General features: G+C 33.2%; 16 protein-coding genes and 1 pseudogene across 24 annotated transcripts; 9 read left to right on the forward strand and 8 right to left on the reverse strand.

Moving 5' to 3' along the window:
• The first annotated feature begins 13,642 nt into the window (after positions 1 to 13,642).
• LOC137818851 (E3 ubiquitin-protein ligase RDUF2-like) lies at positions 13,643 to 15,351 on the forward strand. The gene has a single exon (XM_068622481.1). The coding sequence runs from the start codon at positions 13,784 to 13,786 to the stop codon at positions 14,843 to 14,845; it is 1,062 nt and encodes a 353-aa protein (XP_068478582.1). The 5' UTR covers positions 13,643 to 13,783; the 3' UTR covers positions 14,846 to 15,351.
• A 2,956-nt stretch (positions 15,352 to 18,307) lies between these two features.
• Positions 18,308 to 22,525, forward strand: LOC137829678 (E3 ubiquitin-protein ligase SDIR1-like). 2 transcript variants are annotated; one of them, XM_068636550.1, is made up of 9 exons: positions 18,308 to 18,469; positions 19,528 to 19,659; positions 19,753 to 19,807; positions 19,891 to 19,943; positions 20,048 to 20,276; positions 20,416 to 20,530; positions 21,233 to 21,275; positions 21,703 to 21,828; positions 22,171 to 22,525. In XM_068636550.1, the coding sequence occupies exons 2-9, from the start codon at positions 19,582 to 19,584 to the stop codon at positions 22,294 to 22,296; spliced, it is 825 nt and encodes a 274-aa protein (XP_068492651.1). In that variant the 5' UTR covers positions 18,308 to 18,469; positions 19,528 to 19,581; the 3' UTR covers positions 22,297 to 22,525. The 2 variants fall into 2 exon arrangements, with proteins under 2 accessions (XP_068492651.1, XP_068492659.1); XM_068636558.1 differs by having other exon boundaries at positions 18,340 to 18,469; positions 19,514 to 19,659.
• Positions 22,526 to 24,719: 2,194 nt separating this feature from the next.
• On the forward strand, positions 24,720 to 28,057 carry LOC137832212 (laccase-2-like). The gene is made up of 6 exons (XM_068640258.1): positions 24,720 to 24,988; positions 25,201 to 25,352; positions 25,522 to 25,766; positions 25,992 to 26,120; positions 26,312 to 27,280; positions 27,626 to 28,057. Exons 1-6 carry the CDS (start codon positions 24,791 to 24,793, stop codon positions 27,754 to 27,756), a joined length of 1,824 nt encoding a protein of 607 aa, XP_068496359.1. The 5' UTR covers positions 24,720 to 24,790; the 3' UTR covers positions 27,757 to 28,057.
• A 1,626-nt stretch (positions 28,058 to 29,683) lies between these two features.
• Positions 29,684 to 30,284, reverse strand: LOC137825656 (small polypeptide DEVIL 13-like). The gene has a single exon (XM_068631384.1). It carries the CDS (start codon positions 30,145 to 30,147, stop codon positions 29,836 to 29,838), a length of 312 nt encoding a protein of 103 aa, XP_068487485.1. The 5' UTR covers positions 30,148 to 30,284; the 3' UTR covers positions 29,684 to 29,835.
• Positions 30,285 to 32,604: 2,320 nt separating this feature from the next.
• On the forward strand, positions 32,605 to 38,936 carry LOC137818883 (ATP-dependent zinc metalloprotease FTSH 10, mitochondrial-like). The gene is made up of 8 exons (XM_068622526.1): positions 32,605 to 32,836; positions 32,924 to 33,146; positions 33,240 to 33,311; positions 33,856 to 33,995; positions 34,706 to 35,176; positions 35,332 to 36,099; positions 37,718 to 37,945; positions 38,335 to 38,936. The coding sequence occupies exons 1-8, from the start codon at positions 32,792 to 32,794 to the stop codon at positions 38,815 to 38,817; spliced, it is 2,430 nt and encodes an 809-aa protein (XP_068478627.1). The 5' UTR covers positions 32,605 to 32,791; the 3' UTR covers positions 38,818 to 38,936.
• A 4,064-nt stretch (positions 38,937 to 43,000) lies between these two features.
• LOC137824475 (uncharacterized protein C24B11.05-like) lies at positions 43,001 to 45,908 on the forward strand. Of its 2 annotated transcripts, none has more exons than XM_068630168.1 (9): positions 43,001 to 43,299; positions 43,566 to 43,647; positions 43,742 to 43,807; positions 44,025 to 44,122; positions 44,221 to 44,258; positions 44,356 to 44,446; positions 44,541 to 44,843; positions 45,258 to 45,323; positions 45,518 to 45,908. In XM_068630168.1, exons 2-9 carry the CDS (start codon positions 43,587 to 43,589, stop codon positions 45,665 to 45,667), a joined length of 873 nt encoding a protein of 290 aa, XP_068486269.1. In that variant the 5' UTR covers positions 43,001 to 43,299; positions 43,566 to 43,586; the 3' UTR covers positions 45,668 to 45,908. The 2 variants fall into 2 exon arrangements, with proteins under 2 accessions (XP_068486269.1, XP_068486313.1); XM_068630212.1 differs by having other exon boundaries at positions 43,248 to 43,378.
• A 2,697-nt stretch (positions 45,909 to 48,605) lies between these two features.
• Positions 48,606 to 51,147, reverse strand: LOC137824586 (scarecrow-like protein 30). Its single transcript, XM_068630274.1, has one exon. It carries the CDS (start codon positions 50,778 to 50,780, stop codon positions 48,723 to 48,725), a length of 2,058 nt encoding a protein of 685 aa, XP_068486375.1. The 5' UTR covers positions 50,781 to 51,147; the 3' UTR covers positions 48,606 to 48,722.
• Positions 51,148 to 61,284: 10,137 nt separating this feature from the next.
• LOC137829648 (scarecrow-like protein 34) lies at positions 61,285 to 63,755 on the reverse strand (annotated as a pseudogene).
• Positions 63,756 to 67,418: 3,663 nt separating this feature from the next.
• On the reverse strand, positions 67,419 to 71,055 carry LOC137820194 (scarecrow-like protein 14). 2 transcript variants are annotated; one of them, XM_068625261.1, is made up of 4 exons: positions 70,984 to 71,055; positions 70,146 to 70,190; positions 67,949 to 70,024; positions 67,419 to 67,792 (listed from the first exon to the last, which is right to left on the reverse strand). In XM_068625261.1, exon 3 carries the CDS (start codon positions 69,978 to 69,980, stop codon positions 67,992 to 67,994), a length of 1,989 nt encoding a protein of 662 aa, XP_068481362.1. In that variant the 5' UTR covers positions 69,981 to 70,024; positions 70,146 to 70,190; positions 70,984 to 71,055; the 3' UTR covers positions 67,419 to 67,792; positions 67,949 to 67,991. The 2 variants fall into 2 exon arrangements, with proteins under 2 accessions (XP_068481362.1, XP_068480620.1); XM_068624519.1 differs by having other exon boundaries at positions 67,949 to 70,190.
• A 549-nt stretch (positions 71,056 to 71,604) lies between these two features.
• On the reverse strand, positions 71,605 to 74,921 carry LOC137819322 (scarecrow-like protein 14). Its single transcript, XM_068623487.1, has 2 exons — positions 74,688 to 74,921; positions 71,605 to 74,332 (listed from the first exon to the last, which is right to left on the reverse strand). Exon 2 carries the CDS (start codon positions 74,299 to 74,301, stop codon positions 72,061 to 72,063), a length of 2,241 nt encoding a protein of 746 aa, XP_068479588.1. The 5' UTR covers positions 74,302 to 74,332; positions 74,688 to 74,921; the 3' UTR covers positions 71,605 to 72,060.
• Positions 74,922 to 78,881: 3,960 nt separating this feature from the next.
• On the reverse strand, positions 78,882 to 84,201 carry LOC137825281 (telomere repeat-binding protein 5-like). Of its 4 annotated transcripts, none has more exons than XM_068631005.1 (10): positions 83,871 to 84,201; positions 82,798 to 82,997; positions 81,908 to 82,697; positions 81,603 to 81,812; positions 81,434 to 81,496; positions 81,257 to 81,336; positions 80,841 to 81,079; positions 80,271 to 80,597; positions 79,976 to 80,039; positions 78,882 to 79,332 (listed from the first exon to the last, which is right to left on the reverse strand). In XM_068631005.1, the coding sequence occupies exons 2-10, from the start codon at positions 82,876 to 82,878 to the stop codon at positions 79,090 to 79,092; spliced, it is 2,097 nt and encodes a 698-aa protein (XP_068487106.1). In that variant the 5' UTR covers positions 82,879 to 82,997; positions 83,871 to 84,201; the 3' UTR covers positions 78,882 to 79,089. The 4 variants fall into 4 exon arrangements, with proteins under 4 accessions (XP_068487106.1, XP_068487070.1, XP_068487187.1 ...); XM_068630969.1 differs by having other exon boundaries at positions 80,841 to 81,094; positions 83,871 to 84,108; XM_068631086.1 differs by lacking the exon at positions 79,976 to 80,039 and having other exon boundaries at positions 83,871 to 84,150.
• Positions 84,202 to 89,098: 4,897 nt separating this feature from the next.
• LOC137820323 (oxysterol-binding protein-related protein 3C-like) lies at positions 89,099 to 93,878 on the reverse strand. Of its 2 annotated transcripts, none has more exons than XR_011082607.1 (10): positions 93,599 to 93,857; positions 93,185 to 93,278; positions 92,803 to 92,919; positions 92,647 to 92,719; positions 92,271 to 92,389; positions 91,906 to 92,027; positions 91,348 to 91,524; positions 90,822 to 90,966; positions 89,800 to 90,567; positions 89,099 to 89,516 (listed from the first exon to the last, which is right to left on the reverse strand). XR_011082607.1 is itself a non-coding variant. In XM_068624356.1 (10 exons), the coding sequence occupies exons 1-10, from the start codon at positions 93,688 to 93,690 to the stop codon at positions 89,270 to 89,272; spliced, it is 1,365 nt and encodes a 454-aa protein (XP_068480457.1). In that variant the 5' UTR covers positions 93,691 to 93,878; the 3' UTR covers positions 89,099 to 89,269. The 2 variants fall into 2 exon arrangements, 1 of the variants encoding a protein (XP_068480457.1); XM_068624356.1 differs by having other exon boundaries at positions 89,800 to 89,978; positions 93,599 to 93,878.
• A 1,656-nt stretch (positions 93,879 to 95,534) lies between these two features.
• LOC137822797 (uncharacterized) lies at positions 95,535 to 96,659 on the forward strand. Its single transcript, XM_068627800.1, has one exon. It carries the CDS (start codon positions 95,535 to 95,537, stop codon positions 96,657 to 96,659), a length of 1,125 nt encoding a protein of 374 aa, XP_068483901.1.
• Positions 96,660 to 110,111: 13,452 nt separating this feature from the next.
• On the forward strand, positions 110,112 to 112,354 carry LOC137810954 (uncharacterized). The gene is made up of 4 exons (XM_068612474.1): positions 110,112 to 110,495; positions 110,805 to 110,908; positions 111,831 to 111,960; positions 112,052 to 112,354. The coding sequence occupies exons 1-4, from the start codon at positions 110,391 to 110,393 to the stop codon at positions 112,088 to 112,090; spliced, it is 378 nt and encodes a 125-aa protein (XP_068468575.1). The 5' UTR covers positions 110,112 to 110,390; the 3' UTR covers positions 112,091 to 112,354.
• Positions 112,355 to 113,498: 1,144 nt separating this feature from the next.
• Positions 113,499 to 116,364, reverse strand: LOC137810941 (PGR5-like protein 1B, chloroplastic). 2 transcript variants are annotated; one of them, XM_068612461.1, is made up of 8 exons: positions 116,065 to 116,364; positions 115,911 to 115,973; positions 115,716 to 115,802; positions 114,665 to 114,902; positions 114,396 to 114,469; positions 114,164 to 114,262; positions 113,815 to 113,940; positions 113,499 to 113,722 (listed from the first exon to the last, which is right to left on the reverse strand). In XM_068612461.1, exons 1-7 carry the CDS (start codon positions 116,260 to 116,262, stop codon positions 113,857 to 113,859), a joined length of 843 nt encoding a protein of 280 aa, XP_068468562.1. In that variant the 5' UTR covers positions 116,263 to 116,364; the 3' UTR covers positions 113,499 to 113,722; positions 113,815 to 113,856. The 2 variants fall into 2 exon arrangements, with proteins under 2 accessions (XP_068468562.1, XP_068468554.1); XM_068612453.1 differs by having other exon boundaries at positions 113,499 to 113,940.
• An 8,548-nt stretch (positions 116,365 to 124,912) lies between these two features.
• On the forward strand, positions 124,913 to 127,779 carry LOC137810976 (expansin-A6-like). The gene is made up of 3 exons (XM_068612501.1): positions 124,913 to 126,057; positions 126,162 to 126,480; positions 127,169 to 127,779. The coding sequence occupies exons 1-3, from the start codon at positions 125,907 to 125,909 to the stop codon at positions 127,476 to 127,478; spliced, it is 780 nt and encodes a 259-aa protein (XP_068468602.1). The 5' UTR covers positions 124,913 to 125,906; the 3' UTR covers positions 127,479 to 127,779.
• An 8,551-nt stretch (positions 127,780 to 136,330) lies between these two features.
• On the forward strand, positions 136,331 to 139,133 carry LOC137823707 (serine/threonine-protein kinase PCRK1). Its single transcript, XM_068628941.1, has 3 exons — positions 136,331 to 137,199; positions 137,987 to 138,109; positions 138,378 to 139,133. Exons 1-3 carry the CDS (start codon positions 136,576 to 136,578, stop codon positions 138,948 to 138,950), a joined length of 1,320 nt encoding a protein of 439 aa, XP_068485042.1. The 5' UTR covers positions 136,331 to 136,575; the 3' UTR covers positions 138,951 to 139,133.
• Positions 139,134 to 142,098: the final 2,965 nt, after the last annotated feature.

Here is a 142,098-nt window from a genome sequence, read left to right on the forward strand (position 1 = left end):
GTGTTTTTGCAGGTTTTGAATAAAATATAAATAAACATATAACTCACATTTATAACTACAAAAGTTTACTAATAATTAAGTATTAAGATTTTGTTACTGTAATTTATATTTTTGATAATTTTAAATCAATCAGTGTTTAAATAATTTACTTTTTTATCTCGTTTGAATGAATAACTTTCAATTCTTTTTTAATTTATTCTTATTATCATGAAAATATTTTATATTTAAAGTAAGTTTTGATTTTGATGTTCTTCATCATTGCCAACTATAATATCAAAAATATGTGATTGAATTTCAGTCAACAGATGTTTTCAAATGATTTAACTAATACAGTGACAAGTGTATCAATAGTTTTTTTTATGATTATTTATATTGTAATGATTCTATAACAGTGGAAAAACCCCACAATATAAGACATTTAATTTTAAATAGTTTTTTTTATGAACATATAAAAGGAATATCAAACCTATCTTTTGTTCATACTTGAAAAAACTTAAGAAAATCATATTATAAAATTACATAATTTTGAGGTTTTTTTTTATTAACTTGCTAGATAAATATTGAAGACTTTAAGTCATTTCTTGACTCCTTTTGTTGTATAGTGGAAAAAAAAAATCTTAACAAAAATATTTTATAAATTCTCACTTGTCTTTGGTTCTTGTATATGATGAAAAAACACAATTTTTTCTTTAGAAAACATCATTTTCTTATGAAAAAAATCTTATCAGGCATCTTTCTTTCTTTTTGTTTTCCAACTATGTTCAATAGTTCTTTAAGAAGAAAGTGAAAATAATGAAACTACCTTTGAGAATCCTTTTTGTAATCTTTCATCAATACTTTTTGTAATAGAATATGGTAAATGATCGTGTATTCTTTATTGTTCAAGATGTTTAGTTTCTTTCATTGACTTTGGAGTCATAACTCTTCAATATGAGTATTTTCCTTGTTTTCATTCATATTTAATAGCATTAGAAATAAAAAAAATAGACACTAAAATATAAATAAATTTAAACCAATAAAACTCACCAAAATGAAAATTAGATTTTAGGAAAATAATTTTTTGACATTGCTCCACTCTACACCCCACTAAATATTAATATTTTAATCATTTTTTTTAAATTTTAAAAAATATTTTAACATTTTGCATTTTGACTATATTTTCATTAAGGAATTTTTTTAATTTTTTAATTTTTTTATTACAAATATTAATATTTTGTTGTGAGTGTAAAGTGGAATAAATGTTAAAATATCATCACCCTAATTTCTATTACTTCCAAATTTGTTTCCATATTCGTAATCTCTACACCCGTTTGACATTAAAATGATAACAACAAATCTTATATAAACAAAATGAATCGAAAGTTATTTTTTTTAATATTAATATCAAAGTTTCATAATTTTAAAAATAGATATGACACATAAAACTTACTACTTACTGATAATTGTAACAACACTTTTCTTTAAAAGCAGAAACAGAACCTTCCCCGTGTCATCTTTTCTTTCTCTCTCTCTCTCCAATTCTCTTATCTCCCTCTCTCTTAATTTCTCTCCCAATCTTCATCTATTTTAGAATCTGATCATACCATGCTGTAGCAGAGGAGTTAAGGAACATTTCTACCCGAACAGATTTTCAAACAGAGTAAGTTCATTTTTACTCTAAATATCCTTTGTTCTCTGTTTTTTCTTAGGATTTAGTCATCAATCTTGGTGGGGTCAGTTGAGAAGTTTAATCCTCTCAACTTATTCTATTATATACTGAATTTTTGTTCTGTTTGGATAATTTGCATTAGGCCCGTAAATCTTGAAGCTTATCCAAACGGTGGGGAATAAAATTTTAAAAGTTGCTTGGAAAGCAAGCAATTGAGGTAAGAGAAACTTAATTTAATTTTTAATAGCACCCTAGGATAAAAGATCTGAATGCGGAAGGGACGTGGTCCCAATATTCAATTCTTCTTGCAGGGATGTTGTGTGTTATATATATTGGGTTGTTTGTTTATATATTATTTAAATTTGTAAAAATATTATATTTTGATGGTTTAATATTTAAGTGTTGTTTTTTTAATTTTAATTACGTTTTTGAATGTTGTGGATCGTGTTTGGAATGATATTGTATGACGGGATGGTATGGAATTGAATTCATACATTTGGGATAATGTATGGACTGATGTTTGCTGTGTATTAAGTATTGATGCCTATGTGGTAACAGAGATCTCTGAGCTTCACTGATGATCTAAGTCACATAGACTAAGATATCAGGTGGTGAGAAGCTGATGGGGGAGTTCATGCACACCGTGACATATGAGATGCACGGCTTGGGTTGTATTGAACTTACCCTGATCCTTTCTGTTGGATTCGCTGGTAATCTTTGGATTAGGTGTTAGTCTCTGGTAGGACTTACTTAATACGGGTCTTCCGGAAGATGTTGTTTGTTGAATATTCTGGATGTGTAGATCCATGTGAGATCTATGTCATTGTTTTATTGTTGAGATTTGAAGAAGATTGAATAATTTGAGAAATTGATCATGTAACTTGGTTTTCTCTTTTGATTTAATTGTGTATATTATAAAATTCTATTTTCACTAGTTTACCCTTGCTTTTCTTGTTGTGTTTGAACTGCGATGACTGTACTACGTACACGAGCAGATGATCTTACAGGTGTCTGAGGATCAGAAGAGTTTTAGGGCGTTGATTATGAAACTTATATTGTAAATATTTGTATTTCTATATGTCCTAATCATGTATTAGGAATGTTTTGAAAAACTTTATGCTTGTATAAAATTAAGTAGAACCTGTATTGTAATAGTTAGATGTATTTTCCGGGGTGTTACATTTAATGGTATCAGAGCGGTTCATCCTTAGAATAACCTGAGGGTAGTGGGTTTCTTTTGTTTCTCCTGCGTGTAGATTTTTGTTTACGTCTAGCCTCAAGACTTAGTTAAAAGTTTCTAATAAGATGTTTGACAAAGTTGTTTTTTCTTGAAATCTTGTTTGTGTTCGAGTCAAGTTAATTGTTATGAATAAAGATGAAAGTATTAAGAATGAAAAGAATCTTGATAGAGTGGTGATGGTGCACACTCATGACTAGATCAAGATTATTTTCTATCTTAATTCTAAGTAGCTAGAATACATTTTAGAGATAAGTCTTGATTGATTTTGTATCTATTTTGTGTGATTATTTATTTTAAGTTAATTTGTCTTAAAGATGTAGCTGAAAATTTTAGTAATTTATAACCCAATTCTTTATGTGCTTAGTAGATGGCATGTAGACCACCTACTCCCCCTCCACCAGTAGATATGCCCAACTTAGCTCGGGCAATAGAGATGATGGCAACAGCCTTGCAACAACAGAGTGCTACTATGGCACAACAGTATCAGGCCGCCCTTCATCAATTAGAAACAGCTAGATTAGCAGCAGAAGCATCTCAGCTTCATCAACAACCCCATACTTTTAGTGTGGAGGATTTTCTGAGACACAATCCACCCAGATTTAATGGCAAGGTAAATCCAGATGGAACAGACCAGTGGGTGAGAGACATAGAAAGAATCTTTGAAGCTACTCAATGCCCTGAAGAGAGAAAGTTATCCTATGCCATTTATGTACTAACTGAAGAAGCTGAATTCTGGTGGATAGGCATGAAGCAAATGATGGAAGACAAAGGAGAAGATGCCACTTGGGAGAACTTCAAAGTAAGATTCCAAGAGGAGTATTTTCCTGATAGTGTCAGGTATGCAAAAGAAATTGAATTCATGCAGCTGGAACAAGGAAATCTTTCAGTCACTGAGTATGCTACTAGGTTCAAACACCTAGCTAGATTCTACACCCAGACCATGACTGAGGCTTGGAGATGTAGAAAATTTGAGTTTGGATTGAAGCAAGAACTTAAAGAAGTGGTGATTCCTATGTCCATTAGAGATTTCCCTGCTCTAGTGGAGAAAGCAAAAGTAGTGGAGAGTTTGAAAAATAGTAGCAGACTTGCTAAGCCTCAAGTGGGAGGACCTTCTAAAAGCATGCCTAAATATGAAGATAGAAAGAAACCATATTTCAAACCTCAATCTTATAGCAGTGGAAGACCCAGTTCTCAATCACCATCTAATTTCAGATGTTTTAGATGCGGTGGGCCACATGTTGTTAGATTTTGCCCTCATCCAGTGTCAAATGTGACATGTGATAGATGTCACAGGTATGGTCATGCAACAAAAGACTGTCGTGTCCAATTGGGAGCTCCAAATTCTGGCGGAGTGCAGCAAGTACAACAAAATAATAATCAAAAACCCAAAGCTGCTGGCAGAGTTTTTGCTATTAGTGGAGCTGAAGCTTCACAGTCTGATAGCCTTGTTAGAGGTATTTGTTCTATCCTTGGAACACAGGTATCTGTATTGTTTGATTCTGGGGCAACCCATTCTTTTATATCTTTTGATTGCGCTAAGAAACTTAAGTTGCCAGTCCGAGAATTAGAATTTGAGTTGGTGGTATCTACACCAACAGAAGGTATTATAGTAACTTCTTCCATGTGTGCTGAGTGTCCAGTAATTATAGATGGGCATATATACAAGATCAACATGATTTGTATACCTCTAAAAGATTTGAAGGTTATATTGGGAATGGATTGGTTGTCTGCTAATCACATCCTTATAGATTGTGGTCGGAAGAAGTTAATTTTCCCTAAATTAGAAGGAATGCAGGTTATCTCAGCTCATCAGTTTGAGAGAGAGATACGAGAAGGTGCGGAATGTTTTATGCTCTTGGCTTGTTCTGTAGTTACTGATAAAGTACAAAAAGATATGTTTGTAGTTCAGGAGTTTATGGATGTATTTCCTGATGAGATTCCTGGACTTCCACCTAAAAGAGAGATAGAGTTTGCAATAGACTTGACTCCCGGAGCAGGCCCCGTGTCAATTTCTCCATACCGAATGGCACCAGCGGAGTTAGCAGAATTGAAGAAACAACTAGAAGACTTATTAGAGAAACAATTCATTCGACCTAGTGTTTCTCCATGGGGAGCTCCAGTGCTATTAGTGAAGAAGAAAGATGGTTCGTCACGTCTATGCATAGATTACAGACAATTAAACAAGTTAACAATAAAGAATAAATATCCTCTTCCTAGAATTGATGACTTGATGGATCAGTTGCATGGGGCAGTTGTCTTTTCTAAGATAGATCTGCGCTCAGGTTATCACCAAATTTCAGTGAAAGCGGAAGATGTTCAGAAGACTGCTTTTAGATCAAGGTATGGTCACTATGAATTTCTGGTTATGCCATTTGGGGTGACTAATGCTCCAGCTATTTTCATGGATTATATGAATCGGATATTCAGACCTTTTCTTGATAAGTTTGTGGTAGTGTTCATAGATGACATTTTGATCTATTCTCGTACAAGGGAAGAACATGCAGAACATCTTAGAACCGTCCTGAACATTTTGAGAGAAAAACAATTATATGCTAAACTTTCAAAATGTGACTTTTGGATGTCAGAGATACAATTTTTAGGACATGTCATCTCTGCACAGGGAATATCAGTAGATCCTTCTAAAGTGAAGGTTGTACTTCAGTGGGAACGTCCTAAAACAGTTACTGAAATTAGAAGCTTTGTCGGGTTAACAGGATATTACAAGGAGATTTATAGAAGGTTTTTCTAAAATAGTGGCTCCTTTGACCCAATTGACTAGAAAGGATCATCCTTTTGCATGGACTGAACAATGTGAGAGAAGTTTTGAAGAGTTGAAAAGAAGGTTGACTAATGCTCTTGTATTGACAATCCCTGATACCAATCAGTCTTTTGAAGTTTTCTGTGATGCTTCCTATCAGGGATTGGGTTGTGTTCTGATGCAGAATAAGAAAGTTGTTGCCTACGCTTCTCGTCAGTTAAATGTGCATGAAAGAAATTATCCAACTCATGATCTAGAATTGGCAGCAATTGTCTTTGCTTTAAAAATATGGAGACATTTTCTTTACGGAGTTAGTTTTAATGTGTTCAGTGATCATAAAAGCTTGAAGTATTTGTTTGATCAGAAGGAGTTAAATATGAGGCAGAGGAGATGGATTGAATTTTTAAAAGACTATGATTTCCAGCTAATATATCATCATGGGAAGGCAAATGTTGTTGCAGATGCGTTGAGTCGTAAAAAGATACAAACGTCGTCGCTTATGATTAGAGAGCTAGCATTGATTGAAGATTTCAGGAGTATGAATTTGGAGGTTTCCATGTCTTCAAATTGCATTAGTTGTAATACACTTGTTATAACTAATGAATTTCTGGAGAAAGTGAAGGAGAAGCAGTTGGAAGATTCAAAATTGAAGAACTTCATGGGCTTATTAAATACTGACAAAGCTAAAGACTTCTCTTTAGGAGTGGATGATATTTTGAGATTCAAAAATAGAATATGTATACTAGAAGATAATGAACTAAAGCAAACAGTGTTATCTGAAGGTCATAAAAGCAAACTCAGTTTACATCCAGGAATGACCAAGATGTATCAAGATCTCAAGAAGTCTTATTGGTGGCATGACATGAAGAATGATGTAGCTAAGTTTGTAGCTGTTTGCCTGACTTGTCAGAAATCAAAGATTGAACATCAACGGCCTGGAGGCATGTTAACTCAGTTAGACATTCCAGTGTGGAAGTGGGACAGTATCTCAATGGATTTTGTTACCCACTTACCACGTACCTTGCGGAAGCATGACTCTGTTTGGATCATAGTGGACAGGCTGACAAAGACGGCACACTTCCTACCTATAGACTTGAGAATCTCTATCCGGAAGTTGGCCCAGATTTACATAGATGAAATAGTCAGATTGCATGGTGTACCCTCCAGCATAGTTTCAGATAGAGATCTCAGATTCACCTCCAGATTCTGGCAAACACTTCAAGAAGCTTTGGGGACTAAACTCAGACTTAGTTCAGCATATCATCCTCAGACTGATGGACAATCAGAGAGAACTATCCAGTCCTTAGAGGATTTGCTTAGGACTTGTGTGTTAGATCATTTGGGCAGTTGGGATGAAATTCTACCATTGGTAGAGTTCACTTACAATAACAGTTACCAAGCTAGCATAGGAATGGCTCCTTTCGAGGCATTGTACGGAAGAAAGTGCAGGACACCTCTGTGCTGGTTTCAAGATGGTGAGAGTGTGTTAATTGGACCATAATTAATACAACAAACCAATGAGAAAGTAAAAATGATTCAGGAAAGATTGAAAACATCTCTCAACAGGCAAAAATCTTATGCAGACCAAAGAAGAAGACCTTTAGAATTCTCTGCGGGTGAGCATGTCTTTTTCAGAGTTACACCGTTCACTGGTGTAGGAAGAACACTCAAATCCAAGAAATTGACTCCTAAGTTCATAGGACCTTACCAAATTCTCCGAAGAATAGGCCTTGTGGCTTACGAAATTGCTTTGCCTCCTCCTTTAGCTAACATTCACAATATTTTCCATGTATCTCAGCTAAGAAAGTACGTACCTGATCCCAGTCACATTCTAGAGTCTGATTCTATCCAGGTGAAAGAAAATTTAACGTTTGAAGTGAAGCCAATCAGAATTTTAGATTCACAAGTGAAACAACTTCGTGGAAGAAGTATTCCCATGGTGAAAGTATTGTGGGATCTCATCTCTGGAGACTCCACTTGGGAAATTGAAGAGGAGATACGAGCATCATACCCTAGTCTCTTTATTGGTAAATTCATTTTCGAGGACGAAATTTTTTGTAGTTGGAGATAATGTAACAACACTTTTCTTTAAAAGCAGAAACAGAACCTTCCCCGTGCCATCTTTTCTTTCTCTCTCTCTCTCTCTCCAATTCTCTTCTCTCCCTCTCTCTTGATTTCTCTCCCAATCTTCATCTATTTTAGAATCTGATCATACCATGCTGTAGCAGAGGAGTTAAGGAACATTTCTACCCGAACAGATTTTCAAACAGAGTAAGTTCATTTTTACTCTAAATATCCTTTGTTCTCTGTTTTTCCTTAGGATTTAGTCATCAATCTTGGTGGGGTCAGTTGAGAAGTTTAATCCTCTCAACTTATTCTATTATATACTGAATTTTTGTTCTGTTTGGATAATTTGCATTAGGCCCGTAAATCTTGAAGCTTATCCAAACGGTGGGGAATAAAATTTTAAAAGTTGCTTGGAAAGCAAGCAATTGAGGTAAGGGAAGCTTAATTTAATTTTTAATAGCACCCTAGGATAAAAGATCTGAATGCGGAAGGGACGTGGTCCCAATATTCAATTCTTCTTGCAGGGATGTTGTGTGTTATATATATTGGGTTGTTTGTTTATATATTATTTAAATTTGTAAAAATATTATATTTTGATGGTTTAATATTTAAGTGTTGTTTTTTTTATTTTAATTACGTTTTTGAATGTTGTGGATCGTGTTTGGAATGATATTGTATGACAGGATGGTATGGAATTGAATTCATACATTTGGGATAATGTATGGACTGATGTTTGCTGTGTATTAAGTATTGATGCCTATGTGGTAACAGAGATCTCCGAGCTTCACTGATGATCTAAGTCACATAGACTAAGATATCAGGTGGTGAGAAGTTGATGGGGGAGTTCATGCACACCGTGACATATGAGATGCACGGCTTGGGTTGTATTGAACTTACCCTGATCCTTTCTGTTGGATTCGCTGGTAATCTTTGGATCAGGTGTTAGTCTCTGGTAGGACTTACTTAATACGGATCTTCCGGAAGATGTTGTTTGTTGAATATTCTGGATGTGTAGATCCATGTGAGATCTATGTGATTGTTTTATTGTTGAGATTTGAAGAAGATTGAATAATTTGAGAAATTGATCATGTAACTTGGTTTTCTCTTTTGATTTAATTGTGTATATTATAAAATTCTATTTTCACTAGCTTACCCTTGCTTTTCTTGTTGTGTTTGAACTGCGATGACTGTACTACGTACACGAGCAGATGATCTTACAGGTGTATGAGGATCAGAAGAGTTTTAGGGCGTTGATTATGAAACTTATATTGTAAATATTTGTATTTCTATATGTCCTAATCATGTATTAGGAATGTTTTGAAAAACTTTATGCTTGTATAAAAATAAGTAGAACTTGTATTGTAATAGTTAGATGTATTTTCCGGGGTGTTACATTTAATAATATCTATGTCACATAAAACTTACTCATGATAATATTGTTTGTGTCTTCAATATTTTCATCATTGTCATGTTACTCTTTAAATAAAGTGAAAATTGACTTTAAAATGATTTTGGAGAATTTGATATAACATTGAGATAAAAGAGAAAAATTGTCTTCTATGATAATACTAAATTATGACAAAAGACTATGAAATTATTTTATAAAAGATAAGTTGAGCCCCTTCATTTTCAAATTTTATATTTGTGATTTTAGCATTTAACTCTATATTGGATAATGAAAATATATATTTATGAAGTAGTGATTTTTTGAATTTAAGATTCATCACATATATAGAGTGAGTATTTGTTGTAAAAATTTCCACGGGTAACCATTTCTTCCCATAATGTTTCAAATCAAAATTTTGGTGATGAAAATCTTACGATTAAAAATTACAAAGACAAACTTATTTTCATATAAGTTTAAAAAAATCTTCAATACTCTATTTAGAAGTTCTTTTTAATGGAGATACTCTATTTTTTAATGAAGAGAAAAAATTGATATTTCAATGTAAAAAGAGAATATAAATAATTACATGTGTATGACTTCAGAGTGAGAACGCCTTAATTAGAAGTAACATTGTATAAGATGTCAAAACATTAACAATGAAATCTTGTTAATAAAGGTCCACATGTAAAAAAACTCAACTTATATTTGTAAATACGTTGACCAATATCATTATTAAGCATTTATTACACTTAGTTTTTCAACGGAATAGTAACTTGAGTATGAGAAATCTTTATGCAGGTAACTTTGACATTTCAACCGATGATTAAAATCCTAAATGAACAATATCTTGAAGGATTGAAAAAACTTTCCCAGACCGAACAAACATACAGAGAGAAAAAAATTGGCATTTTTTAAGCAAAAGGAAAAAAATTGTCATTCTAGATTTTGTTTGTATAAAAAAATGTCAAAAATAGAAGAGTATTATTAGATTTTTTTTAAAATTATGAAAGTTAATACTCGTATCCGTTTTTCTTTTGTCAAATCTTAAACATTATATATTAAGAAATAAATGAAATAGATAAAAAGACATTTTATTTTTTATCATTTTTAAAAAATATTACTCCGTGTGGCAACTAAGGTTGTTTTATACATTACTATTGGTAAAGAAATATAATTTTTGAATAATTTTTCCTAATTTTCTTAAAATATATTATTTAATAATAAAGTAGAAAGAAAAATAACAATGTCTGAATGAAATATACAAATATTATTAATTTTATAACTTGTTTAAACGACTAAATCTACAGTTAGTATGAAATGAAAATATGTTAACTTTAGTAGTCGAAATATATTAGACCCAGTTGTTTGATCGGGTCAACCCACTGATAAAAAAAATAATTTTATAACGATTTATTATAAGAATTGCAATTTTCCTATCATAGTAAATAACGTTATGACAATTTTGTAATATATGAAATTTTTTACGTTTGTTAAACTTTTAATTGACGTATTTATTATATGAGTTAAAATATAAACTGACGAAAAAAGTATTTCACCGTAAAAAACATTTACATAATCTTTCAATGCTCTATCTTCGAAGTTTGAATGGTTCTTTAAGGATTTTTTATTTTCTTTCATCTCATAAATTGTGATTATCTTGGTTTTACGATTTTTAATTCACATCATCATAAAAAAAATGTTTCATTACATCATCATAAAGTGATAAGCACCACCATTAAGGAATACTACACGTATTGTCTTGATATGAGTAAAAATTGGAATAATTTATACAACATTTTTTCTTCTTTTTAACTAAAACTATTTTTTATAAAACATTTTTTTTTTCATGAAAAAGGAAAGAAAAGAAAAAAGAAATGTAAAAGTTATTCATAAACGTAATTTAATCACTATTTTTGTTATTTTTACCCTACCAAAAAAGTTAAATGTTCTGGATGAATCGATTATAGTACAATTATAAAAAAAGGAAAAATAGAAAAAAAAAATTGAGTTACTTTTAAACTGACACAAGAATAATTTTGAATTACTTAAAAATCATTAATTTTTTTTTAAGAAAAGTGACTAAACTAAATAAAACATAAAAAATATTAAACTTTTTTTATAATTTAATTTATTTTAAACTATAATTTATGATTTTATATGTACGTCAAAAAAAGATCAATATTTTCCCTTTGTCCTTCTTCTTTGACTGTTTAATTTTACATATTATTTCAAAGTTAGTCATATAAAATCATCTTCATTTTATTTCATTACAATAAAATTATTTAATTAAAAATAATTATAAAAACAAACAAAAGATAATTGTTATATTAACTAAATGAAATATTATTTTAAAAATTGAATAAATATTTTTATTTAAATTAGTTTTTATTATTGATAAAAAAAATTAATATCTAATTAACTATATAAGTTTTTAGTTATCAACTTTAGAATCTAAATAATTAGTAACTAAAACACATGCAGTTATTTAGATACAACTTTATAAACTATTTATCAATAATAGAGACTAATTTATATAGCAATAATTTTGTTAGTCTCTAAAATATTATCTAATTTATTTAATATAAGAACTAAATATTTTTTATTTAATAATTTTTAGTAGTAATAATTGGTACAAGTAGTTGAGAATATTTCATAACTACTAGCAAATAATCAATCACTTCATTCAAAATGTATGTATAATAAGAAATAATATTAGCAAAGACATATTTTTATTACCCATAATCAAATTGAGATTTAACAATTAATAAAATTTTTTAAAAGAATCATCACTAACTCATTCTGAATGGTTTATTACAATGTTTTGTTTCTTTCGATACATTGTCATCCTCATCATAAACAATGAGTATGGCTTTTTCGTTCAATCCACATTTCATGTTTCCATTCAACAAATTAGTCGTGCTTACATTTGACATTTCTTATTCTCTAAAATAATTATTTTACGTCAGATATGACATTATTAAATTGTCACAATCATATGAAAAACAAAATCAATCTAGAACCAGACACGACTAACCCGATATGTTAATCAAGAATGAGTAAAATTGTAAATTCTGATAATAATTAATTTGAGATCATTTTGGTTAGTCGTAGTATAGAAAATAAAAAACCAAGTAAAGAAGACGTAGAAAATGGGAGAACGGTGTACCAAATAACGATATGACAAGGTTTAATAGTGTACTACTGCCAAGTCTTCAAATAATGACATTCCATAATGTACGGTTGATTATTGATGTATTGTTCAGTATTTGAGTATCGAGAAATGTCTAACACAATGTATTATTAAATATTGAGATGATGAGATACCAAGATGATAAAAGGTCTTATAGTGTATTATCGAGTATCAATATAATACGTCGAGTACACGACAACCAAAAATTATTTGACATATTGACAAATCATAGACAATCTCCCAAACAACCTACGAGATTAACGATATCATTAATAAGTATTTCATAATAAACACTTATAAGTCATGATTAAAGAGAAATTAGACTTGATTAGACATCATATGTATTACCAAATGTCTAGTAAAACAATTATGAATAGGAGAACACTCTAAAATAAAAAGATAATGTAATCTTATCTTAAACTAACGTTCTTGATTTAAATAAAAAATTGACTTAAATGTGAAAGTATGATTATAACTACTCTATCAAGAACTTAAATAAAAAGAAGTGAAGAAAAACCAAAAAATAACATATGTAAGTATACAATAAAAGGAATTTAATGAAAGAAAAAAGAAAACGAAAAAGAGGAAGTAAATATAAGTAAGAAGAAAGAGATTAGAAAAGGGAGCGTGGAAGTGGGAAAATGGAAAATGGAACGGTGGTGGGGCCAGGATGGTCAAGAGGAGAGTTGTGAAATGGAAAAGTAAGAACACAACACAACTTTTTTCCTCGTTTAAGGAATCTAACCTTATCATAATCCACGTGGCACCAAGAATGACAACATTTCCCAAACACTTTATTTTTTTCATCACAATAAATAATTTCACATTCAAATCAAAATGGGCGTCTCTTCTCCAGCAGTCAGCGGTCAACGGTCAACACTCCCATTTCTTCCTCTTCCTTGCCCTTTCGTTGCTTCTGCTTCCTTCCCCTCCCTCATTCCAATTAATTAATCCATCACAATAAACATTAATTAATGAGTTTTTCTACACATAAACAATCTTTAAATATAAACTTTATAAAATTATTTATACTCTCATTCTTATCAATAAAAACATGTAATCGCGGCAGATCCTTTGTTTCTTTCAGCAAGTTATTATTTAATTAAAATATTCATTCTATGCCAAATTCAAAAGCCAAAACCATTCTTAATCTTCCTCTGCAAGTCACCAATAATACTCAACCTAACAATATCCTACCTCTCATTTTCTGATTCATTTTTGACTTACACTCCATCTATTTAATTTTCTTAATTTAATTTAATATAAACTAGCATTGGAAATATTTTCGTAGCAGTATTTTTGAGTGAGAGTAATAAAAAAAGTGAGAAGTTGAGATTAGGTTTGAACGCGTGGGGAATGAAACACGCAAAAGTTGGTGATTTCCTTGGGAGTTCGTATATACGCGCTCCTTTCATTTATATTCACGCTCTCCCCTTCAACCTTCCCCAAACATACTCTTTCTCTTTCTCTCTCTTTCAATTTGGTCAAAAAACATGAATTCGGACACGCAACACGGAACGCCGTCGTATTGGTGCTACAACTGCACCCGCTTCATTAACCTCTCCTCGCAAGCCACCATCGCCTGTCCCCACTGCCAGAGCGGCTTCGTCGAAGAGATCCGTGCCGACGCCTCGCCGCGCCACCGTCTCAGCCCTTTCCCCGACGACCATCTTTCACTCCGCCGACAGGGACTCCGTCGCCGCCGTCGCGACGCTGCCGGGAACCGCTCTCCCTTTAACCCTGTAATCGTCCTTCGTGGACCTGGCGATGACTCTGCCGCTGAACACGATGGCGCCAGCACCTTCGAGCTCTTCTACGACGACGGTGACGGCACTGGCCTCCGTCCGCTCCCGCCCACCATGTCGGAGTTCCTTCTCGGCTCGGGCTTCGACCGCCTACTAGAGCAGTTCGCGCAGATCGAGATGAACGGCTTCGGCCGCCCGGAGAACCCGCCGGCGTCCAAGGCGGCGATCGAGTCCATGCCGACGATCGAGATCGGTGAAGCGCATGTGGAGACCGAGGCGCACTGCGCCGTGTGCAAGGAGGCGTTTGAGGTCCACGCGGAGGCGCGTGAGTTGCCCTGCAAACATATTTACCACTCCGACTGCATCCTCCCGTGGCTCTCCATGCGGAACTCGTGCCCGGTGTGCCGCCACGAGCTTCCGTCCGATTTGGAAACTAGGGCTCCGAGTCAGATCGACGAGGAGGCGATAGGGTTAACTATCTGGAGGCTTCCGGGTGGGGGATTCGCCGTGGGTCGATTTTCTGGCGGCCGGAGAGCTGGAGATAATCATTTCCCGGTTGTGTACACGGAAATGGACGGTGGACTGAACTCGAACGGAGCTCCGAGGAGAATTTCTCGGTCGGTGAGAAGCAGTAGGGTTAGGGAGAGTCGAGGGTTTGGTAGGGTTGTTCGCAATTTGTTTTCATTCTTTGGAAGGATTGGTTCTAGAAACTCTTCTTCGTCTTTGTCATCTTCCGAGCATGCTTCCGTGAGTAGAAGCCGTAGTCAAGTGAGTTCAGTCTTCAACAGAAGCTCACGGAGACATAGCTGAACTTTTGTTTTGGATGATTAATTGGTGATGACAATTTTGCAAACAGTAGCAACACTCTTTCAATTTTTTAACTTTGGGTCATGAAATTCATACTGTAAATAGCATGTAACTAGCAGAAATAGAAGAAATTCTAGTTTCCATCTCTGTGGGACTCTAGTGGTTTGATTCATCATCATCATGAATAGAAGGAAGTGTGCTATTTTTATCTGGCTTGGTGGATCAAACATTGTGTGCTATCAAGTTGGCACCAGTGACTCTCTGGCAGCCCATTATTTGATTTGTTTATAATACCACTTTAGCCCATTGTTTCTGAGGATTCTTTAAGGATTGTGTTTTTTGAGATGCTTCTTTCAACTTCCAGCACATAACCATAATGATTTGACCAATGTGCTGATGATATGTCACTTTTCCTGTGTGACCCCTTTTGAATTAATTGGGAATAGGAGGAAGATGCTGTATAGGAAATGCAATTGGAATGAACATCATCTAAATTATTGTTCTCTGTAGCTGTGTAACCACAATTAATCTGAGATTGTCTAATTTCAAATTGCCCTGTGCCCTTGTGCAGCACTTTCCTACCTTTTCTCAGGTACCTCTGATTATTCTTCTTGAGGGTGCCGTGGATTCCACATAAAGGGTTGCCTTTTTGATTTATGTGCTTAGATTTTTCAATTGTTGCAGTTGGTACATGTCTAGAAGGTACTGAATAATAGAGTTAGAAAATTCTCAATCGATCCAACATTTTGTCTGACTTCAAAAACTTTCTAGTTCTTCAATTTGGACAGTTCTGAATTTGGCAGATAAGTTTAAGTTTGAGTTTTGGCTGCCCAGTGGAGTTTCCTATGTTTTTTCACTTTTATAGTCCTTCTATGGACATGGTTGGATATGCCAAGTCTGAGTCTACCATCAAAATCCCAATTAAATATATTTTAAATAGTTGTAATTTTTTATATTTGAAATAAGAATCCATGATTTTATTCATGAAAGAAATCACGCATTATATTTGCAGAACATTAATCAGTTATATTCTAAATGAAATTAATCATTTACTATAGGTGTATTATTATATAAAATAATACACTTTTTTATAATTGTTTTGTCACTCTTTAATTACACAATTCTATTGTAATAATTTCTTATTTGATAAAATATATAATTGTACCAATTTTTATTCATCACATTTTTTTTCCTTAAACCATTTATATATAGCAGTAACATACTATTAACCATTTATATTTTTAGTGAAATTAATGCATAGTATTAATAAATTATATTTATATAATATATTAAATTAATATAAAGATTAAGGATATGTTTGATGTTTGCTACAGTAATATTTTCTTTTCGCTTATTTTATTTTTCTTATTCTAAAAGTGAACCGTATTTAAGGTAGCATGATAAATTTATATATCTCTTTATATATTCCCAGATGCATTTAAGTTATAAGCATAATTAAATGTAATTTGTTTTTTATTTGCCAAATAATTTTCATAATATTAATATTTCAAATATAATTTATTATATTTATAATTTTAATAAAAAGAAACCATGAATAAAGTGAATTTTTCCTTAAATTTGTTCATATTAATTTATATGATAATATTTATCATAATTTTTATTTAACATATATATTATTTATTAGAATATTAAATTAATGATAATTATTTAAATATGTTTTAACATACTAATTATTACTCTAGAATATGATATGACTCTTTTATAATATAAAAAACAATTATATAAATCTGTATGATTTAAATTAAAATGATGTCTTAAATATTATAAAACTTAAATTAAAAATATATTATTAGAAAATTATATATAATTTTATTAAAAATGTGTCATTTGAACATAATTTGTATTTTAACCTAACATTATTTAATATATTATCTTATATGTATTTTATGATTATATATTAGTTTTTACTTTGTTATATTATTTTTTACTAAATTATATTTTCTTATTTTATATTATTATGCTCAACCATACTTCTAATTATCTTGTTTTCTTACTACACTGTTTTCTCTCCTATTATATGGGAAACTGTCTTCTCTCTTTCCCTTGTCTCCTAATCTTATCTTAAACAAAGTTTGGTTCATCATTATTATCCAAATTAGAAGTGGGAATAAATGCTATTGTCTAATTCATACTATTTTTTGAAAATAAATCAGTATAAAACTTTTTCAAAAACTTAACTAATTAAATTGAATAAATCTGAGTTTATAAAAGCTTAACATTAAATTCTTGTATTTCTTTTACTTTTAAATATTAAATATACTGGCCTATATATAAACACATGTTTTTTTATCAGCATATATAAATACACTTTAATAAACTTGTTGAAGGGTAAATAAATATTTAATTTAAAAGTTTGAAGTCAGTCACTCTAACAATAGTTAGAATATGTTAATACAGTGTAAATAAGTGGTTTCTAATCAAAATTTATCCCTAACAAAAATAATATATATATATATATATATATTTATTGACACCTTCTGACAGTAAAACACATTTGACGCAGCAGACGTGACAATGACGTAGTGGAGTGAGATTGTGCGCGAATGAATAACGCGAGCTATATTATATCGGTTCTTAGTAACAACCGATGTAATATATGACCCAAATTCAGAGTTTCACCTTCAATCCTCGTGGCAAAGGGTCTTCCGATAGTCGAATAATAAAGTGACAGCGTTCTGAGAGTCGTGTGGATCTGTTTCGACGCCGATCAGTTCCACGACATCGTCCATGACAGCGACCGCACGCGGTTCTTGCTGTTCGCGGCGGAGTTGTTCCTAGTGTGTCGTCACGTCAAGCACGACAATGACGATCTCGCTTGGCGATATGGGAGGGGTTGCGATCCATGAGAACAACAACTTTCAACTTGACCTCGCAGCAGAGAAACTCGTAGAGAAGGTGACGGAGCCAGAATATAGAGATGAGAGTCACTGGAAAAGTCTTCGGTGGTGGTGGACAAGAGTTCAAAGAAGTAATCTCCGCCGTAGTTCTGAAATTATTATTATTATAAAATTACCTTTGCCACGTCATATTTTTGTACCACATTAACATCACATGTGTGTCATGGTGAGGAGGTGTTACCAAAACGTTTTTGAAAAAAAATAATGTGTCTACCATTTATGTCACTAATCAAATGGTGGCAGTGTCGGTGTTGGTTGTGAGCGCTGTGGGGTTTCACCTTCCTGCATGCGAAGAAGACGTGGCACTGCTACCACACTACCTCCATATCTACCAATTCCACGTGGCATCTTCAAAACTCTCTACACTTCTCCTTAATTAACCTAACATGTTCTAAATTATTTAATTTTCACCTCCTTCTAAAAAAATAATTAATATTTAATTGTTTAACAAATAATATTTAGTATTTACTATGGTTGCGGAGTATGCGGAAAAGCAATACTAATAAACTATGGATCAATTAAAAAGTTTAACTTTTTCATATCTATAGATATAGATATAATATAATGTTTCTACAAATAGCATTTTCTAAATCTTATGTTGCAACATATCAGTGAGTGAACCCACCTTCACCACACCACACCAAGAACGGAGACAGTGATGAATTGACCTGGTACAATTACGAATCTGTTTGGGGACAATTTGATTTGGGTAAGTGTTGATGGTTTTTATTTTTGTTTTTGCACTTTACTATGTGTTTCAGTGCTGGAAAATGGAACCAATGAGATCATGTTCGGTTAAATGTTGGTATGAAAGCGTGTTTCTAAATTTGATGAACCTCACATCTCAATAGATTGTAATGTGGGTTTCCTAGGTGGTTGTGACTGCTCCTTTTGCCTATTTCTATTAACTATTCAGACATTCTTCATTTTCCGGATGAGAATTTGCCTGAAATTGATTTTTTTTTATGGTTTTCTTTCATCAAATCTCTGGTTTTTATGAGTTGATCGGAGTTGAAGTGCGAGGTCCCCCAGATTAGCAAAAGCATCTGCATTCTGCACTAACATCTTATTCATAAAAACGCAAAAACAAACCCTACTTCCTCAGAATTTTCCACACAAGTGGGGGAGTTTTATTTTATGTGGTAATTGAGTAAATTGTTAAATACAATGGAAGGGGGAGTTTTTTTTATTCTTTTTAAGTTATTATGTATACCTACACTTCTTTTTTGCAATGTTGGACTGGCCATTATGTACAATCCGTTATTCCTTGAACTGAATTTCATAGAACTTTTCTGACTCTGCAATCTCGGGAGCTAATGAGACATAAACCTATATAGATCAATGGCTTTGGCTTCAAAAACAAAAATTATTCGCCATTTGTTTTCAAAAGAGAAAAGGAATTGTCTATCCGGCTATCTTTCATAAGTTATGAATCTAGTCTTCAAAAAGTGGATCTGGTTAGCTTCAAATCGTAGTTTTGTGAACCTAATGATCTATGTGTGTTTTGTAGAAAAATTGTCTAGATAAGGTACTGGAATGTGAGATGTGATTTGTCATCCAATCTTCAAACAATAAAAATTATCTTTGCTGCAAATAACCATCAATCTATAAAAATGAGTTTACTGCGACTAATCATTCAGTCTTCACAAATTCATTGGTGGAATTATGTGTGCTTGTTTTGATTTTTGAATGACTTAATACATGTTTATTCTTTCATAATCCGTATACAAATTTGTGTTATTGTAATTTTTAGACACCCATTAATAGGTCGCAGGCAGTGCTCTGCTGTGAATTGTTGGTCGAACGAACTCCTTTGCAATCATGAGTTTTGTCTTCCGAGGGAGTAGAGGAGATATTGAAAGTGGCTTTCCAGCATATGTTCCTGAAAGAACCTTGATGGTAAGTTTAATATGTGCCAGTTTTCCCCGTTAAACTAGACTGTACATAATTGGACTGTAATTCTCATTCTCTTTTCCTACTTCTTCCTATCAGCGGATTCATCCAGCTCGGCCAGTTAATGGCAATTCTTTAGGTTTTCTTATCACAGGTGATGTCTTCTCTGCTGTATCTAACGCTTTACTGCTTCATAAAGCATATTCTTAATCTGTATCTGACATGCTTATTTGGCAGTTATTTTGATATTCATGATATTAAACTCCCCTCAGATGTTACATCATTTTTTGGTAAGTAATCACTTAAAAAATGCTAAATTTAATGTACTTATAGCTATGCAAGTTACTTATTTGCATTGAAGTAAGAAATTAATCGTTGGCACATATCATTCCAGCTCTGGGTTGTACTGGCTATCTTTGTAATGGCTACAAGTCTGAGGATGTATGCCACTTGTCAACAGCTTCAAGCACAGGCTAGGGCTCATGCTGCAGCAGCCTCTGGGTTGCTTGGCCATACTGAACTCCGTCTTCACATGCCACCATCGATTGCAATTGCAACTAGAGGAAGATTGCAGGGTCTTAGACTTCAGCTTGCCCTTCTTGACCGTGAATTTGATGAGCTAGGTATTATGTTTATGATTTGTACCTTTGAATGTGTATTTTGATATCTTTTCAGTTGAAAAGGCCCTAGATGGGTGCTGAAAGCAGATGAAGGCTTATATTGCTCTATTTTGTTAAGTTCTTTTTTTTAATTTTGTTGCAGATTATGATACTTTGAGAGCTCTGGACACTGATACTGCTCCTAGTACTCGTTCAATGACTGAGGAAGAGATAAATGCCTTGCCTATTCACAATTATAAAGTTCCAGTCCCACCAAAGTGAGTTGTAATGGTTTCTTAATAAATAAATAAAATGATAGTGATAATGAATCAGAAGAAAGGCTAGCTGCATAAACTTGCATTTTTTCCGTTTCTATTTTTTCTTTTCCTGAAGCTCACTGTTTGGAGGGTCAGTTGACCCTATTCTAACTGTTCCGTAAAAAGCACTGACTTATGATAGAGATGGGTAACTTTAAAGTCCACACTCCTTAGTATTCTGGTTTAGAAAACCATTGAATATGGAGCATAAATCATGGTCCATGGAGAAACGGGCAGGCCTCGGTGAAGCTGTTAAGGTTGACTTTGCCAGAGGTGTGTGGAGACAAGCAGTTGTGACTCTAATTAGAAAACTAAATAGTTGTTGCTAATTTTCATCCTACATTTGTGGTAAAATAGATCATGTACAAGAAACATAATCACTGGGTAGTAGAATCAGGATCTTGAAGGGATGATCTTTACTCATTGCGTACTAGATGACATTTGTGAAAAGGGGCTGTGCTGTTATATCGTTGATCAGGAATCATTACTTAATAAAAGCTTATTGAGTAAAGTGCATTTGGTAGTCTTTTTTTATATATATATTAGGGTTCTCAAGCTAGTTTAAGTGGTTTACAGGACTAGTTTCCTCCTTTGTGTGCATTTGCATTTATGTGAAGTGCTAAACCATAATAAATAATCTGATACAATTTGTTGTGTTAACAGAGATGGCTCAGCTGGTCTGGCATCCTCTTCAGGTGCAGCTGAGGTAAATATCTGTTAACTGTCTCTGCTTTTGGTTTGTTTAGCTTTACTAGCCTATGTTATGTTAATAATGATGTAAATGTGTTGCCTGGTTTTACTATTGGTTGTTAGTTTTATATACTACTGGTGGTCTATGTAGATTTTACTGCCTCTCATAAATACTTTAGACAATGCCCCGAGATATAGATTGCAAACTATTCGATAATCCTAAAATGATGTCCTATTCATTCTCCATTGATATGCTTTTGAAGAAAAGAGATATATATGATTCTTTTAACCTATGATGTTTATGGTGTCTTGTGTAATTAAAAAAAGTGAGTATTTTTGTATACTCTACAAAAATCTTGGGATAAATTGCCCCCACTTGATGGCTTCCATACTTATTCCTGGAAGGGAACGGTTTTTTGTTTCTTTATTTAATGGTCAATCAGATTAAGCAAGAATCTGGAGGAACAGAGGCAGGTATCGGAGGTGCAGAAGATGAGCTGACATGTACTATATGCCTGGACCAAGTTAAGAGGGGGGAGCTTGTTCGTAGCTTACCATGCTTGCATCAGGTTTTATCACTGCCCACCTTTTCCTTTCTTCCTTGTTTTTTAAAATTATTTAGCCTAGTGGAGGCTAGTACTTATCTCTCATTATCACATTTATTCTGTGATAATCATTAGCTAGTGATTCAAATAAATTTGTCAGTGTCTTAGTTTTTTCGTCATACCATTCTAGTAAAATGATTAAAATCCATTAGAACTACTCAATTTTGTCTCACCCGTATACTTAACTAATTCACAATTATTCCAACTCTTTCAGTGAGCTATTTCAATCAAAGAAGACTGTTTTGTTGTAGTAATTAGTGTAATTTATATTACCTATCATAAATGACTGTTTTACTTTTTGTCCAGTTTCATGCCAACTGCATTGATCCATGGCTCCGGCAACAAGGGACATGTCCTGTGTGCAAATTAAGGATTGGGTCGGGAAGTGGGGGAAGCAGGGAGAGCGAATCAGATGGTTCAGATATTGCATAATCTGATGGTTTAGATATGGCTGTAAAATGCATAATGTGATGCCTTTACTTGTATGTTCATGGAAACAAGTATATATGTATGTATATATTATTCAGTATTGGCGTATATAATGAGCTTGGCATAAGTATATGATTGTATTCTAGTCCATGTTTACTTATTCCCAGAATTCTTACCGAGACATGTGTATCTGCTGATATATAAATAAGCATTACAAATGTTATTACGTGCATGTGATACTACTTATCTTTTATCTTACACCAACATTTTTCTTTTTGAGGAGCATTTAAGTTAAGACATCTCCATCCTTAAGAGTGGTCTATGTCAGTCAAATTTTAAAACCAGGGAATTGTTACTGCTTATTGGTTTTGTACTTTAACCAAAACCTATTCTGCAGTTATTAAACTCATATAAATTATTGTGTATGTATATATTCCATAGTTCTAGGATATAACTAGATTCAGCCACCGTCTGATGAAATATAGAACTGAATGCAAAAAAGCCAAAAAAATTATAGTATTTAATTTAATAACGCATGATTCCAAAATGCAATATTATAGCCCATATAACATTTAAAAAAAAAATATTTTGATAAACTTTGGCCAGATTCAATGATGAAGAAGTATTGTATTTTTCCATTCAATCTGAAGGCAAAAAGCATCACGTTTTTTCTTGGTCAGACACAAACAGGTACAAAATGAAATCTCTACTGTGCTGTTCGGGATGAATGGAATCGGTAACTCAGCGACAAAATATAGAGATCTTGTCACGACTTCTTGTTTTCTATAGTTCGATATTATGAATTAAAAATTATGTATCACAAATATATTAACTTTCCTTATGCATTATAAAGTTCCACGTTATCTCGAAGTAGTTTATATAAATTTTCTTAATCCATTAAGAGGATTTTAAAAATAAACGTGATGGAATTGAGTTTGAAATCTAAAAAGAATAATATCTTATATGATGATGCTAAGAGTACAAACACTATTCACTCGTCTAATCAATTAATATAATATGAAAATGTAGAGATCAAGAATGTACGTAGAATAGCGTACAACATAAGAAGAAAAATCACATACAAATTTACGTGGTTTTGATTATAACCAATCCATGTTCATGACAAAGTTCATTATTAAAATTTCTAAGATTTACGATTCCGAAATTTCTTTTTAAATATTCACATTGAAACTGTAAATTTTGATGTTAGACATTTGTACAAAATAAAATATCATTGTTCTCTCTTTCAAATCCTCACACTTTTCTAAAACGCTAATTCTCTTAGAAATTCTCACGCTTCACTCTTTCCTGTACTGCAAAACAAAATCTTACCTTTAATATTTTTCACCATTTCAGTAACTTTAGACATGACATGGAAAGCTGTTTTTTAGTTCGGTGGAAATGGCGCTGCAAAATAACATTACGTGTCAACAGTTATATGAAAATTAGACAGAAAATTAAACTAAAAAAATAACAGTTATATAACTTACACTGATACCCATCATCATGATCTTAAAACACTAGACGATCTAACACTTTAGTATAGGAAAACTTGAATTTGGATTTTATTTTAAACAATCTTAACCTTATTGAATGATTTTGCATAATGGTGAAACCTTGAAAACTAACTGGTGGCGAAGTTTCACGCTTCAATTTCTTTGCATGCAGTTCTGAATAATATAATGCATACAAGGTACGTTAAAGGTACATCTAAATTCAGCTATTTGCCAATGAAGGGTGAGTTATGAGGGTCCGAAAAAGCTCAATTTATATCGAACTTGTTAGATTGTTGTCAATGTTGATTTGATTATTTTGGCTTTGTAATGAATCTTTCTATCTTAGTGATTAAGCCTATGATTGAAACGTTGATCCAATCCAAGACTTAATTAACCAGGAACCTAATCTCTGCTAAGTTGATTATTGCTCATTTGTTTTGGTGGCTAAAAGAAAAAGTTGGATCACATGTCCTTTTCCTTCTCTGTGGCTCTAAGTCACTTGCTTACGGTACTGTTCAGTTGAGAAGTGTGCCATCACCACCAAGCACACCCAATTAACCATGATTAATGGGACTTCACCTGAAATTATTTTTTTCAGAACCATTTTAAAATTATATGTGTAGCAATCTAAGTGTGGCTTAGTTAGCAAGCCTTAACGGTTGATTTTAACATTACTCTTAAACGAATTTTGTTGGAGACCACTTCGTAAAACAAACAGTTAAAAAAGTCTAAATATCAGATGTTGGGTGCACATGGAGAAGAACCTGTAATTAAGGAGTACGAAACCAGGTACGTAAATGAGACAAAACATGTTGAATAAAATTAACTTTAGTGACACTCCAAAGTATAAGAAAAAATGGGACCATACAGCGTAGGTGAAAATCAATCCTCTTCGGCATGCTTCGTTCTGAAACATGGGTACACTCATCAGATAAATCTATTCGACCAAACATTAATTTCTGGTTTATATCTCTACCTCTATATATACACCTTTGTTTAGCATGCAGCTAATTGTGATTAATATTTCCAAACTCACCCACTCAGGCCTAAAACACGATATTGGTGCAAGCAGAGACAAAATGGTCACAGCTGTTCCTTCATCACCAACACTTTTTGTGGCGTTCCTCTTTGTCACAAGCTTCCTTGTTCTCGCCACTAGTTCAAAGCATGGAAGCGTTACAAGGCACTACAAGTTTGATGTGAGCATTATATACAGACATATGTAAACATATATTTTTCTAGTAAGAGGTCTAAAGTGAAACTAGTTAGTGAGAGTTCTAAAGTGTAATGAGTTATCTTTACCACTCAATGCAGCTAAACTTTATAAACTAGTGGTCTAAATTCCTACCAAGTTGTATGCCTTTCTGCAGAAAAAAAGGTGATATGAATATTTACTTTATTATATTTCCAGATAAGGTTGAGAAATGTTACGAGGCTGTGCCACACAAAGAGCATTGTTACAGTGAACGGAAAGTTCCCTGGTCCTAGAGTTGCTGCAAGAGAAGGTGACAGAATTGTGGTTAAGGTGGTCAATCATGTTCCGAACAATGTCACCATACACTGGTATATATGATCTTAACTCTCTAAAACTAATAATTTTGCATTAGTTATTCTACGCTACGTTTTTGTGCTATAGCTAATATATGTCCATGCATGCAATGGATTATTGTGTGGCTAGAAACTAACATATGTATCCTCTTGACAATATTGGTTTGGATGACAACAAGAATAGGCATGGAGTGAGACAGCTTCGAAGTGGATGGGCAGATGGCCCATCTTACATAACTCAGTGTCCCATTCAAACTGGCCAGAGTTATGTGTACAACTTCACCATTGATGGACAAAGAGGAACCCTCTTCTGGCATGCTCACATCTCATGGTTAAGAGCCACTCTCTATGGACCTCTTATCCTCCTCCCTAGGAGCAATGAATCTTACCCATTTGAAAACCCGTACAAGGAAGTTCCCATTCTCTTTGGTACAGGCCTCAAACCATTATCATATCCGTGTTGATATGTTGACAAACCTGCTGCATCAGATTACAACTATAAAGTTACAATTTTAAAATTTTATTAGCTTTCAAGATACTATTTTCGAAGTAATATTTTCCTTTACACAATCATTTATTCTTCTTAAAAAAGGACAATGATTGAACAAAAGAAAACTTTCTGATGTGTATTGCTTTAATGATTGAACCACATAGGTGAGTGGTGGAACGCAGATCCAGAGGCTGTTATTGCACAAGCCCTTCAGTCAGGGGCTGGTCCAAATGTTTCAGATGCCCACACCTTTAACGGATTTCCTGGACCCCTCTACAATTGCTCCAATAACGGTAAAAGCTTGTTGAAGCTACATTAACTAGCTCTGATCCACTGAAGAAAAAAATCTACTTTTACGCAAAAACAAAACAAGTCTCAATTTTGTTTGTACAAAATAAACTGGCTAGTAGTGATAATATGAGATTATTCATTAAGTTGCTAATGACTTAGTGAGGTTTTGACTTTTGACGTGCATGGTGGACAGAGACAGAGACAGAGACGTTCAGGTTAAAGGTGAAACCAGGGAAGACATACCTTCTTCGTTTGATCAATGCTGCACTCAATGACGAGCTCTTTTTCAGCATTGCAAATCACACCCTGGTGATTGTTGAAGCTGATGCTACTTACGTTAAACCTTTTGAGTCCAAGATCATAGTCCTAGGACCGGGACAAACCTCAAATGTTCTGTTGAAGACAAAACCTGAGTACCCAAATGCCACTTTCTTCATGCTAGCAAGGCCATATTTCACTGGCATGGGCACTTTCGACAATTCCACAGTTGCTGGCATTCTAGAGTACAAGAAGCCACTTGCTCCCAAAAACATTCCCACTTTTAAACCCTCCCTTCCAGCCATCAACGACACTTCCTTCGTTGCCAACTTCTCAAGCAAATTTCGCAGTTTGAACACTGCCAAGTACCCTGCCAAGGTACCTCAAAAAGTTGACAAGAGCTTTTTCTTCACGGTTGGACTTGGAACAAGTCCCTGCCCCAAAAACCAAACATGCCAAGGACCAAACAACAGTTCAAAATTTGCAGCCTCGATGAACAATATATCTTTCACTCTTCCTTCTGTAGCACTTCTTCAGCAACATTTCTTTGGGCAGGCTAATAACGGCATTTACACCACTGATTTTCCTGCTGTGCCACTGAGGACATTCAACTACACGGGGACCCCACCTAACAACACAAGGGTCACCAATGGAACCAAGACTGTGGTCATACTCTTTAACACAAAGGTGCAAGTGGTGCTTCAGGATACTAGCATTTTAGGAGCTGAGAGCCACCCTTTGCACCTTCATGGCTTTAATTTCTATGTCGTGGGTCAAGGCTTTGGGAACTTTAATCCCATCACTGACCCTCCAAACTTCAATCTGGTTGACCCCGTTGAAAGGAACACTGTTGGTGTGCCCTCTGGTGGTTGGGTTGCAATCCGATTTCTTGCTGACAACCCAGGTGATACTGTCACTTTCTATCTGCTTTCTATTTTTATACATTTCAACATAAAACTTTGAATCAACAAAAACTATTGATTTACTGTTTTTTACTATCCATACAAATATTTGAAAACATGATACCAAATAAGAATAAAGTCACAGTTTTCTAATCAGATTTGAAATTTTACTTTCATAATTTATGTTGAAAACGTATAAACTTTTATAACTGAACTATCTAGTTAAGACTTCAGTTCTGATTAAAAAGTCATACTAAATAAAATTAAGACAGTGCATATAAATTTTGTTTAATTTATCTTTATCTTTTTGGATGATATGATTTAATTTAATGTGTATGATGAAACAGGTGTGTGGCTGATGCACTGTCACTTTGATGTGCACCTTAGTTGGGGGTTGAGGATGGCTTGGATTGTTGAGGATGGGAAGCTCCCTAATCAGAAGTTGCCTCCTCCACCAGCTGATCTGCCCAAGTGTTGATCATGGTTTCTGTCAATTTTCCCTTTCTATTTGATTTTCCAGTTCTAAGTTAATTAATTTCCGGATTTTTGGTTTGCCTACTATGAAGGAGTATTGAAAGAGTGAAGAGTCACCAGCTTAATAACCATTTCAGTTTTTCTTTCTTTCTATCATCCAGACACCTTCTGGATCATTTTTCTGTACTTCCACTCCACCTGATTTTCTTGTGCTAATAAAATAGGTGCGTATAGAGTTATAGCACCCAGAATATGAATGTATTTACCTTTCAAAATCTAATAAAAACTTACCTTCATTGAAATAATGTATTTTACTTTTCATTTTTATAATCAAACAAGGAACTCCTCCATTAATGTTGTCTCGAATGACCGTAATGCATAAGCAGAAATTTCTTTCTCAAGGTTAACCGCTAATAATTTATGCTTATTTGTCTTGCTCCTATATCTCCAAAGGTTAGTGGCCTCCAGCTAATTAAAGATTCACTGTTCATGTTTGGTGACAAATGATTATGTGCATGTTTAGAAAAAAATGTTACTGCAACTAGTTTTTTTTTATAAAAAAAAGCAACAACAGTGTTGCTTTTGTTTTAATGCGTGAAGTTTTTTCTCTTCAAACGCCTTTTTAAACATATTGTATGGTTCACTAATTTTTGTTTACCTATAAATACAAAATAATAAATAATTGTTAAGAGTTTATGTAAATACAATAATGCACACATCAAGAAAGATTTGAATTTGTAGCATTTACATTTCACATTAATTGAATATAATAGACTTATAAGGTGAGATTAACTTGTGTGAGATTATGTATATTTATGAATGGTTCGATAGTGGATGACCTGATACACCTAACAACTCTTACTAGAATAATCTCTAAATGACTCTGATACTATATTAAAAAGTGGATTTTAAGCCTAACTCAACCTTATAAAACCGGCTTACATGCTGAGATTTACACCACTTATATATTTTGAAATGTTTGAAATGTCTTTATGTCTAGTGGATGTGATTTCATTTGGGTGAAATCTTGCAAATAAAACCTAACTATGGTTAATGTACTAATTGCACCTAAACTAAGCTCTTTACTATAACTAACTTCAGATTTCAAATTTCCCCTTTAGGAAAGGGAAAAAAAAGGAAGAATCCTTCAAAAATCAGTTTTTAACATTTTGAACAAAAGAGTCAGACGTTACTTTTGTTTTTTTATGGGAAAAACGAAGTAAGAATGTGGCTTGCAGTTTCAATGCAGATCCAAGTGCTATTAAATAGTAATAATGAGTTGAAGCAGTTGAATTAAATATCCCTATGCTTTACCATAAAGAAAACAAACCTTTCCTTCTACAACGCACCAATATATATATAGCGAAAGAGGAAATATGGAGAAGTTAGGAGTCAGAGGTGGGATTTAATACAGGAGAGCCTTTTGAGGATCCTTAACCAAAAATGAAGCATGATTATAGTTTAGTTATCATTGTTTAACAATAATCTAAACAGGTTTAATCAAGATTAGATGAACATTAGCCGAGGGTGTAGATTTTTTTTTCATACAATTATATAATTATATAAGTACACTGATTCTGAGAGAGTAAAGTTTCAATTTGATAATGCACTTAACAAAAGCTAATTATTATGCAGAGTAAGGAGATAAAACTTCAATTCCGATGAAGGAACACCATCAACACTTTCTGTGATATTATATTTAAGCTTTGTCTTTATACTTTTTTTTCATAAAATTTAATCTCATGTAGTCGAAAACTAATAGTTCTAGAGATATTAAGATGCCGAGATGAGTTTTGTGTTTGTTAATGATCAGAAATTGAATCCCTGAATGAAGGTAGACTAATACTTAAACGAAGTTGTGTTTTTTCTGTGTCATAGATATATAGGTATATATATACACAGAGAGAGAGAGGAGAGTGAGACACATATGCTTCAAGCATCAAGCAAATTAATCTTATGACTCACCTTGTGCAATTGGTAATTACAAAACGAATATATTCCAAGAAGAAGAAAAATCAGATCCCTTCAGCATTTTGCTACTATAACCATAACATAAGAATCTGAAAAGGGATCTGTGGTTCCTTCATGAATCTCCATGCTTGTGCCAGCAAACTAACATGGCTACACACCTCCTCATGATGTAAAATCTGGCTTTGTGTTCCTTAGCTAAGCTGGTGCATTTTTTTCCAATGGAGGGGTTCTTCTGTGAGAAGCTCCTAGGAATACTGGTTTTGGAAGTGGAGGAACTCTTTTGGGATAAACTCCTCAAGAGAGGAGAGTTTGAAGAAGAGCTTCTTGTTGAGCAACTCCTTGAGAACAATGACTTGGTGGATGATGTGCTTGCCTGGCTGCTGCAACCTGCTTCCTTCTTTGACACCTTCCACTTTTCATCCATCAAAAACCAAGCAACAGTATATCTAGAACTAGCTATGACAGGGAGTGTGAGAGTGTGTGTGAGAGAGAGGAGAAAAGGTGAAAATCTGATAGGAGTGAAGAAAGTTGGATGCAGTGGGACTGTGTAGTGTATAAAAAAAGGTTCCTAGAGAGATCATAAAAAATTCTTGATGAGATTCGATGTTATAATGAGCTAATTAAATATTAAATATACATATCAGATACATGCCTCTACATACTCATCATCATATTATAAACATTAGTTTTATGAGTCACCCAAAACAAAGATATGTTGAATGATAAATCATACTCATACTCCTAAAACAAACAGCATCTTAAGCATTTCCTTTCTCTCTGTCTCATGTTTTTTCTCCACTTTCTCCATTACTTTTCACTGTGTGTTAGACTGTGTTAGCCGGGCTGGAATTTGGAAAGGGGAAATGTGTGCTTTTGGTTGATACAGTTGTTTTGGGACTAATGCAGGAAACACTGTCCCTAAGAATTGCCTCATCAAATATGCACTTATTTTTTCCCCTTGGTGACAAACCTCTTGTCTGGTTCTAAAATGGGAAATTATTTATTACAAATGGTCCATTGTAGTTTGTACATTTATATTGGCTGGTGATATTTATGCACACGCATCTTACAAATGCAGGACCTGAACCATTTGTTCAAGATACTCCTCCTTCACCACAAAATATGCAACAAATGAAGCAACCTTGACACTGATAAATAAGCAACATCCATTGTAGTCAAAAAGTGTGTTTGAATTAGATGTCATAATGAGTAGCTTAAGAGCATTGTTGTGTTGTTCATGATCCGTGTCTTATTGGTATGAACGTGACTAGTAGTGTTTGTCTGGTCAATTATTGTCACTGATGAAAACGGTTTTGAAACTGACTACAAATACAATGATGCTATGCAAAAGAAGACAATATACTCCTTAAACAATATTTCAACTCTCACCCTGTTGTTTAATTTTCAAAATTAGTGTGAAAGGGAGAGAGATAGTTTATTGGCAAGTGGGTGATTTGGTCAATCAATTTATGATTACAGCAATAACAAAAAACTTCATTCTGCTTCCTGATTCGGTGCTAAAGCATCTTTTTCTCCTTTCTACCTCTGATATAGATATAGACATAGGTTTCAAAATTTTCCACTCTGAAAAAATAAGCATCACTTGCAGAACCTACAAACCGATCCTGCCAATAATTTCGTGACAATCACAAACTCTGCAAACTATATTCTAGGATTTAATAACACCCTTATTATTGAATTGGTTAATTTATTTATTGGAGGTATCGTGTATGGATTCACAGGCACATGACAACAACGTAGCAAGAACAGTAGTCATCAGATTCCAAATTTTCACTCTCAAAATTTTGACTGAATTTAATATTTTCAACCAGAGACTCCTGCTGAACCTAACACATTGATTTGTGTTCTTTTTCATTTTTTACTAATATCTTAATTGAATTTGCCACACTCGTTTATGCGGCTATAAATATGTCAACATTGTCAAATTAACAAGAAAAATGGCTAATGCAGTCAGCGATTATATTGCGAGAAAATCTTTAAAAAGTACCCTTGAAAATTCAAAACATCATTCGACTTGAGTAATAAGACCTTTTCTTCCTCCATCCCATGTTTTCCAATTGCACCCCAATAAATTTCAAAATTCCAAGTTTACCCTTATGAAAAAAAAATTACGGTGGACATTGAGTGGGTTGGTGTTGGAGTGTTTGGATACATTAGTGAAGGTTGTGTGCTTGGGTGATGGTGCTGATGTTGTGATTTTGACGAAATTTTGTTTTGTTTTTATTTTTTATTTTTTTCAATTTAGTTTGAAATTGTACAAGACTTTATGATTATGTAATTCAAAATGTAAAACATAATAATTTTATATTATGAAAGGAAATATTTGTATTCTAAAATATACAAAATATAATATTTTAGATAGTACATTTTTTAATACAAATTATTTTAAATGATATGTTTTGGAATACAACTTTTATATTTCATTGTAGGTTTGGAAATGCAAATTTTGTATTTTGCATTCTGAAAAATACAAAGTTTTTTATTTTTTATTTATTTATTGATAGTGTAATTGTTATGTGAAGTATTATATTTTCAATTTTAATCAAATTTAAATTATTCGATGCAGTAGATAAGTTATTAAACATGAATGAGTGGAATATAATGATGAAGTTTGTCGTAAAAGATGAATTCGGTGAAGGAAATTCCATTCACTATTTTACAACACATAAAATAGGTATAATTGAATTTATTTGTATTAATTTTTATTTTAAGGTTTGACAAAATAATTAAGAAAGATATATCTGTTATTTTATATTGTATCATGAAATCTTGTTTTGTAAGTCCACCTGCTATAGCAAATAATAATAAAATTAAAATGATGAAAGTATTTTATCTTAATTTTGTTTTTTTAATGGTTGATTTTAAACTGTCCTGATACATTTGCAAGATAACCGAATGTTTTCTGAATTTGTTCCGTTGGACAAAAAGGACCACTACATCAATTTGTACTCAGTCTAATTTGCGACCTATATTACTCTCCCTTTACATTTTTTTTTTCTTTCTTGAAATTGTTTAGTCCGACCAAGAAATCATTTATCTCCAGGAGCATGAATTTTTCAAGGATTGCGCGTTCTCTATCGCGCTCATCAAGAGTATGCTTCTACTTTCCCTTCAATTCAATTGATTTTTTTTTTTGCTAACAGTCATAAAGGGGCTAATTTTTATGCTTGGGGTGACAGAATTTGTCACAAGGTAACGGGAGATTGGGAACCCTTGTAGGAATACCACGGACGAATGCGTGTTCTGATGGAGCGGAATCGGTATTAGGGTTTTTTAGAAGCTATGTTTCTTCTGCCAGAGCTTCCAGTTACCGAATCTTTTCCAATTTACCTGATTTTAAATCCGCTGCTGCAAACCCTAGGGTTCGCCGATTGTTTTCCAGTGAAGCCCCAAAGAAAAAGAGTGAGTTTTACCGGACATGATGTGTGTTGTGCATGTGATTGAAGGTCTCAACTAATTTTAAGAATTGAACTCAGTTCTTTATTTGTTTGGCAGACTATGAAAAGTTTTATCCCAAAGAAAAGAAGGAAACTCCGAAGGAAAATGACAAAAAATATGATTCTAAAGGTAAACATATAATCTCTTTTGTACACCCTGTTATCTTCTGAAATAGGAAGATAACTGTGATAACTGGTGTAATGAGTAAAGTGGATTCTGTATTTCTTGTAATTTATATGTTGAACTAGTTTTGTGCATGAAAGTTGATTAAGTAGTTTTGGTGTGTTTTGGGTTGTAAATACTCGAGGGAGGTTTATGCGTGTTTGACGAGTTGATTTATTTGTCTATTGCCAGTGTAGATTTTTTAGTGTTGGTCTTTAATGCATGAACTTTCTTTCTTTATGATGAGAATCATGTAGGATTCAATTCTATTGTCCATAGCCAGGGCTCTATTTTCTTTAAACTTCAAATTTCAATTACAACTTTACTGTGTATGGGGCATTTTGGGTTCTGAGTTCCAATCCCAAAATATGTTCTCTATCTCTCAGTGGCTGCATTGATTACTTGGTGATCTGTATGTTTTTGTCCAAGAATTAATCGTATAACTGTATTCCAGTTTGCCGAAAGGGTACCACTGACAACTTTTAATGCCTGTATCTCTATTTAACTTCAGACAACTCCAATGCAAACACAGATGGTAATGGAAATTTTCAGGAAGCTTTCATGAAGCAAGTTCAAAATATAATCACCCCATTATTGGTCTTGGGGCTATTTCTTACAACCTTTTCTAATAGTCCCCGTGAACAGCAGGAGGTAATCACAACTTCTTTGTATTAGCACGACCAGTCCTTGTTTTAATTTGCTTGTGAGGGTGAATTTGGGTTAAGAACTCAATACATGAATATTATCTGCATTCTAGATGATGAAGATGAATGCAATGAATGCATGAGAAGTGAACTTTGTACCATATGACTCCTCAATTATCTTAATTTTATTTGTAAAGGGGGGAAATGGAAATATAAGACAGATTATGAGATATAATATTTTGAGTTCTGTATTGTTTATTATAATACTGTATTTTCTGAGACTCATCTAGTACTTTCTTAGGCATCGCCCTACAGTTTCTTCTCTTCTTTCTTGCCCCCCTCTTGTTTAAGTACTTTTATATTAATTGATTAAATTAAATTCAGGTTAGTTAGTAATTATAATTTTTCTTATGCCAAATTTTCCTTTCGCGACTGCAAATGTGTAAATATCTGTAAGATGAGCTTTGTGCTGTAGCTCTCTGAAAGAACTCTATTAGGATAGGCTTTCATATCCCATTGCATTCTAGCATCTACTTGCAAGTCTTTAACTGGATTGGTTTTTTAACAATGGTTGATATTTTTCTAGATCTCACTTGCTCAGAGGGTGTCTTTGGATTATTTTAGGATGTGAATTCAACCATGTACCTTTTGGCTATGGTTTCTTTTGTTTCATTGTTATCATCCTTCTGCAATTGACCAAAAATTGATTCTTCGCAGATTAGCTTTCAGGAATTTAAAAATAAGCTTTTGGAACCGGGATTAGTAGACCATATTGTTGTCTCAAACAAATCGGTTGCCAAAGTATATTTAAGGAACTCTCCTCGCAACCAAACAGATAGTGAAGTAGTCCAAGGGACCCTGCCTGCAATAGAATATGGAGGTCAGTATAAATATTATTTTAATATTGGAAGTGTTGAGTCTTTTGAGGAGAAGCTACAGGAAGCGCAAGAAGCTCTTGGCATAGACTCTCATGATTTTGTGCCTGTAACATATTCTGCTGAGATGGTTTGGTACCAGGAACTCATGAAATTTGCTCCAACACTGTTATTGTTGGGATCTCTCTTGTATATGGGAAGGAGAATGCAAGGTGGACTTGGTGTTAATGGAGGTGGTGGCGGTGGAGCTCGTGGAATATTCAACATAGGAAAAGCCCATGTTACAAAAGTAGACAAAAATACTAAAAATAAGGTTGGGAGATTTCTGTTTCTGATGTTTTTTCTATTTGTTTTAAATAGCATGTCCAGTTTTAATTATTTCCTCTAGGGGAGTAGCGTTGGTAAGTAACTTGGCAATAAGTTCATTTAAAAAAAATATTTATATTCTATTTTTTTTATTTCGTTTAGATCTATTTTAAAGATGTTGCTGGCTGTGATGAGGCAAAACTTGAAATTATGGAGTTTGTCCACTTCCTCAAGAACCCAAAGAAATATGAAGAACTAGGTGCAAAAATTCCAAAAGGTGCTCTCTTGGTCGGTCCTCCAGGTACAGGAAAAACACTTTTAGCAAAAGCAACTGCTGGGGAGTCTGGGGTGCCATTTCTTTCTATATCTGGTTCTGAATTCATGGAAATGTTTGTTGGTGTTGGACCGTCAAGGGTGAGAAATTTGTTTCTGGAAGCAAGGCAGTGTGCTCCTAGTATAATATTTATTGATGAGATTGATGCAATTGGTCGAGCAAGGGGGCGTGGTGGTTTTTCTGGTTCAAATGATGAGCGTGAAAGTACATTGAATCAATTGTTGGTGGAGATGGATGGGTTTGGAACCACTTCTGGGGTTGTTGTTTTGGCAGGAACGAATAGGCCTGATATCTTAGATAAAGCACTTCTTAGGCCTGGACGATTTGACCGCCAAATAGCAATTGACAAACCTGACATTAAAGGCCGTGACCAGATATTTCAGATCTACTTGAAGAAGATCAAACTTGACCATGAACCTTCGTATTATTCTCAAAGGCTTGCAGCCCTTACTCCCGGATTTGCTGGAGCAGACATTGCTAATGTCTGCAATGAAGCAGCTCTGATTGCTGCAAGATGTGAGGTGACACAAGTCACAATGGACCATTTTGAATCAGCCATCGATAGGATCATTGGTGGTTTGGAAAAGAAGAACAAGGTATGTCTTTATAAGTTTTTATATTCTATCTAGGTAGGCTTGTGAGTGGAAGGATGGAGCTGGATGTTTTAGTTTATAGAATTAAAAGTCTTGCATATTGTAGGAAGTAGTATGGAGATATTATAAGAGAGCTGGATGTTTTAAGTTTAGTTTAATACATTAATGATCCCATGATATCAATAATGGTTGGCCTGGCTGCTATTGCAGCGAAGTGGGGCTGAGTGCAGTGGTGAGGCACCACAAATTTGTTGAGTTGCGTTATGGAGTCGTGGGTCCTTAGGGTTTCATGATGGACTGTTTCTTCCTGCACCTCCATACACAACATGAAAATACATTTTTATCTTTCTTGTGTCACCTCCATAGAGTAGTTTCCGGATTAATCTGGAAACTCATTTGAAAAAAGACTTCCGAATTACATAATTCGGAGTCTAAATAAGACTTCCGGATTATGTAATCCGGAAAGTAATCATGCATCTGAAAAAAAAGGCTTCCGGATTATGTAATCCGAAAGCTAATTACAAATTTGAAAAAATGAATTTTGGATTACATAATCTGGAATATTATAGAGGGACCTTTTTGGAAATTTGAAAATTTATGGAGGTGAGAGAAGAAGGTATGGAGGTGCAGGAAGAAACGGTCTTCATGATGTAGTACTATCATTTCTCATCTGTTGGGCCTTGGTCCTCAATTTGAGTCCAGCTAATAATATATATAAAAAATATTTAAACCATTACTTATGATATAATAAGCATAAAGCATAAAGCATAAAATGTGATATAATAAAAATAGTAGTTATAAAAGTATAATAAATAACTTATTGTAGTAATAAAAACTAAATTATACTATATAAGGTAATAAGCTAAATAATAAAATTTTAAATAATATAGTAATAATAGTAAATATGTATGCAATATATATCATAAATACAAATTAATGTACACACACACACACACACACACATATATATATATATATATATATATATATATTAAAAGATCAATAAAAATTTAGAATAACGGTCATCCACTATCTCACTTTTAGGGTTGGCCTCTTTGGAGTCTGGGAATGGCAACTATGAACCATAAAATATTGTTAAATTTCAACTAGAGTAGTAAAGTTTGGGATGTTCAGTCTTGTAAAATGTTATTCTTTTTATATGTAATTCTTTAATTGCATATATAATTCTGTATATTTTATTTGTTTATCTAATAAACGTGCTAATGAATGAGATGATATTTCTATAACCTGAGACAAAAAAGGTGAATTAAATATAGTTAGCGGTTCTCTTAATTCATAGTCAATATACTCTGATTTCCTCCCCACTATAGGGTGTGGAAAAGCTTTTCTTTATGTCCTGAACAATATGATGTGTGCTGAATCTAGTGCCCTTTCATTTTTATGTTTGAAAGGACCGACCGACTGATATACTCAGGGTCCTTTTGTCTGTCTGTTTCTAATCTGCAGAAATAATTTATCTTAGAATTTTGTTGAGTTAAAACTTCATGATGCTGAAGTTGGTATGCTACTTTGAATTGAAAATGTTAAAGGGGATTTGAAACTCTCTTTGCCTTTTCCGTTATTGTTTAGTGTTTCTCTAATACCTAGGTTTCCTAACCAGGTAATAAGCAAGGTGGAAAGGCATACTGTCGCTTACCACGAATCAGGCCATGCTGTTGCGGGTTGGTTTTTGGAACACGCTGAGCCCTTGTTAAAAGTAACTATCGTTCCACGTGGCTCAGCAGCTCTTGGATTTGCACAATATGTTCCGAGCGAAAACCTTCTCATGACAAAGGAGCAGCTTTTCGATATGACTTGCATGACACTTGGTGGTCGGGCTGCTGAGCAGGTAGTTTTGTCATTTTTGTTGACTTTTTTGCTCTCTTCTGATTCTTTTCTATATTTTTTGCTGTATGGCTATTTCTTTGTATCTTGAAAGAATTCTATGTCTTTCAGGTGTAAATCTTGTTACTGCTTTACTTTACGTTGTCTAATGCTTTTTCCGTATCCTATGCTTGATGCTTGCCAATAAGGGTGGGCAAAAAATCCAAATTACAAAATCCAATCAATAATTATCCAAATCCATATTAGATTTAATCCATTTAAATAGATTTATCTCAAATCCAAATCCATATTTTTGGATTTTAAATCCTATCAATTTAATTGGATATGGATTAGATATAGATTGGAATATAGATATAGGCATGAAAATGATGCTTTCTTCCCTTGTCACTGCAGGTTCTAATAGGGAGAATATCAACAGGAGCTCAGAATGACTTGGAAAAAGTAACGAAGATGACATATGCCCAAGTTGCAGTTTATGGTTTCAGCGAGAAAGTGGGTCTCCTTTCGTTCCCTTCAAGAGAGGACTCATTTGAGATGTCCAAACCATACAGCAGTAAAACTGCCGCACTCATCGACAGCGAAGTGCGTGATTGGGTGAACAAAGCATACGAACGAACTCTACATCTAATCGAGGAACACAAGGAACAAGTTGCCCAACTTGCCCAGTTATTGCTTGAAAAAGAAGTACTTCACCAGGAGGACTTGCGTGGAATTTTGGGTGAGCGACCATTCAAGGCTACTGAACCCACCAATTATGATAGATTTAAGGAAGGGTTTGAAGAAGAGGAGGAAAAGGTAGCAGAAAGTAGCATTGTAGATGTGCCTGAGGAAGGTGGCGGATCTTCTCCTTTAGAGCCCCAGGTTGTTCCCAGATAGTTGCCAAATATATGTTTCTTACTGTACATCACTTCCTTCTTTCTTCATCATCCTCACAGGGACAACCAAAACTCATGGTAACTGCTAAATAAAATTCTAACTATTTTTAGTTTTTTTAATCTCACTATTAAAGCCTCTCACTAAATTTATTCTGTATATTAATTTATGATTAAAAAATATATATTTTTTACACTTTCACACAAGTACTACTTTTTCAATAAACATTCAGTCAACACAATAATCTATCTAGAAAGCCTCCCGCTGCTTAATAATTAATTAAATAACTGCAATTATATAAACTATATGATTATGCACGTGAAGTAGTTTGATAATTTTTTTAGGTTGGACCTTTCGTAATTTCGTCAGCATATTATTTATTTCTTCTAGGATAGATATAGAAGTAGAGACGTGTATTGTAGTGTAAAAGAACATATACATGTATTAGAAATTATTTTTAAGATTTATTTAGATAAATTTCATAATAAATACATATAATAGAGATAAGAATAAGAAAATATAATTAAATTATTTTTTTTCGTAAATTAAGATTAGTTTAGTATCAGTTAAATAAAAAATTATAATAATTAAAGTAATTTTTATTAACTAATTTTAAATATGAAAGAAATACAAAAATTCTTTAAAAATATTAGTTACGAAATTGGTATTGTAAGAAAACAACCATAGGTTTGAATCAGAACACACTAAAATTGAATTTTTTTATATAAATGTTATAAAAATTGGAGGACCTGCCAATATATCTAAGAAAAAAACCACTAATGTAAAGGTAATGCTAATTTAAAATTTTAATTATTTAGATCAATGTGCTTTATATAAAGCTTCAAAAATTTGGAATTGATTGATAAAAGTAATGTTAAAATTTAGAAATCTTAAAATTTATGAAAATTGAGGAGTAGTATAATATTTTTTTATTATTATGCATGATTTATTATATGAAATATTTAATTACTAGTTATAAAGTATTAATTTTTATATATTTTGTTTTGTTAAATATATAAAAAATAAATATTTTTATTTTATTTTCTTACGTTAAAATTATTATTTTAAAATTTAGGTGGACTGATTTGTTTAAACGTCATATTGATATTTTATGATCACATATCAAGTGAATCAGTTGGGTCAATCATTTTAAATGGTATGAGTGTAATAATTTCATTATCTATATGATCTAAATTGTGTTTAATTTGAGGAGTTTTTTTTTTACATTTAATGATAAAATATTACTTTATTTTAAATTCAATTATTTTTAAATTTAAAATAATAAAAATGTTTCATCATATGATTTTAATATATAACTTTTGCAAATTAAAATTCATAAATATACTAAATGAATGTAGGAATTTAAACGTTAAAAATATATGTTTTTGATCGAAAACGTTTAAATTAATAAAAATAAAAAACCTTGTTTATAAGAATATTATTTTATTTTATTTGTTTTTAAAATAAAATAAAAAATTGTATAAGAAATTAATTTAGACGACTTTTGGAAGATATTAACATATGGTATCTATTCATAACGTGTCTAACAAATATGTTTCTAATAGGAACATAATATAATATGATAGGGTAGCTCTTTGTGTACTCATATAGTTTTGGTGACTTTAATTCTCATCTCACTCAAATATTAAACAAGCATTTATCATATTTCATAAATATACAATTACAAATATAGATAATTTATATGAATTAAATCATTATAATATAATCATGTAACACTGAAACCTGTAAATTATAATCATGAAATACTTAAATTTTAAAAGTAACTTAAACAATGGTTAAACATTTATTTAAAACATAAATATAACTTTGGTAAGATTTTCTTCCTTGATTTATATTTTTTAAATGAAAATTAACTATTATTAGGTTTCAGTATCACTATAATCACGATAAGTTATTTGAGTGAGGTATTTCTTATTTGAACAAAAATCTTTAACTTGAGAAAAAACAAAAATTTACCTAAATTCAAATGTTTACATAATTTTTCAATTTACAACTATCTTATTTTGATCTATAATTTAGTCACATACAATAACATTTTTTAAATGATGCAAAATCAATATATCAGATACAACCTAAAACAAGTTTAAAATAAATTAGTTTTTCTTACCTTGGTATTCCTTATATTATAGAGAATTTGTAGAAAAAAAAGTGCATCAAACCTTAATCACCTAAGCAATAGTTTCTAATCATAAAACACATTGAATAAAATTAGCAACATCGCCTAATGGGTGACCCTATGGCCAACAAATGCATGGTCTAGAGGGCAAGATTTCATTACCTAACGTTTAGACCTTTGATTTTCAATGCTATCATGAGGAGTCTCTTTTACCACATAATTGGTCAGCCATGGTTGATCCCCGAGGACAATACACACTCCCAACCTCAAGCCAATTAGGTGAGGCGAAGAGGTTTATCCAACAAAAAATCTATAAATAAATTACGATGTAAGTTGTGCCTAATCGATTTATAGTTGTGCATGAAAATTTTTATATCATCCAGTATGACATTTGTTGTTTAATCATTTTATGCTCGTGTTTGCTCTCAATATTTTATTGATTTCCTATATTCAAATTACCATACAAGTTAAGGCTCGATAATTGGCTAAGTTAAGAAAAATCAATTTACTTGTGTCACACAAGATTAGACTTTAAGCAAGTGTTGGGGAGCTAGGTTGGTATTGTTTGATAAGTTCAGTCTTTGCATATATCGTCTAATAAAGTTGATCGTTTGATAAGATCAGTTTTTGTAAATATTATCTGATAAGGTTAAATTCTTTAATGTTTCAAATGAGTCGGGGTCGAAGCTGATCATATTAAGCATTTTAATAATCCAACTAAGCCTGGGGTTCAGGTTGAACATAGTCAGAAGTTTTAACAATCCAATCGAATTGGGAGCGAAACTGAACACAATCATTAGTTTTATCAATCAAACTGAGTTGATGACGAAGCTGAACATAATCAATAAATTTATAAATCCTACTTTAGTGATAATAAAATTTCTAGTCAAATTGGTGGTGACAACTTTTTTCAACCAAGTTGGTGACTATAAATATTTTCAATCTGACCATAAATGTTTCTAGTTGAACTAGTGTCAACCAAATTGATATAGAGATGTTATCTAATAAGATTAACCTGCAATTTTTAACACTTATTCTTAACTTTTATATCAAAATAATTAAAAATTAATAAACAATTTTAATTTTAATTATTAAACAATTTAAAGCAAAGATAACTGACTAAAATAATCGAGTGCAGTTCCTTATATAACTGGTCATGTATGTGTTCCCTCAAAAAGAAACCCAACATTATCCATGAAATATTAAAATAAGAAAGTTTTGTGCTTCTGGATACATGCCATGTTATATGATATATTTAAGATTCGTGTAGAATGTCAGTGGTTGGAACAGAACACATTATACGAGAGAGACAAAAATAAAGCCAAAAATTTCATACCAGTTTTTATACAGAGGCTTTAAGAATACCTAATCACCTTCTAACTTCTTCAATCTTTGCTCCAATCGATGTATTCTTCAAAGAGATTTTTCTTAGATTTTTTTTTGGAGTAAACCCATTCACTTTTAATAATCAAATATTTCTTTTTATAGAATTTAAGGATTTGGGAATTTTCGTTTAAATTTAGTGTATTGATAACATTTAAAAAAATGAAATTTATTATTTTAATTGGTCCGTCTCATCATGTTAGAAATTTTGTACTTTTTATAACTCAAAATAGTCACTGTTGCTTTCACTATAAAAAAAAAAACCAGAGAGTACAAACATTTTTTTTTATAAGGTCTTCATTAAGACTTCACTATACATTTAATGAATTTTTTAAATGTATTCAATGGCTAACAAGTACTATTTATTAAATAATACACGTTAAATAAAATAATTAAAAACAATTGTCTAAACACTCCTAATCAATGAAGAAAAATCAGCTCCGAAACTTTATTTTATTACGCAAAAAAAATTAATTTAGTGTATCTTTTAATTGATTTTGGTATCTTTACTAATAGAAAACATTTTGGTTTATTAATTTTAAAGTTGGAATGATTGTTTTATAAATTAATTTTTTATGGCTTCTTAATTGCTATTGATTAAAAGCTGGCAATAAATATTTTTAGATACAATATATATATAGTATAAAAAAAAAACGTTAAGAACGTGTTTTTATTAAAAAAAGAAGTGAAGAAGGTGTCAAGAAGAAAAATTAGATGAGAGAAGTCAGAAAGGGATGGCCTGAAAAAAGAATTAGATGTTTCTTTCTTCTGTTTCCAGATCTTCAACCTACTTAAAACGTCGTCGTCGACGTGTCTAGACTCATCAATTCAGCATTTGAACCGAATCAAATTCTCTATTCTTTTCAAACGTTGTTTTCTATTTAAACTCTCTCCGCCTCCTCCTCTTTCCCTCATTCTATTTCATTCCTTCGTTTCTTCTTCTTCCTCTCTCGCTGCTACTGCAAGTAATTTCTCCTCCCCTTTCTGTTCTCAATCTGCTTCGTGTTTCCTTCAACATTGTTAAACCCCACTCTTTTTTTGTCCGTAAGATGAATAAAGTTTTCGTTTTTATGTTAAATTTTTTATTTTTTTTTCTCTGGGATGATGAGATGTGTTTTCCGACAGAAATACGCGGTTTCATTTATGTATCTGTGTTGGGGTTTTTTGTTTTTTGCTTATGTTTTATGTTTTTGTCACTAACTGTGGTTTTGACCGTTATGCTTTTAATTAGGCCTAAGAAATTCAAGTCAAAATGGAAGACGGCCATAATTTCCAGGAAGTTCAAAAGCCAAAATATGATTGTCTTTTGTTTGGTAAGCCTTCACGATCAATGGTGATTTTTCTCTCTCTTGCTTCGCTTCATTGTCCTGCCTAGGTTTTTTATTTTTATTTTTTTTATAATTTCAGATCTTGATGATACCCTTTATCCCTATAGTTCTGGAGTTTGTGAGCAAATAGCAAAGAATATCGAAGGTACTGAATTTACAGAGTTCCATTATTTGAATGCCAAAAGAATTATACAGTATAGGACAATTATCTCTCTCATTTTGTTTTGTATTTTTATCTTTTTCATGTTCTTATTGGTCTCAAGAATATGCCTCGAAATTAAAGGATAACAAAATGTTATCCCGTTTTGATATTTATAAAATTATCTGAACTTAACAATAAAGAAAATTCGGGTTTATTGCAGAATATATGATTCAAAAGCTTGGGATGGAGGCTGATAAAGTTGCCCAATTAAACGTTCCATTGTACAAGCGTTATGGAACAACAATGGCTGGTCTAAAGGTATTGATTTTTTTTTATAAACCTTCAATTGAATTGTATTAGAAACATTTCTTTAGACAAAACTGATGTTTCTTCTTTCTCTTGTCCTCTATCACCAGGCAATTGGCTATGACTTTGACATTGATGATTATAATAGGTAACTACATATTTGTTTCTTTTTTGCTCTTTTGTCTATTGAGCCATTAATTTCAGTCGAGTTTAAAATCATGTAAAATTGGCATTTGATTGAACAGTTTTGTTCATGGGAGATTGCCATATGATGTGCTGCTGAAACCAGACCCTGTTCTCAGGGGCATTCTGCAAAGCTTGCCTATCAGGAAAATTGTAAGTTTCTATGTTGTTTTCTAATGGTGAAAATAATACTTACTAGAAATGCTGTTTTCAAGATGATGATATCTATTCTTGGTTTCTCTTTCAGATATTTACAAATGCAGATTCGAAGCATGCAATTAGCGCTCTTGAAATTCTTGGATTGGAGGACTGCTTTGAAAGAATTATAAGCTTTGACTCACTGAATCCCTCCAACTGTACCAATCCTTCTAATGACAAAGATGACAGTGAATCCAGACCTACCACCACCACAGGAGTTTTGGACATCTGTGAGCGTATGAGCCAGCATGACTCTGATATGGTGCTTCCAAAGACCCCCCTTATCTGCAAACCCTTTGATGATGCATTTGAATATGCTTTCAAATTAGCAGACATTGATCCTCAGAGAACAGTAAGAACATGCACCCTTCCCTTGTTAGGTGTTAGCTTTTTCCTTTAGTTTCAAAAAAAACTAATTAACAAGGTTGGTTTCTCAACTGTTTTAAGTAAAAAAAAACTGGGTATCTTCTTTTTAAAAATCTATTTCTTCAAAATAAAAATGGATTTTCGATTTATTTTTTCTTAAAACTGAAAAACAGAAATAGGTATAGGTTTTTACTATGTTCTTAATTTTTTTTAACAAACATTAGTCATAAATTACCAAAGGGCAGTTGAATCAATGCTAAGAAAGGGTATGAAAACCACTGTCATATTTCTTAGTTTTTGCATTTTCACTGTTACTCCTCTGCTTCTTTGGTCTTCCATTTTTTTTTAACAAATGTCATTATTTATTCACTTCTGATTTTGTTACTTCTGCACATTTCAGTTGTTTTTTGATGACAGCATCCGCAATTTACAGACAGCCAAACGCTTGGGCCTCCACACCGTTGCGGTAAGACTAATGAAATGAGTCATAAGGAACACATTTTATGTAGCAGCATTTAGATACATGCACACACTTGGAATCAAAGTGTTAATATTCATTCTTGCAGTAGACCTTAGATTGCTTTGTATAAAATGCCACCCTTTGAAATACACAAGATTACGTGAATAAATGTTTTTAACCAAAATGTCTCGTGGAAGCAGGTGGGTACATGTGTTCGTACAACAGGAGTTGATCATGCATTGGAGAGTATTCATAATATTAGAGAGGCATTTCCAGAGCTTTGGGATGCTGAGGAGAAGCACGAATTTGTGCACTACAATGCTGGAATTGAAACATCAGTAAAAGCTTAGCTTTGTGAATGTCTGTGATGATTTTTGTGATTTTCAATTTATAATGTATATGAAAAATAACTGTAGTTGGAGACGGGTCACACAGCATATGAATGTGTTTGTTGTTCATTTTGCTGATGAGATGTGTTGGATTTCATGTTGGGTCAGCTATCTTTTCACCCACATGCATCCAAATTAACGTGACTCATGCTACATCATTATATATTAAAATATGAATCTTTTCAATGTGTTTCTGGTGAAATTTTCTTTTTATTTCAATCACAACTTGTTTAATAGTCGCACTCAGAATATGTATTTTTATAACAATATGAACTCTCGCCATCAAATGATTAACAACCAACATAATACTATTTCTATTACAAGCTAGGAGTGTGAATACTTTTATATTAAACATTAAATCAATTTACTAAATGTCAAGATATTCACAAGTAAAATTGGAGCAATTTAGTTTAATGAAAATTATTTGATACTCATAATTTTTAATTTTTTAATTATGAAATTATCTAATAAAAAGTGTTGTTCAATCTTATTATATGTATACACATACATTTGGAATCAAAGGTCTTTTTATTTTAATAGAAAATGAACTGATATAGAAATTTTACTCATCATTTTTAATTTTTCAATTATGAAATTATCTAATAAAAAGTGTTGTTCAATCTTACTATATGTATACACATACATTTGAAATCAAAGGTCTTTTTATTTTAATAGAAAATGAACTGATATAGAAATTTTTAGTTGAAGTTTTCTAACTTCATTAGATTTATTTTTAGGAATTTAAAATAATTAGAATAAAAGTTAGATAGTACAAATTATAAGCTATAAGCGGGTGAAGATTCCCCATCTTTTTATTTATTTATTTTACTATATAATATTAAGGTAATTATTTTTATTTGAGAAGCGGTATTTTTTTAACAAAATATTTCATTTTCCTTTTATGATATTTATTTTGAAGATATAATTTGATATTGTAAATTTAAAGATTATATATTTTTTTTCAACTTGGCATACAAGTTCATTAAAAAGAGAATATTTACAATATTTATTATTTATTTGATTAACCCTTGGTTCATGGGACAAATTTATGAACTTAACAAATTAGTTTGAAACAGAAATGAACATAATTTAACTTTTTTTTTTCTAGTCTTGGCTTTTCTCAACATTAATGACTTCAATTCTATTATATAAACTTTATAAAAAAATTAATATCGTATTACATTTACACATACATAACCAAAATATGGTTTCAGGGTCCGTAACCATTGTCCCAATACATCATTTGTTTATTTTATAACAATCGTTTACTATTTTTGTTGTAAATGATAATTTGGTATAAATAATATAATTCATCTTGTATATCTGTAGAACATACACGTCCCTTTTGGAATTTTTTTTTTTATAATTAACGTATACCAATTTTTATTATAAATTAATGTCCTGTAAAATTCATGATAGATATTTGTAATTTTGAATTAAAAAAATAACTTTTAATATATATATATATATATATATATATTCTGTTCTTAAATTGTTTTAGAAAATACATGTTTATAAATATTTTATACGTAATGTCGCCCTGTTTTCTGTTTTCATGGGAATACAAAATTTCCAATGTCATCGTAAGAATAAAAATTAAGTAAACACAAGATATTACTATTTTTTTAAACATGATCAGTACCCAAAAATAATTTTAAAAAATAATGACAAATAAGTAAATATTACATCCCAAAAGTAAAATTTTAAACCTTAACAAGTTAATGTTAGCATTTTGTCCTATGTTTTTTCAGATATTATTACGACATTGAATGATGTAATGAAAATAGAAAACTAGACCAAATGAGTTATGAAAGAAAATAGGACACTGTAGGATAATATTGCATTTATGGTCAAAATCTACACCTAAGAATGTTGTAGAGTCTAGTAAGGAATTTTTTCTCTCCTGTTACCTTAGTTGACAAATGAAGCCAAACTAAATCAAACAATATCCTAAACACGTATGATTTAACTACGTAAAAGAAAACAAGGGCAAATATCAAAGTTGTAGCACAAGCTTTAATTACAAAATAATATCATTTTTTAGTTCGTCCAAATTATTTTTTTTAATTATTAATGACTTTTTTTAATAGTAATATCAATATGTAATGTTTTTGAAAAATAAATATACACCGCATAATCTATATTGAATTTATTTTAAGATTAGTCTTTCATTATAATTATTATAACTATGCTTTTTAGTTCTTAATTAATTAGTCAATGTGAGTATTTAGGATTTTTGGAAAGAGGTGATATAGTACTTTTAAATTTCTTAAATAACACATTTGTGGATTTAAACATGACATTATAATAGAAAACTATAATATGTATATTATATATGTTGCAGTTTTTTTCTCACAAGTTATTAAACCCGACAATTGAAGAAATTTGTCGGGTAGATGATATCATCTTAAGCAGATGATAGAAGAAATTTGTCGACAAGAATAATTATGAGTTGGCATAAAGCAACGCATGCAAGAGAACTGTTGTTGGAAAGCGCAATCAAGGAATGAATAAAAGACCACAGAGAGAACAGTTTTTTTCCCATTTGTAGAAAATTCTATCCATTTGGCAGCTTCACGGAATAAAATGCGTGCTTTGTTGAAATTGTTAGAACGTGATAATAGATATGTCTGTCAGTTTAAGGATGAAGATTTCACGTCTGAAATTCTCTTATGTCCACACATGCAACACAAGTGGAGACTTAGTCTTAGATGTCAATTAATAACAATATATATAGACAGATACGTTGGGCTCCCTATCTGATATGATGAAGTTTTTTGTTGACAGTGAAGATAAAAATAAACACCAAGTTTTCTATTTTCTAAGTTGCTTCTAAGCATATAACTGAAAGACTATTGTGTTAATGTAGATATTAGATAGTGTATTTACTCTATTCAAATTGAAATAAAATATGATCATGATTCACTTTTATTCAAGGATAAATACACCCAAAGTTGTGCTCTTACACCTAAAACAATTTTTCATGGCTGTGAATGGGTTATGAGTTGGTCATTCCTCAAGCAGAAACCCAAGAAGAAAGAGCAAATAGAATACGCCCTTTCCATCCTTGCAAAACCCACTTGCCATCCTCATCAACTGTAAAATCTTTATGATATTCCTTCTTCACCATTTCCTTTACTCTTTTCACGAGCTCTGTGGCCAATGGAAGTTGCTTGAACCTTGCTCTCTGGTTCCTAACCTGCCATTGCTTGTAGGTCTCTGGCCTTTCAACCCTCTCTGCCCCCTCACATGCTATGACATTGATTGCGTCCCTTCCAAACAGCCCTTTCTCAAACATAAGCCTAGATGGATCTTCCCGAGGCACATTAGCTTCAAACATATCATACAAGGCTGAGAAGTGGAAGAGTGCTTCCCTGAACCTTGTCAGGAAGAATGGTGCATTGTAGGTGCCATTCACAACCCCGTGCATGAAGATGGTTGGATTGATCCTCCTGATCAACCTCAGCACAGCATCCCTTGGACAGTTTGCTGTCACAGTTTCATCCGACAGGTTCTTCAATCTGTACAAACAGTTAACCACAGTAACTTCACTCCTATCAAGTTTGAGATCCTCAAGTCTTATAGTTTCCCATTTCTGAGCAAGGCAATTGTACTCAAACGGGACCCCAAACCTCTTGCAGTACTTCTCTAGGCGCCGCCCCGTCTCCTCTACCCTTTCTGCTGGCCTAAATCCTGGCTGAGGAAGATCGATTCCTGTTATACGAAGTCTTGGAGGACCGCCTGTTCTCTCTGAAAGCCCTTGGATTAGGCAAGGCCACTGGAAACCATAGCTAATCCCAAAGTCAATAATGTGAAGACTGCTTTCACTTTGTGATAACTTCCGAATAGTACGGTTAGCCAAGAAATATGACATCCAGTGAAATGGTGATGATGTGACATACACTCGGTAAGCTTTCAACATGTCTGCAGCAGATGCTGACTGAAAGAGCATGAACTTTGGTGTTCCAGCAGCTAACCTTGTCTCTAGGCCATCGGCAAAGTAGTGAGCCAGACGCTGAAGTCCATCGCCTAAAGGTGAAGAGTGCTGCCTAATCTGCTTCAGGATTTCATTTGCACTCCTCGGGTCAAAGCTAGCCACAGCTTGTGCGCATTGAGATAGCAAAGTCCATAAATCCACTGTTGTTCTTGCACTTTTTCCCTTGTTGGAACCTTTCTTCGAACGTGTTGTCTTCCCATTAGATCCTCCCGACTCAGCACTCTGTGATGACGACGGTTCACGGTCAGACTTAAAAACGGCTGGACTCTTACCATCCTTGCAAAGCAGCACTTCATCGAACATGCTAGATGGCTCCGAATCATCAGAATACACAGCTGAAAGCTTATTGCTTCTCTCCTCTTCTTCATGTGAGACATCATCGTTCATGAGATGGCTCCTCTTCTCCCTTGATCCTTTGCCTGTCCTCGTCACACCCTCTTCAACCACGCCTGCCTTGTTCTGCGACTGAATCAACTTCCAGGCTCCATTTGAAAAATGGAACCCAGCTTGTGCCTCTCTAATCAGATCAGGAGCAACATAAGCGTGTTCCGGAGAATTATGCAGCGATCTTTGCAGGAAAGAAGACTCAAAATCACCAGCACCGTTAAACCAATCAGACTCACATGAATTGTCAGTGGTATAACTGCTGTAACTCTCAGAACTAGTGGTTCCACCAAAATTATCATCTGGGTCAGGGCTATCATTAAATTGACGAGGTGATGATGGGTGACTACGAACCAAAGCATCATAGAATGATTTTTCAGCAGCCTGGAGTCTCAAACAATCCTGCAACATGCAGGGTTTGCGCTCCAAATCATCCTCTTCTTCCATAAGGATATCACTTATGTACCTGAGAATGGGATTGAAGTGTTTAGTACTCTCTGCGTGTTCTCCATCAGAGCTTGTCCCAGAAGAGGGAGCATAATCAGTTGCAGACTCTGAAGGGGAACGTGAATCATCCAACTTGAACTCACTTGCCCTGTTCTGATTCATAAACAACGAGTCAGAACCGTTTTCAAATATAAATCCATTTGCAGAACCAGGGAAACTATCCAAAAGGGAATCCATGGAGAGCATGGTGGTTGCCAGAATAGAATTGGAACAAAAAAAAACTGTACTTTCCAAAGAGATCTAGTTTCTAAGGTGCTTGGCTATAGCAGACAAGAATGTTTGACAAAGCAGAATCTTGTACCACCCGAAAGACAAAACAAGAACAGATCAAGTATTTTGGATAATATAGATTGTAACGAAGAAGAATGAAGGTATGAATGGTAGAGGAACCTAGTTTTCTGAGGAGATACAACTAAAGAGTGAGCAGAAGGTTCCTGAATGGGATTATCTCTTTGCATTAATACATATATAATAGAGTGGTGATATGTTAATAAAAACCATTTACTTCAAAATTCAAAATAATAATATTTTCATTAAACTTATTTTACTTTTAACTTCAAATTCTAATTTATATTATTATATGATTAATAATATAGTTGATGTATTCTTTTTGAAGGGTGTCAAAAGTATTATTTTTCTATATAATATTAATTTATAAGAACATTCCCTCTTTTTATTTTCTGGTTCTGAAGCTTCTAGGAAGGTGTAGGTGTTTTTGAGGCGTGGGTCAGACTCTCACAGGAACGTCACACAATTTTTCACCAATCTACTTTCATGTAGTTATCGTGAGAATAAATTATCAATTTAAACTTATAAATTATAATAACCACTGTATATTGAAAAATTGATGTAATATTTTAAATTAAAACATGGACATCAACTATTTTAATTTAATTAGCAAATGTTATATCATCATCCCATTATAGTGTAGTTGATTTTTGTAATTGTTGTAAAAAACTCTATAGTAAAATACTTTAACTGTTTGACCTTGTAAAATATTTTTCGTCACAATTATCAAAACTAAAATATTATTATTATTTATTTTACTTTTAAATTATTTATTTATCAGTCATTATTTTAGGAATAGTAATTAAAAAATTGTTATTGATTAATTTGATTCTTAATGTTATAAAAAAAGTAAACCTAATATTTTTAACATCACTAGAAATTGAGTGAAGGAGAGTCTTAAACACAATTCTAAATGCAATTAGTATCGTCTATTCCTTTGACTTTTAACATGTCAAACAATTTGAATATAATAAGTATCATTAATTTGATCCTGGTTTTATATTCATCAATTAACTTGGTTACCAGAAAAATAATTAATAATTAACAAAATAAAAATAAAGTAATAAACCTTGGCAACTAGGAGTAAAATATCTTATTATTGCTTATTTTAGTGATTATATTTTACACTTTCTCAATATTTATCATTTTAAAAGCTAGTTCCAAAGTCCTACAGTAAAGATATAAAAAATAATTGTAGAGGAGAAGTAGTGTAATTAAAAATTTATCTAAATATTTTATTATTAAAAATTGAAAAATGTATATAAATAAAAAAAACTAGTTATCGAGATTTTATTTTAATATAATCACCATTTTAGTATAAAAAATTTCTTCTTTTTCTTCTACCTCCTTTGTAAATTTCTAATCCCTCCTTTGTCAGATTAATGATCGAAGGTCAATAACGAATGTATAGTAAAAATTTCAGACTAAAAGACCCAATGAATAAGGCGTAGTATCCCTGTCAGGGCTGAGTGAAAGGTTCGTTTGTGTGTGAAACTGTTTGATTTTTTTCCCATTTGAATACCCACCCGTTTGACCTGAAATTTGTCGCCTTTTGTCCCAAATTCAATAGAGATTCTTACACTGAATTTACACAAAAAATTATTTCGGGATAATTTTTTCATAAATTTTGCGAAAACCAAGGTTATCCTCTACCAAAATTTGTAAAATTTCACCCTAATTTTTGCAATTTTATTATGGGTCCATACTACGTTGAAAAAATCCGAAAAAAATCACAAAAAGTACTTTCATATGTTGTTTTCACCTAGCTAAGCAAGTTTGTCTATAAACAAATCAAAAAAGGGAAATATAAGGCAGAAAAGTCAGGATTTTTTTTTTTTCAAAAAACCAAATTTGTTCACTCTCGATCTGGGACTTACTACGTCTTATTCCTCGAGTCTTTTGATCTAAAATTTTTACCAGACATTCGTTATTGTGTGTATTGAGTTTTAGCTGACATTTAAGCCCCAAATTTGTTCCACAACATTTGCAATAAATTTTTTATTCATCCCTGCTAGGGATGAGTGAAATGTTCGTTTCTGTGTGAAACTGTTTGATTTTTTTCCCAGGTAAATATTCATCCGTTTTACCTGAAATTTTTCATGTTTTGTCCCAAATTCAGTACAAATTCTTACATGGAATTTCCACACACAAAAATTTCAGGATAATTTTGTCATAATTTTTTTGAAAACCAAGGCTATCCTCTATCAAAATTTGTGGAATTTCGCCCTAATTTCTACAATTTTATTCTTGGTCCATACTGCGTATAAAAAATCTGAAAAAATTCATAAAAGTACTTTCATATGTTGTTTTCACCCAGCTAAGGATGTTTGTCTATAAACAAATCAAAAAAGAGAAATATAAAGCTGAAAAGCCAGAACATTTTTTTTTTCGGAAAACCAGTTTTGTTCACTCTCGGTCTGAGACTTACTACGCCTTATTCCTTGGGTCTTTTAGTTTGAAATATTTACCAGACATTCGTTATTGTGTTTATTGAGTTTTGACTGATATTTGAGCCACAAATTCGTCCCACAATATTTGCAATAAATGTTTTATTCATCCTTGCCAGCGCTGAGTGCAATGTTCGTTTGTGTGTGAAACTGGTTGATTTTTTCCTAGGTGAATACTCTTAAGTACAGATTCTTACATGGAATTTACACAAACAAATTATTTCGGAAGAAGTTTTTCAAAAAAAATTTGAAAACCAAGGCTATCATCTACCAAAATTGTGAATCTTCGCCCTAATTTCTGCAATTTTATTCTGGGTCCATACTACGTTGAAAAAATCTGAAAAAATTCACAAAAGTACTTTTATATGTTGTTTTCACCCGGCTAAGCAAGCTTGTCTATAAACAAATCAAAAAAGGGAAATATAAGGCAGAAAAGCCAAGATGTTTTTTTTTTCAAAAAACCAAATTTGTTTACTCTCGGTCTGGGACTTACTACGCCTTATTCCTTGAGTCTTTTGATCTGAAATTTTTACTAGACATTCGTTATTGTGTGTATTGAGTTTGGCTAAGATTTGAGCTCCAAAATCGTCCCACAATATTTGCAATAAATTTTTTATTCATCCCTGCCAGGGTTGAGTGAAAGGTTCGTTTGTGTGTGAAACTGTTTGTTTTTTTTTCTAGGTGAATACTCATCCATTTGACCTTAAATTTATCGTGTTTTGTCCCAAATTCACTACAAAAAAAATTATTTCGGGAGAATTTTTTCAAAAAAATTGCGAAAACCAAAGCTATCCTCTACTAAAATTTGTGAAATTTCGTCCTAATTTTGCAATTTTATTCTGGGTCCATATTGTGTTGAAAAAATTCACAAAAGTACTTTCATTTGTTGTTTTCACCCAGCTAAGGAGGCTTGTTTATAAACAAATCACAAAAGGGAGATATAGGACGGAAAACCCAAGACCTTTTTTTTCGGAAAACCAGTTTTGTTCATTCTCGGTTTGGGACTTACTACGTCTTATTCCTTGGGTCTTTTGGTCTGATATTTTTACCAGACATTCATTATTGTGTGTATTGATTTTTGGCTGAGATTTAAGCCTCAAATTCGTCCCAAAACATTTGCAATGAATTTTTTATTCATCCTTGCCAGGGCTGAGTGGAAAGTTCGTTGGTGTGTGAATTTTTTTTATTTTTTTCTAGGTGAATACTCATCTGTTTGACCTGATACTTGTCGTGTTTTGTCTCAAATTCAGTAGAGATTCTTACATGAAATTTACACAAAAAATTATTTCGGGAGATTTTTTTTCAGAAATTTTGCGAAAACCAAAGCTATCCTCTACTAAAATTTGTGAAATTGTGTCCTACTTTCTGATATTGTCTAATGGGTCCTTACTGCGTTGAAAAATTTCGAAAAAATTCACAAAAGTACTTTGATATGTTGTTTTCATCCAGCTAAGAAGGTTTGTCTATAAACAAAAAACAAAAGGGAGATATAGAGCGGAAAAGCCAGGACGTTTTTTATTTTCGGAAAACCAGTTTTGTTCACTCTCGATCCGAAACTTACTAAGCCTTATTCCATAAGTCTTTCAGTCTGAAATTTTTACCAGACATTCGTTATTGTGTTATTGAGTTTTGGCTGAGAGTTGAGCCACAAATTTGTCCCACAATATTTGCAATAAATGTTTTATGCATCCCTACCAGCGCTGAGTGGAATGTTCGTTTGTGTGTGAAACTATTTGTACAAATATATGTAAAAATTGATTAAAGAAATATAAAAAGTATATCCTTCATTTAATAAAAGTGCATAAACATGTTGTACGAACAAATAAAATTTCATTGGTCGATTTATATAGAAAGAAAAAAGATGAAATGTTGTGTCTATTTTTTTGTTAGAGAGAGATGTTGAGACTATTCTTGTGTCTAGACATGTGGTGGTGCATGACATGTGTCATTGGTACTCAACTGATGGTTTAAAGCTCAAACATTTTATGGATGTGAAGGAGTTTTTAAAACTTATTGAATTTCTTCTAACATGTGGATATCGTTAAAGTAGGGAGAGTCCTAGAAGGATGTTACTCTTGGGTTGTATTTCAGATAAATGACAGTTGCGTCGCTCAAGTAAAATGCATGTAACTCTTTTATGATGATAAGATCACTCAAGTAAGAAGAGATCACTCAAGTAATAATATGTTGTGATGATAATGATGTTATCATGCTTGATATTGTTTATACATGTTGCAAAGTATGTTTTTGTACATGTTTATGGATTATATGATGTAAAAAAGTGAGATGAATTATATGCACTAAGGATAATTAATGTTAAAATACATTACATATGTCTTTTTTGAATGGATCTTAATGGGTGAGAGATATTATTGTCGTCTAGTCACGTAGACAAAAATTCAAATTAAATGAGATTTACATCTAGCTTTATTGCAGGTAAGCAGTTTGATGTAAATTTATTATATAGTAATAAAAAATTTATGAATATGATTTAAATATTTTGAAAAGAGTAATAAAATCTATAAGTGAATTACAGTAAAAAAAAATGTTTTAAGCACACAAAGAAAGGTGCTTGAAAGGTTTGGTGAATAAAAACACTATAAAAATGGAAAAAATAAAAAGGAGGATGAGAATACCGGTGAATCAGAGTATAAATAGGTAAAATAAATGACTTGTGAAAATGAAGAGTTTTATTTTAAGATGAAATTTTTGTACGAAAGAAAACGTGTTGAAAAGATGATTTGGGATGATCTGAAAACGAAGAAGCAGTGAAAGAAGGTTCGTTAGTCAAAACAAAAGCTCACATACGTTGAAAGGGCATTCTTGACCAACAAGTTATTGACTAAATCGTTCATTGATTAACTAAATACAACTTGTTCATAAAATATTCTTGGCGTCAACATCTCAAACCTCAACTAATGTAAATATATTATGACAGATTAAATCTTTAAATTGATTATTAAATATTATTGCATCTCTTAAGTGTTTGTTTTACTGTGCCACTATTTAGTTCTTTCAAATATTTTTTTTCTAACAATTATATTTTTACTTGTATAAACTTAAAAAAGGGTTTAGATATATGTGGATATAATAATTGTTTTTGGTTTTTTTACCTTCCTTTTTCGTTTTTCTTGTTGAAAGTTAATTTACAAAAAGTTTTCAAATGATTAAGTAAGTACTATGTATAAGAGTATATGATGTATTTGATATATCACTTTTGTTAGATCATGAGCTTAGTCCGATAGTTAGTCATTTATGGTCGTTTACGATCTATGTATCTGACTTTGTGAGGAAACACAAATCAAGAGATCTAATCAATAAGTTTTAAACACTCAATTAAGACAGAATCATGACTAAAAATGGAGAGGTTACAATTCAGTTTATATATACCAGATTTTGCTCTACAAAAATGATAATCTAATAAACAATACATGGAGTATTATCAACTCTTATTTTATATTATACTCACTATATTTTATGTTATTACTGACTTGAGTGTCGGAGTGTCATCATCCCTTCTCATTTTCAGACAATTAAATCACTAAAACTTAAAAGAAAACCACCAAAAATTCATCTAAATGTTGACCAACCTCAACATGACTAGAACAACTTGTATTAGAAGATTTATTTACAGGATTTGAATAATAGAATGAAAATTTTTAAATATCAATACTAACTTATTTTTAAGAAAATTACCTGATTTTCCATAACGTTATCCATCAAATTTGGTAGAATGTACCTTTAATTCTTAAAAAATCTTTACAACTTAAAGTGTTATTTATTATAATTACTTTATTACTAACCAATCGATGGGTCACCAGATTGAAGTGACATGACTTTTGCAGGATTTCTCCCATTAGAAAATTCTTAACATTCTTTTAAGTTTTAAAGTGCGTTGATATTGATATTAGTTTATCCAGATGCATTCCCCTCAGCCATAATTCATGTTTATGTCCTCACTTTTTCTTTTCTTTTTCTTTGTTTTCTAAGTTATGGATGCAGTCACGCAATCTTGACTCTGATTTTGTTCATTTCCAAACTTCAGAGAATCTGGGGCTCAGTGAAGCTGTCTTCTGTTGGGTTCCAAAATAGAATATTCAATGGCCAATTAAATAAAAAAATTCAACAATTATTTTTTCTTATTATTAAAATATAACTAATTTTAAAATATTATAAGATTGAAAAAGTTGTATAAACTTATCATATGATTTTATTGTGAAAAATATATTTTGACATTATTTTATTTAACATATAAAAGTTTTGTCACTTTCACACGTTCACACCTTCTACTGTTCTAAAAATAATATTTAAAAAAACTTCGTTTAGTAAGAAGGGACAAGAAAATAGTCCCAATCTCTTAAAAACCCAAATCTGCTGTCTTTTGAATTGATATGAATTATAAAAACAAATGGAGAATATATAACAGGGAATGCAAAAAATTGAAAATATATATGAACCGTTAAAAAAGAATAATGGTCTTGGAAATTGTTTAAGAAAAATAGTTAAAACGAGATCCATTTATATCATGAAAATGATATTTTAGTGAGAGAAAGTGAGGCTTAAATGATGGTGTTAACTATTTTTAGCCGTCAGCACAGGAAAAAGTGCCGACAGTGGTATGGGTGGACCTGAAAGAATCAAATCTGCTATTATTTTTTTAATTCAAAACAAATTTGTGTTCTTTGTGATTGGAAATCTGAACTCTTTCTCGAATTTGAAAAGTAAAAGATACGTGGGTCTTATTTATTATGTTTTTACATTTTTATTTCACTTTGTCTTTACAATTTAATGAAAATGGAATATCTTCTATCTAATTGTTTTTTTTTATAATTTTGATTGTTTCTTCTTATATTCGAGAAGATAGAATATTTTCAAAAACGGGCAAATTTGATGAGATAGATTTAATTTTTAGTTTAGAGTTTAAAGCAATATTTTTTTATCATAAAGTCTTTTCTTATTTATAATTTTTTATTAGACCTTGTACTGTGAGAAGTTATGTAGTACATACACTGTTACGACGCGAACATGAAGATACGTAAAATTTCTAAAATGTAGGACACGAAAACACGGATTTATATATTATATAATTATGAATTATATAAATTGATAATAAAGGTTTATGTGTACAAGTATGTTTTAGATTATTTTTTGGAGCAAAAAGATGTTTTTCATGACTGGTTCACAAATATTTGTTTCTTATTTTGATAATCATAGTAACAATTTATATAATAAAATTTAAATTTTAAAAAAATTTATTTATTTATTTCTTTTTAAAATTGTATTAGAACCGTACTAAAATTGTTAGAAATCTAAAAAATACTTTTTAAATTGGACATTTCACAGATACATGTCCTACATGTGTCATACGAATGTTGGTGTCCGATACACGTCATTTAAAAGGAGTGTCCGAACTTCATAGATCAGAAGTATTAATGTAAGTTTAATAATAATTTAATTATGTTTTATAATTCTTAATCATAATTAATGTTGCTAATTTGTGTTTTGACGTGGACGTTGCCGTCAAAATGTCTAGAATAACCGATTCTTTAGTTTTTATCTTGCTGCATCGTGAATGGTGATTGCATGGCGTGGGTATTGGGTTGGAGGAGAAGAGCATTTGGATAAAGGGTAAACTACTCATCAAAACCATACTTGCCTCAATAAGGGAGATTCTACATAGATTCCCATTCATACATTATTATATTTAACAAAATGGTTCTATCCATTCAACTACTTCATCTTCTAAAATCACTTTTTCATTTATTTTATATTAGTATATCATCTTGATTTATTCCTTTAATGAATTAAATGCACTTTCCCATTTAAAAGTGTTTTCTTTTCAAAAGAAAGTAATTTTTTTTTCTTTTGATACTTTAATACATCACAAAATATAAAATGTGAATAAATATATATCGCAAACTATATAATAAATAATCCTAACATATTTTATAAAAAAAACTATATAATAGATAATAATTAAAGGATTAATGGATTAATAATATAAAAATATAATATATATATTTAATATAATAATTATAAAATGTATATTTATTATAGTATATATATATATATATATATATATGTTTAATCACATTCTTCGCAAATATGCTAAGAAAGAAGGTTGAAACGTTTTTGTCTAGATTTTTATTTTTTGATTTGTGAGTTTTCTACACATTTCTTTCGTTGTCTCACAATTTGTCGTTGGATCCAAACGTACCGTAACATATCCTCACAGATCCTCTTTACTATCACAAATTTACTTCCTCTCCTCCCCACAAATCTCCTCCTCAGTCTAAACACAACATAAGTGGGTAGTTAGATTAAATAAAGGTTGATGTGCCTTATGGTGTGTTTGGGAAGGAGATTTGAAGGAATGAATTTGGAGTGATTTGAGAGAAAAGTGTGAAGAAACTGAGGTTGTTTGGATTAAGTATGTTAGCGTAGATTCTTGAGGAAAGTTTATTGAAGTTTGTGAGTGATGTGATGGTGCTGTGAAAATTTTTAATTTTTTTAAAAGGTAGAAAATGTAAGTTTACAAATTTACCTTTGTCTTTAAAAATATTTGAATAATAATAAAATAATAAATTAATTTATATATTTATTTTTTATAATTAATAATAATATTATTATATAAATAACTATATTTATTTTCATTATTATAATTTTTTTAATTATTATTATTTATTTTATTAATAATATTAATAATATTTAATACAAATAAAATTAAGAATAATTTTGACTTTTTAATGGTATTATGTAAATTTTTTTAAGTTTTCATTGTCTTTCATTGTGTTTCTTCACTTCATATAGGGAATTGTCTTTTATTATGTAAATTAACATTTTTCAATCGTTGAATAGAAATAAACTACATTTTTTTTTGCTTTTCTATCTGAGTGAATAGTGTTCACTCGGATGCAAACATAGCATTAGTGATAACTTTACAAAGAAAATGAAAATGCAAACTCCTTGGGACGAGATTGCAACTCTGTACAACATGATTGAATGAATCATGTGGAGGTTGATTGTTTTTTCATAAAAAAAACTTGATAAAAGTATCTTGAAATTTTCAAATATTCGAGCAATTAATAGATATTCTTATCCAAGTTAGGTTTTTAAGACTATTAGATAAGTTGGGAATGTATAACATCCATTTACCAATGGAGAGAGAGAGTGTTGAAATAAATATATGATTAAACTAAATTATAGGTTTATACAACTGTAAAAAATATGGTATAATCAAAACTTCTTTAATTAATTTAGTTCTTATCTGTGGGAGTAAAATGCTATAACTAGAGTCTATCTATATAAAAAATATGAATGAAAATCATAAAATGAATTACATTTTTTAGTTTTGTTGGAATATATATATTGCTGCAGTAGTATGGCTAGCAATACGGTTTATTAAAAGTTCATGGTATGTTCAGAATTGTCTTGTGTGTGAACAAGCAAATAGGCTATGGATGCTATAGCATTTTAAGGTTATGAGAGGATTGAGAGGTCCCAGATATACAGTGGTAGGTTAGAAATACAAGGGCTAGTTTCAAACAGCTCCCATTGAATGAGGAATTAATGGCCAAATTTTGGACTTAGTTAAGGAAATGGTGCCACAAAGATTTTGTCTTAGATGAAGATAACAATTGGATGCTCAAGGTTGGAAGGGCATAAAGAAATCTTACTGAACTAGATTCGGAACTCATACTACACTGAAAGGTAGGCTTCTAAGAATCAGCCATTGACTTTTAAGATCCAGAGAAGTTCTATCTCGTTAAGCATTGTTAGAAGTTCAAACTTAGCTAGCATTTGTCACCATTCGTAATCATTTATGTAAAAGCAGTATATATCAAGCGTTTTTAGAGCGCTATAGGTGAAAATCATGAGTTTCACAGAAGTTTCTGCAATAAAACAAAATTGCATGAAATTTTGCTTGGTACAATCTTCATCACAGCAACTGAAAGTTAACGAGCAAAATAAGCTTCAACATTGAACCATGCATGCTTAAATATCTCAAATAACCATGATTTGTTAGTAGGATTATAAGTCAAAGCTTTAACAGGGAAAAGGAGCAATATAAAAGTGGATAGAGTAGAAGTCAATCACTGATTATTACAATCATACATTTAGTATGAATTCTAAACCAAGTCCAGAAGTTCAGGAGCATCTCATTATGTGGGCACCCAACAAGTGGAAGCATTAAAAATGCGGCCCTTCCAACCTTGAATCATCCAGTTGTTATCTTCACTGAAGATAAAATCTCTGTGATATTCCTTTAACTTAGTCCTAAATTTGGCCATTAATTCCTCCTTCAATGGGAGCTGCTTGAAACCAGCCCTTGTATTCCTAACTTGCCATTGTTTGTAAGTCTCAGGTCTCTGAACCCTGTCAGAACCTTCACATGCTATGACATTCACAGCCTCCCGACCCAAAAGCTCGCTCTCAATCGTCAACCTCCAATCGTTTTCACGAGGTATGACAGTGTCAAACATATCATAAATAGCAGAATAATGGAATAGTGCCTCCCTAAACCGTGTGTTAAAGAAAGGGACACTAAATGATCCATTAATAATGATCTGAGTAAAGATATTCGGATTTATCTTCCTGATCAAGTGTAGGACTGCATTTCTAGGACTGTTCAATTCAACAGTACTCTCATCCAGTAAATGTTCAAACCTCATGTGACAGTTGACAGCAACTATCTCATTGCTCTCAATTTTAAGGGCTTCCACCTGAATGGTTTCCCAGTTCCTTGATGCTATGGCATGGTATTCGAAGGGAACCTTGTAACGCTTACAATAGCTAGCAAGACGGTGACCAGTCTCCTCAATTTTTTCAGTGGACGAAAGCCTGGTTGGGGAAACTCTATCCCTGTGATCCTCAGCTTGGGAGGACCACCCTCTCTGTTTGATAAAAACTTTATAAGAATTGGCCACTGGAAACCGTATAGGATGCCAAAATCAATAATATGGACGGTTTCTGATTTTGCAGCTGCTTCCATAATCATTTTATTTGCAAAGAAATATGTAAACTTCTTGAAAGGGGTGGAAGATAGAAAAAGTTGGTATGCCCTCAGGAACTCAGCAGCAGTAATCCTCTTAGAGTTCAGAAAAGAAAATATTTCATGAGCGCCTGAACCAGCCCCAACCAACCGTGCTTCAAGACCATTGGCGAAATAGTGAGCTACCCTCTGTGATGCATCCCCAAAGGGAGAAGAGTGTTGCCTAATCTGCTTTAGTAATTCAGTGGCAGCTCTGTTGTCATTGGCATATACAGATTGTGCACACATCAGCAGAACATTCCTCAAATCCACACTTTCCTTCTTCGTCCCTTGTTTCTTTGATCGTCCCTTCCCTCCATCTCGCTCCTCACCTTTCACTGCTCCATTCTGCAAGGAATTCTGTTCACTACCCACGTTTTCCACACTTAGAAACACCCGATCAATAGCATCTGAAATGTCACTCTCATCAACAAGGCTAAGTGCCGATTGCTTACTCCTTCTCCCTTCTTCTTCTTCTTCTATCTCTTGCCGCTCGTGATTCTTCCTTCCCTCCCATCCGAAGGAATTATCTCCAAACGTATTGACCTGCTCCTCCCCGTTTGAATGCAGACCAGTTACAAGCTTAGGGCCAGAAGGAAGAAACTTGGTAGCTTCCTCTAACCCTCTCCTAAACTGGGAAACAGAATCAGCATCATTGAACATATTTTGTGCCAAGAGTTTGGCAATAGAAGAATCCAAATCTGAGAATCCATGACTAAATGAAGGTGACTGAGAAAGGATGTGGGGGTTAAACTGAAAAGCAGAAGCAGAAGCAGAAACAGAATCTGGGGAAGGAAAATTTTCATCTAAAAAACTGCTGTTGTAGTTATTGCTGGTGGTGGTGGTGGTTTCAACTTGGGGGCTGAGAACAAGGGCGTGTTGATTAGGGGAAATGTTACCAATGAGAGTATCATAGAAGGACTTCTCGGTAACCTGCAAGGTGAGCGAGTCATAGAATGGATTTTGTTGAACGTTCTCTTCCATGAGGATCTGGCTTATGAACTTGGCAGTTTCTGAGAAGTCGTTCTCTTCCAGTGGAGGATCCATTGTTGCAAAACCAAGTGAGTCTGAGAGGTATGATAAGCTCTCCTCTTCATCAAACAGGTCAACTCTGGGAAAGTTGTGCTCCATCGTGATAATCAACAACACTGAAATGGCTTTTTGCAGTGTTCAGAGAGAGAGAGAAGAAAGAAAAATGGGGATTCGTTCATAGAACATGATGAAAACGAAATACGAAGAATTCGGTGAGGGAAGGCCAACAGTCACAAAGCCGCAAACAGCAACATATGCAGCAGCCCTTTAAGTTTGACTATCATGACCATGATGATGACCGCAGTCGTAGGAATAACTCCGCGAAGCTTCCTATTTCGGAGGAGGCTGTTACTGTTGTCAAAATAATCTCTAGAAACTTATCTACATGGGGGAATAATATCTGATCTAACATGCTACCTATTTGAATGGATTAATTAATTAATCTAATCATAATAATTATTTATTATGCATCCCTTAATTATTATAAGTAAATACAATCACACGTTTTTATGAAAAAAAAAAACAAATAAAATTGTTTCTTATTTCAAATGAACAAAAAATTATTATGATGGTATTACATGTACTACGTCCGATCGTGACTAAACACCCTAATCTGGCCCAGTAAATTACTGACTTATTAAAATAATATTAATAATACAAATTCCAAAAATCAGGTATATTATTACATAGGATTCAAAATATCGAGTGTCGAATATTAAATCTAACTTGAGCGATGAAATGTCTTCTACACGTACCATCCAAGTCTAGATTTCGTTAAAACGAGGAGTGGAACGAGTAGATGTGAGGAAAAAGTTTGCAAGAAGAGAAGATGAAGTGAAAACCGACTGATAAAAAAAAGTAGAAAAGTAGTTTCAATCGTTCTCTAGGTTTAACCGGTTTGAAAACCTTACATAGCTAATCTAAGGAAGAAAATCTTATTTGTCATGTAGAGTTGTTTAAAATTAAAATAAATTGAAAGTAAAATGAGCATTTTGGAAATAAAAGTAGAGAACGTCTTCCCAAAAGTAAATAAAATGGACGTAAAATAAAGTTGTATTTTATGTCAAATATGATTTTTTTTTTAAAAAGTCTAACAGTTGCCCTTTTAATTTATGATTTTATTTTTAGAATTCAATTAAATAATTTTTTTAAATAGTATAAATTTCTGAGTCTAAACAAATTATCAAGATATTCACATTTACATAAATTCCTCATTCACAACTTCATAATATGGATAATGAATACATTTTGTGATGTAAACTATTATATGAAGAAATATATGATTATAAATAAGAGAGAATTAATATGAACAAATATTTTATTATAAATAAGAGAAAACCATAAAAAAAAAGTAACACAATAAGTTAAACGAATACGAAAATCTTAAAAAAGGTAATAATAGAAATAAAATGTTGGTGAAGAAATACATAGCACATATAATTCTTGTTTTATAGTAATTGTGCCATGACATTTTTCATAAATGAGTTTACAATTATATTTTCAGTCAAAGACAACACTTCTAATATATATGAAGTGTTAAATGTCATTTTTAAATTTCAGATTTGTAATATAAGTGAAATGTATTTTGTGCTTAAGAAACTACATAAGTGAAATGTATTTATCTTAAGTTTATTAAATTTCACCATATCTTCATCTTCGTTGTTCAAACTCATTAGTATATAACTTTTTTTTTCAAGATGTATATAGTTTTTAAACTATCTAATTTCTTTTGCATATATATAACGATCGTCAAAGTAATTTATCTTACCCTAGTAGTTTGAAATAAAATTTAAGAAATAGTCATAGTTTAATTCTAAAACAATTGAAGGTTCCATAATAGTATTATGATTAATTATACGAGTGGTAATAAAAAAAATGCTTTCATATTTTACTGAATGAATTGAGTTAGACTTGTTTTAGCATTGAATTTACAACTTTTTTTTAAATGCTACACATTAGTAACACAACTAATGTACGTTTCAAATTATCCAAATATATATATAAATTTTGTTCTAAATATCCAAAATATATTTATAAATTTTGTTCTAAATAGAGTGCAGAAAATATTGTTGACCTTTAATAATTTATTGACGTTATAATATTTGCTTGCAAGAATTTTTTATAGATTTAGATGAAAGTTGTAATAATTAACATCCTTGATTCAAAATATCAATAAAAAGAGTGTTATAGTAATTGCATTAGCCACTGTCTCAATAATTACTGGTTAAATCGGTTAATCATTAATTGAATCCAAAAATTACAATAAAAATAATAAGATGAAATCTTGGAACTGGAGAAACAAGCAAAGTTTTAGAACTCAAACAAAGGTTTAACTGAGAAAATAGGAGCTTGGTAGAATAAAAGGCGGTGATTGATTCTTAGAATCATACTTTTAGGATTTCTTCCATTGGTCTGATATTTGGCATACAAATATTAAATATAACCAAAAGGTACTACAACATAAAGCCATGCAAATACAATTTCACAGTTCATATTGAAACATATACACAAAGCATTTATAATATGACGATTACACTTTTCATCAACATACTTTAATTTAATTCACAACTATACCACCAATTATTTTCATCAACATTGTGTTTAGCAATGCCTAAAACAAGAAAGGAAGATCTTAGCTTGGAAAAAAATGTAAGTTAAATACACAACACAGTGCATTGAAGGATCTTTTTTATGCTTACTCTTGTAGGATCATGCAATTGACTTAAACCATGCATAGCATAGGGAGTAAAAAAATTCCACCATTTTTCTACATCAAAGTGAATTATAAAAGACATTATGGCAAATTGGTTTTTGCTTACTCATAACAAAAGGATAATGTGAAGTACAAACTGTTTCACAAATCAACCACCACAAGATAGGACAAGAGGAATGGAATCAAATTTTGGAGCCATTGACATTGATATAATATGCAATTTTGGTTTTACTAGCAATAATGACTTCTGTAGTAAAACTAATTGCTGATTATGTTTTTGGTAGGGTTTTCTGGTTTGGAATTTGAAATAGTGGCAAGAAAAAGATACAGAGTACAATTAGAAATCACTATATCAAGATTAAAATTCAATATATCAAATAAACCATAAATGATTCCCTCCAAAATTGATACTTAGTTAAAATCTGAACTTGAGATTATGTTGCAAGTATTTTGCAAAATGCTAAATCAAGTATATATGTACACAACTTTAATGCATTACATTCCCTCAATCTTGATTTATATATTTTGGCTAATTTTGTTTCAACATTCTATTAAACCATTTCGCTTGAATAACTTTATTTCAGCTGACCATCAAATTTATTTCAATCACGTTTGAATTTTAAAAAAAATAATAAAAAACTATTTGATACTTATTTCAATCAGTATTTTTTAGAACAAATGCTTTTGAATACCTCTGCTGATAGTGATTGCCTCCAACAAAGTAACTTCCAGCAACCATCCTTAAGTGTTTGTTTGTTTGTTCAAAAGTCAAATAGAATTAATTTTAAACAATAAAATAGTAAAATGTGTCTAAATTGAATTCAACAACATTGCATTGAAAATAGCCATTGATTTAGATGTAAAACAAGCAAACAGCCAACAGATTAATTGGCAGCATGAAAACAAATCACAGGGAAAAGCTTTCAGGTCTAAGCAAAGTGAATATTATGGTTCACTTTGGCAATGGCACGTAAATAAGAAAATATCATAGCTAGAAGCATCAAGAGCCAACGTTAATGGAAAAATCTTAAAAAAATTGAGCAACCAAACAGCATGTAATTTATAAGATCTAATGAACTTATATCTTGTAAAGCACTGTTAAAACTTCAAACTTAGTTTTTTATGACGCAAATAAGGCAGGGAAAGAAGGCTAGGAGAAGCAGGCATTTGTCAGCATTCTTATCTGAATATTCTAGATTATATTCAAGTAGTAGCAACAGATAAAAAATTTGAAGTACTTTGATCAGTGGAACAAATTACCCGACAATTTCAGAGAAGCTATCGCTGGAAAACATGACTTTCCCACAGGTTACTGCAACAAAACAAAATTGCAAGCATCACCGGATAAAACAAACTGAACATTGTCATCTGTTACATCTCGTCAATTCAGTAGCTAATTTGGTTCAAGAGACAATGTATTACAAATTTAAATAGAAGGAGGTGAATGCCTAATACATGTTGGTTAGAAAGAAAATAACTCAATATTTTGATCGCAAGTACTCGAGCAAACATTTTACAAGGATTCTACTACTCTAGAACACCTTCCTTATCATTATAGAAATTGCATTATTTTCACAAGTCTATAACAAGCAAAGTCATGCCATTATTTTACCAAGCAACACGGTGAAAATTTTGGTATACAATCTTCATCACAGCACCTGAAGGTGAAGCAAGTAGGTACCAGAACCTGAAACAGTGTAACAAGCAAAATAAGCTTTACCATTACAACAAGTTGAAATATATCAAAGCTCAAGCAATAAGCAAGTGTTAGCAGCTATAACAAGAATCTTTGACAGGGAAAACAAGAAATGGGTAGAGTAAAAGCCAGTGACTAAATCTTAACCTTGAGTCTAGTTTGAGTTCTGAACCCACTTCGGTAACATTCATTATGCCGGCACCCAACAAGTGGAAGCATACAAAATGCGGCCCTTCCAACCTTGAAGCATCCAATTGTTATCTTCATCAAAGACAAAATCTCTGTGGTACCATTCCTTTAACTTGGTCCTAAATTTGGCCATCAACTCCTTATTCAATGGGAGCTGCTTGAAACCAGCCCTTGTATTCCTAGCCTGCCACTGTTTGTATGTCTCGGGCCTCTCAAGTCTCTCAGAACCTTCGCATGCTATAACATTCATAGCCTCCCGGCCCAGAAGCTCTCTCTCAATCATCAACCTCCATTCGTTTTCACGAGGTATGACAGTGTCACACATATCATAAATAGCAGAATAATGAAACAAAGCCTCCCTAAACCTTGTGGCAAAGAAGGGGGCATTATATGATCCATTAGTGATGGAATGAGTAAAAATATCTGGATTTATCTTCCTGATCAATTGCAAGACTGCATTTCTAGGACTGTTCACTTCAATAGACTCATCCAGTAAATTCTCAAACCTCATATGACAATTGACAGCAACTAGCTCATTGCTCTGAATTTTAAGGGCTTCAACTTGAATTGTTTCCCAATTCCTCGATGCTATGGCATTGTACTCAAAGGGAACATTGTAACGCTTACAGTAGTTAGCCAGACGGGAACCAGTCTCCTCAATTCTTTCTGTGGGGCGAAAGCCAGGTTGGGGAAACTCTATCCCTGTGATCCTCAGTTTGGGAGGACCACCCTCTCTATTTGATAAAAACTTAATAAGAATTGGCCAGTGGAAACCATATAGGATGCCAAAATCAATAATATGGATGGTTTCTGCCTTTGCAGCTGCTTTCATAATCATTTTATTCGCAAAGAAATATGTAAACTTCTTGAAAGGGGAGGCGGAAAGAAAAACCTGGTATGCCTTGAGAAACTCAGCAGCAGAGAACCTCTTAGAGGTCAGAAAAGAATAAGTTCCTTGTGCAACAGTACCATCCCCAACCAAGCGTGCCTCAAGGGCATTGGCAAAGTAATGAGCCAACCTCTGTGATGCATCCCCAAAGGGAGAAGAGTGTTGCCTAATCTGCTTTAGCAATTCATTGGCAGTCCTGTTGTCATTGGCATACACAGATTGTGAGCACATCAACAAAAGATTCCTCAAATCAACTGTTTCCTTGTTCCTCCCTGGTTTCCTTGAACGGCTCTTCCCTCCATCTGGTTCATCAACCTTCACTGCTCCACCTGGCAAAGAACTGATTTCGCTACACATGTTTCCTTCATGAAGCAACACCCGATCAAAAGCATCTGACAAGTCACTCTCATCGGCATGGGAAAGTGCTGACTGCTTGTTACTTCTCCCTTCTTCTTCTTCTTCTTCTTCTTCTTCTATAGCGTATCTCTCATCCCGCTTGTGATTTTTCCCACTCCTCAACCCATACGAAGTCTCTCCAAACTTATTGAACCCCTGTTCTCCATTTGAATCTAGACCAGTCACGAGGTTAGGTCCCGGAGGAAGAAACTTGCTAGCTTCCTCCAAGCCTCGCCTGAACTGGGAAACGGAGTCAACATCATTGAAAATATTCTGTGACAAGAGTTTGGCAATAGAAAAGTCCAAATCTTGGAGCCCATGATTGGCGGTAATTGAAGGAGATGGTTGAGAAAGCGGGCGGGAGTTAAACTTAAAAACAGAATCTGGAGAAGGAAGCTTCAACTCACCAGAATTTTCATCTGAAAAATTGTTGTTACTGTTGTTGCTGCTGCTACTGCTGCTAGCGGTGGTGGTGGTGGTGGTGGTTTCAGCTTCGGGACTGAAAGCAAGGGGGTGTTGATTGGAGGAAGGAAGTAGGTTACCGGCGAGAGCGTCGTAGAAGGATTTCTCGGTAACTTGCAAGGTGAGTGAGTCGTAGAATGGCTTGTGTTCGACGTTCTCTTCCATGAGGATCTGGCTGATGAACTTGGCAGTTTCCGAGAAGTCGTTGTCTTCCAGCGAAGGGTCTCTGGAAGAAGGATCCATGGTTGGAAAAGCAAGCGAGTCTGTGAGATGGGCTATGCCCTCGTCTTCACCAAAGAAGTTTGGGTGCTCCATGGCAAGAGTGAAAGAGTTATGGTGTTGTGTTGAGAAAGAGAATTGATTGAAAATGGAAGAAGGAAACTTTTGACTATTATAAGGAAAAACAACCTTAGTTTAGGGACGCCGCCACCAATGTTGGGAGCTCCAAGGATGCTGTTTTTGTAGTAAAAAAGAAAGAGAAGAACATCACATGTATCTATACACACAAACTGCTATTTCTTGATTTCAGTATATCCACTTTCCCAACTCCATTACACTTTTTTTTAGTAAAGACATGTTCCCAAATCATTTCATCTGTTATTCTTCCTCTTATCATTTTTATTTATTTTTTAAAATATCTAACTCCTTCAAGGAATGGAACTATTTATAAAGTACTTTTTGTCTTCATTCTCAAATATATTTTAAATTATTGTGCTTTAAAATTTTAACAAAAATAAGTTTTTTTTTATCAACAAAAGTTATCTTTCTGAACATGTGATCCAGATCCTTTTTTTTTAGCATCAACATATTCAGTCTTAAAATTTTCACTTTAACTAAAACTATTAAACGAAAACTTTTCCTCGGGTAAAGGTTTATTACACCCACAACTAACAAGAAATTATACTAAAAATAATTATTATAAAATGAACAGTAATTAAATAAAAAAAATTACACTGTTAAGCATTTAAGTTTTTAAATGAAAAAGATGTTTTTTTTTTCAACATGGATCAATGGAAATATTAAAAAATGATAGTTATTTCAAATTTTAAAAAAGAATTTGTAAATTAATTTTATTGACTAAAAATGAAGTTAAATTAAACTAGTAGTTTAGCACGTATATTTCCCAAAATAAGTATTTACTCTATATAATAAAATATATAATCAATCGATTTTAAAATGTATAAATTATCTTTGAAAAATAAATTAAAAAAACTAAAAGAAAAAGAGAGAGTGGTTGTTTATGTACCAATAGGTTTCCGACAACGGTTCAAAAGTCTCCTGCTTTAAGACTTTTCAGACTACTTCGCGTTGAATAGGTTCAGCCTATAAATTAAAATAATAATAATAATAAAGAAAATGAAAATAAAATGTTATGATTTATTAGATAGTCAAAACTATTGCAAACAACTGCTTTTTTAGTTTTTTGAGGTGGCAAGTACAAGTGACGGCTCAACGTTTATTTTAAGTTTTTGAAACAATTTTACTTAATTTTAAAAATTAAATAAATCATTAAACGTTTAATAAATAATATTAGTCTACGATAGGATTTAAATATATTTTGTCGAAAAGCTATTACGATAATATATGACTTGGTTTATTTAATTTAAGATTTTCGCTTTAGAAAAAAAATGACATTTACGTACATCTCTCAACTGCTTTAAACTAAAATAAAATACCACAAGTAAAAATTAAAAAAGTAATTCTGAAATTAATTTTTAAGTCAGAGAAAACTTTAAATAATAATTTACAAATATCAGACTCATGCAAAATGTTAGTTGACATTGCTGTCAAAGAAGAAATAAAACTTGAAGATTTATTAAGAAATTTAGAAAAAATAAGAGTGAAATTTGCTTGGTTAAATGAGTGATTAAAGAGAATAGAAAATTGTCTTAACATTCAAACTTTGAAAAGAAAAAATGTATCATAAAGAAAAAGACAAGGTTACATGACAAAGAGAATATGCATTGAAGTTATCCCCTATTAATTACGAAGACACCTAACTTTAACAGTACATTGACAGATATGAAAAAACCCTACCATGGCCCTTACGATAATGTTGTGCAACCAGTGAGTTGAGGATGTCTGTCAATGTAGTTCAACTTTTATAATCACTCGCTATCTCAGGATTCTGCTGAGGATTACCTATCACAAGAACTCAAGAAGGAAGAAGATTCTGAGAACTGAAACTTCAGTGTGCTATGTTATTCCATTAGCAGGGATAAGCTTCTAGAATAAGTCAAGTCTAAACCATAAGCCTTGTGGAAGTCCATGTCTACCCTACAAACTCAGGAAACGTTTCTCCAAATAAACTACCCTGAGAAGATCATTGTGCAGGTACCCAACAAGAGGAAGCATAAACTACTCGGCCCTTCCAACCTTGCAGCATGAAGTTGGCATCTTCAAGAAGCATGAAATCACTGTGGTACACATCTTTCAACTTGTATCTTAATTTGTTGATGAGATGTTTATCCAAGGGAAGTTGCCTAAATCCAGCTCTCATGTTTCTAACCTGCCATTGCTTGTATATCTCGGGCCTCTCAACCCTCTCACAACCCTCACAAGCTAAAGCATTCATTACCCGCCGCCCAAAGAACTCTTTCTCAAACATCAATCTCATTGGATCTTCACGACTGACATTAGTATCAAGCACATCAAACAAAGTAGAATAATGGAAAAGGGCCTCCCGGAACCGTGGTACAAAGAATGGAGCATTGTAGCTCCCATTGACAGTACCATGTATAAAGATAGTGGGATTTGCCTTTCTTATTAAATTTAAAACAGCATCCCGGGGACTGTTCAACACAATTGTCTCATCAAGTAGATTTTGAAATCTAAACATAGAATTCACTGCAAGAAGTTCATTTTCCTTTATCTTCAAGTCCTCAATTTTGATGGTTTCCCATTTCTGTGCAATTGCATTGAACTCGAATGGAACTTTAAAGCGATCACAATATCTTGCTAGGCGAAGCCCCGTCTGCTGGACTCTCTCTGCTGGCCTGAAACCAGGTTGTGGGAGTTCTATCCCGGTAATCCGCAGCTTGGGAGGCCCACCAAGTCGTTTTGATAGACGATATATAAGAGCTGGCCACTGGAAGCCATAACGGATGCCAAAGTCTATAATATGAAGAGATTCGACTTCCATGGCTAGCTGCAAAATTGTATGGTTTGCAAAAATTATTGATAGCTTCTTGAATGGACAGGCCGAAATATACATTTGGTAAGCTTTCACCATGTCTGCTGCAGAGGTTCTTTTGTGTGATAAAGCAGTATAAATCTGAGTGCCTGTCCCAGCCAAGCGTGCTTCAAGGGCATTTGCAAAGCAATGGGCCAGTCTCTGAGTCCCATCACCCAGCGGAGAAGTATGTTGCCTTATCTGCTTAAGTAATTCATTAGCAGATACACGATCATCAGAAGAAACAGCTTGTGCACATAGAAGCAACAATGTCCTCAGATCCACAACTTCTTTTTTGTTGCCCTGTTTCTTAACACGGCTCTTCCCACCACCAGACTTGTTTGTTTCTTCTAATTTCTTCTGTGCACACAAGGATGCTCCATTAGAAAGGTCTGCGTAACAAATACACAAAGGAGCTGGATCATTTCTGCATCTAGTGCCCAGCAGAACCTTATCAAGCAATTCTGATATCTCACTGTCATCAATGTACACAGCAGACTGCTTGTTGCTTCTCCCATCATGCAAATCTGCTTCTTCATCTTCCCGCTCGTGATTCTTCCTTCCCCTAGACTCAGCATAAATTTCATCTCTCTCTACCTTAGTTTCCTCCTGTAGAGGAGGAACCTTCCTAAAAGAGGGGTTATCCAAGTCAATAACCAAAGGATTCCCTTTAGGTAGGAACTTATTGGCTTCCTCCACACCCCTCTCAAATTGCAGTACAGACTCACTCTTGCTAAACAAGGTTGGATCCAAAAATCCAGCTGCAGTGGAACTTGCCAAGAATCCACTATCGGTAACACCGAAGTTTCTTGTGGTGTTCATATAAGAATGGATTGAACTGGCCTGGAAAACAAAGTCAGTGGGAAAAGTGGTTTGCGGTATGGAAGGCTTATAGTCAGTAAGATCAACGTTATTGCCATGAGACTCAATCGAGTTACCAGTGCTAGTGGCTGTACCACCGCTGCCATAATCACTGAAACTACTATCCTCAGGGCTGTCCACGTCGTGATAGGTTTTTATTGAAGAAGGGTGTGTCTCACCAATGACCTCATAGAATGATTTCTCAGCAGCTTGGAGAGCCAAGGAATCATGAAACATACACGACTTTTCCTCCAAGTCCTCTTCCATGAGCATTTGGTTTATGTAGCGTAGAACAGTAACTGAAAAATCAATCTCATCCAATGGAGACTCCTCATCGGTGGCAAAGGAAACATGGTTCTGAGCAACGTTTGGATCAGGTGGAAGAACTAATGGGTTATCCCTGAATCCAAACTCAAAGGATCTCATCATCCCATTAACAGGGACAAGGAACTGATCCTCTACAACAACCGTGTTGGGCACTTGGTTAGGTTCAAAACCATTGATGAAATTGGACTTGAAACGTGGATCCATCAAGGTGATAAAGTTCAATTCAAAACCAATACTGTAAATTGAAAAAATGAGAAAAAAATTATTTTGTTACCCCCATAAATCCAGAACCATACAATTAGCATGGCTTTGTAACAGTACACGAAAATGGAAGAGACAGAAGCAGTAAGACATGTATGTAATCAAAAGTTGTAGCTGGATGCATGTGTTAAAAGAAGACGCTTGAGGGAACATTGGTAACCCTAGGAGAGTGAGATTTTGAGGCAATTTATGTGTATGGAAGCAAAATCAATGAGTTTGCTTTGCATAGCTAATGGACACAAGAAAGAAAGTAAGATGATTGTTTTATTAATAATGATGCAGGGAAAAATGACAAGTTATAAATAGAATAGAAGAGAGGGAGAAAGAACCTGTGAGAGAGAGTTGAGATTTTCTTTAGTTTGTGTCCTTGGTGGCGAAGACAGAAGTCATTGGGTCACACTGAGATAGATGATAGCATTTTGAGACCCAAAATAAAACAGAATCTCTTCTGTGTGTGCCAAATGTTGATATTGGCCTCTGAACCTTTGATCATAAAAACAAATGCACATGTTGGGTGGCTAAGGTGGGCGCGGTTATATTTCATGAAGACAAACTTATCTAGCACATATATGAATATAGGTGAATACGGATGCGTATAATCTCCTAAAATTTAAAATATGAGATATATATTATATAATTATATATTATATATGAGATACATATCTATATATTACATAATTATAAATTATAAAATTAAAAATAAATATTTGGAAGTAGAGAGATATTTTTCATGACTAGTTCAAAAGAATTTGTTACTTTCTTTTATAATCATAATATAAATTTATATAATAAATTTGAATTTTTAAAAAATTATTATATTTTATACCTTTTAAAATTGTGATAAAATCGTCATAGATTTATATTTTTTGAATTGAATACGATAAGTGTTATATGAGTATCGATACCAATACAGATGTAAGACAGAAATACGTCATTTATCTTCCGAGAGCACGACAAAAACCTTAATTGCCGCAGTCTACACCCTTAATTCTGGTCTTAAGTGATGGTTAACACCTTTATTTCTTGTCTTTAACTGATTATTGTTCTTAAGTATGTCTAAAGGCCAATATAATATTATGCACAACGTCGTAACTTTAATGACCTCTTTTAGAGCAAACTTAGCATTAGTTATTAATAATGTACTTGTTCGGTCATAGAAGATAATTACAATCTTTATCAAAATAAAAAAAATATTTGTAATGTCAAATGCTGTCACCTCACTTCACTGTTATTATATAGCTTCCGTACTCGCTTTCTTCCCTTGAAAAATAATATTTTGAGAACTTTTTATGAGACATGATAATACTGTTATAATAATATAAATATTAAAGTTTATAAAAGAAGATAAATAATATATGTCGCTTAAGTTATTATCAAATAATTGAATAGAGTTATGTAAGTACTTTTTTTATTGATTTTTTGTTTTTATATTATTCGACCATTTTAGTCAGGTTCGTAAGATATTTTCTGTAGAATAAGTAGTATTCTGAGTAAATGAAAGAGAATAAGAGGGAAAACAGAAAAAAAGGAAACATTGTGAAAAAGAAATTTTTGAATTATTCGTCAGATTCCGAGTACAAAAACTAAACCCTATATAAAAAGGTAAAAAGAACAGAAAAAGTAAAATGCCCGAAACAAACACTCCAAAAAAACAAAACAAAAATAATAAAGAGGGGGTGCAAGCAGAAAAAAAAAGCCCAAACAAGCTAAAGAAGATAAAAACAAAAAAGTGAATACTTTATCAATATTCTTCAAACTAAAAATAAATGTTCTTCATTATCATCAACTTAGAATGGATGTCTTTAAAAATAGTTGGAGCCAAGGGCTTGCCAAAAATGTCAACAACTTACAGAAGAGGAGATAGAAAAAACTTGAGAAGATCCACATTCAGTTTTTCACAAACATGTTTTGTCATCTTGTGAAACACTTTATTAGAGGCAATTTAGAAAACAAATTGGTTGTCACAATATAAGATTGAATACAAGGCACTTGGAGGTCTTGGAGAAGATAAGTGATTCATTTGATCTCACATGTAGTAGCTGCAAGAACACGATTCAGATGAGCTCCTTGAAATAATTTGTTGCTTTTAAGGTTTTCAAAAGATGATAGATTTTCCCAAGTATATGGAAACATATTTTCTGGTTTCAAGTGGTTCAATCAAAGTAATTAATTATAATGAAATTGTTGTTATGAAAGAAAATACTAGTCTTGGAGATTTTTTAAATATAGAAAATGTGAAAGGCAACTTATTGGTGATACTTGTTAGGAGCATAAATGAATTGGCTAAGATTATTAACACAAAAGACAATGTTTGGTCTAGTGTTAGTGAGGCTGCAATAGGAGGATGATTCTTCTTCATTTAATTTGATGCCTTTGCCAACAAAAGGAAGAGTTATTGCATTTACAAATTACAAAAACTAAAACAGAAAAATATATTTTACATTGACAAAAAAAACCCATTATATTTACAATGACCTGAAATTGTGCTTCTGATACAAAATTATTCTATTCTGACGTAACATTAAACTCGTCAAAATATTATATAAACATTAAATTATCATTCTTAAAATTATATTTTTACTGGAATAGTTTTGTAGGCTAATTATTGTGATAGATAAAATCTTAAAAAATTATTAAAATAAGTGAATCAAGTCAAATTGACATGACTTCTATTTCAACATGATTAGATTTTAATGGAAGTCTATTAATTGAGATTTCGTTATCCTGAAATTATATTTTTAAATTTTATCCATTTTAATAATTAATTTACAAATAAAATATAAAAAAAAACTAATATTTTATTATATTCTAGACTGAAATGGGCCTGACAAGCCCATCCTTTGTTTTACTTTTTGAATTGTGTACCACAGAATATTCAAATTAGGATTGGGATCCCTTTGAAACGGAATATTCCGTAGATAAAAAAAAATGAAATTTGTTTTTAAATTTTATGAACCACACTGATCCCAGTCACAATCCTCACCATTTCTAGTCAAAGTTTGAGAAGTGATGGCTGCATTCACTTATAAAGAGATAACAGATGCATGAACATCAAACAGGTTGCTCTTTTCTAGAAAAGAGACTGTTGTGTACACATTCACAACAGATTTAATGATGTTTGAGATTAAACACCAACTCTAATAAACCTTCATTGCCATCTTTATTCATCAATTTTTTTTATAAAATTTAAAAATAAATTATGTATTGTTATACCGTAAAATAAATAAATACGGCATGCATTTGTAAGAATATTGTTTGTTATAAAAAAAATACTTTTGTTTGATGGTACTTCATCAGTGGGGAAAAAAAAGAAAATAATAATAATTGGGGAGGAAGTGCATTTATTTGCTTGATGGTGCTTTAGCAATGACTTGATGGATAGAATTTGTGTGGATATAGTTTTCTCATTGTCTTTCTTCAAAAGAAAAAGAATGTTTTTTTATATAAAAAGTAGCATGTTCATTTAATTATATTTTTCAATTTTTATTTTAAAAAATTAAACCAAATAAAGAAAATACCTTTTCTTTGTTATTTGTTGGAATCAAATAAGAGGAGATCGTTTTTTCCACTCTTTGTTTATTTTCTTTTCAAATACATTTTTTCTTAAAAATATCAAATTATGTTTAGTTGATAATTGATAGAATATGAAGAAGTAAAATAGTAATTTTAATTATCACTATTTGAATGGTTTAAAATTGTGTGCAATAAATTGAGTGCGAGGTGTATTTTTTTTTTCATCTCACGCTGTTTTATACTTCTATTTTTTTCCATGTTATTTCTACTTTAAATTTATAGGAATTGAGAGATGATGTTTAATTAGTAATTTTGTTATTTAATAACTAAATTAAACATATATCGAATTCGAGATGGGAAATAATTTTGGTTTCTAACTTTTCATATTATTCTGACAAAGAAAATTGCCATGATCTTCACAAAAATATTTGGTATGTTCCATCGATGTTCAAAAGTTTGGTATGACTCACAATGAAACATATCATTTAATTTTTTTACCATCACTGGGTGTATCTACTTCGCAGTATATGCAATATATATTGATGATACTGTTTTTTCAAGTAGTGACTGTCACGCAGGTGAAACAACACATTTACGACAGGTGAAACAACAATATATATTGATGATATTGTTTTTTCAAGTAGTGACTGTCATGCAGGTGAAACAACACATTTCCGACAGGTGAAACAACATATTTGTCAACACCTTTCAGATCATATTGGCAAACTCAAAAATGTATCAGCTTAAGGAAGTGAATAAGATATTATTAAATATTTTTATTTATGTAATAGATTTAACCCTTATTTTTATATATTTTTAATATAAATATAACCATATGTATTTAATTTTCCTTTTCGTTTATTTTAACACACTGAAAATCCCATGTAGACAACTTCACCGTCTTCCATTGGTCATAAGTTTCCTCAGAAATTAGATAAGTAAATTGTAAATGTGGAATTCATCCATCAAGAAGTAAAAGCATAAGGATCTTGTACTACGGCAATGAAATATTTACAGTCAAAAGAATTGTGTTATGGAGCACTTTATTACATCAATCATTTACAAGCAGTGTCCACGAAGGGAAAGATCACATCACGAGCAAAGATAATTTTACAAGAACTCGAGACCTGTTTTGTTTCCTTGTCATCATCACTTTTTACACGCTTCATTAACAGATAGACTTCACAAATATTTATTGAAAGCAAAAAGAAAAAGACACTAATAACAAAAGTCAGAAACCAAAACACTCTCATCCACATGGCCACTTGCTGATGACAACCCCTGGCCTTTACGATTGAAGGAGAAGACGGTTTCAGTTTCCGGATGCTGCTGCTTAGTCTGCTGATGGGACCAAAATGCGTGGGCCACTATAACCCTGTCCAAAAGTTCTTGGGGAACAGGTTCACCCCTTCTTTGCTGAGGGGATATTCTTGCCGTGTGTACTAGTGTTTTCCATTTATCCTGCAACAACCCCAAAATCTCGTGTAAAATATTTCTCTGCCATGCGTTCTCGGTAAGGAAACCAAAAATCCATGATTATAAAAAATGGTCTTCATCTTTTCACTCGGATTCTATCACTATCTTGCAGTAGTTTTACAGAAAAACAGAAACATGAGGAATAACTAAGTTTTGGTTTGAATATTTTGGACACTATAGTTTGTATCTCATTAGGTTTTGATTTTTATGATTAGCTTTTCTTATTATCAGTCGCCATATTTTCAGTTTTGTGGGTCTTGTTCCCTAAAATATATGGAAACTATAGGGGATTAGTTTTTCATTGGAAATAAAGACCAATACCTAATAATATAACTTGTATATGGAATAAAGTACAAACGAATGAAAGTTCTAAGGATTTATGCCTTAAGAGTAGGGGTCAAACTCAAATAATAAACTTTGGGGATTAATTAAGAATCAAAACCTGAACATGTAGAAATTATAGGGCCCAAAACACTTAGCCTTAAGCTTTTATACATCAAAATCTATTTAAAAGATAAGACTCGCTAACGGGAAGGTGACATCTGGTTAACCATTTTTAAGAGTCGTTTACATAGTAGCATATATACAGTACTGCAGTTTCCAAGCAAAAAGGATCACATGTTTTTACCTTCAAATCCACATATGTCCGATGCTTTGCATTATCGAAAGCACAAAGCTTAACATCACGCCACCTGATTATATTTTTTTCATAAGAAAATAAAAACACAGCATAAAGGGATTGTAAGAGGAAATCTCTCTCACCATCCACTTACTGAAAATACAGAAGACAGACAACTATCTACACGCCTTCACACTAGCAACAGGATGGGGTACTAGTACCACGGTACCCACTAAATATTAGGCCAGCTTATGAAAAAGAAAATACTATCGTCAAGACAAACAAAGTCTCGTGTAAATCTTACCTTCCGGTTCCTAGTTTTTCAACTGCCTGAACCAGTGCTTCTACTTCATCTACAGAAAAAGGCCTACGTAATCGGCGCTGTACCACCATCGATCGCCTTGGCTTCTGGGGTACAGATACCATAGCTAGTTCCTCGTTACCCTTTTCAAGAACTGTAACCAATTCTTTGGAATCTTCCATACCTTTGTCAACATAAGTGTTAGCAGGAGAAGGTCCTGAATCATTATCACTTTCAAATTGGCTACCAAAACTGGTTACTTGATGCTCAGGTAACATGTCAGAATTGCCTTGAATGCCCTGATGAATTACAGCGGGACGGGAAGGACACCTGAACAATAATTTTAGAAACATAAACTAAATAATATTTATAAGATGACAGTATGAATAATAGTTTATACAAAAATATGTCAATGATACTAGAATAATTGAATTAAGTATATAAACACCTCATTTCCAAGAGAAAATACAATGTTGATTGGGGTGATAACTGTATTCGAGTACAAATAATTAAGAACACTAATTGACAACCCCAGTTCCTACCATACAACTTCATTTGAAGGTTATACACTACCTTATTACAGGCGGAGGTACGTCAGTGCTAGGACGGGGAGAATGTGCGGCGCATACAATCGGTAGGCTTTGCGAAGAATTAGGCTCCAGGGTGAAACCCAAAGCATCAAGCTGGTTATGATGAGAAATTCCAGTTTGAAGTAGTGTTTTACTGTCATCCCTAACTTTCTTTCCCTGGAGAAAAACACCAATGTGCAATTCACCTCCGAGTACAGCAGTCACTGCATCCATTACTGTCCTCTGCAGACCAAAATGCTGTAAGAAATACAGCCAACTGAACTTGTGATGGAAGAAACATGCAAATGGAATGGATCCTAAAATGTCAATGCAACTTATAAATTCACAGATGCCATTCCTCGTGAACTTCTAGAAATGGGAAGATGGTATGTAGATGGCCAAATATATAAATTATTACACCTTCAAGGACCCAATTGTTGCAGTTTCTGGAACCTCTATAAAAAGCTCTGGCACCCTAAATGACTTGATCCTAAGCTTCACTGGTTAAAAGAAATAAATTTACATGTAAGAACCGCTTTGAAGATACTGATCAAGTCAAAGAATACATAAAGAACTGCTCCCTCAATCTTCTCATACCATGAGAACCTATTCGTCGTAACACCTGGTGTTGACATGCTTCCAAGGATGGTATTCCAGGGTCTGCATCAAGGATTTAAACGAAGACTCCATGAGATCCTTAAATAAAGAGGTGAAACAAAAAATCAAACTGTAAAGAAGGAAGTCATGTAGAGGGAATGTGTAAAACCTCTGTGCATCCTAGGAAGTGAACCACAAGCATCCTGATTAATACAATTCTTGGGTGCATAATAAATCCCACCACTCCTGATAAATCCCTTAGAATTTGAAACAGACTTATAATTAAAAAGCTTCCTCTTTTTGAAAGGAATATTCATCTGAGAATTTTGGCGTTTATTGCACTTCCTCTGATTGTGGTAAGTTTTCTTCCAAACTCCATCTAAAATTAGCACGTTTCCAATTAAAAAAAAAATCAGTGAACAAGCAAAGAAGGATGAAGGTTAAAGTAATCTCATACCATAAGGATGAACTCACCACTGTTAGAAAGTGTGTCATACTTCAGTTTTTGAGCAACTTTCTGAAAGTTAGAAGCCAGTCTTTTACTTATTGCACTATCACCTATACAATTCTTTGGCCTAAAGGTCCTTGTTTTAGTATTAATAGGGTGAGTACACCCAGAAGAGTTTTCATCATCATCTCTACTAACTACTGCTACATTGTCACAACCTTTGGACAACAAGCTACAGGGAATCCTATCATTATACCCAGACAATTTGGCATTTCCTCCTAAACTGATCAACGCAGGAGGATTTTCATCCAGCGGATCCCCAAAACTGTACATCTCAATCCCACTGCCTATTGGCACCTTCTCCAACTCATGCATCCCATCCTTTCCTTTACTTGTATCGCCATCTATCTTGAAATGACTATCCTTTGGGTAACCAGAAGAATCTAATTTGACTTCTCCAGTAACATTTTCCATTTTGATATGGCTATTGCCATCCACCAACTTTTTTGCAATGAACCTCTCTAAGCAACTAGAACTTGCTACTATAGAAGCAATCTTTGCATGGTCATCAATTGCAAGATGTGGGAATTCTTTCAAACTTTTTTTGTCACAACTTCTTTCGTCAGAAAGCTCAGATTTGGATGGTTTATTTGCATCATGGCACTCTTTGACAAATCTACACTGATCCTTATTTGATGATGTATAGCTAGAAATGGCTGGATTCTCTCTCTCTTGTAATAGTTTACCAGCTACGGTGGCCAATAAGTCAAATGCACACTTCTGCTTGTCTTCTGCTCTTTGAAATTTGGCCCTCCTCTAGGAAACATTTTAACAAAACAATCATAAATATTGTTTTCATGAAATCTTACGTAAATTGAAGTATTAACCAGCCCCATGAAAAGCAAAACATATTTACCCTAACTGAGCGAGAAGCTCGGGGCATGGTAGGAGCCTGATAGCCATTAAATCCGTACTCTAACCTCTTCTGCAAGACCATATCTTAGAAACCATGCCAGAACAGACGGATCAAGCACAGATATTCAGCAATCCAAGACCCACTATCCGATAAACAGCACTTCTCTTCTTACTTGACTTAACCAGCCACGATTTGAAAGCCTGACAGTAAACCCATAAGTAAAAGATCAGATGCATTACAGTGTACCACTACCAGTAAAAGTAAATAATAATAAGTATTTCACAATTTTTTACATTACTGAAATTCGTTTAGAATGATAAAGTAGTATCTAAGAGAAAGACTATGAATTAGATAGTCCCGCCCTTCCCTTACGACTAGGCAATGCTCGGGTGTGAAGGTATATCTAGTGGGGCATCTCAAAAACAGGTTCGTTTTCTTTAAAAGGGAAAAAAGAAAACTTTTAAGAACATAGTCATTAAAAGAAAAAAAAAGTGCATGTTTCCATCCAAGATTTAGGAAGATATCATAGAGAGGGATAACAACAGAATATTTGCAATAACAAAAAACTAGATTCGACAAAGCACCATTAACTGCAACTCAATCTTTCAGAGTTAAAAATTACTCCCTTCATATGCCCAACCAAGAGGAAGTCAATCAAGTAACTCTCACCAGATCCAGGCACGTTGATGATAAAGGCATAAATAAAGAGGATTACACAACGAAAACAGATTCAGACGAAGATAAAAAAACAAACTTTACAAAACAATTCAGCTCATATTAAGACACAATACGCTAAAATCAAGGAAGAAGCAAAAAACAAACAAGATTTCAAACAGGCTCACGAGAAAAGTCTGAAAAATTCAAAACGTATACGGTAGTAGGGATCTAAAACAAAGAAAGAAGACCGATCTAGAAAAAAAAACAAAATCCAAATCCGAAAGAAAAACGGAGATTCAACTCAACTAAAGAAAACAAAGACCGAAAATTCTGAAGTTTCAACATAACCATACGACACAATCTCCCATTAATTTCACCCGCCAGCAATCAAAATCCTTGTCATAAGACATCCTTACCTGTTTCCCTTCAGAGAACACAATTTTGACCGGACGAAGCGAAATTCCGACGAATGTAAGACCGGCGAATTCCGAATTCTGAAGTGAACCAACAAAAACAACACTAGTTTTTCATCACAGAAGCATTTTTTCTTGATTTGGTTTATTTTTGTCTCATGGAACAAATTCGAATAGAAAAAGGAAAACAATTTGTTGCTTTGAATCCCAAAACCCTCTGAAAAAACTTCTCATTCTTTGCTTAAACCCCCCAACGCGCACTATATGACCACCCCCGCCAACCGGATCTGCCGGTTATTGCAGTTAACTCCACGGGATATAGCAGGTTAAAGGTAAAAAGCGTGGGTAGGTTGTAGGTAATTACAAACTTCTATAATTTTTTATTTTGTTTATTTTCCGTTATTATGCGTGTTATTTGAATATGATTTATAAATATGTTACATATAATATAAATATATAATAATATGGGGGTTTAGGTGGCATAATGTCATCGTTTTGCATTTGAGTGGGTGGGTGAGAGAAGCGTGACACTTTTAGTTTTTGTCATGCTTATTATTACAGGTTTATGTGTGAAAGATAATATTTCTAAGGACCAAAACACACTCTTTATTATATTTAATTATCATAATCCATCAGAATATAAATTAAGAAGCTAATTGTACGTGCTGGGATCAAACACAGCTAATAAGTTTTTTATAATCATTTTTAGTCATTGATTTTAAGAAGATCTCTCTCTCCTAACAAAAGAATTTAATTAAATAAATATCAAATTTTTAGACTTATTGAAGAAAAATCAATTTTTTAAAAGTCATTTAACACATAAAAATCATTATTGATATTGAGAAAGAAAACGAAAGCAATAAAAGTGCTTAGAGAGTAGAAATTTGGCACACCAATAAGAGGGCGTTCTGCAAGATAAACGGAGTTTGGGGAATCTCTGTGAATACGTCCTTATAGTGTAATAATGCTTCACAGTGTTGCAAATACAAAGTATTATTTGATAATACTTAAGAAAACTATAGTGACAAAATATTCAATATAACTACGTGATGTGGATACGTGTCAGTATCAAGAAAAAGACTTGGGTTTATCATCACACGTGGCAGTGTGACAGTGGATGAACCACGTCCTTTATTTCATTTTACTAAAAAAAATATTTTATATCACGTCACTACTGCTATTTTCTTTTGTCTTCCTTATTTTATTTTATTTTTAGAGATAATGTGAAATGGAGAAACTTGTTTAGGAAAAAATTGAGTTTATTGAAATTCATAGAAAAGGATAAGAGAAAAATGTTTTAGAAAGTAGGAGATAGGTAGTTTGATGAGTTACATTAGAGTTGGTTCAGTCAGAAACAGATACAAAACCAAACCAACCATTGATAACCTTGGACAAAGTTAGTTCAACCAAACAAGCAACCTTGCAATGCAACACATGTTGCTGTCTTACAATATAACAACCAGTTATCATCCTTAATCAATTATTCATTAAATGTGTTTTTCGTATAAGGCATATGACATTTTATTTTATGACAAAAATGTGCATTAAGTTTTGAGTTGCATTCTTTTATTCAAAATATTTCTATAATAAGAAGAGAATTCTAATATCTAATTGATTGATTTAAGATTTATAATAATATTAAAATTATTGTAGGAGGAATTAAATATCTAAAATGAATATAAAGATTATCCTGAGTAACAGAATTGTGTGTTAGAAAAGAAAAGAAAGAAAAAACTAAAAAGAAAATTGTCCTGAATTGGGTTTGAAAAGGGTAAGGGCACGTGATGAAGAGGAAATGCAAGGTGGCCCAGGAGAGAGAGATAGCGTGTTATGGCCATTCTTGTTAATTTGATTGAAGCCAAAGGAATCCATATTCCTTCCCCAACAAAGCTGGAAAAGAAAACCTTTCTGTTTTTGTCTTGTACTAAAACATCACATATATATATATGTATATATATATATATATATATATATATATATTCATGCCATGGTTGAATCACTAGTTACAGATCTGTGTTATCAATCCCCTGAAATTTGGATCCAAATAATTATTTATCCTCCAGAGAAAATAGACAAAATAAATATTAAACAAAAACTTATTCAGTAAAAATATAACTTAAACACAGAAAAAAGTGTTGTCATTACATATCTGCATATAGCAATTCCCAGATTGTTGGAGTGGATTCTCCTTATAGCATAGAAAAAATTTAAATATTTTATATAACACATTTTAATGATAAATAAAGATGAGTCTCTTTTCGAACGTGGTTAATATTACGATTATTTCTTGTGAGCAACTTCATAACTTTTTGTTCTTCTCTTCCTTATCTTTATAAATTTGAAGTTTGGATCATACTTGCCAAAGGTATAATCTGATTGTATAGGTCAATGTAACCTGTTGTACGATCCGACATAAAATCAAATAAAAAGATATTTCTATATTTAGGTTCAATTTCATAAATAATTATTAAAATTAATAAAAAAAATAACTTGTAACAAACTTATAATTCACTCGAAATTTTGATTACACTGAAAACAAACAACCTTAACACGATATTATTTTTTAAAATTTTTAATTATTTTAATCACTGATAAGTGAAATTTCATTATAAATAGTACAGATAAGATGATCATGAGTTACATATAAAATTTATTGATTTGAAAAAGTCAGAAAAGAAGTACAGCAAGGACAGTCAAAAGTGTGACTGTGACCTATGAACTTGACATAACGATGGAGTAAAATGAGGTGAGATATAGAAGAAAAAAAAGTAGGAAAAAACAACTAAAAAGAAATATCCAAAGAAGTTTGAAAGTGGAAGCTAGGGATGAAGTGTGTAGTTGGAAGGAGATTGAAACTCAAGTAACTTGAATGTAATTTACTTGACTTACAAGCCACATTCAGATCTTGGTCACACCCACTGGAAAAAAAAAAAGGCAGAAACAAGAAAAGTTGAGTATTACACCACTAAAGTACAAGTTTGAATTAATGTTTATAAACTTAAATGACCTAAATTTAAGTTTAAAAACCAAATTCATTAAAGCAATGTGTAAAATTAAGTTTTCTGGTAACATTTGTGTTACAAACTTACTTTTTAAAATAATAAACTATGTCAAATTCAAAACAATAAAAATTTAAAACCAAACACATGATAAAGTATCATGGAGTTCAATAGTTAGAATCAGACAAGGCAATGGTAACAACAGTAAAGAAAAAGTTGTGTGGGGACCGATTGAACAAAAACATTATTAAATATTCATGAGAAAACCTAATTTTTTATCTTAAAAGATGTGCTGTAAAAATCATTGCATTTAACTGATTAAAGTAATCAAGGGTTGTGATCCATCCAATCAAAATAATATTACATGCACATAATAACTGATAAAGGTAATTAAAAAGTGAGAGGTGAATTCTTTACCTCGCATACTCAGAAAAGAAAAGGCTGACAATAGATAGTTATGATATTTCTACCCAACCTTTTATAATTTTTTTTTTATTTCTATCAAGTTTTTATAATCACGTGCTTGTAGAAGAATACAAAATTAATTTATGACAGTAGTTTTTCAAATCTAAAAATATAAAAGAACATTTGAACCTAACATAAATGAAAGAAAAGACATTTTTTCTCTATTTCTACAAATTTTCTACCAAAGAGTTCAGCAATCTCCACACTCTCACTTTAAAATAATCCTAAATGTGCTAACAACCCTAAATAGTGTTAGCACCTGAGGTCTCCTGACCTTATTCCAGTCTTCTTATAAATGTTTTAAGGATCGTGTCTTAAAATTTCATCTTTATTAGAGGGTTTTCCACTTTACTGGACAAAATACTCTAATTTGTTGAAACTTGAGTACTAGACCGTAGATCAAAAAGTTTACATTAGTATATGTTTTATTTAATCCTTTAATTTGAACCTTAACTCTTAATTGTTCCAATCTTGTTATATTGGTTTACATAACGAAATGGTTATTTCTTGGAAAAAAATTACTCGTAGGTTGAAAGAGATGAATGCTTTGAAAGAGTCGGGCAACACGTTCAATGCAGCTAACAAGATGATTATTGCTTCGGACGATGTTGAGGTCACCCCTTCGGACCCAGTTCAAAAGAAAATGTTAGAGAAAGAATGATCAATGGCCTACTCCTACCAAAACAACTCACTCTTGGTTCTAACAACTGAGAATTAGAACCCTCAAGGCCTAGTTGCAAGGGAGGAAAGTTTTTGGGATTCAAGATTTAGCCATTCGACCCATAACTGGGCTCATAACCTCTTTAACAAGGACATTACCCTTTTGGAGAAGCAGAGTTTATCTACCATATGTGAAAGCGTTCAAGGCCTTCTCAACAAGGCATCAACCATTATTTATTGGATTGGGAAGAAATTGCAAGAGGCCTCAGCAAAAGAAAGGTGGATAAGACAATTGTTCGAAACTCAGAAAGAGATTGAACACATAAGGTCTGATGTTGTCGAGGTAGAGAAGCTTCAAGAACAAGCTGACAAATGGACTAAGGAACGAGAGGTTTGGGCCAAGGATAAAGCTTTTTTATTCCAAAAGAATGCAACATCATCTTTTCTAGTATGTGATGCTACTTATTGCCACTTGTGTCCTCTTGGGTAGATACCCCATCTTTTTATAGGAAAATCACAATAGACTAAAGCATTTTTTGAAAATGTTTGGAGAAATCCTTGAATGCTAGAAAAACAACCTAAGACAAATTTGGAGATGAAAGGTAAATTATTGTTTTATTTATTATTATATTTGACAACAGAATAACAATACAAAAATCTCACTAACGCGGAGTCCCTTCAAGATCTCATGAGATCTATCTTCAAGTGATCATATCGATTTTGAACTTAATATTATATTATCAATCATGCGAATCTGGCAAATGTTCTAATCTTTCTTTAACCAATTCAGTCATCTTCTGGATGGAAAACCGTTATGACTGTACAGATACAAAGAAACGTGCAACGCATGTGACAAGCTTCAAATTCATACCGCAAATATCATACATCTCTATTCTTTTTAATTATTAAGAATTGCGCGTCTTAGCCTTTCTTTTGGGGTTTGGTGTTGGAAGAGAGGAATGTGTAGTCTAACTGTTTTGCCCCCAAGCAAATTATTGACAAAAACCTCGAATATGGCATGTTTGACACTAGCAAAAACACCATAGACAGCAACGGATATATACATGTTCAAGGTAACCCTCACGGGCTACGGCCGACCACAGTCCATGCAAAACAAAAACATTGTATCTGTGATAATCAAAATATTAATGTTCTGCGGATATTACAATGATCACAAGCCAACAAAATCAAAATAAAATTAGATTTGTTCTATGTATCAATAAAAAGTTACATGAACCAACTGCAGCATCCGAAAGCCAAAGGCAAATTGAAACTAATTCATTCCGTGGCCAAATTACCATACTGCCATGGATTGAATTCAATTGCTTTAACATCACAATCATCAATGCTTCCCATGTCATCTGCAGCAGCCCGATGTTCAGTGTATTTACCATTATATTGATAGATTTCCAAATCACCCCAAGGAGTTGTTGTCACTTCTTCAGTTAAATCAAACCATCTAGGCACGAACTTATGCCCTTTTTCCTCTCGCGTTTTCTTTTCAGCACGCTGCCTCTCCTCCAAACTGAAAGGAAACAAGTGAAGAATAAATACCCTGGGAATCATCTAACCAAATTTCTCTGGTGATTGGTGAAACTCAAGCCCATTTCTATTTGAGAAAGGGGAAGACAGTAGCAGAGAAGCCTAACAAATTCTCAAGAGAATACAAAATGGTTCTAATTTCTAGCCACTCCCCCTTGGGCATGAGATACCAATACGGAAGGCCACAGAATGATCAATTAAAACCGAACCCCCACCCACACAACAAAGACTATGTTGTCTGTTACTTAAAAGAAAAGGTAAAGAACCTGCTCTTTTCTGCCCCAGATTTTGACAGATCACCCATCTCAAGTGCATATCTATCTGGGCGTAGACGAGAGTCTGATGCCAACAACTTCCTAGGGGCAGTGTCAAAGCTGTTTATTTTATGAGCAAAATACGTATACTGAAATTTGTCATTCTTTGGAACATCAGCAAGATGCCAAACCTACAGAACAAAATCATTGGAAATGCCAAGGACAATGATCAGGAACGTATTAGTGTCCTCACCAATCAATATAACAGTAAAGTATAAGTGCAAAATTATATCTTATCCAAAGTGAAATGAGATTATTGATTGCAATGGTTATAATAACTTCCAACAGAAGAAATCATAAATAAGACTAAAAGGCTGGATTGCAATGGATTATGCTTCTTGTCAACAGATGTGTATGAGCAGCCGACTTAATATACTAGGATATATTAGCATCTTCTTGCATCACATCATGAAGTTCCTTCAAATGATTAGCATTTTACAAATAGGTTCAGAATTTCCAGCGTAAATGTAAGTTTCTTAATAAGGAAAGAGCACAAGCACAGTAAACTAAGAGAAGTAGTTGAAAAAATTGAGTTCAATGTCACCACTTTAGTGCTTGGTGGAAGTAGGGAGAAAAGACAAAAGTTGTTTCCTTCTTTTGAGGAGCTGGGGTTTGATGGATGAACGATATTCTTATGGCTCCCCATGCACTCTTGGCTTGTGAAAGTTCCTTAACTGGGAAGAGACTATGGCCATTTGCATTGGTCTCTACAACTATAACCTAAACCAAGAGTAACAAGATAGACCATGACTTTAACCTTAAACAGTAAAACAACAAAGCTTTGTCCCACTAGATGAGATCAGCTACATGAATCACATGATGCTATTTAACTTGGAAAAGGACTAAAGTTTCAAGGATGTTAACTATCATCAAACATTAAGACCAAGATGCCTAGTTTTTGAAACAAAGTTACCATGAACTTTAATTGCAAATAATCTCAAGTTCATTCTGAAGATTTTTTATTGAAAAGTCACCTCTTTCAATTCTGTGTTTGGGAGAGGCTCTCCTTCTGAATCACAGGGTTGATAACTCATTGACTCATTCCACTTCCCAGTCATTAATATTTTAGGCTCCTCGGAAGAATTATAGATATACCCATCCACTTCATATCGACCAGCACTACAGCAGATCAAGAAATAGATAGTCTAATTAAAAGTTAGATATATTGATAATAGTAAGATACCTAAACAGCTGAGTAGAAAGACGAAGTAAAATATAGAAATCCTAAACGAAGGAAGAAACAATTCAGGCCACTCAATTATTTTCAAATAGCTTAGTTTTAACAGGAAAAATTTGCCAGGTAACTAGTGGTCAATCAAATCAAATAGTCCGGTGAAACAAAAACTTTTAATGCCACATTACCAAGAAAATAATTTAAATATCATATATTGAAGTAAAAGCTGTAATAGAATAAACTAACAAATTGCTCAAGGTTGAAATCTAAATCCAATATAGAAATTGCTTCTTAAGAAAGTAGAAAGAAAGAGAAATGATACAGACCCAAACCATCCACATGGTTGAAAATATAGTACAGCTTTATCTCCAGTTGTCAGATTTGTCATTATCATTTCCCCAGGCGAATCAATCCAAGTCCGGCCAAATATGAGGTTGTTAACCTTTGTAGAAGGTGGCACCAGATCCAAGATTACACCATCTCTCTTAAGAGTCACACGTGTTCTGCAAACATACAAGTTTTTTTAAATAGAAAATAGCGACAGAACTAGATTACATCAAGAATTATTTTCCTGCATAGCTATATACTGTACCACTAAGGAACCCATATTGACAAACTCATAGGGAGATGAAGAAAGTATAATAATTAGCTTGGAACAAATATGCATATTCATCAAATACCACCATAAATATCTCTACCCTGCTGGAAAATACATTAAATCTCTTAAGATCATGGAGATGACATCGAAACTCCTTCATTAAGAATGCAATAGGCGAAAACATCAATCAGAGTTGGAACTTGGAAGAATACATAACAACATCAGTAACAAGAATAAACTGATATAACAGAGGAAATCTACTAAACAACTGCAATATATTTGTCACCTTCCAATAGGGTAAACATCAACAGAATTTCCCAAAAATTTAGTTTTCAACTTTGAAGTCACATCATATGTAAAATGCTCATTCTCAGCATGCCCAGCACTCATTGGGGGATGATGACTCACCTGAAATTTAAAATAATTTATTTTATATACAGAGAGAGAGAGAGAGACAGAAAAAACAAAAACCCATATAATTTGTTGCAGCCTAAGGCACCTAAGAAAAAAAGAAGAAATTAAATGTTTTTAAAAGGTCCTAAAGAACCCTATATTTCGAAGACAAATGCACAGAGAGAGGGAAGAAGAAAGAGTAATGCAGAACATGCTGCATCAGAGAGTTTCCTCGAGAATCACATACTGAAAAGATACCTGTTCTGCAAGAAATGTAATTCCGCCATGATTAGCCAATTCATAAGTCTCTCCAAGGATAGGATTAAAAGGCTTCCAGGTTCGTTGGAAAGCGAAGTACACAGATATAGCCCATGATGCTGTGATGATTATCATAAAGTACAATAGTGAAGAAAGAATTAGAAAAACGCATATCTAAAGTTACTTCAACCCAACTGGAAAATAAGAACTAAAAAAAGCTTTACATGAAGATATTTGAGGCCAGTAAAACAAATCCTTGATCAAAACTAGTTAGAATGCTTTTGGTCTGACATTCATTCCTACCTAGAACTATATCCCTGGGAGAATTTTCAGTTAGATTGGGGAAAAAAAAAATTATAAAGAGAAAACAACTCACTTGCGTAGACTAACCGCATGTATGGATCCTCTGATTCATCTGCTTGATCTAACAAGTAGGAGTACTCCATCAACTAGTTCAAGCAATTTAGAATCCAATCAATTCATACTACAAATTAAGAAACCATCAGAAATGACAAAACTAAAGTAAGCAAACCTCTGCCATTTTCTGAAGCATAGTCATCGGTTCAAAGATAATAACTGGTAGTGTCACCATTGATGTTACATCGGAGCCAATATATTTCTGCATCATCTTCCAATAACCATCTCTTTCCTTTACATAAAAGAGCCAAGGGAAAAAAACGATAAAAAAATGTTCAGAATATGAGCATGTACGAATGAGGCATGTGCAGAAGAGAAGAAGAAAATAGAACAAAACCAAAAGATATGTCAGAATCATTATCATGAACAAACACCACAAACAATTTAACTTAAGGGAGTAGTAATTTCCAACAACATTTTAAATGCTCAACAGGGAGCTGGAAATAAAGAAAAACTAGAAACAGCCATAAATTAAAAATAAACAAATAAATAAACACCTCTTGTTTCCATCTTCCTTTTTGTGCTTCCTCCTCTGCGTCTTCTTTACCTCCCTCTGGATTAATAACTTCCACACCTTCATATCCAAGAAGCCTGGAAACAAATCAGAAACATATAAATAAGCTTAAATTCCTCTCCAAATAGTTGCAATTTGCAAATCCTAGAGAGTTTGAACACTGCTAGAATAGACTGAAATTCTAGTGTTGTAAGAATGCAATATCCTACATGGCTAGGATGTACAGTGCAGGAAAAGCATTTCAATACTCGATCAACGGGGAACCACTTTTTTTTTCACACCAAAAATGCAATCATCAAATTATACTTGAAAGTAGAAACAAAACATATGAATATAGGCATTTAGAAGTGACATTGTTTTGAGGTGAATTAATGAAAGGATGATGAAGACGAAGTACCCGTTGACTGATCGGTGCATAGCATCGGTGAAGATGGAAGACATGGCGGCGAAAAACCCCTTACTTTCATTCTTCTTCGAGGGGCTGCCCATCTCTGCGGGTAAACCTTAAACCCTAATTCAGAAAACTATCAGATTCAGAACCCAAAGAAATTACACAACCCCAAACCTCGCCCAAATCAAATTCAAACTCAACTCAAACTCAAACTCAAACAATGGAGGAGTGAAGGGTGTGTATAGTGTTTTGGGTAAAATGAAAAACTAATAATTTATATTTGGATGATATGTTATATGTTAAAATTTTAAATATAAGATCAGTTAATTTTTTTTATTTGTATTAATTTCATCGTGTATTGTTAATTTAACTATCTTATGTTGAGTAAGGATTTTTCATTATTGAAACTAAAGTTATAAACATGGTTTTTATTAAAGATTAGTCAAATTTAATAGCAAAAGTTATTTATTTTTAACTCCTATATAATCATGTAAAATAAGTAAGAAAAAAAATCTACACCCACCAACAAAATTGTTGATAGATATAAAATAAGTATTTTCCAATGAATATCGGTAAGTAACGTGTATTTTATTTCATCAGTTTCTTCACGGGATAAATACCATATTACGGTATTTATACATGTGCATATTATTTATTTTTTAATATATAATTTAAATTCTATATTAATTTCTACAATCTTGTTTTTATTTGAATATGGTTTTAGAATTAAATAATTAAATTAATGCTGCTTCTAAAAAAACTAATTTTATTTTAAGTTATAATATGACAAAATATTTAAATATGTTTTTTTAGAAAAGATTAATTTTATTTTTATTGATGTTAATAACTTTATTTAAATTATATTTTATGATACATTTTTATTTAAGTTTATATTTTAAAGAATACTTTTAAAATAATTTTATTTAAACTTTAAAAAAGAATCATATTATTTATAAGTATTTATGGATGATATAAAATAATTTGAGTATTTTTAAATAGGCATTTGACTGATAATAAAATTGAATTTTCTAAACTAGATGTATTGATGTTTATGTACTTGTGTATATATTAAATTCATATAGTTCGTGGCTAAATTAACAAGTTATGGGTTCTATTGAAGTTACACCTTTCTCTTTAATGGTTGGTTTGAATGCGAGAGACTTAAAAAGAAAAAGAAAAAGAATAGTAAATAAACTTTTTTAGTCAGAGTGAAATAAAGTAAAGATAAAACAAATGAATAGGGAATTTAAATGAATGCATATAAAGAGAAAAGAGCCAGAAATAAGTATTTTTTTATCAAATTATTATACTATAATCTGGTTTTAAAATTTTAAAAACAGTATAAAATTGTATGCTAATAAATATATGAATTTGACATAAATGTGTATTTTAATTATCAGATTGTTGATAAAATAAATATGATATTAACTTAACTATACATGTGTATTACCAGATGACTAGACCGACTAGACGACAAAATCGACTAGACGACAACAGGCGAAGCTAAACGCGTAATTAGGCATAAACAATCCAACTTAAATGATAAGCACGGTTAAGACACAATTGGGCCTTCGTTTGGACCCTAAAGCAGGCCCACAGCGGCCATAGCCCACCTAGAGCAGTATAAATAGCAGAAGAGGCACATCACCCAAGGTAACTATTCACTCCCCACTCTTCTGGTACTTAGCTCTCGGTCTGACTTGATCGTCGGAGTGTCTTCGCAGGTACTCCCCCCATCGTGTCCGAGCCGAAGATCCAGCTGGAAGAAGACCAACCGAAAGACCGACAAGACGAGAAGAACAACACAAGACATCATCAGAGGAAGTGTTCTGCAGGGTCAGATCTTGTAGGAACATTTTGGCGCCCACCGTGGGGCCGAGAAGAAAAACCCCACGAATTGTCCGCATGGTGACTACGAGGAACATGACGGGTAACGATAGGAATGCACAAGAAGAAACCAGCCGTCCAGACCCCATCGTTAATCTTGAAAATGCTGCAGGAAATGGAAGCTTTGAGGAAGGAGAACGCTCGGATGAAAGAGAAGCTTGTCGAGAAGCCAGAAATACCGGAAGCCATGGATAATATCCCCTTAGGAGATCACGCGAACACGGATACACGTGAGGCCGGGAGCTCGTATCAAGAAAACATAAGGCCGGCCTCAAATAATGCGCTAAACACGGCGCCTCGAAGAAGTCCCTTTACTGAAACCATCCTTGAAGTCCCCTTGCCGGGAACCTGGAACAACCCCGCATTGGACAAGTATGACGGATCCACGGATCCTGATGAGCATGTAAATGCGTACCTGACACAGGTCGGCTTGCATACGGCGGAAGACGCGTTGTGGTGCCGAATATTCCCCACCTCACTTAAGGGGGCGGCCTTGAGCTGGTTCACTCGATTGCCAGCTCAATCCATAGATTTCTTCGACACACTTGCGGCTAAGTTTGGAGCACAATTCACTACCAGCCGACCACACCACCTCACTTCGATCGCATTAGTGAATATTCGGCAAGAGAAGTCGGAGACCTTGAGGGCCTTCATGAACAGATTCGGCAAAACAGCGTTAGACATACGAAACCTAAGTCCCGAAGTGGCGATGCACCACATGGTGACTGCACTGAAGCCGGGACCGTTCTCGAACAGTTTATGCATGCAACCCGCCACAACATTGGATGAGTTGCGCCAAAGAGCCACCAAATACATGCAGCTGGAGGAATTGAAAGAGTTTCGGAGTAGGGCTCAAGCGCCCGACGAACCTGAGAGGAGGAGAGACAGAAGCAGACCAACACATTTTGGGAAGCCTAGAGACTTTCCCAAGGGACCACGTTTCAACCGTTACACCCCCCTGACTGCCGAAAGGTCGAGGGTCTTAGAGGAGGCTCTCAATGCAGATCTCCTGAAGGCACCAAGCAGGACTCCTACTCCGCAGAGTGCCGACCAAACCAAGCATTGTCACTACCACCGTAATTTTGGGCACACGACGGAAGATTGTTGGGCACTGAAGGATAAAATCGAAGAGCTCATCCAAGCTGGTCATCTGCGACGCTTTGTCCAAACAAGCCGATAAGACAGGAAAAACGAAGTCGACATGGAAAAGAGAGAAGGGCGTAGGGACACACAGGCAAACGAACAGAGAGGCCGAAGAGGCCGAGAAGGCCGAGAAGGACAAGGAGGAAGGGATCGTCGCAGAACCATGCCGGTACGTGGAGTCATCAACACGATCGCCGGGGGTTTCGCGGGAGGAGGAACTACATCGTCCTCCCGAAAAAGACACCTCCGAGCGGTTAGTTCGGTGTACTCCATCAGCAGAAGCAGCAGGAGAAGCCTGCCTCCCGTGCTTTTCACGAATTCGGACTTCAGAAACATAAACCCGAAGCATGATGACCCTATGGTAGTCACCATCGAAGTAGCCAACTTTGTCATCATGAAAACTCTGATAGATCAAGGAAGCTCTGTGGATATCTTGTATTGGAAGACCTTCCGAAAGATGGGCATATCTGACGACGACATTGTCCAGTATGATGAACAGATCATTGGCTTCGCGGGGCAAAGAGTCAACACCCGAGGGTACATTGACCTGGACACCAAGTTTGGAGAAGGAAATCGAGACTGCCGGACGATCAAAATCAGATACCTGCTTGTCGACGCCGAAACGTCTTACAATATTTTGATCGGGCGATCTTCTCTCAACAAATTGGGAGCTATAGTCTCGACACCCCACCTGGCCATGAAGTTCCCAGCCGACAACCTGAGTAGGGGCCGAGAGGTGGTCACTCTCCATGCCGACCAGAAGACTGCAAGAGAATGTTACGCGGCAAGTTTGAAGATCCTGCCGCCGCGAACACCCACCCGGAGGGCCGAAGTTCATCATATATCCCTAAGTGATGACCTGGATCCAAGACCGAATGACGAACCCCAAGTGGAACCCAAGGAAGAGGTGGTGCCATGCCGAGTGGGCCGAGCAGGTCATAATACACGTTTGGGATCAACCTTAGGAGAAGAGGGAAAGAACATTATCACAGTTGTCCTATACAAAAACACGGACTTGTTCGCATGGTCGGCAGCCGACATGCCGGGAATAGATCCTCGCATAATCTCGCACAAACTATCAGTCTGTAAGGAGGCTAGGCCGGTAGCCCAGAAGAAGAGAAAGTTCGTGGGAGAAAAAGGACAGATAGTCGAAGAGGAAACCAGGAAACTACTGGATGCTAGGTTTATCCGAGAAGTGCATTACACCACGTGGTTGGCAAACATTGTCCTGGTGCAGAAGAACAATGGAAAGTGGCGAATGTGTACTGATTACACCCATCTTAACAGGGCATGTCCAAAAGATGCATATCCATTGCCGAGCATTGACCGGCTGGTAGATGGCGCAGCCGGTCACAAAGTGTTAAGTTTTCTTGATGCATACTCTGGGTACAACCAAATACGGATGAATCCGGCAGACCGAGAGAAGACAGCCTTCATTAGCGACAAAGCCAATTTTTGCTATGAGGTCATGCCTTTCGGCCTCAAGAATGTTGGAGCCACCTATCAGAGGCTCATGGACCAGATGTTCCGAGATCAGATAGGAAGGACCATGGAAGTATATGTTGACGACATAATTGTAAAATCCGATAGCGTGGAACAACACGCCAACGACTTGGCCGAGGTCTTCCAGCAGATAAGGAAGTATGACATGCGCCTTAACCCAGAGAAATGCGTGTTTGGAGTTGAAGGAGGCAAGTTCCTAGGCTTTATGCTGACAAGCCGAGGAATCGAGGCGAATCCGGACAAGTGTCGGGCCTTGGAAACTATGAGAAGCCCGGAAAACCTGAAAGAAGTTCAGCGGCTGGTGGGAAGACTGACGTCCTTGTCCAGATTTATGCCTAGACTAGCGGATAAGATCAGACCGATCTTGAGGCTCATGAAGAAAGCAGAGAAGTTCACATGGAATGAAGGTTGCGAAGAAGCTTTTCAAACGGTAAAAAAGGCGTTGGCCGAACCGCCTATTCTAAGCAAACCCGTCAATGGGATCCCTCTACTGGTCTACCTGGCCGTGTCGCCGGAAGCCGTAAGTGCCGCCATAGTACAAGGAAAGACAGAACAAAAACCAGTCTACTTCATTAGCCGAGTACTACAGGATGCGGAAACCCGGTATCAAATGATCGAGAAGGTAGCTCTAGCCCTCGTCCATGCCTCCAGAAGGCTACGACAATATTTCCAAAGTCACGAGGTTATAGTGCGAACCGACTTCCCCATCAATAAGATTTTGCAAAAACCCGAGTTGGCCGGAAGAATGATTGGCTGGTCAGTCGAGTTGTCCGAATTCAGCATTAAATACGAACCACAAGGACCTATCAAGTCCCAATGCTTGGCAAACTTCACTTCAGAGTTGCAGCAATGCCAAGAACCTGAAACCATATGGATCCTGCATGTCGATGGCTCCTCAAGTAAGAAGGGTGGAGGAGCCGAAATTGTTCTGGAAGGGCAAAAAAATATACAGATTGAGCAATCTTTACGTTTTGGGTTCCCCACATCGAACAATCAAGCAGAATATGAAGCACTCATAGCCGGGCTGTTGCTGGCGAAAGATGTGGGAGCTCAGAAGGTGGAATGTCATACGGACTCGCAACTCATGGTCGAACATGTCAATGGGAACTACCAAATCAAAGATCCTCTGCTCCTGAAATACTACCACAGAGTGGTTAACATCATCAGCCAGTTTCAAAATGTCAAGATAAATCATGTGAAACGACGAGAAAACCTGAGGGCCGACACCCTGTCAAAACTGGCAACCGCTAAGACGAAAGGCCGACACGCCTCTGTCATTCAGCAGATCTTATCGGCTCCGTCGGTCCCCATCGGGGAATGCATGGTCACCGAGAAAGGAGAAGACGATTGGGTGTCCGACATGAAAAAAGCTGTCAAGGACCGTGAAGAAGGGAAGGACGGCCATGACTTGCCCCTATCCAAGAAAGCGTCACGGTTTGTTATAATAGGAGAAGACTTATACAAGCGAGGATTCTCAACCCCATTGCTCAAATGTGTGTCGAAAGTAGAAGCCGAGTACATTCTACAAGAATTACACCAAGGGGCGTGTGGGTTACATTCCGGGGCCCGAACAATGGCGACGAGAGTCCTGAGGGCCGGATATTATTGGCCGACGCTAAGAACCGATTGCACCAACTTTGTGAAAAAGTGTGTAAGTTGTCAAGAGCATGGTCCGCTAATCCACCCACACCCTCACAACTTGCAAAGCATCAATTCTCCCTGGCCTTTTGCCCTGTGGGGGATGGACATAATAGGTCCCTTCCCCCAGGCAACCGGGCAAAGGAAGTTTCTACTGGTCGCAGTGGATTACTTTACAAAGTGGATTGAGGCGGAACCCCTTGCAAACATCACAGCTAGGCAAGTCCAGAACTTTGTATGGAAAGACATCATTTGCAGGTTCGGAATCCCGCACACCATCATCACGGACAATGGGAAACAATTTACTGATCGCAAGTTGGCCGAATTCTATGAAAGCCTGGGTGTCCAGCACAAGACAAGTTCCGTGGAGCACCCGCAAACCAATGGCCAAGCCGAATCTGCTAACAAAGTCATCCTGAACGAATTAAAGAAAAGACTTGGCAGTGCCAAAGGTAAGTGGGTAGAGGAGCTCGTAAAAGTTCTCTGGGCATACCGGTGTACCCCCCACTCGGCAACTGGGGAAACCCCGTACAATCTCACCTACGGCACAGACGCCATGCTGCCGGTTGAAGTTGGAGAGCCGACAATCCGAAGAGAACTCCACAGTTTGAAGATGAATGAAGAGTGTCTAAGAGCGGAGTTGGATTTGCTCCAGGAAGCACGCGACAGGGCCAAGATAAGGGAACAAGCTTGCAAGCAGATGGCTGCGAGAAGATACAATTCAAAGACTAAACCAAGAGCCTTCCAAGAAGGAGACCTGGTCTGGAGAATGAAAGGGGAAGCTCGCAGGATCCCAGCAGAAGGAAAGTTCAATGCAAACTGGGAGGGTCCCTTCAAGGTCAGAGAAAATCTCCAGAACGGCGCATATCGCCTAGAACACTTGGATGGCGGAGAAATTCCCAGGACGTGGAACGCGAGCCATTTGAAAATGTATTTCAGTTAACATGTATTATAGGTGTACTCTTTCCTACCTTCGATCTTTTTTCCCAGAGGGCTATCCCGAGGGTTTTTGATTGAAGAAGGTTTTAACGAGGCACCACAATCAATGAAATCATGTTTATCACTCAAAATTATCTGGCAAATCATTAATACAAAAAAAAAATATACCTCTCGGCCAAGGAAGAATTCACCCAAGTGAATCCCTGCCGAGAGTGCAACAAAATACCTCTCGGCCAAGAGAGTTCAAGATAAACCTCTCGGCCAAGGAAGAATTCACCCAAGTGAATCCCTGCCGAGAGTGCAACAAAATACCTCTCGGCCAAGATAGTTCAAGATAAACCTCTCGGCCAAGGAAGAATTCACCCAAGTGAATCCCTGCCGAGAGTGCAACAAAATACCTCTCGACCAAGAGAGTTCAAGATAAACCTCTCGGCCAAGGAAGAATTCACCTGAGTGAATCCCTGCCGAGAGTGCAACAAAATACCTCTCGGCCAAGAGAGTTCAAGATAAACCTCTCGGCCAAGGAAGAATTCACCCGAGTGAATCCCTGCCGAGAGTGCAACAAAATACCTCTCGGCCAAGAGAGTTCAAGATAAACCTCTCGGCCAAGGAAGAATTCACCCGAGTGAATCCCTGCCGAGAGTGCAACAAAATACCTCTCGGCCAAGAGAGTTCAAGATAAACCTCTCGGCCAAGGAAGAATTCACCCAAGTGAATCCCTGCCGAGAGTGCAACAAAATACCTCTCGGCCAAGAAAGTCTCAAGGAAACAGTCAACCGTACAAGTAACAATAAACGCGTATACGAGAAGTGAGCGAAAGACGACATTCAAATTAAAAACAACTTCTCATTCATTATATTCAAAAGAAACCGGCTACGCCGTATCGGTTACACAAAAAGAAGGGGGCCACGACTTTACAAAAAATAACAATTAAACGCGACCCATGCATGGAGAAGCAACCTAGCTATCGGACTCTAGGTGTTCGACCTCTGGAGCTGTCGGGGGAGCTAGAACTTGAGCTGAGCTTGGAATTTGGTCTATCGGCATGAGTTGGCCTTCGTAGAAATCCTTGTCAACATCGAATTTCCCTTCATCCAAGGGAACATTATAGAAGAAGGCCGCTTGCCGAAGGGCTTTCTTAAAGCCAAGTTCATGTTCCTCCATGACGCTATCTTCGGCCACCTCTAGTTCCTTCAACAACTTCTCTATCTTCTCTTCGGCTCGGTGGTTGGTAAGGGCCATGTCCGAGAGGCTTTCCTTTAAGCCCTTCACTTCGTTGTCAGCCTTCTCGGCAACCTCTCTACCAGTCCTCTCGGCCAGTTCGAACTTCTCTTTCCACCTCGCCACCTCGGCCTCTAGGGCTTCCTTCTGAGCCACAAGTGTAGCATTCTCGGTCAGCTTTGTTTTCAAGCTGGCCGACGACTCGTTCAGCTTAGCCCGGAGTCCCTCCACCTCGGCTGCATTTTTGTCCCTCTTCATCAAATCGGATGCCATCCGTTTGCCGAGTACCAAGGTCCTAGAGCACAACTCCATGAAGGCGTCATGAACTTGAGAAGGGCGTGCCGACAAATACGCATCTTGCTGGTAAGGATTCAGCATGATGCTCACCTTCTCGGCCACATTAAGATCGTGCCCGAGAAAGTCAGGCCCGCTCGAACCCGGTCCCCCGGGCAATCGGCCCCTCTTAGGAGACCTTCCAGATGAAGAGCGCTCCCCATGGCGCCGAGAAGACTTGCCACGATCCTTGCCATGATCTTCTTTCCGTTTCCTTGGGTTGGTTGGATGATCGGACTCGACAGCCGGCACTATGGTAATGGGGATAGCAGCCTCGGCATCCAGTGTACCGGATCCTCCCGGCGTATCCCCCCTCGCGGCCATCTGTGCTTGTCGCTTCAGGCGAAGCTCTCGGAAATAGTCTTTCTTTCCACCTGGCGGCACCAAACTTGCCATTATACCTGAAGGACGAAAGCAAAATTAGTCATGGTAAAGCGCACAATAAGACAAGTAAAGACACATACCGTCAACATCAACACATCTATCAGGGGACAAGTAGGCACGGACGAGGGACCGGGTTGGAATCTTGCGAGGAAGGTGGTCCAACACCGATAACACTTCCAAGTCGTCATCGGTCATCAGGGACCTCGGCCATAAATTGAAACGTGCCGGATCCTTCGTCCAATAAAAAGGAAACTTAGGTGTCTCACCATCAAAGAAAAATTGCCGTCCTCCCTCCTCAATGACAACCTTAAAGAAACCTGTCTTAAAGTTCTTGTAGGATGTCGTATAAGGAGCGAAAAGGCTATTTTTTGTTTGGCCGACAAGGGATAACCAACATATTCGGTCACCCGGCCTAGTGCCAAAGAAATGCAGAAAAGACCTAGCTGTCGGCCTAAGACTCAACACGTCGCAAAGCAACCGAAAGGCCTGGATTGCGGCCCAGCTATTCGGATGCAGTTGCGTGGGGGCTACATTTAAAACACGCAGCACTTCCATGGTGAAACTATCAAGAGGAAAACGGATATGCATATCCGAAAACAAACAAGAATAGAAATAGAAAAAATCCTTTCGCCCTTCCCCCCTGCCCAAACAAACAGTCTCAAACTCTCGACACCTGCGAAGAGCGAAAGCACCACTAGGCACACCATCTAACACAATATCTACGCTATCTACAAAATCCTGGAGCAACGAAACTTTGGTAAAGACAGAGAAGAACTCACGAACACTACTATGTACCCATCTATACTCGGCCTCTCGGGTTTCCTCCCCTGCGTACCCACTTAATGACAACGACTCTGCGGGTTGTTCACTTTCCCGACTCAAAGGGCCGACAGCCCGAGAAGAGCCTTCGGCATTCTCGGCATCTATGACAGGGATATCATCAGCCAATGGCCTCTCCCTATCAGACCCCCTAGACACAGAAGGACATGAGGCAGCAGCCGAAAGAAAATACATTGTTACCTCCAGGAAACTCTTCAACCAATACACAAGGAACGCAGGAATATCACTCGGCTGTCGGACTCTCGGAGCTAGTTCACGAATCACGTGAAGAAATCGGAGCCCACTGCCACTCCTATTTATAGGTGAGAGAAACGATAAGGCGAAGCGTCACAACGAATGCCCACCGTTGGATCCACATGCAATGAACGCGTGAGATCTTACCCAGCGGTCACATCCCACAGTACCACGCGCACGCGCCTCGAGTACAAGCCAACGTACTCAACCTCAACAAACTGAAGGCTCACGGCAATTCGACTCTACGTTACATTTTAGCCAACTCACTTGAGCCTGGGGCGCATATGTACTACCAGATGGTCGTAAGGCCGACTAGACCGACTAGACCGACTAGACGACAAAACCGACTAGACGACAACAGGCGAAGCTAAACGCGTAATTAGGCATAAACAACCCAACTTAAATGATAAGCACGGTTAAGACACAATTGGGCCTTCGTTTGGACCCTAAAGCAGGCCCACAACGGCCATAGCCCACCTAGAGCAGTATAAATAGCAGAAGAGGCACATCACCCAAGGTAACTATTCACTCCCCACTCTTCTGGTACTTAGCTCTCGGTCTGACTTGATCGTCGGAGTGTCTTCGCAGGTACTCCCCCCATCGTGTCCGAGCCGAAGATCCAGCTGGAAGAAGACCAACCGAAAGACCGACAAGACGAGAAGAACAACACAAGACATCATCAGAGGAAGTGTTCTGCAGGGTCAGATCTTGTAGGAACAACATGTTTATATTTTGTATTTATTGTTATTAAGATATCTATCAATCACTCACTCACTGTTTTTAATTTGAAACTTTTATTATAATTAAATAAATAAATTAAAGCTGTTTATAGAGAAATTAATTTTATTTAAATTTATAATTTACTGAACAACTTATTTGAATACTTCTTTAATAAGACTTTTTTTTTATTATTAATGTTTTATAATTTTATTTAAATTGTATTTTAGGATAATTTTTTATTTCAGTTTACATTTCAAAGAATACTTTTTAGTGATTTTATTTAAAATTAAAAAAATTAATCAAAACATCTATAAACATGCATGAATATTTGGAAAATATAAAATAAATTCATGAGTATTTTTGAATGGGTATTAGATTTAACACAAAGTTAGATGGTGGCAAATAGTAGTCCCCATTAATGTTTATTGTGTTTAATGTTTTGTTTGAATGTATGAGAGTGAAAAATGAATAATAAGTATAATTATTTAGGTAAAAAAAAATTAATGGAACATTTAAATGAATGCGTATAAAGAAAAAAAAAGGTATTTGTTGTGAAATTATTAAACTATAATTTTATTTTATATGTTAAAAACAATTTTAGATTTATGATAATAAATATGTGAATTTTAAGTAAAACGATGTATAGTTTCATTTCATTAAGATAGGTTACATTAGATTATGCAACGTAACTAGAAACATAATCTCTTTTATTTACAATTTTCTAAACCTAAGAATGTCTTATTTTTCATGTCGTTTTTTTTTATTATTTATACGTAAAGAAGTATTATTTTTATAAATAATTAATTGCATATTTATTTTTAAAACAACAAAATATTTAACATAAGTTATCAAATATTTGTCATATAGCTTTTATTTATAATGAAGTAAATGGAAAAATCGAGATTGATGGTAGATGTAAATGTGACTTACAGATTATTCATAATGATTATTAGTGTGGAACAAGTTTTCAAGAATTTTTTTTATAAAATTGATTACAACAAAGATTCTCTAATAATAAACATTTGTAAGTTGAGAATTTATTTAACTAAACTTTCTAAATATGTACACAAAATATATATATGTACACATATAAAAAGATTATAATATGTATTAAAACAAAATATTAAAAGAAAAAGTAAATTACATCTACTCGTCGTGGAGTTCTACTACCTGTAATGTCCTATGCTCCTTTGTAATACGATTATCACAAATTTTTAAACCAACACAAACCAAAAAGTATAGTAAGTTACAGATTTTTAAACACTTTTAATATAACTTTAGACTCAATTAATTTAAACACAAACATATGAATAACCCTACACCATAAACCTTAAATCATAACTCCTAAAACATAAATCCTAAATCATAAACCCTAAACCATAAACCCTAAACAATAAACCATAAATCCTAAAGCCTAAACCATCAATTTCAGTGTATTAAGCAATCAAGTGTTTATTCTCATATCACATTCACCATTATGTCAAAAACTCACTGACATACAACAACAAACACTTGACTCTACTTTCGAAAGATTCGTGTATTGAAATTAGACTCGGATATTTGTCCCTATCATGTCACTTAGTTATCCTCACAACAACATCTCAACACTAGAAAATCCATTATAATATGACATGAGGAAAATTGCTAATGATCTACCTAATATGATTCTCTTTCACACCATAGGAACCTCCTTCAACTATCAACATCTAAACACCTTCATGATTTCAGTGTATTAGGAAAGTCAAGATAATCTCTTTCACAAAGTCCAAAAATCAATACACCACCTAAAATTCTCAAGAAGACATTTCCTTTCTTAAAAATATTATGTCTCGATCACACTTCCACATGATTCATAGTTAATCTCACACATTATACAATTATTGAAAATCAATATCCAATTTACATGTATCTTAAATTAACTAAAATCATCACACAATAACCAAACAAACAAAACCAAAAATATCTTTTAGCTTGAGCGAAAATCCCTTCACTTAAGCTAAAATTGACCCGAGACAAGAGTTTAGTTGTAGTACCATTTTTGCTTGAGCGAAAATAAGATAAAAAAGAGAGACAAATTTTGTTGCTTGAGCGAAAATACTTAATAATATACCTAACTAAATTTCAAATCTTTACCAATAATCAATAATTAAAATTGTACTTTGTAAAACCTATAGAATTAATATGACACTACCTTGCTCGAATTTTGATTTGTACTCTCGTTGAAATCATATATATATATATATATATATATATATATATATATATATTAAAAAAATTAAACAAGACTCTACTTAAATTCAACTCAAACAACCAACTTTCATCACTGTTTAAACTTCAAAATAATTCATAACCCAACTTAAAAACATTCAATAACCTTTTCAATACTAAAATCAACATTTATATACCAAACTATAAAAATCAAATATATCTACAATTTCAAAAGTTATCAATTTAAAAAAAAAATCATTAAATAACATAATTGTATGAGAATTTTGGAACTTGTGACCACGTCACCTTTACATCCAAATCTTTTAGCCTAAGGTACTATTGAAAAGTTAAAATCACCCTCTCTTACTTGAATAGAAGGACGAGTACTCACAAATAACTCAAACTCCTAAAGTAAACAAGAATAACCTAACCTGCACAACAAAATCCTGATCAATGATTTGAGCACATCATTAGGATCCTAAATTAACAAAGACTAATCCTAAGACTAAATATATCACATGCAAAGCACATGTACCTAAGTATACATGAAAACTCAAAACTGTCTCAACAAAAAAAGAAGCAGAACTAAACTTACTCGAATCAAAATTTTGATTAGGTAACTTTGCTTTAATCATTGTCAGGACTCCAAATATAGTATTTGATTATCAATCTGATAAATGATAATGTTAAAAGTTTAAAGAAAAATTATAAGTAAAAAGAAAAAACTTTTCTCAAGGAATGATAATTATTTTGAAAATGAAACTTAAATATTTTTTTCCATTTATGTAGACCTTTTACTTTAATAATAAAAAAATCATATATTATTTTTAGTCTAAAACTATTTTTTCTAATATCTTAAAGGATGATATTCCAGCACTCCTTATACTAATATTAATGTTGGAATGTATTATAAGTATTAAATTAGGAAAATTAATATTGAAATGTGCTATATAAGTATTAAATTAGGAAATATATTAAGATGTTTTATTTGATTAATAATTTGTGAAGGTTTCATGTCATAAGTTGAAGGCGAAATCATTTATAATCAACTAAAAAGTGTAAAAGTTACTTTGTCACAAAAGTTATTTATATCTAGGTAAAAAATAAAGAGTTGGTGACATGTAGTAATCTATGGGTATAACTTAACAGGAGTCCTTCACTAGATAAACACTAATTAAGCCACTATTTCCCCCTAAAAAGTGTTAAGCCGGCTAAAAAAATAAGAGTTAAACGTCTCAACATTAAAATAAAAATAAATAAAGCTATTTGTAATCAAACACATTTTATTTTATTAAAATGTACATTTAAAACTAAAACCTTCACAAATACTAATTCACTTAATAAATAAGATCAATCAATGCATATTATATAAAGGGCAAATTTGATTTTTTTATGAACGAGTGGGATTTTGTGAATTTAATCTTTTAAAAAACAAAAAGATATAATTTAATATTTAAATACAAAAATTATAATTTGATTCTTAAATATTATAATATAATAATAAAATATTTCTTAATGTAGCGTGATATTGGTTTTTAGATAGTATATTTTGATGATAAAATGATATGTGAAATTTAACATAAAAATATAATAATTGAGTTATATATATATATATATATATATTACAAGATATTTATAAATAAAAAATAATTTTAAAAATAAAAAACAGTTAATTATTATATTTAATTTTATCTAAAGTTGTTTTTATTAATAATAGAAGCTATTTTATATACTAAATTTTTTTTAATTTAAAATAATATCTAGTTTAGTTAATATAAAAATTAATTATTTTTATTTAATAATTATATATATATATATATATATATAGAAAGAGATAGATAGATACGAATAGCACTAATTGTTATTTTGAAGATTAAACTGAAATCAGCACACATTTTAAAGACTTAATTTACTAGTTATTATATTTTGTAACTACAATAAGATAGTAAATAAATAATAGTGTTTTAAAAAAGGTTTTTAAAAGTGTAAGTCATCACTTATTTTTTAATTAAAAATTAAAATCCAAAAGTTGGTATGACTAAGACCATAATATTATCGTGTTTTTAAATATTAAAACGATAATAAGTAGTTGAATGAGATATTAAAGTAATAATATAAAAAATATTTAAATTTTACTTAATATTTTCGAAGACTATAGGTTTACGGATACGAAAATTTAAAATTATATTTTATCCATATTTAATTTAATTTTATGCATTATTAATGTAAACTTTTTTTTGGTCAGTTTATATAATTAGCTCTCATATTTAAAATATTTCAATTTAATTCTTTCATATACCATTTTACACTCCTAAAAGATTAAAGATAATTAAAATAATAATATAAGCTACAAAGTTAAAAACTAACACGTGTAAAGATTAAAATGAAATATTTTAACTGTATAAATTTAAAGATAATTCTTTATACAGAAAAGTAATTAAACACATACAAGATTTACATGCCAATGAAAATAAAATCATTTTAAATATATATTTAAAGGAAAAAAAGATTGTCACCTTTAACATTGTATAAAGGATTATCTTTTTATTGTATATATTTTATATTTTTATCTTTAATTATATTTTAAAATTAAAAAATGTAACAATATATAAAAAAACTACATATTTATGTTTTTACTTTACTTTTAATTATATTTGGAAAAAAAAAACAATTAGTATCAATATTTTTTTAAAATATAGAGTCACTAAGTGGTTCTTTTCTAATAATATATAATAGATAATAATCACATACCATATCATTAAAAAACCACAAAAATTAGGGCTTTATAAGTAAACTTTTTTCGTAAAGGTATGAAAGAGGGAAACCAATATATAAGAATTATATTTTGTTATTATTTTTGAAAGTCATTCATATTAATTAATATGAATATAATTTTAGTTCGACACTTCTCTTAACTAGCGTGTCGGTGTCGGATACTCATATTGGATACCGACACTTGTATGACATATCCGTAAAGTGTCCAATTCAAAAAGTATTTATTGAATTTCTGACAATTCTAGTATAATTCTAACACAATTTTAAAAAAGAAAAATATATTAATTTTTTAAAAACTGAAACTTATTGTATAAAATTTTATTATGATTATAAAAATAAGAAACAAATCCTTTTGAACTACTCATGAAAAACATTTTTCTGCTCCAAAAAAATAATCTAGAACATATTTGTGTATATGAATCTTTATTGTCAATTTATATAATTCATAATTATATAATATATAGATCTGTGTCCTGTGTTCTACATTTTATATGTTATACTATCTCCGTGTATGTGTCTGTGTCGTATCTATGTCTATGCTACATAGGGTGTATTAAAGGTTAAAAAGGATATTAAAATATGTGTGTAAATTTTAAGAAAAGATAACTTCTAAGTGTAAAATAGACAAAGAAATAGATGTTTATCCAAAAAAATGTTTGTTTGGATATATTTAAATTTAAATTTATGATAAACAAAAGTAACAAACAGCAGAGAAGATGTGGTTGTTGAGATTTTAAGGAAAAAAAGAGATAGATACTGTGATGTTAATGTATATGAAATGCCAGATCGAACATTAACAACCAATTTCTGAAATTTTTAATTTACTTTCAGATTCCCTTTTTCCCTTTTAATCCAAAAACCCTAATTTTCTTTTTCCACCCTCCACTGTGTCGCCGGATCCCAAATTCTGTGTGAAGTACTTCACTCACCATTACTCCTTGTTTTCATTATTATTCGTTGTTTGTCTCCGACTATGAAAGAGGGTAAATCCGTTAACCATCAACAGCCGCACCAGAACGGTCACCTCTCGCCTTCAAAATTTGCCAAATTGTTTGATCCCGAAGCTTCCTGGGACAAGGTTTGTTCTTTCAATTCATCCTTCCTAGATCCATTCCTGTTCCCAATTTGACCCGTAGATGTTTGCTGAAATTTACTTAAAATGAAATAATTAATTTTGAAGGTGCTGAGTTGAATTATATGCCTTCCTGAAACTTGGGTAAGCAACAGAGTAAAAAAAAATTAAATAGTTGTGTTACTGATGTAACACCTCCTCAACTTCTTTTATAGTATGTGATTAAGATTGAGAATAACTGTATTGTGCGTAGTTGTTACTTAATTTTTCTAATCATATGCTAACAACCGTTGTCTATGGATTACCTCCAAGCAGGATCAATTGGGAGACGTATTACATTGGATTAGACAAGGGCTCGGCCTTGCTTGTGGATTCCTTTGGGGTTCAATACCTTTGGTTGGAGGCATATGGTTTATACTGTAAGTGCTTTTTTTGTCCAGTATGTTTATGTTTATCTTATATTTGGATGTAATTGAAGTTGTAGATTGAGTATTAACTGTAATAATTGATGCCATGCATAGGATCTAGAAACATCTTGTGTATATGTTCTGTTGTGGCAATGATATTTTTGAGTGGTCCTTTATCATATTGCTTAGGAGTTGGGATCAACTTTTGTTCACGACATTTATGAGATAAGGAAGTGCACAGTGGAGAAGGAGACAGTGAGTGCTCTATTCTATCAAGGATTAATTGACTATGGGAAAGGACCATGTAGATCTATGGGTGAAAAAGAAGTGTTGAGTGATTAACCTATGAAAATGTGGGCATTTAACATAAATTTGGGAACAGCGGTGGATGTTAAATATATGAAGATGTTGTTCTAGTTACAAAACTAAGGGAATTGCGTGTTTATGACTTTTGCTGTGCTACAGCAACATTAACTCTGGAAATATAGGAGAGGGTCTCATCAGAGATAACAATCTTTTGAAGTTGTTATGTTAATGTTTCTTGATTTTCGGTTTTAGCATTCACTGTGACATTGTTTGTGAAGATTTGTTTGGAAAAGCATCTAGTAATCTATTGAAATAAATCGTTAATGAGGTTAGGCTGCAGTAATCAAGTTACCTTTTGTTGAGTTTTACTTTGTGCTATCATCAATTTTATAAACAGAATGATTGATGAATTGTTGTGACTTTACGAAGTATAAATTTTCTCAGACTTGAATTGTCAACATCATATTGTTTCTTTAACATCAGATAAATTATCTTTGTCCTAATTGAAATCCTTAGTTCATAGCTTTTTCCATTGCATTTTTGTGCCATTAAGAATGAATGTGGGACCTACTCTCCTTAACACTCTAAAGTTTGATGTTTATTTCTTAAATATTTGTCTGTTTTGCAGGTTTTTAGCGTTATCGACTGGGATTATATATAGTTATTATGCAGTAATATTAAAGGTTGACGAGGAAGAGTTTGGTGGTCATGGAGCCCTCCTTCAAGAGGGGCTATTTGCTTCTATAACCCTTTTCCTGGTACTATGCTATGTTGTTCATTGCTTTATATGCTGTAGAAAATAAGGCTTTTGTTGTTCTACAGTCTGACTCCAATTTAATATCTGTGCAGCTTTCCTGGATTCTAGTCTACAGTTTAGCACACTTCTGATTGGCTGGGCATTGAAGCTTCAACAGAATTGAAAGATTTACTTGATTACATTTGCCCAAATTGCAGTCATCTGCTTTAGTTCTATGTAAAATGTTCTGATTTTGCAATGCATGCATGAACACTAACTTCTGCATCCCATGGTAATAGCTGTTTTAGTCAAGCATTTATAGTGACTCCTCTTAGCAAATTTCGAGGATTGCAGAACTGATGAAAATCAAAATTCTCTTTGTTGAAAACCTTGAAATAAAGTTGCTTGCAGGCAAATCCTGAAGGACCATTTATCCTTGATGTTTATGCCATAAACATAGAATTCCCGAATGGGTTCTCTCATTTTTTGGGGGTCTTGGTGTTGCTGTTAGGGGATAGATATTTTATTGTGGGGGATTTTGGTTGCAGCTTCTATCAACTGATTATTTAAGGATCCAATCTTGTGTATTTATGCATGATTATGGTAAAAGGCCATAAATTTCATGATCTGGCTTTTGGTTGTTTGCAAGATAATAACTTTATTATAATAACGCTGTCCTTTCTCTTTGACCCAAAAAAAAATGTAAAAGAATCTATATACTAGCTTGCAACGTATAAAGACTGTAAGTTTCATAGTGCACAAATATCATTTACTGTTGTGAAGATTAGCAAAGCGATGCAATTCCCCCGTATTCACCTTCCACTAAAAGAAGAGTTAATCAAAAGTCATAATCAAGTATAATAGCATCAACAGAAAGTTTATTCTTCAATTTGAGTTAATGTGTTATTATCGTTTCTTATATCAATAGATCATGTGATAACTTGGAACTTGGATCATCCTTGGATGCATGTAGCACTTTTTTCTTTGTCAATGTTACATGAAATCCTTGATGTCACCTGCAAGAGGAAAGAATTATTCTTGAATTTTGAAAAATTAGACATTGTAAGCAAACCTTTTTTTCTCTTTGGGCAAAACAATTGATGACATATTTTTTTTTATACGATAATAGTAATAATCAAACCTAAGAACTGGCGTATACTATCCAACCCCCACTAGTTCGATTCAGTCGGTTTAACATCATGAGGCGTTTAATTCTGATTTTATAATATGAGAATATATAACTGTAAAAATTATTCTCAAGCATACTTTATAACTATATTTAGTTAACTTTTTCATGTTCACGCAAATACTTTTTAAATTTTAAATTAATTAAAATAAAAAATGAAAGTTATATCATTTTCATGGAATAAAACTTACCCTTAACATGAGAATACAAACTGTACAGAGCAGTGGATTTAACTTTCCTGAAAATAGAATATGTCCCGAAAATAACTTTTGATAAACATCATAGGAAAGGTAACTAGAGTAACAATGGAATCAACAATGGCAGCGGCAATCAAGGCAATAGTAACATGGCATACAAGAGAAATAATAATAAAGTGGGCATGTAACACTGTCTCTGACATTTAATATTTGATCACAAGTGTTTCTACAACAGTAAACAATATATAAAAAATGCAGAGCTCATTTTGTATACACGATAATCGTGATTCTACTTTACAATAGACATCAATTGTCCTGAGAGTTCAATATCAAAAAATCGCGCATAACACTCACGTACACGAAGAAATTAGTTGTCCATCCATTAACAAGTCAACTTGTTCCTGATGATAAGTGTTTTAAATCGGTTTCAGGCAAAACTGTTCCAGACTAAAAATAAGACTAAGAAAGGAATGGATGAAACTCTGATCCTTACTATACACTGCACAAAAGCAATTCGGAAGAAAATTCACTGCTGTTATTGCCGTCGGGATCTGCCTCTTAGTGAAACAAGATAAATACGCCCATAAACCCACTGTCTACCAAATCTTGAGACTGGTTGCTGAAAAACAATAAAATCATGTGTCATACAAAGTGCAACATCATTTTTTGGTGGATGAATTTTGTTTTGGGCGAAGAGGATATAAAATGGAAGAGAAATTTCACATTATGAACATGCATTAGAAATTGTTGCATAACTATTCTCAATTGTAACAGTTTAGATTTTTGAACAGCCTTTTGCAAAAAATTCAATTAAAAATAGAATAGAAGTCTAATTCGTTTACCTCCACTTTTGTGCGAAATTCTAATAAGCATTCGCACACATGACAATCTGCTCTATGAGGTGACTCAATATTCCTGTCCATTCTCACAAATGCAAATAACTGAAAGAAAATTAATCCAGCTCAATGCACATGGTGAAATTAAACCTTACATATGTGCAGTGCCTCTCAAACTGAACATAAGTTGAGGGACAGGATGGAAAAGAAACAATGGACAGTTATTACAATGACTGACCTCTTCTCCGCAATTTGGACACGCACCTTTTAGTGCCACCAAATCATTCCTCCACAGGCTTTGAAGCACCTTAACTGTGAAAGGACAGTTAATTAAATACAAATGTAGAAGTAGTGTCACCAATCATTGAATATGTTTTGAGGTTATAGGGAGAAAATTTTCCGATAAGGAATTCCTAAACAAGGGGCAGTTGAGGTATTTTTTGGAGTACAAATTTTAAGATTAAAGCATAAGATATTGAAGGGGAAAAGCAGCAAAAAGGGTTTTACCTGAAGCTGAAGCAACAGGGTAGCCGATGACAACACCCAGCCCAAGGAAAATAAAGCTGTTCACCAAGGCCAGAAACCCTAATCCAGGTGTTTGGCTACCAAGTGATACGCCTGAATCGAATGCATTTTGATAAGCCATGCCAACAGTGTACGATATGGGTCCAACGCAGGCTAAACTGCCAAATGCAAGGAACATGGCCCATGTGCTTGCTAAAGCAAAAACCATAGACAGATCTTCCTGCCCTACGACAACATCATTCAATATTCTAGAGAAGAAACCAAGAAGAAAGGAGCCAAGGCAGGGAGCCCTAAATATTCTAGCCAGATAAACATGTAGCAAGCTACAGACATTCAATAGAATAGAAATACAGCAAACATATCACACAAACAGAAATTCTGGAGCCACATAATAACATGTTTGAATGAGTAAAAAGAAAATACAGAGAAAGAAAACACAAATAGCAATGCATTTTCTTTTATTTGGTTGAAAAGAAAAACATGAATATTGATTTTTAAAAACAAAAATTCAGAGCCTGATTGTTTCCCTTCCAATTTTTTATTTTAAAAAAAAACGTTTTCTACAATAACTCTGCATTACCCAGCAATTAATTTCTCCTCAAAATCTATGAAGTTATGAAAATTACATTACAGAAACAGCTGGGAGATGCTCATTCACTTCCTCTGTTTTCTTCAAGTGCTCAAGAGACCAACTTTTAGAAAACATAATTATATTCAGACAGAGGACAGTCATTCTCAAATGAATCAAAGTACAAACAAATTTAAGAAAACAGTAAACAAACAAGGACTTAATTTTTCTATCCTTCTATCTTCTGTCCAATTCAATTTTCAAACCAATCTCTTATTTTCTTTCCCCTGTATCAAACAGAAGGAAAGAGTAAAAAATTGGAAATACACACTCTAGCACTTCATTCTACAACTATTGAGAGTATATATGATAAGAAATCAGCGACCAAGATTGGGGATCACAACCCAGCAGAGACAGGTGACAGAAGAAGAATTTAATATAAGATTGTGAAGAAAATGAAATTACCTCAGCATCAGCAAATGTGGATTGCCTCCTGATACTGCACCTAGGATACTTGACGACAGACTTTGAACCATACCATCTTAACCTTAACTGTTTTCAATAATTTAGTATAATTGAAGGAAAAGTAATCTAAATCAGAAGCTAAGAACTATATACTATGACAGGTTAAATAGTAAATAGTGAAGGAAGGTAGCATACCTCTACTCTATCAAACATGTCATCAACTATGAGAGGGTGACCACTATAATACGCATCCCGTGCCTATTGCAAAAGCCAAACACTCATCGATATTTCCATAATAGTAGCAAAATTGAAGTTTTGCGGAGAGTAAAATTGAAATGGTTTGGTTTACTTGGCAGTAGAGAGCTTCGAGGTTCTCTTTGTTGGCGGTTTCGAGGGGCCCGACGTAGATGCAGTGTGGTCCCTCGGGGTGTCGGTCGGAGGTGGCGGAGACGCGGAGGCTTTTGGCGGAGATTCTGACGTGGGCGGTGGTTCTGGGCAGTTCCAGGAGCGGCGATTGGATGATCTGAGAGAGGCTGGTGGCGGCCATCAGCCCACGCCACAATTTCCACCCAAACCAATTCTTCTATTAATTTCATTTAATTTCTCTCCACGCAATAATAAATTAATAATATTAATAAATCAATATTTCTTTCCACCTTCTCTTCTCATTCCACTTGCCTAAATATCTCTTTGCTTCTCATTCTCTTCACCAAAAATATTTTTTTTTTCATTTTTTTGCCTTTTCTAAATATTATTTTGTAATTTAGATACTATTGCATTCTTGTTAAAATGTAAGTGTAATTTAAAATGTCATATTTAATAAAAATGAGAAAATTAAATAAATATAAAGAAAAAAGATCCACAATACTACTGTTATTAGAATTTGGATTGGAGATGGTGTTTGTACTTAATATGTAAAGAACAAGGATATTCTTATTCTTAGGAGATATCTTTAACATAACCTGAAAATATTCAATTGATACTAACAAAAAAAAAACACATGTGCTATAACAAAGAAAATAACATTTACACCATGGCATGTTGTTTTTGAAAGTGCTAAATCATTTAAACCTTTCTTTTATTAGTAATAAAAGAGTGAACATGTGCAATCATAAATAAGACAAAGGAAATCAAACATGAATGGATGACGATTTTGATTGAATGACACAATATGCTTATGTTTATTCAATGTCAATATCAAAATCTATCTAATTCTTGCCACCTCCTTGAAAAATATAAACAACAAGAGAACATTATCCCAATTAGTGATGACACTTATCCCAATTAGCGATGACACTTCTCAAGTAGCAAGTATTACCATGTGATAAAACTACCGAAAACGCAATTTTTTTATTTGAACTTAGTAAAAATCTTACATGGAAAAATATTTTTCTCGTTTAAAAATTGAGGTAAAACTAATTAGGATTAAAATAGAAAAATGTGTAATGGTAATGTCTTTAATTATGTTCCATGCTTACAAATTTTGTTACCACAACTAGTTTATACATAGTTGATGGAGGTAGATAACCTTATAATTATGTTTCAATAAATTATGTTTGACTATCTTGTTGACACAAAAATAATATAGATAAATGGTTTAACACTTCTATCGATCAATATTTATCCATATAATGATAGAGAATTGGAAAAAATAATCTTGTCTATCCTTTTCAAATCTTAGAGAGTTTATTTTGTTGACCATTAGACGGTTTGTTTTCCTATAATCCAAAATATTCTTAAATAGTTTGATGGCTATGACTAACCTAGACAATTTATGAAATACTTAGATTATCTAATGGTCATCTCGTTTTGTTTAAACGTTTCTATTTTTCTATTTCTTTTTTGTTTTTCTTCTTGCATAATTGATTTTTCTGACAACATTCTATAGTCTCTTTTGTAAATCAATGATAAAGTTTTCTAGTTTTACCTTAAAACACTTAATTTTGAAGTGTTCTCTTGCGCATCTCTTTGATGGATAAGGTTGACGAAGAAGTTTGTCTTGGAGTCAATAACTTCATGTATATGCATCTTGGTGAGAACCATGCTACCTCTTTAGTTTCTCTTTTACTTGATTAGACTAATTATCATTCTTGGAGTCGTTTTATGGTTATTGATTTAAGCGCAAAAAATAAGTTACAATTCATAGACGGTCTTATTGATCCTCCTCCTGCCACAAATCAAATATTTTCTTTGTGGAAAAGATGTAACAATATGGTTGCATCATGAATCATCAATTTGGTAACGCTAAGTATCAAAAAATCCATCATTTGGATGAACTTTGTTGTTGAGATTTGGGATGAACTTTAATCAAGATATGGTCAAGGTGATCATATGTCATATCTTCAACCAGAAATGTTTTCATTAAGACAAAAATATCAATCTATTATTAAATTATTTTTCAAGTTATGCGTACAAGATGAACAATTTCAGGTTTGATTGTAAATACAATAATAAGTATTTTTGTGAAATTCTTGATTTCATGAATAAAAGAAAGCTTGAAGATCAAGCCATGCAAATTCTACACGACCTTAATGAACAATATGGGAACATCAAATTTCATGTTCCTCTTGACCATTTCCCACTCATTTCAAAAATTTGCTCCTTTATTGTTTAACAAGAAAAACAACTTCTTGGAGACAATGTTCATTTTGCATTTTATAATGCCTTAGAGGTAAATAATACATTTATTAACAATGTAGTATTTCTAAAAATGTTCACTCCAAATTTTATGGAAAAATTTGTCACAATGAGAATGTTTTCTTATACAAGAACAATTCAAATAATATTTTTGATAACAAAGGAAAGAATCTTCATAATAATAAAATATGCTCCCACTGTGAACTGTTTGATCATATTGTGGACATATGCTATAGGAAACATGGATTTCATCTATAGAAGTTCTAGCATAAGTGTTAATGCATTTGTAGCAGATAAGGAAAGAAAACCTCTAGCAGTTTGAATTCCTCTCATACTACTTCTATTTCCACTTGTGTCAAACTTAAATAATTTAGGTATGGATTCCTTGACAATGAAATCACTTGGATTATAGATTCTGAAGCAAAAGATCATGTCATTTGTACTGATAATGGAATAGAATTTTGCATGAATGATTTCTATACATCTAAAGGTATTATTCATAAAAAAATCTTATCTTAAAATTCTTTTAACAAAATGGTATTGTTAAGAAAACACATCAACATATTTTATCTATTTATAGAACTATTCTCTTTCAATTTAATTTATCCAAAAAAAATTGAAATTATATTGTTATTCATGTTATTTATATTATTATTTCTCTCTCGTCTAACCTGTTTTAAACAATCAATTTTCTTTTGAAGAACTTCATAATAAAATTCTCAATCTTTTTATGCTCCCCCTTTTTTTTTGTCTTTGTCATACTAACATTTTGCCTATAAAACGTAAAATATTTTTTCCTATAGCTCATCCTTGTTTTATTTTTGTTGGTTTTAAACCTGATATAAAGGACGCATGATTAATGATTTGCACACACATACTATTTTCATTTCTCCTAATGTTTTATGATAAACATTTTTTTTCATGTCACCACTAACACCGATCATAAATACTTCGAGATCATCTACGATAAAATATAATAAGATACCTAATTTTTCTACGAAATTCATTACTCGAGGGAAGGAACAAGGGAATAAGTTTTTTCCTATTCAAACCAGATTTCAGTGGTCCCACTTGGATGTTTTACAGGTAATTCGGTTGTAACACTTGTTATTATATGATGTATTGAAGAGCTGTTATTATCACCTAAATTATTAACGATGTTTCGTGACCACAGTTGTAGATAGATAGTTTAAATTTTATTTTATTTTTTATGTATGATGGATGATGCTTGAAAATAGGAATACAACAAAGAAGGAAATAGCTCCATGATCTCAGGGTCCCTCAAAAGATAAACAAAGAACAAAGAACAGGATTGATATGGCATCAGATAGATGAAGAACCTATGTATACGGATACGGACACTGACACGATATGGATACGGACACGGAGATACATATAATCTCTAAAATGTAGGACACTTCACCGGGGACATAAATTTATATATTATATAATTTTAAATTATATAAATTGAAAATAAATATTTATGTGCAAAAGTATGTTTCAGATTCTTTTGGGAGCAGGAAGATATTTTTCATGACTGATTCAAAAGAATTTGTTCCTTATTTTTATAATCGTAATAAAAATTTATACAATAAATTTGAGTTTTTAGAAAATTATTGTATTTATACCTTTTAAAATTATATTAAAACCGTGCTAGAATTTTAAAAAATCCAACAAATATTTTTTTGAATTGAACACTTCACCGATAAGTGTCCTATGAGTGTCGACACCGATACGTGTGTCCGACACAGATACGTCCATTTAAGAGAAGTGTCAGGACTCATAGTGAAGATGAGAGCTTTGAGATGTATGAATTATGATGGATGCTTGCTTCAAAAGACTCTGCTCTTTTATCAAGCAAAGTTTTAAACAAGCATGATTCTGGGATATAGGATTCATGATTTCAAACTATTAAGCAAAATGGTCCAATGTTGGAAATAGGGTAAGTGTTATTATTATGACCACTTCAGTACTTTGACATGGCATCATCTCAGATTCACAAGAACACTTTTAACGGTTATACTACTACTGTTGAGATTGTTTCCTCAGCATTGTTCACTAATTGCACATTGTATTTCTCATTTTGTATTATACATGCATTTTTATATCAATAGAAAGAGAGACAGAGAGAAGGAAGAGAATGCAGTGGCACTTATTTTGTCTCATTTATCCTGCCATTAAAACAAAAAAGTGCAGTGTACAAACATGAGATGATTACGGAAAATTGAGATTAGAAATAACATTATCATTGTTAGACAGAAACATGGTTTGAGCCCTCTATGGTCTGTCGAGTGTCTCTCCCCCACCCCAGTCCTTTTCCTTTATTTGTAAGAAACAACATTGTTCTTGAATAGTATTTTCCTCTGGGACCCTTCCCTTATCACAAACTTTTGGGCTTCAACTGATCTTATCTTTTCAGAACGCTGAACCATTGGTTCCTTGGATCAGAAAGTTCACTCAAATAAAATCTCAAAATGTAGTTGAGTGTGACATTGATGCCAACCCATTGTGTTTGTTGTTAGAGGAGGTGATATGTATTATTCTTTGGGTGGAAGCTAGTGAAGCCTCAAATTTGGAGGAACTAAGAGGCATTGAATCATGGGGTTGTAGTATAGCAGATGATCACATGTAAGGAATATCACAGATAAGGATGGGAGTGAATGAAAGAAAGAGTTGAAGAAGCCAATCTTTTGTGGGGTAAATGGACCACAATGCATAGGAATTTTCAGTTCACATGTGTATCTTCTATCTTTGATGTCAATAGCCACCATGCACATGCAAACTTTAAACTGTTGCCAAGCTCATATATCTCTCACTCTCCTTGTGACAAAGAACAACATAAAAAATTCTCCACATTTTGAAAAATAGGTCATTTTAATAAATAAGTGCCCAACACTATTTTGTTGAATCCATTTCCTAGGTATTCTATATTCCATATATGGCCAAATAAAAGCATGCTTCATCCACCTATTTCTTAATTATTTAATCCACCTCAACTATGAATGACCTATATATTACTTAAAATACTTCATCATACACTATACATACATATATATATATATATAACATTTAGTAACATTCAAATTCTTAAAACTTAAAAAAAATTATTTATAATTTAATAAAATTTGATCAAATATTAATTACACTACAAGAAAATAATGAAATAAAAACCAATTTTTAGAAACTAAAATAATTAGTTACAATAGTAACTAAATTAGATACCACTTTAGAAACTAAAAAAAATTGGTTTCTAAATTAGTTTCTATTATTGTTAAATAATTTCTAAATGGATATCTAATTAACAACCAAAGTTTTAACTATTGATAGTTCATTTCGCTTAATTATTTTCAAAGTTCTTCCTATATAAGAGATTATTATTATTATTATTATTAGTCAATCAACTAAAGACAAAAATTAGAAGCATATAATACAAGAAAATCATTAAATATAAACTAATTTAGAGATAAGAAAATAATTAGTCATTATATTAACTTACAAGAAAATCATTAAATATAAAATAATTTAGAGAAAAATAATAATTAGTCATTATATTAACTAAATTAGATATTATTTTATAAACTAAAAACAATTAATACCTAAATTACATTATTAAATTTATAAAGTAGTTTCTAAATTGGTATCTAATATTAACTATCAATGTTTTATATTCTAAATTTATCTTTAATTAAATTAGTCAATAATTTAGAGTTTAAAGTAGTTAGAAGTTAAAACTTTAATAACTAATGTTAGATTATAATTTAGAAACTATTTATATTTTTTTTATTAATAATATAAATTATTTTTTATATCAATAATTTTTTTATTCATAAAATAGTTCTAATTTAGTCAAAATCTAACTAATTATTTTTTTATCTTTAAATTAGTTGATATTTAATCAATTTGTTGTAGTGACATTTTAGATAATTGAATTTAAAAAAAAAGTTTAAAACATTAGTTAACTTCCATTTATTTTGTTCTCATTTTGATGGTCTGTCTTTACTTTAACAACAAAGTAAAAAAAAAATATTCAATTATACACAATAATATTTTAATTAGTGCAAAATTTTATAGTTATAATGTAATATATAATACAATAATTTTTTTAAAGTAAAGTTTATATAATGTATATGAACATAAACATGAACTCTTCTTTTACCTCTCCAATATCGTTCAAATCTAGAATAACTAAATCTCAAAACCAATTTTACAAATTGAATAAAAGCAAGTTTGAAACTATCTTTCATCCTAAAGTAATTAGAAAAATAATTTATAAGTAAAAGTAAAAGGTGACATAGCTATTTACTATGTATACGGAAAATAATGATTTTAAATACCATTTTTAATATAAAACTAAAAGATAAAGATTGGCAAGAAAATTATACAGGAATAAAATTACTTCTTCAATATCTCACATTAATTAAAAATAAAGTCAATTCATAGTATATAAGTGATTACAAATCTGCTGGTTTTGTAAGGTTAAATTCGACTTAAAGTCTTTTAATATGATATCAAAGTCATTTAAAGTTTATCTTTGCAAAATCTCACATTAACTAAAAATATAGTATATAAATAAGTACAAATCTTACCTTACACTTATTTTGTAAGATTGAGTTAAATTTAAAGTTAATTTTTTAATATTACTAAAACTTGTTAAAAGTCACGTGATTCAATTAATTACGAAGGAGAATTATCAATATAGAAGTTTAACCAGTTTCAACACCGAATAGAAAGTAGAAAGTGAAAGTTTAAATTTTAAAATTAACAATAGGGATTTAAAAATTTATATTATGTCTAACATTAAACATTCATAATTTTGTTCAAAATAATGGATTACGGTGTGGAAATATTATATAACACTTTGTTAATTAATTATTATTTTATTTTCTATAAAAAATATATTTTTAAAATAAAAAATTTGACATCTATCTAGATTTAATTTTGTTGAGCATTACGTAGGCTTTATAAGAAGGTTGGGTATGTAGGGACGAATGATAAAAGGAAGATGTTTTTGTTTCTAAAAATGTATAAAAAAGAAGAAGAAAATCCTACTTTGCCTATTTGCATTCACATTAATAAATGAAGAGGTTGCGTGGATTATGATGTTTGTTTTGTGTCTTCTCTTGACCCGACCCGTGTGGGAAGCACATGGCATTAGGGTGCCTTGGAGGGACGAAAGGTAGGAGTAGGTGTAGGACTAGGACCCCTTCTTGCCATGCCCACCACGCAATCTCTCCTTTTTTATTTTCTCACCTTCAATTGCCTCTCATAATCATATTTCCACATGACGCAACCTCATTATGCTTCCTTGCATTTATGCACTTTTTATTTTAGCCCCTGCTTCCTCCTTCATCATGGCCCCCAAATTTAGGTTTCAAACTAACAACAATGCTGGCCCCATTCAAAACACAAAACTCCAACCCTTTTCTCCCCACAAGGGCTCATTACTCAACCATACTAATCATTTATTAACGCTAATGACGTCATTAAAAAAAGGACTTATATTTTAAGCTTATTGCTAGGTTTCATTCTAGTGTCTTATTTTAGTATGGAACAACACTCTATATAGACACATGTACTCTCTTATACGTATGTATGTCAAACACCTTTAGCTACCATGCATATATAATCTAATTAACTTATTTCGGTAGAAAATGTATTACAAAGCGGAGATAACAGCTCGCACTGAGACTGACAGCTCGTGCGTTGGATAACATATTTGATGAAAAAAACGCACGCGGAAACAACACACATAATCATAAATCAACTGCAGAAAATAAACAACACATAATTTAACGTGGTTCGGTCGACAACTACAACCTACATCCACACGGACAACTATTAGGTTTTTATTTTGTCCTGTTGCACACCAATTACAAGTACAATGATATCTTTAAATAGAAATAATAAAGAGACACAATGATTAAGCTCACCCACTAAAAACATGTTGTCTACTTAGCCCGACCCAATTGGTCTTGACTTCATACCCAATAATATTATGGGTGATCCGATAACGGTCCAATAGCGGATAGTCTGATAAGTTCAACAAACACTTGTTAGGATAAGTTCGGAATGACTCTGATATCATATTACAAAGCGGACTCTAAGCCTAACTCAATCCTATAAAACCGATTTTATGAGGTGAGGTTTGCACCCACTTATATACAATGAAATATTCTCGTCTATAGTCCTAATCGATGTGAGATCTCCAATAAAATAAACTATTCTTAATTATTCTATGAGTGGTAAAACTTACAAAATAACTCCAAAGTAAGTGAATAAATAAATAATAAAATAAATTTAGTTTATGAGAGAATTAAGATATTTTAACTCATGTTTATATAAAGATTAAATGGGGTATAGACCATGTTCTTCTTTTTTTAGTGTTCTATTATTAAAATTACTTGATAGCTGAGCTCAGTTATAAATAAGGTAAATAGTTACTCTTAAATTATAAAGTGAACTCTCATAATCGTAATGATAAATTATATTTTAGGTACTGAAAAAGTACATGAAGCATATTAGTTAACCTAAGGATGGTGTGTTCATGATATGGATGCTTCACTGTTTGCGTTGTTGGGGATGCGATTTTTCGTGGACTCCATGAGCATGACCATGACAAAGTGGAGCTTTTTCGGTTTATTTAACTTGAGGCTTACTTCGAATTTACTCGTTTGGCCCAGAATCCAAAATTCCCTCTTTTCCATGTGAGCTGTTTGGTACATTTTGACAAAAAATGAGAAGGTTCGCACAAGTCCTGGAGTGATGAATCATAACCCCGCAAAGAAGACAACCGAAGCTGGTCATAGATCTTCATTCATCTTTTCATGTTTGGAGCATCCGATGCAGCTAATTCGCTTTTCCCATTTCCAACTTCTTTTGCCAAAAGTTAAATGCCATCGTTTTATCTATTTACTCATTCATCTCTCGTACATGCAGCACAAGAGAAAACAGTAGTGTTTTTTTTATTAAGGAAGTTGAGTGTCGGTAAAAAAAACTAGAGAAGGAAAATTAAAATGCAGAAGGTTGATGGCATTGGTAACAGTGGTAGTGGTTTTGGTGGGTGTGGCTCGAGAGAGGAAAGAAAAAGGGTTATAGAATGTGAGGCACTAAGATACAGTTAAAGTGAATTGGGAGCGGTATCTAAGGAGCGATGATTACGGAACTAGAAATGAAAGAAAGGACCCGCCCCACACGTTGGATTCTCAATCCCAACTTCTGTCGTTTTCCTCCCCCGTTACTCACTCTTTCGCCTTTTAACCTTCTCAGTTTTAATCTGCTCTACAAAATTTTCATATCTCTACGTAGTTCTGGACCCCACACGTAATTCAATTTGTCTGAATACAATTGGAAGGTGGTGTATACGCGTTGAAGTAAAAGTTACAATTAATTTAATAATGATAGAAAAAGTTAACAAAATTCCAAAAACTGCCCCTGCACTGGAACATGTTCCATGTCACTACCCAGTGCCGCTCTGCTCCTTAAGTACTCCCCTCTCTCCCGGACCAATCGCCTCTCATAACTATTTTCAACTTACAGGGAAAAAAAAGAAGAAAAATGGCAGTGCCAAACATTTTTCTCTGCATTGCCTTCGTTATCTCCTTAACATGGATGGTTGAAGCACGAATTCCAGGGATTTACTCTGGCGGTGCATGGGAAAGTGCTCACGCTACCTTCTACGGAGGATCCGATGCTTCCGGCACCATGGGTTAGTAACTAACTCGACACAAACCTAGTACTTTGAAAATGTAACAACATAGCTTAATGTTCCTAACCAACAGCATTTTCTTTTCCACGTTGTACTTTGTTTAGGGGGAGCGTGTGGGTATGGGAACCTCTACAGCCAAGGCTACGGTGTGAACACGGCGGCATTGAGCACAGCGCTTTTCAACAATGGCCTTAGCTGCGGCGCGTGCTTTGAGATCAAGTGCGCAAACGACAGACAGTGGTGTCACTCCGGAAGCCCTTCCATCTTCATCACCGCAACAAACTTTTGCCCTCCCAACTACGCTCTTCCAAACGACAATGGCGGCTGGTGCAACCCTCCTCGTCCTCACTTCGACCTCGCCATGCCCATGTTCCTTAAAATTGCCGAATACCGCGCCGGAATTGTCCCTGTTGCCTTTCGCCGGTTCGTCACCTACCCTTCACTTTTCCTTTTCATATATCCATCCTTAAAGTAAAAAGATTATATTTTTAGCTTTGTTTCTTTTGTTTTTTATAATTTTTTCTCATTTGTGATTTATGGGTTTTTGTTTTTGTTTCCCTTTGGAGGTTTAAAGTACGGTTATTGACTTATTGTTTAAGCAGCAGTCACAAAAACTGGTAATGAGTCTCTAGAATGGTCACGGTGAAAGGAAAAGAAAGTAAGGTAGCTGTTAACTTCCCTAGGTAGTTACTGGTTAGTCCATTTCCCAAATGGTTCATAACTGAAGTCAATGATGTGAGCGTGATTTGTTTGTGACATTGTGCTTTTCACAGTTTTCGGCATGGCCTGTGTCTGATTCAGTAGAGAAGAGGTGGGGTAGGTTCTTCGTTGGTCTTTCTGCCTCTAATTTTGGGATTTCTGTCACTCAACCACTTAACCATTTTAGTCTGTTCCTTAATTTCATTGCTGTTTTTTCTATTTATTGTTACTTTCAAGTCACTTTCGGTGCTGTTACTGCGAGGCGTAAGAAAAAAAGTAGCACCTTAATTATGTGGATCCCTATTTGATTATATCTACTTAACCTTGCTTTATAAAGTATTATACTGAAGTAGAAATTTTATTAAGAGTGTTAGTTAGATAATAATGAGTGGATTGGTTGGTATTTACGCAGGGTGCCATGCAGAAAGCACGGAGGGATAAGGTTCACCGTCAACGGATTCCGTTACTTCAACCTGGTGCTCGTTAGCAACGTGGCGGGTGCGGGGGATATCGTGCGCATCTACGTGAAGGGGTCTCGAACCGGGTGGATGCCAATGAGCCGAAACTGGGGTCAGAACTGGCAGTCAAACGCGGTTTTGGTGGGTCAGGCGCTGTCGTTTCGCGTGACGAGCAGCGACAGCCGCACCTCCACCTCGTGGAACATCGCTCCACCGCATTGGCAGTTCGGTCAAACTTTCACCGGCAAAAATTTCCGAGTCTGAAACCCTAGAATCAACATCAATGACATAATTAAATATATATTTTTTATCATAATCTTTTTAACTGGATTGATGGTGACAACGTTGGTGAGTGAAATAGTGAGTGACAAGTTTTTAATTGTGGGTAGATGTTTGTTTTTAGTTCGTATTGGGGTGCGTGATGTTGTGTCTTGAATTTGTATGGTAGACCAAATGGTGTAACATGAGAGAGAGTGTAGGGAATATTGCTGAAGTGGCTTTAATCAAAATGGTAGCCCGCAGCTAATTTGTTATATATTCTTATTTCAATCTAATTTTTTTTTCTGTCAATTTCTCTCCATCATTATCTTCCGGAATTCATTTGAAAAGGAAAATATTAAGAAGTGTACTAGAGTTAGCCTAATTAAATCTCATAAAATTGGTTTAATGAGGAAAGGTTTACATTTATTTATATAAAATCAGTTTAATGAAATGAAGTTTACACTTACTTATACACAAAAAAAATTCTAATCTTTAATCGATGTGAATATCCACAGCACAAAAAATACTTTAACTAAGAAGTTGTTGGAAAATAATAAATGAAAGGTTTGAATTAGTTAAATTGAAGGGGTGAGTGGAGGAAATTGTTGAGGTATGGGTGACATTGTGGATATGAATTTGAATTAAAGAAGGCATGTGCTCCACTCCTCTGCCCATATGGAATGATGATACCAAGTGTTTGTTAACTTTTTAAAGTAGAGTATTTCCATAAACCATTTGAGTTTTTTCATAGTTAGTTGAATTTGAGTAGTTTGAATAAGAATGAAGTTAATTTGATGGAAGGAGTGGAGTGAGTGGGTGAGATGATAGGTAGGAGAAGCACATGGGTGGGGTTGATTCTTAAATGCCATCCAACACCCTACTTCGCCTTTCCAACAACTTTCATACCTATTTACTTACTCTCTAATGCTCACTGGATTCAGAGATGAAAAAGTAGAAAGTGAAACAAAATTCATTTTAAATAAAATATAATTACTTATTTTGTATATGAGATTTGTGTGTGGTTAAAATATTATGTCAATTTAGTTAAAAGAAATATGAATTATTTTATCACACATACTATTATCTTTAAAATGAAGTAAATTTAATTCCCTATTAATATACAATTTAATTATTAATAGAAACTGTTGACGTATGTAATAAAGTAATACGCATGAAAGATTCAATATTAATCTTATTATTGGTTTTTCTATATAAATAATAAATTAATATTATAATCACTTATAAATATTAATAGTGAACTAATATTATTTAGTTTTAGACTATTATTATAATACAATTATAATTAAAATCTATAAAAATCAAAATTACATATATATTCACCAAGTTATAGAACCTATGAAACTTGAATACCGACACTCATATGACACCGGCACAAATGTCCAATTCAAAAAGTATTTATTAGGTTTCTAACAATTCTAGTACGGTTATAACACAATTTTAAAAAGGAAAAATACATTAATTTTCTTAAAATTCAAATTTTATTGTATAAATTGTTATTATGATTATAAAAATAAGAAATAAATATTTATGAACCAGTTATGAAAAACATCTTTCGGTTTCAAAAAATAATCTGAAACATATTTGTGCACATAAATCTGTATTGTCAATTTATATAATTCATAATTATATAACATATAGATTTGTGTTCCCGTTTCCTACATTTTAGAGATTTCACGTATCTCCATATCCGTATCAGTATTGTATCAATATCCGTGTCCGTAGTATATAGATAGGAAGTGAAAATTAATTTAAATTTTTCTTTTTTCTTTAAAGTGTTCCTCGTTAATGGCAGCGGAAAGAATTCAGAGTAGAGTGAATTTAAATTTATAAATTTTTAACCCAGTCAATATTAATGGATAAATTATAATTACATTATTTATCTCGTCTGTGTATTTTTGGGGCTCTAGGTCAGTAATTTGTAGATTCTGTCCCTCTTGTTTATTCTCTTTCATTTTTATCGATTTTTTTTTTTTGTCTTTTTATAGTAGTGTATTTGTCCTTCTTGTAGTTTAGATGTGTTATTTTTATTCTTTCATTATTTTTTTATTATTTAAGATTATTCTTTTTATATTTCGTATTTTTAAAAGTGAGTATCACATCATGTTATTAAAAATATTCAATTTTCTGATTATATTAAGATAATTATAATAAATAATTTCAAATTATTCGTCCTCCCAACTATGGTATAAATCGTTTCTCAATCTTATGCGTAGTCCTCTACATTTGAAATAATTCACAGCCTCCAACCTCAAACCGATTTAAACATTTTATTTTATATATTAATAATATTATAATTAGTATTCATATTTCTAATTGATTAAAATATATAATTTGACTGAGGCATGAACTTGAGACGGTTAAATATTAGTATTTTTAAACTGCGTGACTTTTTTAATTTATTTTCCTTTAACTTAAATATGACTAATTTGATTGCAATCCATTAAATATGCTAATTCCTCGACATTTTTTAAGATAATCCAATTACAATTAGTATATAGACTAAACTAAAAAACTTAATAAATCTATCATCCTTATCTTATAAATATTAAGTTGTAAAAGTTCTTTAAGATAATTTAATTATTGAAATCTAGTAGGTTTCTAAAAATAATTTAATAAATCTATCATCCTTCTATTTTTTTTCAAAATATAATTAAGGATTAAATAAAAATTAAAATATACATTTTTTATCAACAAATAATGAATAAAATAAAATGAGACATTTCAGGGATGTCTCAATCCTTATACACAAAATAACCAAAGTCAACCTATTCAACACCTATCTTTTAGGCTATACAAACCTACAAACCAAACCTCAAATGAAAGGAATGACAAACCACACCAAAAGACACCTTGTACTACCCTATCCGAGTTCATACAACCAGTCTTTAGTCTAAACAATACACATAAAATAACCCTACTACAACCAAAAGACTAAAAACACGGTTACAAATCACAATACAAATCAAAATCTCTCACCCATAACCAGACCCACAACACCATGCCAAAAAGAACCTTCTTCAATACCTAAAGTACCCTTACCTGCCTGCCAACATGTTCGGTATTTGTAAAACCGGTTCAAAACCCACCACAAGAGATAAAACAAAAATCAAAACTTACCTTTCAATATACCAAAATCTAACTCACAACCTGTAACCAATAACAAACCTCTTTGTTAATCATAGACCAACGTTAATGGTACCCAAACCATAAATACGATATAAGATAGTTATTTATAATATACATACCAAATTGGAGAATTTATTTTATATATTGATATAGTTATTTATAATTTTAAAATATAATTAAAAATAAAATAGGAATATAAATGTATATATACATTGTTTTAGATGTATATAATAATAAAACGGATTTGTAATATTTTTATAATTTTTAAAGTAAACCAGTAACGTGCAACTAAAAGAGAAACGAGTTATAAGTATATAAAAATTAAAAGAAAGTATTTTAAATATGTTAATCAACACATAAGAAATATCTAGCAAAGAAGAAGTCAGTGATGAAGGAACAACGAAATAATATCAATTAGAAAATTATAATTTTAAGACATTTTTAAATTCTTTTATGGAGTCTTTTAAACACTTATGAATGAAACATTATTTTTCAAGACTTAAAAAAAAGCATCTAGAGAGAATCTAGTTTTTTTTTTTTTGAAATTATGTTTGTTGGGCCTGAAAGAATCAAACTATAAATTTACTTTTATCATTTCCGAGGCTGCTTCTTCCTGCACCTCCATACCTTCTTGTGCCACCCCCATAAATTTTTCTTATTCCAAAAATACCCTTTTTAATATTCCGGATTACATAATCCAGAAGTCTTTTTCTAGATTCAAAATTAGCTTCCGGATTATGTAATCCGGAAGTCTTTTGTGATTAGCTTCCGGATTACATAATCCAGAAGTCTTTTCTATACATAAGATTAGCTTCTGGATTATGTAATCCGAAAGTCTTTTTTCAGATGTGTTATTAGCTTTCAGATTACATAATCCCAAAAGTCTTTTCTAAATATGAAATTAACTTCCGGATTATGTAATCCAGAATTTATCCGGATTACATAATCCATAGGTTTATTATTTCAAATCCAAGGGGTGAAAAAAAAAGGTAAAATGGTATTTTCATATTTAGTATGAGGGTGGCACAAGAAGGTATGGAGGTGTAGGAAGAAAGAGTCCATTTCCGAATAGCAGTTAGATTTGGGCCTTCAACAATGCCCAGACAATGAAACCCTAAATTCCCTGAAAACAATCTACAGAACCTAATACCTATCAAATACTATGAAAATCAAGTATCCATCACCACAACCCACTCATGCAATACACACATATATATATATATATATATATATATTCATACAGATCAACAAGAAAATCTCATAATAAACAGTAGGAGTTTCAACTATCCAAAAAAACTTAAAGAAAAGCTTTATTTCACGTGGGAATCCTAAAACCTTTTTTATCCACTTAAAAAATATATTAGATACATAAATTATTTAAAAAAATAAACTAAACAATCTAAAAATTTTACCTTTTAAAATACATAAAAATTAGGTTAAATATGTTTTTTTTTCTCTACTTTTACGTAAAATTATTAATTTTAGTCTAAACTCTAGATCTTACGAATATTTGTAATAAAGAAACTATTGAAATGAGTCATTGTTGTTTTTTTAAGTGATAAACAAATCTCTTATTTATACTAAGATGTTAAAATATTTTATGTTTATTCATCATGTTATAATATCATAATATAATGAGACTCTGTTCGTTAGGTGAAAAAATCGAATAAGAACTCATTAGAATAATTTTCTTAATCCAATAGGTATAATACAAAACACATATTTAATCCTAAAAACTATAACATTAGGAAACTTCAGAGTAAGAATTTATACAAACATGAAACATTTGACACAATGAGCATAATTTATTATATGAAAGAAGGAATTGTACTTAAGAAAAAACAACACAACCTTGCATGCGTAGTTATCAATTAGCATCACTCTGTCTTATTTATAGTGATGATGATTAAGCAAAAGTACACTTGAAGTTTAAGTCATGTCCATAATTATATTGGCGTCAATGCTAATCACACTTAATTACCTTCATTTTTTATATAATGACCTTCTGTCCCTACATCATGAAACCAAACATAATATCATTAACTTTTACTAAATAAATACTGGAATGTGCAATTGTGCTCCATGAATTTTTTTTTTAGTAGAACAAGGTATTAAGACTTTTGCCTACTTCATGGCGGCTTATATTTTTATATTACTTTGTGACCATGGTAGTCTTGCACTTTTCTATTTTCCTTTGAAAAGTCAATTCGGTAATTGTATTTATATTTTTTATTTGAATAAAAAATACTTATTTGTTAGCATATGCTTTTGTGTCTTCCAGAACATGTGTTGTTAGTCGGTATCGATTGAATGACACAAGGTTAAGTATATTTATTAAAGTGTGTATTAATGGTAATTAAATGATATAGAAATTCGGTAATATAAGTAGTAATTGCAACATACGTCTTAAGAAAGGTTCAATCATGAAATGGTCCATCAGATCCTATAAATAAATGTTACAACCAAAACAGAGTTAAGTCATTATTATAACATTTATTGTATACGAATACCGAACATTTACTTGAGAGTCAGAGAACCTCTTACATTGTCTTCTTGATTGAGAACTGAAAGCCCGAACGACTGATGAAGGAGGACGAGAGCGATCGAAGAAGGATATTCAATTGTTGAACAGATGAATACTACTTTCTCAAAAGAAACAAAAACAAATTTATTTTCTTTACTTTTTAAAAAATACTTTTAGTTTTTTTTAAGAATACCGAACACTTACTTGAACGTTAGAGAATCTTTTGTATTGTTTTCCCGATCGAAAACAGAAAATCTAAACAACGGAAGAAAGAGAACGAAAGCAATCAAAGGAGAAGATTCAATTGTTCAACCGATAAATATTACTGAAAAAAAATAATATTTTCTTTACTTTTAAAAAACTTTTTAGATATTTTTTTAAGGATAAAATAGTGGAAATAGTAGACTAGGTAATATTTGAAGAAATGATGATGTGATTTGAAGGACTTAATAGATAAGAGAAGACTGTCCAAAAAGAAAAGCAAAATGTGTGCAAAATTTCACAGCACACTTTGGTTTCAGCTACTCCATGAAATGGGCCCCACAATGGTGGCCGGTGAATGCGATGATGAATTCTGATTCGGCGGCTCCCAAGTCGCACACCAATGGCATCGCATGAACAGCAGCCACAATGATCAACGGTAACCATAAAATTCTAACTCTTTTGTTCCATGTTCCGGAAACATGCAAAGGAGAAAATAAATAATAATTTTTTTATAAGTCATATAAATTTTTAAATAATTACAATAAAGCAGCAATGTATAATGATTTATGAGTAAATAAATATCTACAATTATTATTTTATGTATTATAGTTGATAGTGTACTTTATCAAAAACATCTCATAGTTGTTGGAACTTTAATAAAGAGAAGATTTCCTCCTATAAATACTCTAACTTTATGATTTTTCTAATTATAGTTTTGGTATATATTATTTAATATCGCGACAATAACTAACACCATTAAATTAAAAATTATGAGCACATGTAATATAAATTCTATTCGTTTAATAGAATTTATTTCGACAGTATCGGAATTTAAATTTTGTCTGTAAATTAATGTTGGTATAACTTTATAAAACTAAACCTTTAGTCTTAATTTTATAAATTCTTTGTTCTTGTCTACAATTTTATGAAGCATTATTCACCTCATTAAAATATGATTAAAGACTTGAAATAACCAAGTTTTGGAAGATTAAGCACAGGTTAAAAATTATGAATTTAAATATTGAAAAAACATGCATTTACAATCTTATAATTTAAATTTAATATATATTAAAGTAGACAAATTTCCCCCGCACTTCCATATATTTATTGCATTTTCATATTTTTTTTAATTTTTATAATATTATTTTAAGTATGGTAGAGAGTGTGATGTCTTATTCTTTATTTACAAGTGATAATGGTTTGTGGTGACTAGGGATGAGATACCCTTTGTATTACTTTTTTAGTGTTGTGGTTGTGTTTTCGTTCCTTTACTTTTTTTAGAGTCACAAAATAAAAATATATATATTAGTGAGGTGTAAAAATAGAGTATAAAATTAAAAACAAATTATCTTCAAATTGGGGAACATCAAATACAACAAATTTTCTCGTTAATCCTCTCACACACGTTCAAAAGATGAAATTGTTCTCTCAAACGTCATGATTGAAGAAAATGGAAGTGTTATAACTGGAAGAAATGTAGGGGGTGCAAGGTGCAACTGATATTATTTAAAATTATTTAAAAAGGTTTTAAACTGACTTTTTATCATTAATATGGAGATGTAAGAAAAGGTATGAAAGTGGGGGGAAATTTTCAGTAAATAACTTTAAAGACTTGGTCCTAAGGAATGAAAGAAAACAAATACAAAAACTACACGTTCTATTATAATATACTTTCCTTTTGTTGTAATTTTATTTTCTTTCTCATTCTACCACAAAGCCAATATTATCCTTCCACTTTAGAAATAACTTAGGCTTTATTTGGGAGAGTGTGGGAATGAAAATGGAGAGATATGAGGAGAAAGAGAGTGAAAAATTGTATTGTTTGAATGTAGAGAAAATGAGTAAAAATTGAATGGATTTGAGTAAAAAAATTGTTTTCCCCCTCTCCCCTCCCGATTCTTTCTTTACAAATAAGCTAAATTCCTCTAATGCAAATTGATAGAATAACTTCCCTTTGTACAATATAGTTATTTGCATATATAGTTATTTGTACAATTTTTTTAGAAATAATGTTGGAAATCTTAATCAATTAAAAATTATGATATTTCATATAATATAAATGAATGCAAACTCACTTATAAGTTAATTTAATAAAATAAAATTAAACTTAAAATCTCCACTATCATATCACTATGATCCATAAATATAGTATTACCAATTAACAACTACATTTCTTAATAACTAAGATATAAAATATTTCAATAACATAATTTAATCTATATATTTTATTTCATCACTCATGATAAAATAATAACACATAATTCATCTTTCTCTTTAAAAAAACATATTAAATTATATTTCCACAATGTTAGGTGTACAAAGGTTTTATTATTTTTCAATATAAATATTTATTACTTTTGAATAAACTAGCTTGACTTAACAGAAGAATTTGACTCTTTGAATAATATGTACAATGTCATAAGTTCAGTCTGAGAAAAAGCATTTTTACTAGTCTTGTTAATTACGTTACTTTGTAGAAATAGTCGTTTTAAACTTCTTTTTTTTACCAAAATCAAGACAACCATTTAACTTTTTTATTTTTAAATGTTTATCTATTATACATATTTTAATTTTTCTGTTTCATTATATACATATAAGTTTCTTACTTTATATCAATTAAATTAGGAGTATAATTGGAAAAAGTAGATATCTATTTTGAAATTTAAAAATCACAAATAAAAAAACAAAACAGATCATCAAAGGAATTGTGAATAATTTTTTACAAAATTTTGTTTACTTTCTTTTGAGCTATATAATTTTCATTTATAGAACTTGAGATCTTTAAATAATCTAAATCCAATTTTAGCCGGACTGTAATTACAATTTATTAGGTTAAAATATATTTAGGTATTTATCATTTCAAACTAATGGAAAGTTTCGGTTTTTTTAAAACGCTTCTTCTACACTGAACTGAATATTTGTCAGTTTTTTTTAAACTAATACATTAAATATGACAATATAATTAATAAATATATTTAATGAGGCATTTGTGACAGTTTTTATATTGATGCAATTGGCATAATAAATTAAGTAAAATTGAATGATAGAGTAATAAAACATTAAATGATAGAGGAAAAAAACATTTAATTTTATCCCTATTAGTAGTATTAGTCTTGATCTTCTTCATGTTTCACTTCATCATTCTGAGTCTGAAAACAATGAAACGTTGAAACGGAAGAGAGAGCGAATTGGAATGATTTTGGGTTTGTTCATTGGTTTCTGCAAATGAAGTGCTTCTACTTCTCCAACGTTGACGACGACGATTGCGTGGCAGCGGCACCGAGTTCGCGCTGTTCCACTTCGCGCGTGTCGTGGGCGCGTTCGCTCAGTCTCATGGACACGCGCAGCCGCTCCAACTTCGACTCCGACTCCACGGAATTCTCCGACACGGTGGACTTCCATCACTTCCTGGTCCAGCGCCGTGCCAACGACCTGCGCCTCTTCCCCTTCTCAGCGCTGAAGTGCGCCACGCGCGGGTTCAGCCGCGCCCTCCTCGTAGGCGAGGGGGGGTTCGGGTCCGTGTACCGCGGCGTGGTGGAGGAAAAGGAGGTGGCGATCAAGCAGCTGAACCGCAACGGGCAGCAGGGCCACAAGGAGTGGATCAACGAGGTGAATTTGTTGGGAGTGGTGAAGCATCCTAATCTGGTGCGGTTGGTAGGGTACTGTGCTGAGGACGATGAAAGAGGGATTCAGAGGCTTCTGGTTTACGAGTTTATGCCGAATAAGAGCCTGGAGGAGCATCTCTTGGCGCGAGTCCCTTCCACGGTGCTGCCTTGGGGGACCAGGTTGAGAATTGCGCAAGATGCGGCTCGGGGTTTGGCTTATCTTCATGAAGAAATGGATTTTCAGGTACTCTAAGTGTGATGGATTGTGACTTTGCTTTGTCGTGTCGTCATTTGTGTGATTTTCTTTCAAAACGAACATGTGGGTCTTTGTGGTTAAATTGGAAAAATTGCGTACTTGATGTTGGCTGTGTTTATTGATTTTACTGAATTCATTCATTTTGGATAACATTGAAGTGGTATATATGTGGCGGATGGATGGATATCTTTTAAGGAATATGATACTTGGTATAGAATTTTTGTCATGGATTGGTAAAGTGAATGCATGTTGCTTCATACCAATGGGTTTAGTTTTGGTGTGGAATCAAGTTTGAGAGATGAGGATTATTTAGAAGTAAAAGAGAATGTAACACGAGGGAAATTAGAATTATTAGGTGGGCAGATTTGCATATGGGTGTACCAAATGAACAACCAAACTGAGCAGGAAATCGTTGATCTGGATTCGTGCAATTAATGACTTTTTAAGTGCTCTTTTATATGAAATTTTTGTTAGTGAAGCAAATGTTGAGAATTGATTTCTTTTTTCTTTTGTTTAGGATTTAGAGTGAAGTAGAAATATAGAAGAGTTGTGAAGATTGAAGAGTTTTATGACTTGGACATTCATCTTTGGCATTTTTAGCATTAACAGTGGTTTACAAGCCCCACCAGATTTTGGCACGACTTAATTATTTTTTATGTTTGTGGATGGTTTGTAGTGTGGATAGATATCTTTTACAGCATTTTACATCTGCTAAAAACCATAGAGAACTTTTGTTGAAACACACTATTGATTATTGCCACTATTACTGGTGCAGCTAATATTTCGGGATTTTAAGGCGTCCAACATCCTGCTGGATGAGAACTTCAATGCAAAGCTTTCTGATTTTGGACTGGCTAGGCAAGGACCTTCAGAAGGGTCTGGCTATGTTTCAACAGCTGTAAGAATTTGTCTGTACTCTGGGGAAAATTCATTATATTCTACAACTATACATAACATTGTTTGGAAATTAAAAGATTTGCATTATTAAATCAGATCAATGTGTCTTCTGGCTTCTTATTTTCAGCAAATTAAACTATATTTTACCATTTTTCTATGTGAACAAGTCCAATTTATGAAAATCCAATGATGATCTGAAGTCTGAATATTTGTTTTTGATCCTGATATTTTGCTGCTATGCAAAATAAATGACTTATTTCTTTGCAAAGGTTGTTGGTACCATAGGTTATGCTGCACCAGAGTATGTTCAGACTGGTAAGCTAACTGCTAAGAGTGATGTGTGGAGCTTTGGTGTAGTTCTTTACGAGCTTATCACTGGGAGGAGAGCTGTAGAGAGAAACCTACCTAAAACTGAACAAAAGCTTTTAGAGTGGGTTAGACCTTATGTTTCTGATCCTAGGAAGTTCCATCATATTGTAGACCCTCGACTTAAGGGACAATACTGCATCAAATCAGCTCATAAAATTGCAATCCTAGCAAACAAGTGCCTCATGAAACAGCCAAAGTCTCGCCCAAAAATGAGTGAGGTGGTTGACTCTCTTGGAAGCATTATTATTGAGACAGATACTCGGGATGAATGCTTCCCTCAAGCTGCTGTAGCCGCCCGAGAAGAAAAAGAAGAGAAGATATCTGTAGAGGAAACTGAACCTGAACCAGCTAAACAAGGGAACAATTACCTGAAGAAGGTTTTTGAATTCAAAGACATGGTCAGCTTAAGAAACAAGTCTATTGGAAGGTTGGATTGGAAAAGTTGGGCGCCTGGACTAGTAAGAAGTTGGTGACTAAGTGACCTCACAGTCAGTCACCTGCAAATCGCAAATCCGCAATGTTTGTTGATCACATAGTTTTCAGTCAGTGAAATCAACATTGTCAGGCACACCGTTAACAGCTGGTATATACCCAATTTTGTACCAATTAATAATGTTATGTACAGCTTAATTTTAAGGAAACTTATAATTTATTAATGATTTTGCCTTCGCATACTAACAACGAATTTAGTCATGCAAATCAATATTTTAGCAATAACTGGAATTAAATGTTTCATCTGTACTTCTTTGAGCCTTGCAAACTAGCATTTATCATGTTTTTTTATAAATAAAAAAAGTTACTGGAAATATTTTATCAATAAAACAAGGTCAGCTTATAGCGCATTGGTTTCACTTCTGTATGTTTCATTTAATGTAAATATGCAATTAGGTTTCTTTTGGGCTTCTGTGTGAAATATTTGTTCTTTATAAATGCTAGCCTTTATGTAAACAAGGTTCTTTATATAACTCTATTCTATCTTTAAATGTAATAGTATTCAAATTAAGGAAAAAATATATTAATTTCCTCATTTATATTAAGATTATTTGTAATATTTTAATATTTTTTTTATCTTTTATTTATTTGTTTATATATTTGATGCTGTATATATAACTTCTCTCCTTTTTATGCGTATAATAAATAAGAATTTTTTTTTCCTTTTTCAGAACATACAATCAGATCCACTTTAAATACTAGAAGTTTTAAAATAACAGATTAATAGATATTTTTCAATAATGTTAGATACATTGTATACATCTAACTATTAATAAGATTTGTTTGGTAAATGACTTTTTTAGTTCCTTAAAAAAAACGAAGTTCCGTGGTTTGTTCGTTTTCAAAATTTCAAGATTGGATTTGGAAGTTCACACGCAAAATGGTTGAATGAAATAAATTTACATTTAATGAAAACTTCAAAATAGAAGTTTACACGCACTAGTTAAGGGTGTCCTGCAATAAATTTACATTCAATTGATGGAGGAGTTAATTTATTAGGGTCTTTATAAGGAGTATCTTTAGGTCAACATTCAACATTTGTCATATTTTATTATTAGCAAAAATTTGTGACAATTTTGGCATTCAGAAGAACCTGAGAGAATAAAATAAAAACATCTTCACATCAGTTTGAAGAAACTTATGTAGGTACTCAACTTCATTTATCACCGATTTTTCTTTATGGTTGTTCCGTGAAAATCATAAGTCGGATACAAACATCGTTGAATCTTCCAGAGCGTGTCCAAAACTTGTCTGATTGATCGTGAATCTTGCATGAAGTCATTGTTCAATGTGAATCAGGACAAACGGTCCTAGTGATTTCGATTTGAATACAACGAATTTTCCACAATTCCCACCTTGGGAACCCCGAAAATAACACCGAGAATTTGCAAAGGTTCCAACTTAGTACAATACACACTAGAGGATAATTGTTGTTTAATAATCCAAAAATTAGAGTTAGATAATTATGTTGAGATGTAAACAGGAAAATACACTTACAGAGATTTCATATAAATAATTACACTCGTGTATTCTTTACACTGTGAATGAGAAGGCCTTTTGTTATTCTCCAACTATTTTGTGAGTGTGGCCCATTTGTTTAGCTAATCCTAACAAGTTGGTATTAGAGCTTGTTTAGGAAAGGGACCTGTGAGAGTGAGAGAGCACCATTGTTAGTGAGTTGAAGCATTGCTGCGAGTAAGTTTCCATGGCTGCTGCGAGTACCCTACCTAGGAACCTCCGTATATTTGATGGGGAAGGCTATGATTATTGGTGTGTGAAGATAGATACCATTCTTAAGTTTCAAGAATCTCCAAAGAATGTCTCAGAAGAACAGAAGCATGCATATAAAGAGAGCAAGAGGTTGGATTCCAAGGCTCGAGTTTTGCTGCATTCGTGTGTTTCCACAATGGTTTTCCAAAATTTTTCCAAGTCTACAATTTCAAAACAAGCATGGGATGCTCTAAAACAAGGGTACGGAAATTTTGGAAAAACAAAGAAGGTAAAGTTACAATCTCTTCGAAGGCAATATGAACTTCTTTCCATGACTGAGCAAGAGAGCATTGCGGAATATTTCAACAGAATCCAAGTTTTGCCAAATACGATGTGAGCTTGTGGTGAGATGGTGGATTGAGAGACATGAGCACAGAGTGATTGAGAGGAAAAGTAATGAGAGGTTTGCAGAACAGGCTTTGCAAGCCAGAACCAGTCAGAAGAATAGAGGTCGTGGTGGCCGAAATAAACGAGGTAGAGGAAGATCAAGAGGAGGCAGAAGTGGAGATTCAAATGGCTCCACTTCTCAAGATCATTCTTATGTTGGCTGTAGCAATGAGCAGGGAGAAAATTCAAACTCTAGAGGAGGCAATCAATATAGAGGGAGAGGTGGTAAAAAGAATCTTGATAAAAGAAGGGTGAAGTGTTATGACTGTGAAAAATTTGGCCACTACTCTTATGAGTGATGGTAGGGTAGTAATGCTAACAGAAAATGCAAGAAAGATGATGAGACTCTTCTAGCACAAGATGATCATGGATCTGATTCAGATCAAGTGCTGTTACTGGTGACCACAAACAGTGATGAGGATTGCTTTTTTTGGTATCTTCATACTGGGTGCTCAAACCACATGACAGGAAATAGGGACTGGTTGATAGATCTCAATCCAAATGTTAAAAACAAATTGAGGTTTGCTGACAACAACACAATTTCTGCAAAAGGAATATGGAAGATGATGATCACACACAAGGATGGAAAGATAGCATATATGCATGATGTAGTGTATGTCCTAACAATGAAGAATAGTTTACTTAGTCTGGGGCAACTGTTTGAAAAGGGCTTCACCATGGCAAAGCAACAACATCACATTGAAATCTATGATTCCAAGCAAATGCTGGTACTCAAGGCGCCCCTATCCAAGAATAGAACCTTCAAAATCAACTTAGATGCTAATGCAATTCAATGCTTATCCACCATCAACACTGAGGAAGAAAGTTGGCTATGGCCTAACAGACATGTTCATTTAAACTTTAAAACAACTCAGCTGTAAAAAAATAGTGTGGTTTGCCACTGGTTTACTCCCCACATAAAACATGTGTGATAGGCAAGCAACCAAGGAAAGTTTTCAAGACTGCTACACC

Source organism: Phaseolus vulgaris, chromosome 11 (genome assembly GCF_000499845.2).
Source record: "Phaseolus vulgaris cultivar G19833 chromosome 11, P. vulgaris v2.0, whole genome shotgun sequence".
Classification (NCBI taxonomy): domain Eukaryota; kingdom Viridiplantae; phylum Streptophyta; class Magnoliopsida; order Fabales; family Fabaceae; genus Phaseolus; species Phaseolus vulgaris.

Bases quoted from the DNA above. Each gene is read 5' to 3' on its own strand.
- LOC137818851 (XM_068622481.1), top strand. From the start codon at position 13,784: ATGAATTCGGACACGCAACACGGAACGCCGTCGTATTGGTGCTACAAC.
- LOC137829678 (XM_068636550.1), top strand. From the start codon at position 19,582: ATGAGTTTTGTCTTCCGAGGGAGTAGAGGAGATATTGAAAGTGGCTTT. The intron at 19,660-19,752 runs GTAAGTTTAATA...TCTTCCTATCAG, and splicing joins TTCCTGAAAGAACCTTGATG to CGGATTCATCCAGCTCGGCC. The intron at 20,531-21,232 runs GTGAGTTGTAAT...TTGTGTTAACAG, and splicing joins AAAGTTCCAGTCCCACCAAA to AGATGGCTCAGCTGGTCTGG.
- LOC137832212 (XM_068640258.1), top strand. From the start codon at position 24,791: ATGCAGCTAATTGTGATTAATATTTCCAAACTCACCCACTCAGGCCTA. The intron at 25,767-25,991 runs GTACAGGCCTCA...TGAACCACATAG, and splicing joins GGAAGTTCCCATTCTCTTTG to GTGAGTGGTGGAACGCAGAT. The intron at 27,281-27,625 runs GTGATACTGTCA...ATGATGAAACAG, and splicing joins ATTTCTTGCTGACAACCCAG to GTGTGTGGCTGATGCACTGT.
- LOC137825656 (XM_068631384.1), bottom strand. From the start codon at position 30,147: ATGGATGAAAAGTGGAAGGTGTCAAAGAAGGAAGCAGGTTGCAGCAGC.
- LOC137818883 (XM_068622526.1), top strand. From the start codon at position 32,792: ATGAATTTTTCAAGGATTGCGCGTTCTCTATCGCGCTCATCAAGA. The intron at 32,837-32,923 runs GTATGCTTCTAC...TTGGGGTGACAG, and splicing joins CTCTATCGCGCTCATCAAGA to AATTTGTCACAAGGTAACGG. The intron at 33,147-33,239 runs GTGAGTTTTACC...TTTGTTTGGCAG, and splicing joins TGAAGCCCCAAAGAAAAAGA to ACTATGAAAAGTTTTATCCC.
- LOC137824475 (XM_068630168.1), top strand. From the start codon at position 43,587: ATGGAAGACGGCCATAATTTCCAGGAAGTTCAAAAGCCAAAATATGAT. The intron at 44,123-44,220 runs GTATTGATTTTT...CTCTATCACCAG, and splicing joins CAACAATGGCTGGTCTAAAG to GCAATTGGCTATGACTTTGA. The intron at 44,259-44,355 runs GTAACTACATAT...TTGATTGAACAG, and splicing joins GACATTGATGATTATAATAG to TTTTGTTCATGGGAGATTGC.
- LOC137824586 (XM_068630274.1), bottom strand. From the start codon at position 50,780: ATGCTCTCCATGGATTCCCTTTTGGATAGTTTCCCTGGTTCTGCAAAT.
- LOC137820194 (XM_068624519.1), bottom strand. From the start codon at position 70,052: ATGGAGCACCCAAACTTCTTTGGTGAAGACGAGGGCATAGCCCATCTC.
- LOC137819322 (XM_068623487.1), bottom strand. From the start codon at position 74,301: ATGGATCCACGTTTCAAGTCCAATTTCATCAATGGTTTTGAACCTAAC.
- LOC137825281 (XM_068630969.1), bottom strand. From the start codon at position 82,878: ATGGTCTTGCAGAAGAGGTTAGAGTACGGATTTAATGGCTATCAGGCT. The intron at 81,095-81,256 runs GTGTAATAATTT...TATTTCTTACAG, and splicing joins CAACAATTGGGTCCTTGAAG to CATTTTGGTCTGCAGAGGAC. The intron at 80,598-80,840 runs GTAGTGTATAAC...ATTATTGTTCAG, and splicing joins GTACCTCCGCCTGTAATAAG to GTGTCCTTCCCGTCCCGCTG.
- LOC137820323 (XM_068624356.1), bottom strand. From the start codon at position 93,690: ATGGGCAGCCCCTCGAAGAAGAATGAAAGTAAGGGGTTTTTCGCCGCC. The intron at 92,390-92,646 runs GTGAGTTGTTTT...TAATCATCACAG, and splicing joins CATGCGGTTAGTCTACGCAA to CATCATGGGCTATATCTGTG. The intron at 89,979-90,821 runs GTGACTTTTCAA...TTTGTTCTGTAG, and splicing joins CAAACACAGAATTGAAAGAG to GTTTGGCATCTTGCTGATGT.
- LOC137822797 (XM_068627800.1), top strand. From the start codon at position 95,535: ATGCACAAGAAGAAACCAGCCGTCCAGACCCCATCGTTAATCTTGAAA.
- LOC137810954 (XM_068612474.1), top strand. From the start codon at position 110,391: ATGAAAGAGGGTAAATCCGTTAACCATCAACAGCCGCACCAGAACGGT. The intron at 110,496-110,804 runs GTTTGTTCTTTC...ACCTCCAAGCAG, and splicing joins CCGAAGCTTCCTGGGACAAG to GATCAATTGGGAGACGTATT. The intron at 111,961-112,051 runs GTACTATGCTAT...ATATCTGTGCAG, and splicing joins CTTCTATAACCCTTTTCCTG to CTTTCCTGGATTCTAGTCTA.
- LOC137810941 (XM_068612461.1), bottom strand. From the start codon at position 116,262: ATGGCCGCCACCAGCCTCTCTCAGATCATCCAATCGCCGCTCCTGGAA. The intron at 115,974-116,064 runs GTAAACCAAACC...CTTTTGCAATAG, and splicing joins TCGAAGCTCTCTACTGCCAA to GCACGGGATGCGTATTATAG. The intron at 113,941-114,163 runs GTAAACGAATTA...ATTGTTTTTCAG, and splicing joins AATTTCGCACAAAAGTGGAG to CAACCAGTCTCAAGATTTGG.
- LOC137810976 (XM_068612501.1), top strand. From the start codon at position 125,907: ATGGCAGTGCCAAACATTTTTCTCTGCATTGCCTTCGTTATCTCCTTA. The intron at 126,058-126,161 runs GTTAGTAACTAA...TACTTTGTTTAG, and splicing joins CGATGCTTCCGGCACCATGG to GGGGAGCGTGTGGGTATGGG. The intron at 126,481-127,168 runs GTTCGTCACCTA...GTATTTACGCAG, and splicing joins GTCCCTGTTGCCTTTCGCCG to GGTGCCATGCAGAAAGCACG.
- LOC137823707 (XM_068628941.1), top strand. From the start codon at position 136,576: ATGAAGTGCTTCTACTTCTCCAACGTTGACGACGACGATTGCGTGGCA. The intron at 137,200-137,986 runs GTACTCTAAGTG...TTACTGGTGCAG, and splicing joins ATGAAGAAATGGATTTTCAG to CTAATATTTCGGGATTTTAA. The intron at 138,110-138,377 runs GTAAGAATTTGT...TTCTTTGCAAAG, and splicing joins CTGGCTATGTTTCAACAGCT to GTTGTTGGTACCATAGGTTA.